The sequence below is a fragment of the Ovis aries genome, chromosome 11 (genome assembly GCF_016772045.2).
Source record: "Ovis aries strain OAR_USU_Benz2616 breed Rambouillet chromosome 11, ARS-UI_Ramb_v3.0, whole genome shotgun sequence".
Classification (NCBI taxonomy): domain Eukaryota; kingdom Metazoa; phylum Chordata; class Mammalia; order Artiodactyla; family Bovidae; genus Ovis; species Ovis aries.
In genome coordinates, this window is record NC_056064.1 from 9,986,138 (window position 1) to 10,129,277 (window position 143,140).

The 143,140-nt window shown below is 46.2% G+C and overlaps 1 protein-coding gene and 2 long non-coding RNA genes across 10 annotated transcripts; 1 reads left to right on the top strand and 2 right to left on the bottom strand.

Moving 5' to 3' along the window:
- Positions 1–7,225: 7,225 nt before the first annotated feature.
- On the top strand, positions 7,226–72,821 carry YPEL2 (yippee like 2). Of its 7 annotated transcripts, XM_060395149.1 has the most exons (8): positions 7,341–7,444; positions 16,939–17,174; positions 18,163–18,583; positions 30,930–31,243; positions 62,975–63,018; positions 64,035–64,143; positions 68,042–68,078; positions 68,367–72,821. In XM_060395149.1, the coding sequence occupies exons 4-8, from the start codon at positions 31,127–31,129 to the stop codon at positions 68,507–68,509; spliced, it is 450 nt and encodes a 149-aa protein (XP_060251132.1). In that variant the 5' UTR covers positions 7,341–7,444; positions 16,939–17,174; positions 18,163–18,583; positions 30,930–31,126; the 3' UTR covers positions 68,510–72,821. The 7 variants fall into 7 exon arrangements, with proteins under 7 accessions (XP_060251134.1, XP_060251135.1, XP_060251132.1 ...); XM_060395148.1 differs by lacking the exon at positions 18,163–18,583; XM_027975343.2 differs by lacking the exon at positions 18,163–18,583 and having other exon boundaries at positions 68,042–72,821.
- On the bottom strand, positions 47,225–61,114 carry LOC114116928 (uncharacterized). Its single transcript, XR_003590766.3, has 3 exons — positions 48,456–61,114; positions 47,758–47,868; positions 47,225–47,472 (listed from the first exon to the last, which is right to left on the bottom strand). It is a non-coding gene; the product is annotated as an uncharacterized LOC114116928 (long non-coding RNA).
- Positions 72,822–87,658: 14,837 nt separating the features above from the next.
- Positions 87,659–103,855, bottom strand: LOC114116927 (uncharacterized). Of its 2 annotated transcripts, XR_009595311.1 has the most exons (5): positions 103,373–103,855; positions 97,885–102,516; positions 92,667–92,829; positions 89,796–89,902; positions 87,659–89,525 (listed from the first exon to the last, which is right to left on the bottom strand). It is a non-coding gene; the product is annotated as an uncharacterized LOC114116927 (long non-coding RNA). The 2 variants fall into 2 exon arrangements; XR_003590765.3 differs by having other exon boundaries at positions 87,659–102,516.
- Positions 103,856–143,140: the final 39,285 nt, after the last annotated feature.

Sequence of the window (143,140 nt, forward strand, 5' to 3'; positions counted from 1 at the left end):
ACACTGGAGTGGGGTGCCATTTCCTCCTCCAGAAGATCTTCCCAACCCAGGGATCAAACCCAGGTCTCCTGCATTGCAGGCGGATTCTTTAACGTCTGAGTCACCTGGGGATCTCCACTGTCTGTTAGCCAGAAGCGAACTAAGACCACGGTGAGTCCAGGGACTATTCTAGGTGCTTAGGTTCATTGGGGAACCAAAGACCCTTGCCCCCATGGAGTAGCCATGTACAAACCTGCCTCTTTATAATGGCTTCATAGTATTCCTTCAGGCACGGGCACTGTAATTTATTCAATCAGTCCCTTATTGACGGATATAGATTATTTCAAAACATTAGTTTTAAAAGATGAAAATCATATTTTCAGTATAATTGCATAGAAACCATATATTAAAGTTTTATTTAACCCATTAATGAAGGAACCACCAGGATGACAAAGTTGTTTCAAAACAATACGCAAGTGGGAAATCATAAAATCAGTGGATAAAAAGAAATTCTGAAAGAGCAATTATGGTAGATAACTGGCTAATGTCCTACAGGGTGAAAATAATAACATTTGAGGTTCTCTACTATTGAACAGAAAAAAATAATCATCCCCAATTATCTGTTTTTTGGAAGATATTCTCTGGCGGCTCAGTAGTAAAGAACCCTCCTGCCACTGCAGGAGGTACGGGTTTGATCCCTGGTTCAGGAAGATCCCCTGGAGAAGGAAATGGCAACCCACTCCAGTACTCTTGCCAGAAGAATCCCAAGGACAGAGGAGCCTGGTGGGCTACCGTCCATGGGGTCAGAAAAGAATCGGACATGACTTAGTGACTAAACTAAAACCTTATCAGGTTTAGAGAGTCGTAAGATTTCGGGCTTTAATCAGTTGTAAAGTTACATTTCCCAGAGAGTCAGTTTTTGGTAAAACTAACGATTTTACAATATCCTTTAATGTCCATCTTTGTGTACATGTGTGAGTCCATCTTAAGGATAAATTCCTAGAAGTGAAATCTCTGAGTATATTAACTTCGTATTTTGAGAGAGGGTATCAAATTGCCCTTCATAGAAATCATACCAATTTACCTTCTCGCGAACAACATATGAGTGTGTGTGTTGTCACAGCTTCTCCAACACCGTGTTTTTGTTTTTTGGGTTTTTTGTTTGTTTGTTTGTTTTTATTGGAGTATAGCTGCCATACAATCTTATGTTCGTGTCTATTTTACAGCAAGTCCAGCACAGTGTTACTGAGCTTTTTACTACTTGTCAATCTGATAAGATAAACATAGTACCTCCCTGTAATTTTAATTTACTTTTTTCTTGTTATACGTATGGTTGAATATTCATATCTTTACAAGTTATTTCTTTTTCTTCTACTGTGAATTGTCACTTCCTATTTTTGCCTTCAGAAAAACCAGTCCTTAGGCTGTCACGTGTGTTCCAAATTTTTTTTTCCCCACAGCTGCAGACTATTTCTAATCGTAGTTCGACTATTTACTATCTGTGTCACCTTGGGCAATTGACTTAACCTCTCTGAATCTAAGTTACTTATCTGTAAAGTTGGGATAATACTATAGCCCTCAGTCCCATATTTGAAACCCTGGCAGAGATGTGTTTTAAACTCTAGAATCATTCGGTGCATAGACTGATTATTACACAAAACTGCAGGGAGTGTGAGCTCTTCCAAAAATTAATATTCCAGTAAGAAATATATGAACATATCAGATGGGACTAATAAAGCCTATGAATGTCATGTCAGTTGAAGCTTGCCATCAAATGAGCTATGTCAAACTTAAAAAAAAAAAAAAAAATCTTGGGGACTTCCCTTGCGGTCCAGTGGCTAAGACTCTGTGCTGCTAGTGCAGGGGGCCTGGGTTCGATCTCTGGTCAGGGAACTAGATCCCACATGCCAGAACTAAGAGTTGGCATGTGCAACTAAAGATCCCCACGTGCCACAACATAGGTTGAAGATCCTAAAGCACGAAGACCTGGAACAGCCAAATAAATTAATTAGTTTATAAAATCTTTTATGGTTTTTTGCATCAGTTTAAAAATTATGCAGAAGAGAGGCATCTGCAAAAATTATGCAGAAGAGAGGCACTGTAATTGATTGTGAGGCATAACCTATTAATTATACCAATATTGAGACTAGTCCACCCAGGAAGGGCTGAAAATGAAAAGACACTCAATAAGAGTGAAAATAAAGAAGGAAAACGCAATTGCTTGCATCCTCCCAAATATTTTTTACCCTATAGATTTAGCTATTGAGAACCACTGCTTTGTTATTGTTATTGACACAACCCCATATGGATTGTGTCAAATTTTTAATTTTTTAAAGCTTTTTGAATTTTGCAACTGTGGGTAAGGTATGTAACTCCCCTTCCCCACAGGGGCAGATCTGTTCCCCGGTAGAATGGTAGGCAGGTATGTAAGGTGAGTACACCTGTGTTATCGTCCTCATAAGATTATTGTGAAGGTTGGATTAAAATTGAACAATGCGTGAAAAGTGTCTGTATCAGCTGTTGCATTTAAGATGGAAGTTCTAAACCCTTACAACTGTTGCTTCTGGGCCCTTTGAGTTTTGCTTTGTGGGAGTAATCTGATGTTCGGATGAGTTTCCTGGTCAAAGTGATTGGAATATTTGAAGAGAAGAGGAGCAAAGCCTTTGTCCTCTTTGATGGTGTAGAAGAAAGAATGAATGGGCTTTGATGCCAGATAGATCAGAGTTCTAATTCCATAGGATTGGCTTCTGTAAAAAAAAAAAAAAAAAAAGAAAAAAAAATGGAGGAAAATACCTATCTTGCAGGTTGCTTTGAGGATTAAATATAACGAGAATAGGAACTGCTCTGTCCACAACACGTGCTCAATAAATGAGAGCAGCTGTTTTGTTCAGTGTGTGTTCAGGAGGGCTGACGCATAACCCTTACTCACTTGCAGTCTGAAAAGCACATAATCAGCCACTTTCATGACTGAAAGTGAGGGACTTGGACAAGGATCAGAGAAAGCATTTATTGTACATAAAGAAACGAAGCACTGTTGCCATGATGTGTCTGCAGGAAGATGGCACCAGGCCCTCCTCTGTGATGTAACGTCATGGGACTTTCCATGTTGGGGGAGATGGGAGGAAGGGGTAGAGTGCAGCCTGGGAGGAGAACGCCCCCTCCCCACCCTGGCAGAGGGGACTGTTTTCCCAGGTGGTGTGGTAGTGTGACAGCCTGTAGCCTTTAGTGTTCAGGAAGTTTCCATTGTGCTGTGATTTTAAAATGTAGGCAGCTCCTTTCGTGACAGAATATCCTGAAGTTTCAGGTTAATGTGGTCACACCGTCGAGTCAGACCACTATCTGTTGATCAGTGGACTCTGAAGACAGAGCTTATCCATTCCTGCTTGGATCCCGACTGGCTTCAACTCAGATATAAACCTGGAGGGAAGGCCTGTCATGTGCCAGGTGCTGAAAATATAAAGACGATCTGATAAGGTTCCAGCCCAGGAGGGACTGGCAGAGAGAATGGATAACTGAGAACTCTTAACAAGGAGTGCAAAGTGTGGAGTGATGTGATAAGAGTTATGAATACACTGCTGTGGAGGGTACGGAGGGGAGAAAAAAAGGGGAAACTCCTCCAAAGAAGTGACATTTGATCTTTGGACTGAGTCCTCGAGTGGAAGGCTTTGAATGGGATGAGCGAAGAGCAGAGAGGGAGGGGGCATAAAGCAAGTGTGCCAGGCACTGTGCCAGGCACTGGGGAGACAACAGGAAGAAAGAAATAGTCCCTGACCCGATCATGGGGTTTATACTTTAGAGCTGGATGAGACAGAAAAGAAATAAACAAGGCAATTTCAGAGAGATACGTGTTATGAAAAGCTGGAAGTAGGTAGAAGAGAGAGTACCTTGGCTTGGCGGGGGAGGGGAGCATGTAACGACTTGGGGGCCTCTAAGAAGGAAGTATTAAACCTCAGAACCAAGCAGTGAGAGGCAACCTTCTAGCGTTTCAGGTCAGGTAACAAGAGGAGGCTCGGTGTGGACTTCTAGTCTCCCTGTTAGGACACCCACTTTCACTGTCAAGGCCCTGGGTTTGATTCCTGGAGTGGGTGGGGGAGCTAAGACTCTGCAAGCCGAGTGGGACAGCCAAAAAGTAAACACATAAATAAAATTAAAAAAGAGAAGAAGAAGAAAAAGACGACTAGGCCCAGAGTATTTAAGGAACAGAAATGGGGCCAGCTTGACGGGAGCAGTGTGAGCAAAGGGGAAAGACCGGAGAGGCTGGCTGGCCTGCTTAGCAGGGCCTTGTGGCCATCGTAAGGGGGTTGTTTAGACGAAGAACCATCCGGCTGCTGCAGAGAGAATGGATTGGAAGCAGGGAGATCAGTTGAGAGGCTGTGGCTTACTCTAGGCAAGAGATGCTGTGGCTCCAGCCGGCGAGGCGGCAGTGGAGACTGACATGCTCAGAGGAAATAGAGTATGTATTTTTGAAGTTCAGCTGACAGGACCCACTGATGCACTGCTGTGGGGGTGAGGGAAAGGAAGAAAGTGTGAAAGTTTTGGTCGTGTCCGACTCTTTGTGATCCATGGACTACAGCTTGCCAGGCTCTTCTGCCCATGGAATTCTCCAGGCCAAAATACTGGAGTGAGGAGCCTTTCCCTTCGCCAGGGGGTCTTCCCAACCCAGGGATCGAACACAGGTCTCCCTCACTGCAGGCAGATTCTTTACCAGCTGAGCCACTAGGGAAGCCCACCATGAGCATATACAAGCGACCTCTGAGACTTCCCTGGTGGTCCAATGGTTAAGACTCTGCTTCCAACACAGGGGTGGGGTCATCCCTGGATGGGGAACTAAGATCCCACACTGTGAGCAGCATGGTCATAAGGAAAAAAAAATTAAAAAGTGACCTTTTCACAGTAGCTGTGATGTCAGTATGGCAACAGTAGGAATGTGGGGTTGGGGAGAGTGGATGCTGGAAAAGAATGGCTGTGAATGGGAATGAACAAATTCAGCCACACACACAGGAGACAAGGGTCCTGGGCCACTGACAGAGGCAGGCTGATACCTGTCTGTGGGGTTATCTGAACGAATTTATTTACATCTCTCCCTGTATTTCTCCATCTCATTTTTGCCCTATGGGGTAAACATCTGTCCATTCTCACACACTGTCCATAGGCTCAGCTGTCTCTTCGTTTGGTAGATTCTTTAGAAAACTACCGTTCAAGCCAATCAGGCAAGGCTGCACAGAATAGGCCCTGAGTGGATGTGTCCTGCGAGGCCACTCAAGGTGCTTTCAGAGGAAGAGAAGTTGTTTCTGCTACTTTGTTTCACTTCTACCTTCTCCCGGAACAGTTCACAATGCTTGGCTCTTTTGACAGGGAGGAGGCATGATCAGGCTTATCATCTTTTTGGTTGGCTGCCTGGCTTGGTTCTATTGTCTCGGGTCTTGCAGTCTGGATGCCTCTTCCAGTCTCCCGCATACACACAGCCGGCCTGCAGGGGTCCTCAGATCTCCCTCTGAAGCACCTCACCAGGCTCGTCCTCCTTAGCTAACATTATCTTTTATTTAAACAGTAGCCACCAGTCTTGTTACATAACATACCAATATTCCAGAGTGTTAAACTCATGCAGGGCCTGCGGTTGGGGAGTGGTGATCTGGCAACAGGAACATTCACTAGGATATTGTTGAAACATTGTAACAAGTTTGACTTTCTGGACCTGCTTAGATTTTACTGCCTGGAGGGGACTATTTCAATCTATTTCAATCTTCTTTGTTTCAAACTGTGGCTACTAACCTCTGGAAAGAGGAAGAAATTTGCCCAAGAGGCAGATTAGGGCAGAAATCAAGGTCTCAGTAATCTAAAGAATCTACCACTTCTTCAAAGATGAGGATTAAGTGCTAAACCTTTCTTGAGTCTTTATCTGATAAGTATTTAAAAATTTTTTTGTTTTAAACTTTCCAAGTTTATCAACTGTGAGCAATGACAAGGAGATCTTGTTTACACTGAAAATGCTTACACTGAGACTGATACATATGTGAGATGCTGATGTGTTTCAGGTACTTTTTTTGTAGTTTTTACTAACATTAGGACTGGATTCACATCCAACCATGCAACATATATTATCGGGATACAATCCAAACGAGAGATATATTAACCGAATCAAACGTATTTTAAAGACAGCTGGCTGGAGTTTCGGTGAAGTCTGAGCCACTTGGGGATCTGCCTTGGGTACCATTCTCCACTTTTGGGCAAACCAGCGTGCAAAGGGGTTGAAGACAGCAGCAGCTCTAGAAATGTCTCACACTCTGACAGCAGCTCAATAAAACCCGAGGTTTCCTACTGCTCTCTGAGCAACTGCAGAATCCCAGAGGCCAAATGAAAAGGCTGAACTGCTCTCTGCCCCTGATCCCTGGCTGCATTCTTTCTCGAAGTGACCTGTTTTCTTACTGGGAGACTGCCCCACTCCGCCCACCTGGTGCCTCCCTAGATTTCCTGATAGCCCTGGGCTTATTTTTTAACCTCTTCCGTGAAAAGCACCGCTCCACTGACCCAGACTGGGCGCACCTCCCCTATGGTCACTGACCCTCCTAGTGTCCCGGGTGAATCGTTTCTCTTCAAAAGCCTTAGAAAACCAGCAGCAATTGGGGGCGAGGTGTCTTCCAATGCCTGTAAATGCCTCTTATCCTGCGTTTAATACGCCGGGTTTAAGGAGAGCAGAGAGACAACGGGAAATGACTCGTTGCTGAGTAGGGCCTGGCGGGGGCCCCCTCGGGCTGGCGTTATCTTTTTACATTCAACTGCCCTGGGTCCCGAGAGCCTCTCCAGGTAACTTAGACTGAGTTGGGGGCGGCTAAGGCGTGAGGAGTGAGTTACTGTCTTAGCTCCTCTAAGCAGAAGCAGCACTAGAAAGCGCCCCCCACCCCCACCACCACCCCGGGTTCTAGAAATCCCAGCCTTGACCTGGAGACAAACTCCAAACCCAAATAAACGGTCTCCGCCCGGGCGCCGAGAGCCTCCCCATCGTCATCACCCTGCTCCCCGTCCCTCGGGCCAGCCGCCCCCCGCCTCGCCAGGCGCGGCGGGCTCAGCCTCCTCGGGGCCAGACCCCGGCGCCCGCCTCGCGCCCCGCACCCCGCACCCAAGCCCGGCGGGGCCCGAGGGGGTGGTGGGGGGTGGGGGGCGGAGGTCGGGGAAGCAGGAGGCGGAGTTCCGTCCTTCGCTGATTGGCTCGCGGCGGATGGGCTGCGGCCGGGCGCAGCCAACCCGCGGCGTGTTGCTATGTGCTGCGCCGAGGGGATAGGCGCGGGAGCGCGTCCGTCACCCGGCAGCCCCCGGCCCGGCCCGGAGGGATGCGGCGCGGCGGCGGCGGCGGCTGTGGCTTTAAGAGCGCGCCCGGGGCCCGGGATCCGGCCGGGCGGTCCTTCGCTGCTGCGCATCCCCGCGGAGCCGACCGCGGCGCGGGCCGGACGGGGCTGCTGGCTGCCGGGTGAGTGAGACGCGAGCGCGGCGCGCGTGGGCGTGGGGCGTGCTGACAGCGCGGGGCGCCCGGTCGGAGCGCGGGGCGCGCGTCCCCGTCCCCCTCCATCCCGCCCCGGGGCCCCGGCGGCCCGGCTCCCTGGGAGCGAGCGCGGCACCCTCCGCCTGGCGCGGCCGAGGTGGGGTCCGGCGCGGGGGTCGCCCCGGGGCGAGGTGGGGGGGCCGCGGGCGCAGGGGGCGGGGAGCCAGCCGCCGGGGCCACGTGACCGGTTTGTTTACAAACACTGCCGGGGCCCCGGCTGCGGCCCGCGGCTGGCGCCGAGGGGGCGCAGGTCCCGGGTCGGGGCCGGGGACCCGGGCGACGAGCCGGGCAGGTCTGGAGCGAGCGGGGCCGGGGCGGGGGGTGTGAACCCGAGACCCGATGGCCGCGCCTTTCTCAGCTTAGTTCCCGCGGATTGGGACGAAGTGGGTGGGGGCCAGGGTGGGAGTTGCAGGCGCTTTCTGTCCCCGATGTCGCTGGGTCTCCGCTGGAGACACTGGGTCCGGGGGCGCCGCCCTCGGTGTGTCCCCCCGCCTCCCGCCTTTTGCGAGACTAGCCGCCCTCAAGACTCCGAGGAGCGCTTGGCCGGCCGCGGGCAGAGGTAACCGCAGCCGAGTTCCTGCCTGGCCGCTTCCCGGCGCCTCCCCAGCGCCCTTGCCAAAGAGGTGGGCGCGAGTTCACTCCTGCCCGACGGAATCAGGGAGCCTCTCCAGCGCGTATCTCTCGGGAAGCGGGTCTGGCGGGGCACCCCGGAGCTCTCACTGCTTCAGGTGCACCCTCCCTGGCCGCTGACCTCCTCTGGGTAGCTTCACCCCAAGTGGTGACTTTTCTCTTGTTGGCGAGGATGGTGGGGAGGGGAACCACCTGTTCGTTTGGACCGGGCCCAGGAGCCTGCCACCTCTGACTTCACTCTCGGCTTACAGGAGCTTACAAAGCCAAGGGAGTGAGCGCCCTCCGTTTTTCTGTGTGATGTAGCTGACCCACCCGCAGTCCCGCGGCTTTGAATGGCCCGGGGAAACCGCCCCTGGGCTTCGCTGGGTTTTTTGTTTTTGAGCTCCGGCCTCCTTGTCAGTTGCTCTCCTCGAGTGTTGAGGCTGTTTTCAGTAAGTCGTTGCTTCTGGTGAGTCTAAAAGCCGAAAATACAGCTAGCTACTTTTTTTGGCCACATCCTGCTGGCAGGCGGGATCTTAGTTCCCCTACCAGGGATGGAACCCACGCCCCCTGCGATGGCAGCTGGAACCTTAACCCCTGGACCGCCAGAGAAGCCCCAGCCATTCCTTCTCCCCCTGGCTCTTACTCCCATGTTCCTCTCTTCTGGTCCAGCAAGATGCGGCTGCCTGTCCTAGAGCATTGGGCAAGAAGGGATGCTTGTGTTCCACTTGCTCCCGGAACATTGGCCACACAAGGAACCTAGGGGATTGAAAAGCTAAGTGACTTGCCCAAGGCAGCTGATGTCACTGGTTCTGGGGTGAGACGTGACCTCACATGCCTGATGCTGTCCAGTGCTGTCCTGATTCTGAGAGCTCAGAGCCTTGTGGTCAGTGGGCCTGAATTCACCCTTCCCTGACTTTCCTTTGACCTAGTTCCTGCCCCAGGACTGCATTGATGGATTGAACCTGAGTTCTCTCTATTCCTTAGACTGAGACTGAGCCTCCCCCGCCCCCGGCTCCCTACCCCCTCATAAGGGAACATTTCAATTCTTCTAATGTGTGATAATGAGTGTGCAAGTTCTTTACCAAGGAACAGGTCCAGCCTGGGGAGAGTTGTGCAAACTTCCCTTTGGCACCTTTCCGTATCCCCAGCTCCTTGAGAAGGGTCTGGGGCAGGAAGGAGCCTTGGGCTGACCCCCCCCTACTCAGTTTGGCATTGCCTCATCAGTTTAGGATTCGATAACAGCCTTTGTGTCTTGATAACTTGTGCTTGACCTAAAATTCAGAAGCTTGGAACTAGGGGTGAAAAATGGGAAATAAACACCATGCATAGGAATAGCATAAAATATTCCGTAAAAATATTCCTTCATCCCTCTAGGAGAGTGGTTTTCAAACTGAACCACAGTGATGAATACGTTTTATATCACTGCACAGAGGTCCACAACTGCCTAAGTTCCCAGAAACAATAATTGCCCTGACTACCTGCAGTGTGTTCTATTTATAATTTTTTCCTACTTAATTAAAAAAAAATATCAACTGCTGGTCATGACTCATGGCCCACAGTTTGCAGAAACATTGCTGAAGTTCTCAGACTTAAATGTGCATAAAGACAACCTGGGTAATGTTTAAGCATGTAGTTTGTAAGTCCAGTCTGGAGATGTTTATTGTCAGTGGGGAACATTTTTAATAAGTGGGCCATGAAGTTATGAGGCAGATGGTTGATAAACTCTGAACTAGTGGGAATTTGGGGCAGTGAACAATGATATGCAAAGCCTTGATCAGATTATATGACCCACACTGTATACAAACCCAGTACCGCTCATCTGTTGCAGGCCTGGGCTTTGAAACCTAAGGGTATAGTGTTTGCTTTCAACTGCCTTGAAGCATTGGCCCTGAGAGGTAGGCATAGGCCCTGTGACTCCCACAGCACCCTGCTCCAGTCCATTTGAGGGCTGCTGTTCACTATTCTGTATGACTGGATGTTTCTAGGTGTGTGGGGTTGGGGTCATGAGTAGTGCTGTTGAACCTCCTGCATTATTCCCAGATTTAGGTGAATTTTCAGTGTTTTAACGATTTTAATTATTTTGAGTTAATGATAACAGTCATTGTGCCTGGGGCATTAACAGTCTGGCCAGCAGGAAAGGTTGATTTTGTTTAGTATCTGGGTGTTCCAGGCTGTATAATCTGGAGGAAGGGCATACTGGTGATTTTATTTTTTGTTGGGAGCAGGGAGGGGAGCCACGAGTTTGTCTGTTAATAAGAAGTGACAACAAGTTTCCATGCCCCCTTGCCGACCTCAGCCCAGCTTATTGCCTGGGTGATGGCTCGGCTCCTGTGTGCAGTCACCGTTTTCTGATGCTGTTACCTGTCTCTGTTACCCGTTCCCTGGTAGCTCAGTTGGTAAAGAATCTGCCTGCAGTGCAGGAGACTGGGGTTGGATCCTGGAGAAGGAAATGGCAAGCCACTCCAGTGCCCTTGCCTGGAAAATCCCATGGACAGAGGAGCCTGGTGGGCTGCAGTCCGTGGGGTTGCAAAGACTCGGACACGACTGAGTGCCTAGCAATTTCACATCGCTTCTCCTGTCTCTACTTTCAAGCAGAAACATACGCACCTGGTGCTTCCACATGTTGGATGTTCCCCTCTTAGTTCTTGTGTCCAAACACGTTGGTAAAAGCAGTTTCCTCGAATTAATCAAAGCTGTAATTTAGCTTCAGAAAAGATTCAAATTCAAATTCATATTTCTGTGGTCCTTCCTGCCAAGGGTACGCCTTATTTGGGAAGGCTAACAGTGGGATTGTAGAAATTAACTTTAATAATATTCAGTTTGGTCAAGCAGCTCATATGAAGAGTGTTGAGTTTTGAGCCTCTGGAAAAAGAAAGCAACAAAAGGATAGCCAAGGATACGACATCCTAGGATAGGAAGAGCAGGTGGGATTCAAATAGAGGTCTGGATCAGTTTTCTTTGTAAATTATCTTGGCATTTCCCTAGAGTCTATCAACCAAACCACCAGTTGCTCTTGACAACTGCATTCCCTTCATGACAAGGGGGTATAAAGCTCTGGAAAAGGAACTCTTTTTTAGCATCTAGTGATGGAAAGCAGGTTTCCCTGGCAGCTCAGTGGTGAAGAATTCGCCTGCAATGCAGGAGATGCCGGTTCAATTCCTGGGTCAGGAAGATCCCCTGGAGAATGAAATGGCAACCCACTCCAGTATTCTTGCCTGGAGAATGCCATGGACGGAGGAGCCTGGTGGGCTACAGTCCATGGGGTTGCAAAAGACTTAGGGACTAAACAACAACAAACAGTGGAAAACCAGGGCCTACAGGCTAAAGGGATTCCCTTACCAGTTTTGAGTTTGGTGATACTATCCCTAACCAAAGGTGGTACTGCATCTCTCTGGACTTCTCTTGGAGCTTTGACTTCCCTTGGAGCGTCCCTTGGAGCCTTGGAGATTTTAAACTAGGATTATGCCCTTCCCATTACCCTTCAGAAAGCATCCACCTCCTTTCCCTGTAGCCCCATCTCCCATCTTCTCCCACCTCATTGCCTACCAGTCTTCACTTAGTCTATTCTACTTCAGTCTGGCTTGTCTGCTGCAGTGGCCTTCCTGAAGTTTCTAAAACATGTAAGGTTTGTTTTTGTGGTTGGGCCTTTCTGCTGGTGCCTGGTCTCCAAATTTTTGCATGATTGGGTTTCCTCACTTGCTACTCAGAGAGCCCCTCCCTGACCTGTTATCTAGAACAGTTCTCCTTCCCTGCCCCTCAGCCTCTCTTAATCCCCTTAATTATTATTTTTTTTTCAAAGCACTTTAATACCATCTGGAAGTGTGTTGTCTACTTGATGGCTGGATTGGAAGCTCCTGTGTCTTGCTCACTGCTGACAGTGCCTGGCAGGGAGTAGCACAGGGTAAATATCTAATTGTTGCTGGAGTGAATGAATGAATGAATGAATGACCAAGAGAGCCAAAGTTTAGAGTCTTTTAAGAGCAGAAACTGTGAACAAAGCTAGTGGAGGCAATGGAATTCCAGTTGAGCTATTTCAAATCCTAAACGATGATGCTGTGAGAGTGCTGCACTCAATATGCCAGCAAATTTGGAAAACTCAGCAGTGGACACAGGACTGGAAAAGGTCAGTTTTCATTCTAATCCCAAAGAAAGGCAATGCCAAAGAATGCTCAAACTACCACAGAGTTGCACGCATCTCACACGCTAGTAAAGTAATGCTCAGAATTCTCCAAGCCAGGCCTCAACAGTACATGAACTGTGAACTTTCAGATGTTCAAGCTGCATTTAGAAAAGGCAGAGGAACCAGAGATCAAATTGCCAACATTTGCTGGATCATCAAAAAAGCAAGAGAGTTCCAGAAAAACATCTACTTCTGCTTAATTGACTACGCCAAAGCCTTTGACTGTGTAGATCACAATAAACTGTGGAAAATTCTTACAGAGATGGGAATACCAGACCACCTGACCTGCCTCCTGACAAAGCTGTATGCAGGTCAGGAAGCAACAGTTAGAATGGGACCTGGAACAACAGACTGTTTCCAAATCAGGAAAGGAGTATGTCAAGGCTGTGTATTGTCACCCTGGTTATTTAACTTGTATGCAGAGTACATCATGAGAAATGCTGGGCTGGATGAAGCAAAAGTTGGAATCAGGATTGTGGGAGAAATGTCAGTAACCTCAGATATGCAGATGACACTACACTTATGGCAGAAAGCAAAGAAGAACTAAAGAGCCTGTTGATGAAAGTGAAACAGGAAAGTGAAAAAGTTGGCTTAAAGCTCAACAGTCAAAAAACTAAGATCATGGCATCTGGTCCCATCACTTCATGGAAAATAGATGGGGAAACAATGGAAACAGTGACAGACTTTAGTTTTTGGGTATTCCAAAATCACTGCAGATGGTGACTGCAGCCATGAAATTAAAAGATGCTTGCTCCTTAGAAGAAAAGTTATGACCAACCTAGACAGCATATTAAAAGCAGAGATATTACATTGCCCACAAAAGTCCATCTAGTCAAAGCTGTGGTTTATCCAGTAGTCATGTATGGATGTGAGAGTTGGACCATAGAGAAAGCTGAGCAGTGAAGAATTGATGCTTTTGAACTGTGGTGTTGGAGAAGACTCTTGAGAGTCCCTTGGACATCAAGGAGATCCAGCCAGTCCATCCTAAAGGAAATCAGTCCTGAATGTTCATTGGAAGGACTGATGCTGAAGTTGAAATGCCAATTCTTTGGCCACCTAGTGGGAAGAACTGACTCATTTGAAAAGATCCTGATGCTGGGAAAGATTGAAGGCAGGAGGAGAAGGGGACGACCCAGGATGAGATGGCTGGATGGCATCACTGACTCGATGGACGTGAGTTTGAGTGAACTCCAGGAGCTGGTGATGGAAGGGAGGCCTGGTGTGCTGCAGTCCGTGGGGTCGCAAAGAGTTGGACACGACTGAGGGACTGGACTGAAGAGTAGGAAATGACTTTCTTTTCTGGTTTTTTTTTTTTTACGTTTTCTTGGAGTATAGTTGGTTTACAATGTTGTTAATTTCTGCTGTACAGCAAAGTGAATCAGGTATGTGTATATAATACATATATCCCCTCTTTTTTTGGATTTCCTTCCCATTTAGGTCATCACAGGGCATTGAGCAGAGTTCCCTGTGCTGTGTAGTAGATTTTCATTGGTTATTTATTTTATAATAGTTTGTTTTCAAGAGAGGAGGAAAAGAAGTTTTCTCTTCCTTTTCTTGAGGGTTCTTGTTCCTGTGGAATTACTTTCTTTTGGGATTTCTGCTTCTCACAAATTTTTCATCCTTTTATTTTTTTTTATAGGTTGCCAAAGTCTCTAAAAGTTCCACTATTATTTTTTTGTTGTTAGTAACTCTTGCCTGCTCTACTAGCCTCACTCTAGGCTTCATTGTTCGGACAAACACAGTAATCGTGTTTCATTAATACTAGGCACTATAAGTAGAGCTAAGAATCTTGACTTTGGAACCAGAAAGCTCTGTGACCTTGGACATTTTCTCTAAGCCTCTGCTCCTTATTTGTTAAATGAGACTAATAGTAGTTACTATCACACAGGGTTGATGGGAGGATTAAATGAGAGAATGCACAGGAACCCAGGCCTGGGGCCTGGTACATAAGCACTTGGTATTAGCTATTAATAGCAAGAGTAAACAGTTAGATTCTCTCTCTCTCTCACTGTCAGGAATTCCATTGATTTCGGAGTGCAGTAAGACGGGGAAAACTACCAAATTTTAAATTAATGTAAGTAAATGAAGACCAAAAAGGTCACTTAGATTTATCAGAACTGGAATGGAATGTAGAAGTCATCTAATTGGAAACTGCTAACCAACTCTTAATAAACATCTATGTGGAAGAAGTAATATTTATAGAAGTGTCTGGAAGAACAAGTTGTCTACCTGGTCTTAGTTTTATCCTTGATTTAAGTTGGGCCAACTGAAAGCTGCATACTTGGGCCATGGTAGCTCAGCCCCGCCAGAATTACTTTCACTGAGATGAACTTGAGATGGGTGTCCTGCCCTTTGCTTTATGGACTGATGCTCTCCAAACTAGCTTTATGTAACTTGCTACTATGTTTCTTGTAAGAGTTTACATAGTTGAAGACTTAAGCTACAGCTTCACTTAATGTCTCTGTTAAGTTAATTGGAGAAATTTTCTTTCAGAATCTGGTGCCAGGAAAAGTTTTGCCTCTCCCAGGGAACTGGCATGACTTTCCTTTGTGGACAGTCGGGTGTAACTGATCATGTTTCTCTTTTTGCTTTGGCTGCCAGGAAGCAGAGAAACAAATTTGTGGCTTGACTTTAGTAACTGTCGGGCCCTGTATCCCAATTTTTTCCAGTGGTAACTTTATCCTCTTATTTTCCCTGCTTTCAAGCTGATGTTTTATAACTCTGTATTATTTAGATATTTGCTGGATTGGGCATTCAAATCCATTTTAGAGACACAAACGTTGAGGCTCAAACAGGCAATAAGAAAGAACTTGCTTATTAATACACAGAACTAAGTAGGGCACAGGATAGACTGTAAACTGTATCTTTTATTTCTCAGGTCCGGGCTCTTACAACTCCTGTGCATTCTGGAAGAGTACCAACTCCTGACTTAAACTCTAAAGAACTCATAATGTCTCAGTACTAGGCCAAGCCTTCCTTCTCTCTTGGGATGGGGCTGAGTAGCATCTGCCAGTGAGGTGTGGCACTGCCACCTGAATCCCTGTTTCCTGGCTGGGTCACTGACCTCTCCGGTCTCCTGTGTTACGGGGCAGTCAGGCCTCCCCCGTGGTCTTGGGAATGCAGTATGTCCAGACTTAGAGGGCTTTAGCTGAAATGAGAGTCCCTGCTCAGGATGAAATCATTCTTTAGTGTCTGGAGTTCCCTTGGCTGTTTCTTGCCATGAAAGAAAGGCTTGTTATTCAGATGGCAGATGGGTGCCTGATGCTGTTTACTAGCTAAGTCGTGTCTGACTCTTTGCCACCCCATGGGCTGTCGCCCACCAGGCTCTTCTGTTTTCATGGGATTTCCTGGGCAAGAATACTGGAGTGGGTTGCCATTTCCTTCCCAACCCAGGGATAGAACCCATGTCTCCTGCTTGGCAGGTAGATTCTTTACCACTGAGCCACTGGGGAAGCCAGTTGTGTTCCACTGAGGCTCAAACAGAGTCCACTGGGTGTGAACAGTGGTTGAGATCAGTTGGGCAGAAGAAAGTGGTTTTATTTTAGCTGGTGTGAAATTTTGTTATAGGAAACATTGACCTGCCTAGTGATTAGTTTTCCCATGGTGTTCTGGGTGGGAATACCTGGGGCAAGAGAACATACCTGCCCGAGTCAGGAAAATTTTGATTCCTTTTTTGAGATAGAGAAAAGGAACCTCTGGTCTGGGGCTGAAATTCAACCTTGGTTTTATTTTTCCCTGGGTAATCATCATTCAACAGATGATAAGACCTTTGGGAGAAAAAGATAAGTTATAATATGGCCCCTAAGAGCATATCCTCAAATAGGAGTGATTAAGGCATCTCTGTCAATAACCAGAGTACAAGGTAGAAAGAGTTTAAAGTCCTTACAGCGATACAGAAAGAAGGGGAGGCATTTTGGAGATAGGGCTGGGAAGAGCGAAGAGGATTTCAACATGCAGAAAGAAACATGCCAGGGGAAAAAGTATGAGCGAAGGCAGGGAGGTGTGAACATGAGAGGTAGTGTACACAGAATGCCAGGAGGCATGTGTGATACAAGGAGAACTTGCTTAGGCTGCCATTGCCGTCGAGTAGCTCCACGGAAGTGGGCTGTGACTTACATTCACAGTAGAGCTCTGGATGATGAAGACCTGTGAACAACGGCCTGCTGCTCAGTCGCTTCAGTCATGTCCGACTCTGTGCAGCCCCATAGACGGCAGCCCACCAGGCTCCGCCGTCCCTGGGATTCTCCAGGCAAGAACACTGGAGTGGGTTGCCATTTCCTTTTCCAGTGCATGAAAGTGAAAAGTGAAAGTGAAGCCACTCAAGTCATGTCAGACCCTCAGCGACACCATGGACTGCAGCCTTCCAGGCCCCTCTGTCCATAGGATTTTCCAGGCAAGAGTACTGGAGTGGGGTGCCATTGCCTTCTCCTGAACAGTGGCCTAGCTGACATAAATAATTGTTGTTTAGTTGCTCAGTTGTGTCTGACTCTTTGCAACCCCATGGACTGCCACACTCCAGGCTTCCCTGTCCTTCACAATCTCCCTGAGTTTGCTCAAACTCCTGTCCATTGAGTCAGGGTGCTATCCAACCATCTCATCCTCTGTCACCCCCTTCTCTTCTTGCCCTCAGTCTTTCCCAGCATCAGGGTCTTTTCCAATGAGTCAGCTCTTCGCATCAGGTGGCCAAAGGATTGGAGCTTCAGCTTCAGCATCAGTTCTCCCAATGAATTTGATCTCCTTGCTGTCCAAGGGACTCTCAAGAGTCTTCTGCAGTACCACACTTTGAAAGCAGTTCTTCAGCGCTCAGCCTTCTTCATGGTCCAGCTCTCAGCATCCATACGTGACTCCTGGAAAAACCATACATAGGTAATCGGCATCCTCAAAAGTGAAACTGTCCATAGGGATTCTCAACCTTGATTGTCCTAAGAATTCCTGGCCCAGCTAAAGACCTATAGAATCAGAATTTTCAGGATAGGGAATCTAATAAGAATAAGCAAATAATACCCTTGCATATCCCCATTTCCTAGATTTTTCTACACAGCCCATCTCACTCTGTCTGGAAGTCACTAAGGCAGTTGGTCTCCCAGGCAGAAACCAGCTGCTAAACCTCCTTGACCTTTGGCCCCCTTTCCCTGAGTTTCTGTTTGCCTCTTCCTATTTTTCTTTTGTCTGTGTGTCCCTGTGTATCATCCATTGTATGCGTTTCCCCTTAATCGTTTTCTTTGACCGCTTTCGTTTTTGTTGGGGTCTCCCTAACTAAACTGACCCACCTCCAAAGGGACCATAAGGTAGAAAGGATTCGCTTTCAGTATTTGCTGTGCTAATGGTATAAATGTGTATTATGTAAATATATATTAGATAGGGCTTTTGGTTAGTTTTGCTTACATGATTCTTAATTTGTTTTCTTCAGGATTTGAGGGGAGAAGTATTTCCACTCATGACTGCAGCCTGAAGGCTAAATATCCCCTTGGCATGAAGGGATGATAAGAACTGAAAATGAGCTTTTTCTGCCTAATCTGTTGTCCCCGGAGAAGGCAATGGCACCCCACTCCAGTACTCTTGCCTGGAAAATCCCCTGGACGGGGGAGCCTGGTGGGCTGTAGCATGCGGTCACTGAGGGTCGGACACGACGGAGCGACTTCACTTTCACTTTTCACTTTCCTGCACTGGAGAAAGAAATGGCACCCCACTCCAGTGTTCTTGCCTGGAGAATCCCAGGGACGGGGGAGCCTGGTGGGCTGCTGTCTGTGGGGTCACACAGAGTCGGACACGACTGAAGTGACTTAGCAGCAGCCGCAATCTGTTGTCCCACCTTCTGGTTCAGGTTGTTCTCTTCCCTCATTTGTTTTCTCAGGTTGCTGCAATTAAAGGTTGACGCATTGGGCCAACCCTGGGAGTCGGAAGATGTTTTGAGAGAACTTGACATCTTTGTTTCCCGTTGTCATTAATTGACTTAGTCTCTCTCTCCGGGAGGTATTGTCTTAGAGGGCTCAGGACCAAGAATGAACCTCTTCAGATCACTTTCTGTCATGTCGTGGTTGAAGGATCCCCTGGAGGGGGGTGGTTCCCAGATTCAAATCTCAGTTCTGGTACTTTTTATTTAAGCCACTGGTGGCTCAGACAGTAAAGAATCTGCCTGCAGTGCAGAAGACCTGGGTTCGATCCCTGGTTTAGGGAAGATCCCCTGGAGAAGGAAGCGGCAGTATTCTTGCTTGAAGAATCCCATGGATAGAGGAGCCTGGAGTCCTGTGGTCACTGGGGTCACAAAGAGTCAGGTACGACTGAACAGCAAACACTGTGAGTTCACTTTTTGGTACTTTCTTGCATAGTGACCTCGGAGAAGGCAATGGCCCCCCACTCCAGTCCTCTTGCCTGGAAGGTCCCATGGACAGAGGAGCCTGGTGGGCTGCAGTCCATGGGGTCACTAGGAGTCGGGCACGACTGAGTGACTTCACTTGCATTTTTCCCTTTCATGCATTGGAGAAGGAAATGGCAGCCCACTCCAGTGTTCTTGCCTGGAGAATCCCAGGGACGGGGGAGCCTGGAGGGCTGCCGTCTATGGGGTCGCACAGAGTCGGACCCGACTGAAGTGACTTAGCCGCAGCGGCATAGTGACCTTGGGCAAATTGCTGAACTTCTCTTGGGCTTTTTCATCATCTTTCAGCTAGGAGTAATCATAATAATACCTGCTTCTCTGGGTTGTTGTGAGGATTGAGATAATACATATCAAGTGCTTTACCCCTCATGGGCCCATAGTAAGAAATTAATAAATTGTGGAGTTCTGGAGAGTTTCTGACAGTTGCTGAAAGGCCTCAATGACTCTTCCTACCTCCTTTGCTCATTTCCTACCTTCCTACTCTGAGCTCTTAGTGCCAGCAGGGCTTTGGGCTAGCTATGGCAGGTAATTAACCGGATATGGTTCCTGGACATGGTCGGGAATGACAGACGATCTAATGGGAAGGTTAACCCATAAACTGGTGGCTTTGTGGAGGCCTCTTAAAGTATATGAGAAGGCTGCACCAGCAGTATGCTTAGCCCCCCTTAGTATGCCAGGCTGAAAAGGAGATGAGGCTGTCGTTCTTACTAAAATCTGCCATTCCCATAACAGGAAGAATCCAGAAATTTGCTCTAGAATGAATCTGTCTCCCCCACCCTGTTCTTTTCCATTCCTTCAATAAATGCCCACCCTAGGTGACAGTTTAATTCTTAGAACAAAATGCATCCATCTTTGGGGTGGTGATGGCTGAGACTTCGGACATACAGGCAGCCTTTGGAAAGCGCCTCTGCCCTTTTTCTCTCCTGAGTTTTAAGTCCAGTTTCCAAATTCCAATCGTGGAAAGGCAGGGAGCCCAGCCACAGATGTCAGAGTCGAGTTTTGGATTTATTTGAATTGGGAGATTAAAGTGAGAAAGCCAAAGGCATGCTGACAGCGGAACAATAGAATGGTATTGGCAGATTTGGGATGGATGGTTTGTAGCTAATTGGGGCCCCAGCTGTGCCCTAGGGGAGCAGCAGTTAAAGAGAAATCAAGGTCACACAGTGCCCGTGTTCCAAAAGACATTCATTTATTCAGTAAATAATATTGGACCTCTGAGTGTATGAGACACAGGCGACAGTCAAATAATCATCTCAAGTGCTATCACATGGAGTTGGGGGCCTGTCCTTGTGGTGATTGGAGGAGTCTAAGGTGAGGGTTCCCTTGGGAAGTAATCTGAGGACTGGCCATATCTCTTATTCTGCTTTCCAAGATGTTTTCTTTACAGATCTTCTAAATGGCTGCTTTACATAGCAGTTCACGTGTAGCCTTGTCTGGGACAGAGGAATGGGCTGGATCCCTGTCTGGGCCCCAGATCATGGGAGGAATGCATTCATTTTGTTTTAACCAGGATTATCCTCTCTGAGCATGGCCAAGCACAAAATGAAGGACTGTCACTGAAGGTAACAGCCCCTGGGGACTGGCAAGTGGGTAGATCTGGTTTCTTTGGAATGTGGAGCAGAGGCAAGGTCAAAGGACCCTTTTCTTCTTGGCCTGAACCAAGTCTGACACTGCATTTTCTCTGACTCATTCTTACCAAGAGCAGCAGCTCAGACTGCCCTGGGATGTTAGTGGGGACCATCCTGGAAGAGAAGGTTCCTGGGTGGGAAGTCGGGGTTTCTCTAGGGGTCTGGAAGCCACTGCCAGCCTGGGGAGGGTGCCTTAGGAAGTTTCCCTAGGTGGGCAGTGGTGGGAAGGGCCAGCGGAGGCTGAATGGGAAGTATTTCTGCCAGCAGACAGCAGCTGGGTAAAACCATCAGAGGTTTTTATGGTGGGGCCTATCAGAGATAGGGCTCCACAGTCCTGAGTTTCAACCTGCCTGCCCAAGTGAGTTTACATCAGAAGAGTTTGTGGAACATTAATGGTGTGTGAGTCCCATGTAATGCCCAGAATTCAGTATTTTAAATGTACTGGATAATGGCAAAGTAAGGAGACTATAAAAAAAATCAGCTTTATAGGGTAGCACAGAGCCAATGACAGTCATTTATTTTACTCGGTTAATTAACATTTATCAAAAATCTCCAGTGTGCTGGATACCAGGAGTCCTTGGGAACCAAGGAGGGTGGGTGGGTAGAGACTGGACCTCTGATTGCAGGAAGTTTCCAGTCTGAGAGTGGAAAGGTCCCATTCCTGAGAACAGTTTTTTTGCATGCTGGATGAAGGGGCCCCCTAGCTCTGCTTAGGCTCTCTTTTTCTTTTGGCCTGTGAGACACGTGAGATAGATCCTAAGCTCCCCAACCAGGGATCGATCCTGCATCCCCTGGATCGGCATCACTGGACTGCCAGGGAAGTCTCTCTTCAGGGTCTTATTTGAGCTGGGTATTAAGGGATGAGTAGGTATTTACTGGGCAGAGAAGATAGGTTAAGGCTTTGTAGGAGGCTGAAATAACTTGAGAAAAGGTAATGAAGGAGCTCGGTCTGATGGGGAAACAGGTTTGCAGCAGTGTGGGAAGCTGACGAGAAGATACAGAGAATTGGGCCCAGGTTTCAGTGCCACCTAACGGGGGTTGAACCTTGTCTTGCAGGCTGCTAGGAAACCGCTGGAGGTTTGAAACAGGAAAGCACTGTGATCAGATTGTGCTGTATAAATAGAGTTCTAGAACTGTTGGGTTGGCGAGGTAAGAGCTGAGTCAGGGGGCCTAGTTCAGGAAGTGCAGGGTGAGAGAGAGCCTGGCTCGCAATGCTGCGGCTGTGACTGAGGGCGACAGTGGGAGGGTGGGCTGTCGAGGCAGGCAGCTATGTAGGGGACAGACAGGGCGTGTGTGAGCAACAGAAGGGAGAGAGAAGAAAGGGTGTTTCCTGCCTGGGCAGCTGGGCCTCCAGGAGGAGAGGACAGAAGAGGGGGACAGGGCAATGGGATCCGGGAGAGGGGGAGAGATGGTGCTGGCTTTGGGGATTTGAAGCACTTTCCTAGGAGCCAGAAAGGGGTCCCCCTGTAGAGAGGAATCCTCGGACTTCCCTGGTGGTCCAGTGGCTAAGACTCCATGCTTCCCCTGCAGGGGGCCTGGGTTCAATCCCTGGTCAGGGAAGTAGACCCTGTAACTGAGACCCAGTGCAGCCAAATAAATAAAAATAAATAAATATTAAAGAAAGAAAGAAAGGAATCCAGAGAGGTATTTAGAAGGCTTGAGTGTGGATGAGAATGCTGGAGGGGGTGGGGAGAGGGCGGGCAGGCAGGCAGGTAGGCATATGGTGGAAGCTCCTCCAAGGAGGAGGAGGATGGAAGAGCTGCCAGGGAGACGGGCTCAGAGAGGCAAGAGGAGGCCCGTAAGGGAGAGTTTCAGGGGAAAAAACAGCCCAACGAGAGAGCTGAATGCAGCACCAGGGCCAAATAAGTGCTAGCATTCAAAAGTATTAGTGTTTGGACTTGGCATGTTGGAGGCTGCCCATATTTTTGTTACTCAAAAGCCTGGTTGTGATAAATGATATTCGTGGAGCGCTGCCAGAAGGCTGTGTAGCTCTCCCATTCCTCCGGAGAGTCGATATCGCTGGATCCAGCCAGACCATCCGAAAGCCACGTTCTTGGGCCGCCCTCATTTGACCCCGTGTAGAATCCCAGTTACTGAATCGCCCTTCAGTGTTCCTTACGCTGTCCATTTTCATGGAGAGGCCTCTGAGAAAGTCTTGCAAGAGAATTCCAAGGTGGAAAGGGCTGGTGCACTGGAGCTCTATCCCCTGGCTTGCTCATTGTCTCCTGTGACCAGCCAGGAGAGAAACATCTCTCAGAGAATCTGTATCCTGAACAACCAAGATGCTTTTATTTCATAGGAAATACAAAACGTCTAACGGCTGGTATTTTCTTTTCCTGCCTTGGTTCCCGGGGAGCTCAAAGCCAAATTTGCAGTTGAAATTCAGTAAATCTTTAGCAATTTAATAGCGTGTGTTTGTGTCCTAACTCTCTTTGTGTTAATTCTTCTGACCCTAATTTCTTAATTTACTTTAATAGTATTGTATGATTTGTGCTTTTGTAAAGCCCCCTTAAATCCTTTTTGGATCTTGGTGTTGTATAAGAAAAAGAAGGAAGCCATTAATGAACCTGAGCCAAATGTGCTTGGTAATGAATCTTCAGACAGATCATATTTGGTTGGAACTGTAGAAACAACCCAAAGTAATATCTGATCTCTTCTTAGCCAGCTAGCAACAGCTATTTGTATGTAATGACTAGTAAATAACTTGGAAGTTTCAGAATATTCAAGAGGAAGTGCCTCTTCTCTATGGAGGTGTTCTAACAGATGTAAGCCTCACATGGGGGCCTCCCAGGCAGAGTGCTGAACTAAGGGCCATGTGGTAACAGATGTTGCAAAGCACTGTCCAGCCAGTGGACTCTGTGAGGCTGGTGTGTTTCTGTGACCTCGCGAAACAGAAGGTTGGCGGGTGGGCACTTTCCTCTGGGGCAGGGTTCAGCTGGCAGAGACATCATTGCAACATGAAATCAGGATTTTAAGAGCTGAAGGAATCCTAGAGATCATGTAGGATTATCATCTGACAGATAATCCCCCTGAAATCAAGACTAGACCCTGTATCCAACATAGAGATGAATGGTTGGTTTTACTTATGAAAGAGTGGTTTCCTGAATATATCCAAATGGTTTGTTTATATATTTATTTTTTTCATCAACTAGATGGATTTAAAGTACCACCTGAGTTTAGAGGTATAAAGGGGTTAACCATGAAGTGATAGCATTGTTTTTCCCACGTGCCTTGCACATCAGCTTGTGGCAGTTTTAATACAGAGTTTCAGTAAGGTTTTCAGTAGCAGCCCCGTCCTGGGATTAGTAGAGTCAGTGCAGACGGCAGAGGTAACTTCATTGCATGAAGTGATGGAGTGGGCTGTTGTTCACAATGACACGGCAGTAATGTCAGATCCGCAGCTAAGCCACCAGAACCTGCTTAAACCACAGTCTACCTTTAAGTGGATTAATTTAGGCCTAACCCTCTAACCACCGTGAGTCAACCTGGCAGACAGGAGTACCGCTCATTCGGGTCTTGTGGACAGGAAGGGTTCCCGCGTTTTTTTCTCTCTTGCTGGTGAGGATGATCGCAGCTTATCAAGGTTACGGAGTACCAGCCACATGCCAGGTGCTCTGCTGAATGCTTCCCTTGCATTATGTCATTTGATGCTTTTGTCTCCCCCATGAGGTAGGCACTGTTAGCCTCTTTCAGGCAGCTTGCCCAGTGGCGATGCAGCTAGTGAGAAGAACCAAGACAGAAAACCCAAGTCCATCTCTAATCCTGTCCTCCTCGCCAGGGGAAGGTACCACTACCCACTTCTCTCAGGTGGCAGCCCAGGGAAACTGGGCCCCCCTGCTCCCGGGTCAGGGTCGAGGATTCTGGTGAGATCAGGAAAAAGGGGAAGAGAGAGGAGTATCTCCTGGGACAGAGGTTTTCCACAGCCATTCTGTCTCTTCGTTTTCTCTGTCTCCAGTCCCAGAATGGCTCACCTGTCCCCTTTCCGCTGCAGCTTATTTATTGCCTCCAGTTGGGTCTTCTCTCTTTCCTCCTGGAACAAGCTAGTCAGTCATGCGCCTACCCTCTTGTCGTTAAAGCCAGCATGAAATCCTCCTTAGGATTCCTAAGAGTTGCTACAATAAGTGCATCTGTACTCAGTTGTGTCTGACTCTTTGCGATCCCATGGACTGTAGCCTGCTAGGCTCCTCTGTCCATGGGATTCTCCAGGCAAGAAGACTGGAGTGGGTTGCCATTTTCTCCTTTAGGGCCTACAACAACTATAAGATGGAAAAGCTGGAAAATGGTTAAGCTGTAACCTCAACAGATATATATATATATGTATGTATGTATGCATTTATATATAGATAGACAGCTTCCATTGGTGGCTCAGTTGGTAAAGAGTCTGCCAGCAATGCAGGAGACCCGGGTTCAGTCCCTGGGTTGGGAAGATCCCCTGGAGAAGGAGCGACTGAGCGACTTCACTTTCTTTACTATATGCCAGGTGCATATGTGAAGTACTTTATAGGTTTTAGCTTAGTTAATTCTCACAAGACCCTTATGAGGTCATTATTAGTGTTCCTAGATTTTGCTGAAGAGAGCAAGGTCCAGAGAGTTAAAGGTCACACAGCTAATAAATTATTGGACTGAGATTTGAAATCCTTGGAGTCTGGTTCCCAAAACCCTTTTTTAAAATAGGGTTGTAATTAATTACATATTGCACAATATGATATTAATTTCAGGTATACAACGTGGTGATCTAATATTTTTATACATTATGAAGTGACCACCACAGCAAGACCTGTGACCATACAAAGTTATTACCGTCTTGTTGACTGAATTCTCTGCGTGTGCATTTCATCCTTGTGACTCATGTATTTTACTGCTGGAAGTTTGTGTCTCACCTGTTCTGTTTGTGCCCCCACACCTCTCCTCTCTGGCAGCCACCAGTTTGTTTTCTGTATCTGTGACTGTTTGTTTTATTATGTTGGTTCGTTGCTTTGTTTTTAGACATATAAGTAAAATCATATGGTGTTCGTTTTCCTCTGACTTATTCTGCCTTGCACAATACCCTCCAAGTGCAACCATGTAGCTGCAAATGGCAGGATTTCATTAATTTTTATGACTGAGTAATATTCTATTGTGTGTGTATATAAATAAATATATACATATTATATATACACCACATCTTTATTCATCCATCAATGAACACACTTTGCTTCAATATCTTGGCTGTTGTAAATGCTGTTGCAGTGGACATAGGGGTACATAGATCTTTTTGAACTAAGGGTTGTTTTTTTTTTTTAAATTTTAGTTAATTATCCAAAATTCATCTGTTCACCCACTGCCTCGTATTGCCTTTATGAAGGACGTGAAAGTGATGAGATGGTCAAATCTGCTTATTTATTTATTTATTTATTTTAATTTTAAAATCTTTAATTCTTACATGCGTTCCCAAACATGAACCCCCCTCCCACCTCCCTCCCCATAACATCTCTCTGGGTCATCCCCATGCACCGGCCCCAAGCATGCTGCATCCTGCGTCAGACATAGACTGGCGATTCGATTCTTCAAATCTGCTTTTTAAATACTTAACACTGGCTGAAATGCAGAAGGTGGGTTTAAGGGGGAAGGAGACTCAGCTGCCTGCCAGGGCTGTGTGCATCAGTGCTGCTGTGTTCCTGGCAGTGCTTTAGGGCCTTCGAGCATGGCCACGAGGGAAATCGCCCCTGTAGGGGAAGGAACACTGCCGCGGTTCCTCTGGTGTGCTCACCACCTTGAGAGGAGAATTCTAGGTTTAGAGAACTATGATCCTGATGATCCCATCTACCTTGCTTGAAGACAAGCTAGACAGTCCTAATGAAGCGGCAGGAAAACCATGTCTGTCTCTGAACTCTCTGGCCTCCTTTTTCTTTTTCTTCTTTTGAAGCAGCAGCCTCTTTTTTATTTTTTTTCCCTAATTCATCGACCACTAAAAATAGTAATAGCTGCAGTTTTGGTGTTTTGTGTGCCAGCACTGTGCGTGTACTTTGATCCTCTCATCTGATCCTCCTCGCCCTGAGTATGTCGGTTTTATTAGAATTGGGGAAGCTGGGGGTAAGAGGGGTTGAATACCTTGCCACAGTCACTCAGCTACAGTGGAGCAGAACCAGTCTCTCTTTTTAGTTTGCCATTTTCACAATTTTATTTTTATTTTATTAAGTTTATATTTTTGGCCAGCCTGTGGGATCTTAGTTCCTCGACCAGGGATCGAACCTACACCCACTTCACTGGAAGCAGGGGGTCTTAACCGCTGGACCACCAGGGAAGTCCCCTACCACTGGTTTCTGATTGCAGAGCCCACTTCTTTTCCAGGCAGTCTTTGCCTGCCTTCCTCCAGAACAACACCCCACGAATGAGCGACAGCGCTAATGCACACCTCGGGATGGTCCTGTCCTGTGGCCGGGGGGAAGCAGCCTTGTTCGACCAGAGGGCTCGCTACCTCCTTCCCCTCCCTCCTGGGGACATGCGGAAGGTTCTGTTTTGAGTTCCACCGGCAGTCGTGGCTTCTGGTGGAAAAGCCCAGTCCATGAGGTGGGATGTCTAGGTTCGCTGTGTGCTCCCTGTGAGTTTGGCTCTCAGCGTGGTGTATCCGAGGTCTTTGTTTTTAATCATAATAGTTCACATCTTTTCTTTCCACACCGACCAGCAGGGGCCAGCTGGAGGTGGTAGCAAATCTCCCTTTAATTTCCACTGTGATGGATTATTACTTCGCTTAAAATGGTGTTTAATTTGTACACGTGCCCTGAGGCTTTTAAATATTGAGCTCATTTGATTATTGTTGGAAATCAATTTAAACTCCACAGTGTGTTCAGCAAGGTGGACTCAGGAAGCCCCATGGAGCCTATGGCCCCATTAGCAGGTACTGGAGTCCAGAGATTAAAATGTGGTGAGCTCTACAGCCTTGTAGCCTTAATTTCTTCCTTAAAAAAAAAAAACAAAAACAACAAAAACAAAGCTATTTCATCTTCCTTCCTAACAACTGACTTCTTTTTACTTCCTTTTAAAAAACTGACTGCTTTTTAAAGAAACAGCTTTTAATATTCGGCCTTAAGAGGGGAGGAGACGGTAAGTGGTGATTATTTTTTGGTCTCCAGCTCTTCACTTTTTCTGACTCAGCCCATTCTTTCCTTTCTTCTCAGGCTCAAGGACCCCGCTCTTGATCCTCCGTCACCTTGCTTTCCACTTTCCCCCTCTTATTCCTTCTCGTTTGCCCTGTAGCAGTTGAACAAGGTTCATATTTCAGGAAGCCACTTTTTCTTTCTTTCTGTCTTGGGGAAGGAGTCACCTTTTGTGGGTTCCTGTCAATTCCTAGGAATGAGTGGAGACTTTGCAAGGAGCAGAGCAACTGTAGAGCAAAGTCCAAGGCTGTTCGGGGCTTTTCCAGCACGAGGCAGGCTGTGATGTTGCTTGCATAGTCCATTTTTCTCTTCTTAAGTTCTGTGCTGGATGAATGTGTTCGTATGTGACGCATGCCTGTTTAATGCAGACCGTGAATGCCAGTTTCTCCAAAGGTTTGCGTAAGTTTTGAGATTCACATTTGAAGCTGAGCAAAACCAGAAATCCCTGCCTGTGAACTTTTTTTGGGGGGTTTCCTACAGAAGAGAAGTGAGAAAAGAAATAATTCTGCTCTGGGGAAATGCATAATTCAGAAGCCGTCTGCGTGTGTAAGGAAACAGACTCTGGGGCTGCTCTGTAAACCCAGACTGGCAGCCAGGGCTCACTGTTTCCTCGCCTTCCCGCAAGTTTGGATGAAAGGCGGACAGGCCAGCTGGTGCTCCTCCTGCTCTCCACTGGGCAGCGGGGGCCCTGGCCTTCAGGAGCTCCTGGCCTGGGGCAAGCCTCCCGCCTGCTTCCTCTGCCCTGGCTTTCCTGTTCCTGACCCCTACCCCCTGACCTTTCACCACTTCCTTTCCTGGAAATGCTGCCATTCCTGAGAACGACGCAGGAGTGTTGCAAAGTTCTAGGATCTTTCAGGAAACCCCAAGCAGGGTCCTTGGCTCTTTCTACCCCCTGCAGCACTTCAACAGCCAACAGCCTTGGTCCACCGTGGGCTTTGGTTTGGACCACTCACCTTAGCGTTTGCAGAGTAAGCTTAGGGTGAGATGCGGGGGCTCTGATCCAAGGGGTCGTGTTGTCTCCTGTTATGGCCAGGCCGCACGCCAAGGCAAAGCTGAGGTGAATTCTGACCGCCATCCATGCACGTGTGCTGAGTCGCTTCAGTCGTGTCCGACTCTCTGCGACCCCATGGACTATAGCCCGCCAGGCTCCTCTGTCCACGGGGTTCTCCAGGCAAGAGTACTGGAGTGAGTTGCTGTGCCCTTCTCCAGGGGATCTTCCTGATGCTGGGATTGAACCGTCATCTCTTACATCTTCTGTGTTGGCAGGCAGGTTTTCTTTTTTTTTTTTTTTAATCACTGGAGCCACCTGGGAAGCCCCTCTTACCCCTGCCCCTCCCATATTCTTCAAGTATTTCTATGATGCTGTTTAATCTGATGACTTTTTTTTTTTTTTAAGATTTATTTGGCTGTGCCGGGTCTTAGTTGCTACACATGGATTCTTTTTAGTTGCGGCATGTAGGATCTAGTTCCCTGACCAGGGAGCAAACCCAGGCCCCCTGCGTTGGGAGTGCGAAGTCTCAGCCACTGTCCTGCCAGGGAAGTCCCCGATTACTCCTCTTTAAAATTAGCGGTGGGAGACTCAAGCAGCCAAGACCCTGTGCCTGGGCCCCTCTAGGTCTGAACCCCTTCAGCAGTTGGACATTTCAGGTGGCCACTTGGTCACTCTGGGTGTGGAGCTTACTTGGCTCAGCTCTCGAGGGACATGCAGGGCGAGAGATGGTGACCACTGCTGTCCTTGAGCCTAGTGCTGGCCAGGGGTGTTAGCCACTCAGGAGGCTATAGAGTGCCCCAGGGGCATAGAGGCCTGCAGGGACGCTGCAGCGGGAAGGATGCCAGGGAGGAGGGCGGCTTTCCTGCTGAAGCTTTGGTTCCAGTGGAGGTTTGGAGGGGAAAGACTGTGATTGGCGGGCTTTGTCTGAACATCCAGATGGATCCCAGGCATAATGCAGCAAGGAAGATCTGAGATTGTTTGTCTTCCTCCCCCGTGTCTCTAAATAATTTTATCTTCAAAGCATGACGCAGGCGTTAATTAACACTCTGGCTCTCCTGGGAGGTAGGCAAGTGGGAACACCACCCCCGTTTGTGAAGAGTGAAGCCCAGGAAATAGGTAGATCCAGAAGCCTCAGGTATGCGAGCCGCAGAGAAGCAGAGTGGGTCTCAGAGCTTGGGGTTTGCCCTCAGACCTTTAACTGGACATACCCCGGGAACCACCCCTCTTTCTCTGTGTCCTTGTTCCCCATGAGAATCACAAAGCTGAGGCTGTGGTAGGAGAAGTGCTTGCTACTGTGTGGTGAGTAATGGAAAGTTTGAGTGTTGAAGAGAAATTCTGGTCAGATTCACTGTTATTGTGAATTTGAGATGCAGGAGTCTGATTCTGCCATTAGTTGCCTTCATTTTACTTGGTTAAAAACAAATGCGCTGAGCATCTCCTTCTGGGCAAGGTATTACAAAGAGAAGCGAAGCGAAGCTAAGTGAACTCGCTCAGTCGTGTCCAACTCTTGGAGGCCCTGTGGACTTGTAGCCTACCAGGCTCCTCAATCCATGGAATTCTCCAAGCAAGAATACTGGAGTGGGTTGCCATTTCCTTCTCCAGGGGATCTTCCCAACCCAGGGACTGAACCTGGGTCTCCTGCATTACAGGCAGACGCTTTACTGTCTGAGCCTCCAGGGAAGCCCTTATATTACAAAGAGAATCATTTCTCAAAAGGACTGCCTGGCCATGAGGGATCCTCTTGGTTGGGAACTCGATCTTTTGTATCCTGTGTTTCCTTTATACTCAAAAGAGACTTGGGGTTTGTTGCCTCTTCAGATGGTGATTTCAACTGCTGGAGGACTCCTGGCATTTGGAGATGAATACAAATCTGTGATTGTTGACTGTAGGGAAGTCATTTATCTTGGTTGGATCAGGAAAATGGGACCCCCAGGGGTCCTCTCCTGGGGCTGTAGGTGGCATGTCTTTAAGCCTGGCCTTTTCTATAGCTGTGAGTTTCCCTCAGCAAAGAATTCGCCTGCAATGCAGGAGATGCAGGTTTGATTCTTGGGTCGGGAAGATCCCCTGGAGAAAGGAAATGACAACCCACTCCAGTGTTCTTGCCTGGGAAATCCCATGGACAGAGGATCCCAGCAGGCCACAGTCCATGGGGTTGCAAAAGAGTCGGACACAACTTAGCGATGGAACAATCACCATGTCTAGGGCTTCCTGGGGGGTGGTGATCCTGCCAGTTTGCTGGACGTTGGCAGGGTAGCTCCTGAGAGCCCTGAGGCTACACTGAATCTCCAGCGCTAGAACTGCAGCAACAGTGGGATCTCCCCTGGTTTCTTTCTTACCCACTGGGCATCTTGGCACAATGTAAGAACACAGAAGGGGGATCATTTTATGCTGTAAGTGTTGCCCTCTCTCAGGTGGCAGTTGGACCCCACTGGCTCTAGAGGAAGCCCGGCTCCATCTAGCTAATGATGGTTGCTTATCTTGGCCCTGCAGGCTGCTGAGAACCAGCCCGAGACCTCTGCTTGAGGGTCCTTCCTCTGAAGACATCACCAGTGTGTGGAGCCTGCCGCACACCCACCCCCCGCCAAACCACGGCCTTTACCTGCGTCTTCCGGTGTTTCCCGTGCGACCCGTCCTGTGGGAGTGCCTCGTGGGCCACCCCAGAGTTCACCCCCGGCTCAGCAGCGCCAATGGTGAAGATGACCAGATCCAAGACTTTCCAGGCTTATCTGCCTTCTTGCCACCGGACCTACAGCTGCATTCACTGCAGAGCCCACTTGGCCAATCATGACGAACTTATTTCCAAGGTACATGTTCGCTGGAGGCCTTCCTTGCCGACCTCGGGGGAGGGGGCTTCCGGGTTTGCAGACGTGAACAAGCTCTCCCAAAGGGCCCGGGACGTTCGTATTCCTCCTTTTGTCCAGGGAGGGCGGATCTGCGTGGCTGTCTCACTCAAAACTATGAAAGAACTCGGAGTTGGGGGGATACAGTACTAGTTTAATCTGTAACTGTGGAAAGTGGGTGTCATCCCTGTTGACATCCCCAGGTCGTGGGGAGAGGGGCCAAGGAGTGATTGAAGCCTTGCACCCAGGTGGCCTGGCCTGGGTTGGCAGATGAACTCACCGTAGGGGGCTGCCTGCCTGGAAAGGACTTCTAAGAAAAGTGGTAGGTAGGAGAGAGAAAGGTAAGGGCAGTTAATGGCTGAAATGAGAGAGGGAATATTGCTTTTTAAGCTCCCAGGGACAGTTACCAGATGATTTAATTACTAAAGTGGGTGACCTTTGGGTGAATCACAAGTGGCTTGGTGAAGAGCTGACCCACTGGTTTGTGGGTCCCTGTAAGGCTTCTACATGAGGTAACATGGCATGACATTTGATCACAATCAGAAAAAAGACGGGAACCCCATTTTCCCTGAGGAGCCTTGGCAACCGCTCCTTAAAGCTGGGGTGGGGATTATTATTCATAACAAACAACCGAGTGTCCCTGTGGTAGTCCAGACCCCGGCTCCTGCAAGCAGCATTCTCAGGGTGCTCCCTCCCTCCTGGCTCTAACTTCCCAAGGGAGGAGAAACAGCTTCACTAGGCTGCATGAAAAGGAAGAGGAGCTCAGGGGGGCTTGTCCCTTTGTAGGTGGCCCGTGGGAGCTGGTTCCGTGTATGAGGCAGGGACCCCAAAGCCAGTGTTCCTGGTAACCTCGAGGGGTGGGCTGTGGAGGGAGGCGGGAGTGGGGTTCAAGAGGAAGGGGACATACATGTCCCTGCTGCTCCTACATGTTGATGTGTGACAAAAACCATCACAATTTTGAAAAGTAATTAGCCTCTAATTAAAAAAAAAAAAAAAAAAAGCATTCTTTGAGAATGGCTACCCGCTCCAGTGTTCTTGCCTGAAGAATTCCGTGGATGGGGGAGCCTGGTGGGCTACAGTCCACAGGGTCGCAAAGAGTCGGGCACGGCTAAGAACACCACTTTCACTTTCACACTTCTTGAACGTAGACTTCATATCGTTGAAGTAAAAAAAAAAACTTCTGTGCTAACTCAGACTAAGTAAAAAGAAAAAAAAAACAGTGTTTTTGATCTGTTTCCAATAAGTGCTAGAAAAGATGGTGCCCTGCTCCCCGCCTCTGGCTCGGTAGCCCCCGCCAGAGGGAGGGAGGGAGGGAGGGAGGTCCGGCAGGCCCGGAGCGGTGCCGTCCAGCTGGCCGGCCTGACAGGAAGCGGAGGAGCCGCTCCAAGAGCCGCGTCTGGTGGCCGCGGTCCTCAAGTCAGGGCTGCGGCCAGAACTGCTCCTCCGAGGCCCCTCCCAGGCTCGGGGGTCACCCCGGAGCCCTCGGAGGCCAGGCCCCGGGCCCACCTGCCCTCCTCTAGGTCTCTGCTGTTCACGCTCCTCGGTGCCCCATCGTGTTCTGGCCAGTCTATAGCTTCCTCCCCTGTTAACCGACTCATCTTCTCTCTGATTCCTCTTGGATCTTCTGGGAAGCCCCTGAGTCTGGAGGTTTGGTTGTGGGGAGGCTGTGTCACTGAGAGGAGAGAGAAGTAGTCAGTCCTCTTTGGTTTGGAAGGGGGCCTGCAAGCTTGGAGGGGGAAAAACATGTGAGTTGTCCTGTTCCTGGAAGTCTCCAGAGAAAGAGGAAGCCAAGATGTCTTTTTAACTTCAGGGAGAGTTGCTGTGTGTCCTAAGAAATGGAGGTAACTGTGTGTAGGTACCTTCAGAGTACAAAGGACTGCTGCCTAACACTGTAGAAATAGTATCTCACTCATCCCTAAGACACCTTTGAGGTAGGTGATGCAAGTCATATATTATATGGATGGAGAAGTTGAGATGCATACAGGTTGTCCAAGAAGTCAAGTCTTGAGTTCTCAAAGAACAGAGGGCAGTGAGTTTGAGCGTGTTCGGGAAGAATTTCTGGAAGAAATTTGAGCTGGGCCTTGTAAGGTGAGCAGAAGGGAGTCTGTGGGGGTGGTAATGGCCTTCAGAGTTGATGTCTTACCTCTTTGGCCTGGTGCACATGGCCTTAGATGATCTGGCAGAGCCTAGCTTTAGAGTTAGGGTTCCTTGCTTAATGTTCTAGTTCAGTTCAGTCGCTCAGTCATGTCTCACTCTTTGCAACCCCATGGACTGCAGCACGCCAGGCTTCCCTGTCCATCACCAACTCTCTTAGTTTACTCAAACTCATGTCCATAGAGTCAGTGATGCCATCCAACCATCGCATCCTCTGTCATCCCCTTCTCCTCCTGCCCTCAATCTTTCCCAGCATCAGGGGCTTTTCCAGTGAGTCAGTTCTTCACATGAGGTAGCCAAAAGTATTGGAGTTTCAGCTTCAGCATCAGTCCTTCGAATGAATATTTAGGACTGATTTCCTTTAGGATGGACTGGTTGGATCTCCTTGCAGTCCAAGGGACTCTCAAGAGTCTTCTCCAACACCATTCAAAAGCATCAATTCTTTGATACTCAGCTTTCTATAGTCCAAGTCTCACACCCATACATGACTAGTGGAAAAACCATAGCTTTGGCTAGATGGACCTTTGTTGGCAAAGTAATGTATGTCTCTGCTTTTTAATATGCTGTCTAGGTTGGTCATAGCTTTTCTTCCAAGGAGCAAGTGTCTTTTTAATTTCATGGCTGCAGTCACCGTCTGCAGTGATTTTGGAGCCCCCCAAAATAAAGTCTGTGAGTTTCCATTGTTTCCCCATCTATTTGCCATAAAGTGATGGGACCAGATGCCACGATCTTAGCTTTCTGAATGCTGAGTTTTAAGCCAAAGGGTTATCGTTGATTCCTTTCTTACTACTGCCCCCCTTTCCCCCCTCCCCCTCCACTCAGTCCCCATATCTAATCCACAGGTAAGTCCTGTTAGCTCTGCCCTCAAAAAAGAAATTTCAAATCTGGCCAGTTTCCACCATCTTCCCTTGTCTGGACTCCAGCAATGAGCTCTTTAGCTGGCCGCCTTACTTTCACTCATGCACCTTACAGCACATTTCCGAGAAGAGCCACAGGAATCTTTTCAAAGTGTAAATCAGGTGTTGCAGGTCCTCTGCTTAAAATCCTGAAGTTAGAATAAAGTTCAACCTTCAAAGCCTTACTTGCTCGCATACCTGCAGTCTCACTAACTTTTTTCATGGCCTTAGATGATCTGGCAGAGCCTAGCTTTAGAGTTAGGGTTCCTTGCTTAATGTTCTAACCTCTTGGCATATCCAGCAGCATTTCCCTGGATATGCAGATAGGGGTATTTCAGGCCTCTGTGCCTCAGCCAGGAGCACGCATTTTTCTTTTTTTGGCCATGCTGCACACTATTATGCGATCTTAGTTCCCCGACCAGGGATTGAACCCGTAACCCCCGCATTTCTGAAGCATAGAGTCTTAACCACTGGACTATCATTTTTCTTTACCTCCTTCCTCTCTCCCAGGAGCTCTTACACATCCTTTCCCTCCTGGAGCTGTATCCTACGAGCTTTGTATCTCTGGGTCAGAACCTGGCCCACGTCAAGAGCTCAATAAATGATCAGATAAACAGAGGGATGGCTCTTGTTGAGCCTTGGGAGAAGACAAGTGATGAGCAAAAAAGACTTGATGTCCTCTTTCCTGCCCCATTTTGGGGTAGAAAGCCTCCTTCACAAGTCCAGGCCAAAGTCAGCACAGGCTTCAGTTTCATTGGCTACAACCGGTGCACAGATGGGGCGCATTGGGGCTTGATGATTTAAAGAGCTGGGTTAAATTCCTGACTGCGGGGAGAGCGAGGGAACTGTGGCTGGCATCGCACAAAGATTCCTTTATTTCATTCCACAGCCACCCCCGGTGTTAAATAATCTATAGATTTCTTATGCAAGTCTGCTTAACGGAAAGATCATTGCCCCAGCCCCCTCCCTGGAAAATAGGCCTTTTCATTTTGTTTCTCTCTTCCATTTAAGAAAGTTCAGGGAGAGAATGTTTCTCCTGTTCTCCCCTCTTGACATAATCTCCTATGCGGTTTCAGAATCCACCCAGTGGGAGTTAGGAGCTGGGAAGCAACTAACTGGAGCAGCGGTGTAATTAAATGATACTTTGTCCTTGTAATAGAGCCTTTCATCTGGAAACTTGACATTCCATTGTTTGGGTTTTTGTTTTGTTTTAAGTGAGTCTGCCTTCATTATGGAGAAGGCGACACAAAGGTACAGAGAACTAAAGCTCCGGGGCTAGCAGAGAGCTGGGAACAAAATCGGGACTTCAGGCTTCCTTCTTATCAACGTAGCTAAGCCTCCATGGAGATGTGTAGTTGTCAGGTTTTAAACAATTAGGGTCCGTATTGATACGGTGGTGGAAAGACTCCTGCACTAGGCTTTCTGTCTTCCCAGCTCTCTCTAGATTCCTAGAGGCCTCGTTGCCTGGAATCAGCTGTCTAACCTCCGAGTCTCAATTTCTCACCAATAAAGTGAGTAATATTTGCTGTGTCTGTGGCCAGTAGTTAGCACTTGTTGCGTGCTTCCTTCGTGCCATGGCCCTAACAGCCCTAGGAGGTAGCCCTACCTTATTTGAGTGTCCGGGGAGCAGGTTTACCTCACTAGGTTGTTATGAGACTGGATGAGATCATGGATGTGTGGGTGGTTTGCAAATCACAAAGCTCTATGCAAATATAAAGTTGTCCCTTTGCTTCTCTTGGCCTTGATATCCCAAAAAAAAAAAAACCAAAAAGGCAAGGAGATGGGTGGACAGGATTGTTACTGCTTGACACTAAGCAAATTGACTTTATACCAAGATAGTTTTGCTTTAGAACGTGGAGCACAGGAGTTGGATTTGCAAGGCTAAGAAGAGGACAGCAAAGCTGTGTGTGTTGGCAGAAAGGTAACAGCATTTGCTCTGTAGGATGCTGGGGGTGGGGGGGGTGCCGGAGGGGGTGCTGCTTTTTGAATCGATGACAGAGCTATCTAGGGAATGTGCTGAGGCCTCCTACAATTGCTTTCTTAGGGGGTGCTGTGGTCTAAATGCTGAAGTGTTTGCACTCATAGGTATTTTGAGTTGGCATGAGGAATTGCTCACGCTGTTGTTTCTCACTTAATGGTGCAAGTCACAGTATAAAAATACACTTTGGTTATAAAATAATAATAGTTTCCATCAGAGCAGTTTCCCCCTCCCTCCCCCCCACCAGTGAAAACAATCTAATGCTCACTTCAGTGGGTACTATCTATTCTGGCAACCTGGATCTTCACAAAGCCTTTCCTGAGAAACTATCTTTCGTCCTTCCCTCACCTCCTTCCTGCTAGCCCTTGGATGGCCTGGCAAGGAGGCCACTTAGGAACGGTGAATTGGACTAATCTCCCGTGAACCCACTTTGGGCACGTTGACTTCATTCCAGGACATAGGTTGCTCTAAGCGCCCTGGGTCCTTAGAGGGAAGGTGTCGGAAGCTGGTAACTCCGTGACCAGCCCAGTCTCCACCTCACCCCCCTCCACTGCTCTGCATGTGAGCAGCTGGGCCTCCGTGTGAGGCTGCAGCCTAATTAGGAGGCAGGTTCTTTTTGTTCCCTGTGGGGTTCCTTTGGGCTCACAGTGGTGGCCTTTGGGTTTTTCCTTCCTGCCTAGACACTACATGCAGCCTCACTGAGAAAAGTGGCAGGGAGGAAGATTCTCTGAAGTCCTGTATTGACCTGGTGGCAGCTGAGAGGCCCACTCACCCACCACCGCTTCTCAGCACTAGCATTCTACACCAGTGACTCCCAAAACACAGTGACGACTTAGAGATGGAACAAAAGCGGGGTACCGTCCAGTCCTATAACTCTACCTGTCAAGGACATGTCTCTCTTCATTCCCACCACCCGCCAGCTTGTCTTCAACATGTAATAAAACTAACTCTCCAAAATGTTAATGCAGTTATTTTTGTCCTGAAAACCTCATGTGAAAAATAAATACAGGAACAGAATTTCTAAAAAAAAAAAAAAAAACACTACACATTTCTTTTTCTCTAAGTGCCCTGGAAAATGTTATAATGAGCAGTGGATTGCATTAGTTGTATTAGTGACCGCAATGTCACGTTAAATGGCATAATTCCTAAAGAACATGGGTCTTGAAGATAATTCTGTGAGCTTACCTAATTTGCAAAATATGTCAAATTGTAATTTTATTAGTTAAGCAGTTTTGGGATCCAGGGATGACAGTTATTTTTGACAAAAAAAAAAAAAAATTAGTAAAATTTGTTTTCCATTCTAGCAGGAGGGGGAAAAGGCAGATTGCGTATAAACATGTAAATGTCTGTCTCATTAAAAATGTCCTTTTTTGTTACTAAAATCGTGGAGACCCAGGGCCAGAGTGATTGATGGGTTTTGAGAAACAAAAGGTTGAGAACAATCGCCATTTCGGGACCCATGCCAAACAGCAGGTGCCTTTGCTTCTTTTGCACTGTTTGCAAAACACTGTCACATGCTTGTCAGTTTCCTAAAGAGCATTTCTGAGGCGCAGTAAAGGCAGAAGTGATAAATTATGGAAGGGTTCCAACATACACCAATACCCCAGTTTAAAGACACAATCAGTTTTGCTTTTGTGAAGAGAATCGCATATCCAGCCTAAAGCTTCTTTTGCGCAACTATTTGATCTTTGAAAGCGCTAATCTCCTGCTAATGAAGAGTTAGTACCTGGGGGGGTGGCGGGAGGAGGGGTGGGGGAGCTGTGTGGGGTGGGGGTGGAGTTGCAGATGAGCTGTTGACCACCCAGGAAGGGGTGACAGGTGAGCCATGTCTATACAGCACATCTCCAAACAAAGGAATGTGGTTATAGTGTTTCTTGGTGGAAAGAGATTGTAAAATATAATCTCTTACCGGATCTTCTCCCTATGAGGCAGAGATTGAATCAATTCGGGGTAAGATAAATCATAAATTAGGCTGGTATAATTTGTATAGCATAATTGTTCAGAGTTGGAACCACCTTCACGGGATATCAGAGGCCTCTGATACACGTGGGTGATGGCAGTGGGGGCTGTGCCTGTAACTTGGTCATCTGTTTCACTGGCTGTGTTCTGTTACTGCATGAATACAAAATATGTACTGTGGGGTGGTGGCACACGGTACTAGTTATGGGGGGTGTGCGTGCGTGCGTGCGTGCGTGCGTGCGTGCGTGCGTGCATGCATGTACGCACATGTCCAACTCTGCGACCTCATGGACTATAGCCTGCCAGGCTCCTCTGTCCATGGAATTTTCAAAGCAAGAATACTGGAATGGGTTGCCATTTCCTACTCCAGGGAGTGTTCCCAATCCAGGGACTGAACCTGCATCTCCAGCGTCTCCTGCATTGGCAGGCAGATAAGTCATTCACCACCCCCCCTTTTTTTCCCCCTTAGAACAATTTAACGAATTATATATATATATATATATATAGCGGGCTTCCCTGGTGGCTCATAGGTCAGTTGGTAAAGAATCCACCTACAGTGCAGGAGACCCTGGTTCAATTCCTGGGTCCGGAAGATCTTTAAAGTCTTTATTGAATTTGTCACAATATTGCTTCTGTTTTACATTTTATTTTTTTGGCCACAAGGCACATGGGATCTTGGCTCCCCAACCAGGCATTGAACCTGTGTCCCCTGCATTGGAAGGCAAATTCTTAACCCCTGGACCACCAGAGAAGTCCCCAAACTCCTTATCATAGGTTCCAACTTGAATCTACTAGTTTATATGCAAATACTGTGCCATTTTTATATAAGGGACCTCAGCATCCGTGAATTTGGTCTGTGAGATGGACCAGTCCCCTTCAGATACAGTAGAATAACTGTCTTTCACCTTATGTTTATCTTAGGTGCTATCTCTCTCTCTTATCTTTTTGGCTGTGCCTCAAAGTTTATGGTATATTAGCTCCCTGACCAGGGATTGAACCTGGGCACCAGCAGTGAAAGTGCCACGTCGTAACCACTGGCCCACCAGGGAATCCCACACCTTATGTTTATCTTAAAGCATTTATCATAGTGTAGTGATTCATACCTCCCAGTAGCCTGTGAACTACTCATGGAGATGATTGTGATGTCATCTTTGTGTTTCTAGCCCCTGGCACAGCTCTTAAATACTGGCCAATTTCCAGTGAATATCTGTGCAAATAACTTGTTAGTTCTCTCAGAGAAAGACAGAATAAGGGGCTCTACATCTGGGGTCCCTGAAATTGTATGTTTAATTCTGCATATGTGCATATTTTTCTAGGGAGGGTTCCATTGCTTTTATTAGATTCTCTAAGGATCCTTGATCAAAAAACCACTTGAGGTCTATCTTTCTAGAAACAAAAGTTCTGGGAAGACTTGGTAGGAGTGACACTGAGATGTCCCTTGAAGCAAGAACTTAGATGTGTGGAAGTGGATGGGGAGGGACTCGTAAAAGGAGCGTCCTGAACAAAGAGTTGAAGGCCCTGGGTGTGGGGGAGGAGCCATCCTTTTGGGTAACATAATGATAAACTATGTGAATACCACTGAAGCCAGGTTGTTGGGAGAAGTTAGGACTTTATTCTGCTGGCAGTTGGGTGCCGCTGGAGGCTTTTGAGCAAGTAATGCCCTGACCAGAGCCTGGCTTTCAGGGGGCAGATATCATGGTGTCGTAGCTGAACTACTGAAGAAGAAACTAGACATGGGAAAACGCGTGCACACGCACCGCAGTGGACTGCAGGCGGTTCGTGCACGTGGTGATCATCCGGTGCAGACTGTTGACCACTGCTTGGGAAAGAGCTGTGAGCATTCTAGGGCTTAGAAAAATTCGCTCTATCCTTTATAGCCATGAACAAGAGGAATTGAGTTCGGGAAGTCACCCTCTTTGGATGGAAGGCAGACCTGTCCTACACTCTGTGAAAATTAATGATCTGGGCATAAGCAGAATTGCTCACCAATTTATTATGAAAGGAGCCTCTGGAGATCAAGTCGAGTGAATCATCTTGTGTTGTTTGCTGCAGACTGCAGGCAGCTGGAGCACAAATCTGCTCAAGTGCGGGCCTTTCTGTGTGGTTGCTTTAAATACCAAAAGGAAATGTTGACTTGAGCTATGAGGCATACCCTGAAAATTAACTCTGTGGTTTGCAGATGCCTGTAAGGTTCCAATCCTAAGATTGGTCTGTGCATTTGTGTGTTGGCCTTCAAGAATGAGACCGGTGATTGCAAGCTTTGTTCCTCGTGAAAATCCAAACTCTTCATCAGGGCACTCTCCTGGAAAGCAGGCGGTGGATGCAGAACCCCATCCCCATGTTTTTTTGTTGGAGCGCCCACACTCCCAAGGTCTCTGGAATGGTAAAGCTGCACCATTGCTTCTTCGGTCGTTTGTATTATTTATTGAAGATGTACCATGTGCTTGGGACTCCTTACTTTACAACAGGCCTTCAAGGTGGGAATTAAGTGACTTGCCTAAGGTGATGGGGTAGTCCAAAATGGGATACAGGTCTGGATGAGTCTATGCCCTCTTAACCATGGTTTGACCTAGGTAGCTCCTTTGTCACTGACTATTTTCTGGGTCTTGCTAATATTGGTGGTCAACCCTATTCCTCTTCCCCTCCTGTCATTTTTCTTGCCTGGAGAATCCTTTTTCTCTAGTGTCCACTCATTCTTAACCAGCTTAAGTATTTTCTAGGATGTCTTCCTTGACTATAGGATCCTCTCCCTCCACTGAACATCAGTAGTACTCACTGCCTGGTTGTTCATTCAGCAATTAGTCATGACTGTCTTGTAATAATATGGTCTATTTTTTTGTGGTTACCTGTACTTTTATGTGTAATCCTCTGGTTTCCTAATAAGATTCTAAATGACCTGGAGTCATAGATTCTCCTAGTATATATCTAGTATTAGAGGCTTCGAACCGGGATTTTTCTAGTTCGACTCATCATGCTACAGGTTAGGAAACCAAGGCCCGGAGAAACTGAGTGCCTCTTGGCTCTGCACTTTGCCACCTCCTCCCCACCACACACACCACCTACCACCTACCACCTTCCACATAACCAGTGCTCGAAAATGCTAGAGGCAGCCCTGGAGGAGAGCGCTGGCAGCTGGGAGAAGGATAGGATCAGGCCGTGTGATCTTGGGCAAGACTGTTCTCTCAGGCTCTCCTTTTTCTTCATCCATCCAAACGAGGCATTATATCAGAAGTTTCCTTCCACCCTCCCCATCTTCTGATTCTATTAATATGATAGCAGCGGGAGATGATACGAGGCAACATAACTCAGTGGTTAACATTATAACATTTGAGTCAGCCTACCCAGGTCCAAACCTGGCCTCCTCACCTAAATAGTTATGTAGCTAAGCAACTCCTGTGTGTCTCGGTGCGTTCATTGAGAAAATGGGAATCATGTTCATCTTAGATGTCTCTAAGATTGTTTTGTGGACATTAAGTGAGGTGATCAGTATAAAGTATTTCTCATGGTGCCTGACTTGTCAGAAATGCTCGGTAAATGTTGTTATCTGCACATCACTAAGCAAACTGAAACCGTTAATTGCTCAGTGGTGTCCCACTCTTTGCCACCCCGTGGACTCTAGCCCGCCAGGCTCTTCTGTCCATGGGATTTCCCAGGCAAGAATCCTGGAGTGGGTTGCCATTTCCTCCTGCAGGGGAAAACTCTGAGACCCAGAGATAGAACCCAGGTCTCCAGCATTGCAGGCAGATTCTTTACCATCTGAGACACCAGGGAAGCCCTAAGCAAAAACCAAATAGAAAGTGGCACTGAAAGAGATGCAGGTCCTGTCACTGTCATCTGTCACTGTGCTGGGCTGACAGCCACAGCTGCTTCCATCCTGCCCTTGGTGGGGTTTACGTGCAGTTAGCTGGGAGGCCTCTCTAGAGTTTAAACAGAAAAACCAGCCCCCTGCCCCCTTCCCCTCCAATCTGCACAGTGGTGTGATTTTGCCTGTGAACCACACATCAGGCAGTTTCAGAGACCTCGAACTACCGCGATAACAGCAGCAGCCCAGGCAGCTGGGAGAGCATTCGGGGCCTCAGTGTTGTGAGCAGCAGCTCAGAACTGCTCTTCAGTTGGGGTGACCTTGTGATGCTTCACGGTGGGGGTAGGGTGAGATGCTGTTTTTCTTATCTTTCAAAAACAAAACCAAGAAAACCATCTCTGGTACCTTTTTTTTCCCAAAGCACTCAGCCAGCTCCCCAGGGGAGGATTTGACCCGGTGACCCAGAGTACCATCTCTGGGGTCAGGGCTGTCTTGCCAAGGAGAACCTCAGCTCTGGATTCCCTCCCCTCCCCGCCTATTGCTGGTGGCTGGACAGTGACTCAGAGGAGGAGGAGGTGGGGAGGAAGAGAGGAGGAGACGGCTCTGCCAGCTGCTGCAAAAACAACATCTCATCAGTCCATCACCTCCCTCCCCTCCAGACCACAGTGATGACAGGGGGCAGCGCAGATGGCCCTGACTCTCCCCTACCCCTCACTCCTAACGCCTTTGGGTTTTTGAAAGGACCGTTTACAGTTGTCAAAAGGGAAATCATTTACCTTTGGAGGGCCCGGGAAATTCCTTTTCTTCCCTGTTTTAACTGGTTCCACCAAGAGCCTTCACTGTAACTTCAGCTCTTACGAATGACGTGCTCAGAGAAGCATATCCCCTGGCTGGGGAAATGGCAAGCCAACTCCAGGATTCCTGCCTGGAGAATCCCATGGACAGAGGAGCCTGACGGGCTGTAGTCCATAGGGTCGCAAAGAGTCGGACACGCCCGGTCACACAGAAAAACAAAAGGGTTCGGTGTGAAACCTCCTGTACTAAGTGAGCCCTGCCAGTTTGGAGTTCAGTGAGCTCCCCCGACCTGTTAGATACTGGGGAGACAGTGGCCTGTAGACGTATGCCTTGCGCTCACCCAGCTTGCACCCAGAATCCTTTGATTCCTAACAAGCCCCCCGTCTGAAGAAGCAGCCCGTAGCAGCGCAAGTGGGGAGCTCCGTCCTGAGGGTTGTCTGGAGCAGCTGAGAAGCCAGCATTTCCATATCATCTTCTGTCCCGTTTGTCTGGTTTTCAAGAGATGCCAAATGTGTCCAGCTTGCCCTCCGACTGCCCCCGCTCCCCCCTGCAGTGTGGACCTGAGCTGTAAAACTGCCTCCTGGGCTCTCCCTGGCAGTCTGAGGTGGCCACTGAACCAGACCTGGCCTTCTCATGTGTCTTTGGAGGAATGTCTCCTCTTAGGATCAGGCCTCTCTCTCGCCCTGGGGTGGTGGCTGCCTTGCTTGCTTCACCCACAGCCGGTCCCTCCCCCTGTACGTGTCAGACGTGCCACTTGGCAGGCGGGGCTCCGAGGAGTCCTTTGAGGTCCATCCCAGACAGATTCACCCAGGAAACCCAAGGGGAGAGGAAGTGAGAAAAACCAGACTTCCCGGAGCTCCTCTAAGCTCCATGTCTCCGTATATCTTGATCCTCCCCTTTGCAGGAGAAAAAAAAAAAAACAAAGTATATCTGTGGGGAAGGCGAGAGGTCCTCCCAGTCTCTCCCCTTCTCTATAAAAACACCAGGCCAGGCTGCCCTGGGCACTGTGGGGGCAGGTGCTGGGTAAGCACACAGGAAGGAAAGCTGATAAGATAAAGTCTGACAAATCTAGGTCACCAGGCTGCTGCCAGACACCTGTGAGACTAGTCACCTTGACACTGACAGGAGGGAGGGTGGACTTTTGTTCAGGTTTAGGGGCCCAGGCTAGCTGGACTTCACAGGCCTTTGTTTGTCTGTTTGTTTAATAAACATTGCTTGAGCACCATTAAACCAAGCCAAGTCATGTGCTTGGGTGCCCCGGGCCCCTGTGTGTGTGTGTCTGATAGGGAAAATCTCCTCCTGGATCCCAGGCCTGGAACCAGAGCTAAAAAAAGCAATGACATCATGCAAAAGCCAGTCTGGTCCACTGACTTTCAGAGTGGGGGCAGCCAGTCCCTTGGTAGCAGGGCAAGCCTGTTTGGAGTCTTCATTCCCTGTTCCTTCAGCTAGATCAGGGGTCAGCAAAACTTTTCCTGTAAAGGCCAGGTAATACATATTTAAGGCTTTGCAGGCCTTCTGGACTCAGCTCTATGTGTGTGCATGCCAAGTCGCTTCAGTTGTGGCCGACTCTTTGTAACGCTCTGGACTGTAACCCACCAGGCTCCTCTGTTGATGGGATTCTCCAGGCAAGCATATTGGAGTGGTTTGCCATTTCCTTCTCCAGGGGATCTTCCCAACCCAGGTATTGAACCCATGTCTCTTATGTCTCCTGCATTGGCAGGCAGGTTCTTACCACTAGCGCCACTTGGGAAGCCCCTCAAGTCTGCAGTCATAGAAAATACATAAACGAGCCAGCCTGACTGTGTTCCGGTAGCACTTGATTTACAGGACAGGTGAGAGGCCCCATTTGGCCCCAGAGGATTGTTTGCTGACCCCTGAGTTGATGATTGGAATGACCATTATGAGATTGGTGTTGGGGAAATGGGTCAGTATGATTTCAAGAGGTGTCCCAGATCAACAGGGGGGCTCCATTTGGTAGGGATAGTACAGGAGTTGATGGACGCTGTTCAGTGGCATGGTCTGATTGGTGCCAGAGAATTCCTCTGCATGGGCCAAACTGCAGCCTCAGCCATCTAGTGTGCTGGTCCCCACCAGAGGTTACACGGTGCCTGAGCCAGACAGTGCCCGTAGTTTCAAAGAATCTCATCACTTCCATGAGAAAACAGCGTGGGGCCCTGTGGGCAGCGAGTCATTAGCACCCCCTTACGAGCCCGGGCTGCCTCTGCCCTAGGGCCTGGCTTTGCCACTGAATGTCGAGTGTGGCCTTGGATAAGGCACATGACCTCTCTGACCATTCAGCGTGTCCTGAGTACTGCTGTATGAGGCAGTGGGGATGCAGAATAGGACAGGATCAAATTCTTGCCCTGAAGCAGCTCATGATCTAGTGGGCAAAAGAAACAAGTTAACTATTACAGGATGTAGTGAAACACAGGCTTTGAATAGGTGATTATTTAGGCTGCTTACAGGGGCAGAGAGCAAGATTAGTGTTTACTAAGTGAACAAGGAAGGGGAGTCCATTCCCAGCAGAGGCATCGAGACATTGCAGAGGAGATCCAGCCTGAAGAACCACAGGTAAGAGGCGGAGAGGGCAGGTAGAGGGAAACAGGAAGTCAGCAAGGGTGGATCACATGGGCCCAGAAGGCTGGGGAAGGAGTTTAGGTGCAATTCTGTATGCTGCATGCTCTGGAGAACCATGGAGAGTTTCCAAGCAAGGGAGTAATAGCCTTTGGTTCCGCTCAGCTTCTCTCTAACTGCTCTAAACCGTATGCCTATGAGCTTTGTGTGAAGAGGAATGTTGATGTTGTATAAAGTTAATAAGTGCTGATAATTAAGCCAGTGGCTGTAATTAATAACCAAGCTCAGTCCATTCCTGGCGATGCTGTCAGCTAAACGGCAGCCAGATAAATCACTGGCCAACACCCAGCACCCGTGACTCTGAGATGAAAGCCTCTCAAAGTACTCTGGGACCTGGGTTATCTGGTTCGCTGGGTGAGATGCTTGCTCTCATGTGAATACCTAGCTTCTTGAGCTCACTCACTGAGCAGCTCGCTCACTCACTAAGCAGGCAGCATGTATGGATTTTTTTCCTATTACTTTCAAGGGAGAACTGAGTTGCAGAATTCAGATGACTTTGGTGTATGTAGTTTTGAGGTATAGGCCAGGGAAAAGTGGAGGAGATTAAGTGGCTTCTACAACCTTCATGTCTTTGGCCTGAGAGTAGTTGAAACTGGCTTTGGAAGAGGGAGATGCTTGGGCAGTGATTCCCAAGTCAGAGAGTACATCAGAATAACCTGGGATAAAATGGCTTGTTTCCAGGTCCCAGAGGTTCCTATTCTGTCGGTCTGAATGTCACTGGGAAGCCCCTACTAGGGGAAGGAAACAAGTCTCCTAGGACACCAGGTTTAAGGAGGGACTCTATTTGGGTTAAAGAGTTGGAGACGACTGAGTGAGTAACAGTTTCACTCCGTTATAGGCTATTGTAAGATTGAGTATGGTTCTCTGTGCTATACAGTAAGTCCTTATTATTTGGTGGTGTCCGACTCTTACGAACCCGTGGACTGTAGCCCGCCAGGCTTCTCTGTCCATGGGATTTTCCAGGCAAGAATACTAGAGTGGATTGCCCTTTCCTTCTCCAGGGGATCTTCCTGACCCAGGAATCTAACCGGAGTCTCCTGCATTGCAGGCAGATTCTTTACCAGCTGAGCTATGAGTGAGGGAAGCCCTCATTATTGGTTATTGTAAGATATTGAGTAGAGTTCTCTGGGCTGTACAGTTGAGTCCTTATTGTTTACCCATTTTATATATTCGTATGTATCTGTTCATTCCAAATCCCTAGCTTCTCTCTCCCTACTCCCTCGCCACCACCCTTTAGTAACCTTGTCTGTGAGTCTGTTTCTGTTCTGTAAATGCTTGATTTGCATCATGCTTTTAGATTCCACATATAAGGGATTAGCATGGTATTTGTCTTTCTCTAGTGCCCTTCAAGTCCCTCCAGGTTGCTGTACATGGTGTGATTTCATTATATTTTAACGATTGAGTGATATTCCATTGAATCACATCTTCTTCATTCATTTGGCATGGACACTTGGGTCGCTTCCATGTCTTGGCTCAAATATTGTAAATATGGGCTTCCCAGGTGGCTCTAGTGATAAAGAATCTGCCTGCCAACGTAGGAGTCAGTCTTGGGTTCAAGACTTGCATTCAGTCTCTGGGTTTGGGAAGATCCCCTGCAGGAGGGAGGGCATGGCAACCCACTCCAGTATTCTTGCCTAGAAATCCCACGGATAGAGGAGACTGACGGACTACAGTCCATAGTGTTGAAAAGAATCAGACACGGCTGAAGCGACTCAGCACACACATGAGCATGGAGGTGCGTGTATTTTTTCAAATTAGCATTTTCTCCAGATACATACCCAGGACTGGGATTGTTGGCTCATATGGCAAATCTCTTTTTTTAGTTTTTAAAGGAGCCTCCATACTGTTTTCCACGGTGGCCCCACCAGCACATTCCCATCAGCAGTGTAGGAGGGTTCCCTTTCCTCCTCTCATTTCCATTTTCAGGTGAAGAAAGTGAGGCTTGGGCGAACTGAGTTGACCAAAGGGGACTCAGCTAGGAAATGGAAGTGGTAGAACCAGAGTTGGAATTCAGATGGGGTGTGCACCCCGTCCCCAGCCCACTCCCCTAAGAGCTCTACCTTGAGCCCTGTTTCTTGCTCTGAATTAGCAGAGGAACTGAGAGCCCAGCCTCCTCTCTTGGTCCTTCCCTGGCTGGCTGCCTGGCTCTGAAATCTCCAGGTAACTTCCTGTTCCTGGGGTTTAGCCCTTGAACCAAACCCAACACCCCATGTTTCCTTGGGGTGTTTTTTCATTTGTTTCTGGGTTTCCCGGTACATACACAGTTGTGGCAAACTGGGGAAGGGGCAGAGGAAGGGCACCGGTGATCCTCAGACAGGCACAAGAAGAGTTCTTCTTTCTTAAGCTGTTTACCGATTAGCTCCCTTTGCTCCTGAAACCAGAAAGAAGAGGAACTCAAGAGTCAGCAGGGCTCAGAAGCCCTAATTAATTTGTGGTCCAACTGGGTCAGGGGGAGTGACCCTGGGCAGTGGCCTTTTTTTTTTTTTTCCCCAAGGACACGTCTGCTGAGGCTCAGTGGGTTGGGTTCCCAGCCCTGCTATCTCCCCACCCCCCAGCCTGGGGGAGTTAGATCTCCTGTGAAGCTCACCTCTGCCTATTCCGTCCCTTCCTCCCCAGCCCTCTGGACGGGCGCCTCCCAGTGTTAAGTTGCCCCAAATACCCAGTCTCTTATTTCACATTCTCAGGCAAAGATCCCACAGCCAAGGTGCCCTTTCAGCTTAGCTTTCCCATCGGCTGCTCGCTGACAGATAAGCTCCTAAGAGGAGGGCGGGGTTGGGCTGGAGAGGCTGGTAAACCAGCGGGCAGACCCCATTGTGCCCTTTGTCATGGGGCACACTGGGCCCCACAGTGCCACTGGAGGGTTTGATGGGGTGAGCCCTGGGTGGGGCCCCCCGGCCTTAGTTGGCAAATGGAACTTGACTTGGCTGAGGCACAGTCATACATATACTTAGGTTTTACCTTTGGCTGGAAATCGGAGGCAGAAAGCCTGAGCGTCCAGAGACAGGGAAACTCTGTTCCATGTGTGCGCAGGCTGGGAGAAGCCCAGCCTGTTTGAACCTCCTCTGCCACGGCTGTGCCAGACTCCCCGTCCAGGCCTCGCAGAGACGTCTCGTCCCTCGGGCTGGCGGGAGCTGAGACACGAGTGCTGCTGCGGGTCGAGGGGGGAAGAAGCCAGTGGACAGAATGTTCCTGCGCCTGGGCGGGCCAGCCAGCCACGGCACAGGCCGGGTCCCTGGGAGGCGAGCTGAAACCTTGCTCCTTTCTGTAGCCAGGCCATATCTTGAGTCATGGTCGAGTCCCTGCCAGAGGAACTGGTGTTAGTGTAGCTTTCTGAAGTGGTAGATGGACTGAAAAATGAGAGTGACGGGGAGGTCTGCCCTGTTAGCTTCGTCAGTCTCACTGCTCTGGGAAATGGACGTGGACGCTGGACTTAAGCTACCATTCGCTTCCCCCTTCATTTGCAGCCAAATCAAATACCTGGAACCTGGTTGTAGGCATTGCTATGGTGTGTGGAATTAGTCCATCCTTCGAACAGTCCCAGGGAATTTTCCCAAGAAGGGAGAATACAGGCCAACCATGGCCTCCTTGGAGGTAGGTGTCAGTGTGAGAGTACCCAAGAACTGGGCCTCTGTGTATAAGTTGGTGTCCAGAATATATTTAAAACAATACCCCAAGTATCCAGAGACAGATTTAAAAATGTGTTCAGAAAGGTAGCAATTTAATGTTTCTCTTGGAATAAGCCTGGCCTGTGCATTCTCCCAGGAGCCTTTGCCTAGGGAATATGATTAAAAATAGATCTGAGTAGCACTTCCTGCTTGGCAGATGGCTGATAGCAAATGCTAGGGCTTGCAGCTGACCTTTCCTTTCTGAAATCTGCTCTGTGTTTCCATGATGCTAATTGAGTCCCTCACTAGACCTAATCAAAGAGCTGGTTGCAGAAAAACAGGGCTTGCTGTCCTGGGTAGGCTCTGTTCATGGAGCAACTTGAAAGCACTGGAATTTGCATGGGAACACCCACTCAGTGGTCCAACTGGCTGGTCCTTGTTTAAAAACTAACAAGTTCTGCTTTCAAAGTTGCTGTCCAGTGCTGTTAAGGATCCCACACCCTCTCTCCGCCCCATCAACAGGAAAGATCAGTGGGCAGGGGAGTGATGTGTATGCAATAGACCAGGCTCACCAGCACTTCCAAACAAAGGAGCTGCCCCTGGCGTGGGGGTGGGGGGTGCTTTTGAGTTTAACTTCTGGCTGTGGCTCTGTCCTCATCGGTTTATCTTTTAAAAAATTATTTATTTATGGCTGCACTAGGTCTTGATTGCTGTGCAGCTTCTCATTGGGGTGGCTCATGGTCCTTGCATGAGTAGGCAGATTCTTTACCACTGGACCACGAGGGAAGTCTCCATCAGCTGTCTTATAAAACAGGGATAATACCTGAGACAGTGCCCTGAGGTGGTATCTAACTAGGGGAGATACAAGATACTGTTGTTTTTCTTATTATGTAGCGAGCATTTGGGGTCTGCTGCTCACTGAGTTATTATCCAACCCTGGGAAAGAGGTGCGCATAGGCAGGTTGTGCTGCGGCTGTTTCAAGTCCTCTTCGTCATCTTCACCTTGGAGGAAAGCCCTCTGCTGGAGTTTAAGCATCTTCTGGACAGACTATTTATACCCTCTGGGGCTACGCAAGGTCTGGGACATTAAATATTTGTTGATTTAAAGTTACAGAGGTGCAGCATTCTTTCTTTCTTTCTTTATGGCTCTGCTGGGTCTTCACTGCTGCACAGGCTTTGCTCGAGTTGTGGCAAGCTGAGCCTACTCTCTGCTTATAGTGCACAGGTTTCTCATTTGCGGTGGCTTCTCTTGCTGCAGAGCATGACCATAGGGCACATGAGCTTCAGTATTTGCGGCACATGGCCTCAGTAGTTGTGATTCCCTCTCTGGAGCACAGGCTCAGTAGCTGTGGCACGTGGCCTTAATTGCTCTGCAGCATGTGGGATCTTCCTGGACCTGGGATCGAACCTATATCTCCCGCATTGGCGGGCCGATTCTTTTTTTCTTTTTTGCAGGCAGCTTCTTTACCACTGAGCCACCAGAGAAGCTCTCAGCCATGTCTATATTATTGAACAGTTAGCTCTCACCCCACCCCATGTCTCCTATTTTTAAAATATCATAGACTGTGTTACTGTGGGAAAATCTCTTTGCCCAGGAGATGATTTTCCAGCGCCTGATATTTCAGTGTGCCGGGGAAGAAGGTTGAGCACCAGAATATGTGGCAGGGATTTAAGTCTCTAAGTCTTGAGGATGAGTCTTATCAGGAACTAGATAAGATAGACCAGCTGATGTAGCAGAAAAGACCTTTTATCCAGATAAACAGGAAGTTCAAAAAACACCAGAAAAGAGGTCTGACTCGGAAATGTTCCTTCACTGTGCAAGGCGTCTACTCTCTTGAGAATATGGACTCATGGAATATTCACCCTCGTAAGAAACCTCAGTCAACCCCCTCATTTCACAGATGACGCAACTCCCAGTGCAGAGGGGCAGGGCTCTGCGTGAGGAAGGCATGGAGTTGGAGGCAGATGATGAAGCCTTGCCTGGCTGGGGCTGGGAGCAGGCCGGCTGGTTGTTCTGACCCGCTGGTATTCTGTCTCTAGACGGAATACTGAGAATCTCCAGTGCCCAGCTTTTGCGTTTTGGCAAGCACGTCGTGCACAGATCTTTTTAATATTTGTATCCTCGAGTCTTTTTCATAAGAGCTCACTGGCTGTGATTTCTTCAAACCCTTTAAAATCACATTGTCTCTTCCTTCATAACTATTTCCCTAAGATGAAATGAAAAAATCAGGTTAAGAAGACAGTGAGAGACTCTGTGAGAGTAAAACCGTGCCGCGTACAGGAAATTTGAAGGATACTCCCACTTCTCAAGGGCCTGGCTTATGCTAGTCACTTTACTCTGCAAGGTGGGTACTGTTACCCCACTTGACAGGTGAGGAACTTGAGACCAGAAAGGGGAGCATCTTCAAGAACACACAATAGAGAAAATGCCAGAAATGGGATTTGAATCTAGTTCATCGGCTAAGCTGGGAGAAGCTTAGCCCATGGAAGGAAACGGCGATGTAAAGCTATAACCAGAAGTATTTTTTGGCACCAAAGGATGTAAAGATGAAGGATTATCAGAGCAGCTGGCAGCAGAATGGGGTTCCTCGGGAGGCAGGGTGTTCACTATCCTGAAAGTATTTAGGCAGAAGTTTGGTGGAAATAGGGCTTCCTAGGTGGTGCAGTGGTCAAGAATCTACCAGTCAGTGCAAGGGGACAAGAAGAGACGCAGGAGACAGGAAGATCCCCTCTAGTAGGAAGTGGCACCCCACTCCAGTATTCTTGCTGGGAAATCCCCTGGACAGAGCAGCCTGGCAGGCGATAGTCCATGGGGTTGAAAGAGCCAGACACAGCTGAGCACCCTTCAGGCTTCAGTGGAAACGGGGACAAGAGCCGTGCCTCAGGTGAGTGGATGACCCTGGGGCGCCTCGAAGCCCGGTGATCTCTGAAATTAAAACTGGATAAAGTCTACATATATTTTGTTTTGTTTGGAGATCCTCCGTGGCTGTGGAGGCCTTTTGCCACTATCCCTAACCTGCAGTCCACTTCCTGAGATTCCTACGGACTGTGATTAGTTACTTCTCTTTTTGAAAGCTCCCCGAAGCATTCTTTCAGCTTCCCTGCTCATTCTGCATCATGAAGTCCAAGAGCCCAAAGAAAGGGGAGTGGATTTTTAAGGACTTCTTTGCTTTTCTTTTTCCATGGTTTGTGAAATGAGAATCATTCATTCACTTGTTACCTGGGAGAGCTGGTTTCAGGCTAGGTTGCCGAGAGCATTCTCTTGGTGGCCCTCAATCAGCCTTAAGCATTGTTAAATTTACAAATTAAATTTTATCCATTCTCCCAAGAGTGACCAAGCCCTGGTGAAATGATTCATCCTAACATAACTCACAGGAAGCTAATTGGTAGACCAGAATTCTAATTAATTTACAGTGGAACAGATAATCCCGAAAGCTTGGATGTGTGTTATCTTCCTTGAAGGTAAACCCACTGAGCAAATGAATTAAATTTAGGCAGTTGCTGAGTAAATATGGAATCAGAGCAGAGGAGGGTGAATAGCTTAAGAGACTTTCATCAATTTTGACAGCTTGATCCATCCTTCTTTTTCAAAGAGACAGATTTTCCAAGTGAACACGTTCTAGAAAAATCTTGGGACCTGGAGTGAGAAGCTGTAGGTTTATGTATTGACCTTGACTTACAAGCTTTGGGAAACTGGGTAAGTCACTAGAAAGCTCTGGACCTCAGATTCTTCCTCTGTTGTTTTGGAGGTAAATCAATTAATATATGTGAAAGATCTTTGTACATTCAGAGGCCCTTTAAACATGTCAGTATTAGTCTAATTCTGTTGAGCTCCTTTTAGGAAGTCACTTGGACAGCAGCCTTGTCATCCCATCTTCATTATTCCTTAGATTTTGGAGCCAGACTGCCTGGGTCACTGTCATCTGTTGGAATTTGACCCTGTGTTGGCATATGTTTTAACCTTTCTTTGTCTTTCCTCATCCGTAAAATGGGATTGATGAAAGTACCTCCCTCATTAGATTGTTGACAGAATTAAATTACCTGGCTTATATAAATGATTTTGAATCCTGTCTGGCATATGTTGGCTTAGTTGCTCAGTCCTTTCTAACTCTCTGCGACCCCACCGACTGTAGGTTAGCAGGCTCCTCTGTCCATGGAATCCTCCAGGCTAGAATACTGGAGGGGATTGCCCTTCCCTTCTCCAGTGAAAGTCGCTTAGTCGTGTCCAGCTCCTTGCAACTGTATGGTCCATGGAATTCTCCAGGCCTTAATACTGGAGGGGGTAGCCGTTCCCTTCTCCAGGAGATCTTCCCAACCCAGGGATTGAACCCAGGTCTCCTGCATTGCAAGCGGATTCTTTACCAGCTGAGCCACCAGGGAAGCTCTGTATGGCATACAGCAAGCACTATGTAAATATAAGCCATGACTATTATTATTTCACCATTTCCAATTTATTTTAAGGAGCCATCTCAATTTGGGCTTCCCCAGGGGCTCAGTGGTAAAGAATCTGCCTGCAATGTAGGAGACACAGATTCGATCCCTGGGCCGCCCACCCGCCACCCACCCCCATAGCATGTGGCTTCAGTCTTGCAGGGGACCCTTTCTGTCTGGATTGGCTGCAGGGGAAGTCTTGCCTTGAGAGTCTGTAAGTTTTGCCCACTGGCTTTCCAGAAATCCTTTGTAGTGTCAGGACATTTTCGTTTGCCAACGCCCAGTCGGCTTTGGGAACTGAAGGGTATGCTGAAACCTAAATCCGAGAAACTGATCATGTTCTTCCTAGATATATTAATTTGCTTTCTTTTTACCTTCGGGGGCTCATAGTAAATTGTGTTTAAAGGCCTGAAAAGGTTTCACACACATGATTTCATATGCTCTCAAAATAACCCTTTAAAAAAAAAAATCCCTCTCCCCCATATTGCCCCTCCCTGCATTCCTCTTCCCACCAGTAACCACTAGTTTGTTCTCTATGTCTGTGAATTTGCTTCTTCTGTTTTATTCTCTAGTTTGATTCCACACACAAGTGATATCATGCAGTATCTGTCTTTCTTTGTCTGACTTCACTTAGAATAAAAGTCCATCTTTCTGCAAATGGCAACATTTCATTATTTTTTATGGCCAAGTAATATTCCATTTTATATATGGAGAAGGCAATGGCACCCCACTCCAGTACTCTTGCCTGGAAAATCCCATGGGCGGAGGAGCCTGGTAGGCTGCAGTCCATGGGGTCGCAAAGAGTCGGACACGACTGAGCGACTTCACTTTGACTTTTCACTTTCATGCATTGGAGAAGGAAATGGCAACCCATTCCAGTGTTCTTGCCTGGAGAATCCCAGGGATGGGGGAGCCTGGTGAGCTGCCATCTGTGGGGTCGCACAGAGTTGGACACGACTGAAGCAACTTAGCAGCAGTAGCAGCAGTATATATATAAATAACGTCTTCTTTATCCGTTCATTTGTTGGTGGACATTTAGGTTGCTTCTATACCTTAACAAGTATAAATAATGCTGCTGTGAACACTGCGGGTAGGGAGGGGTGTGCATGTATCTTTTTGAATTAGTGTTTTGTTTTTCAGATAGATACCCAAGAGTGGAAGGACCTGATGGTTTTGAGAGAAATTTGAGCTCCATTATTTTAGCCCGCTTAGAAGTTTTATTTTTATTTATTTATTTTTAGGTGACGCTATGCAGCACGTGGGACCTTAGTTCCCCAGCCCGGGATCGAACTGGGGTGCAGAGTCTTAACCACTGGACTGCCAGGGAAGTCCCCCCTCCAGAAGCTTCAGTTTTATATTTGAATTGCAAAGGGCCCAGCTTTAATGACTGGCTGCCATTGCATCCTGATTCCACCTGTTATCTCTCTGTCTCAGAAGCCATCCCCCCCCAGCAGACATGTCAGGCTTTCTTCTGTAGAGGACAGGGGCTAGTCTGCTCATAGAAACGCCCCTCCTCTGTATCCTTGTGGAGAATGAAAGTGTCCCAGGCCTTCTTTGTGGAGAGAGAGGAAGAGTTCAGGTTGTAGCGAGCTGCCAGCATCTGCTGAAATTGAAAGGTCTGATCATCAAGTAACTTAGATCCTGAAGTCTCCACATTTCAGCAATAAAATGTGGTACCCAAGCCCCACACCACCTTTTGTTTTTGCCATTCAGTTCATTGTATCATGTATGCTCCCATGCCCTTGGAATTTCATGACTCCACCCTGCAGATATTTCCTCCTCTAGAGCCAGTCCCTTCCCTGCCCCTCCCTTCATCTGGTTCAGGAACGGGAGGACCTCCCAGAGCTCAGAGGCAGCCAAGCTTCTGCCCCTAGGCAGAAGCACACACATTGCTTTTTACCCCATGTAGACCTCCAGACAGATGTGTGAAAACTTTCTGCAAACTATAAACGCATACAAATGGCTTTATTCTTTCCTAATCTTTTCCTGGTGACCTGTGTCCCAGTGTGGAAGTCCTACACAGTGAGGAAATTCTTCCCTTATAATGAACCCAAGTCCTCTTATTTCCGTATCAGTCCGCTTTCCTCCTTTTTTGCAGATAAAAGGGAAGAAATCCCCTTTGATTGTCTTTCCTCTTAGCTAATTGCTCAGAGTCTTTAAACTGCACTTGGGTTCTAATTGTGGAAGTTTTCATCATTTTCATTGTTCTTTATTATTACCCTTCCCACTTTCTCCATATGCTTCCTCAAGGGTGAAATTCAGACAAGATTATTTTGCTTGAGTTTCAGCTCTTTGGAATGGAGCCTGTGGTTTACTTTGACCCTGAATAGCAAACTCCACCAGACTTGGATGCAGAAAGGAATGAGAAAGGAAAACTGACCTGACCTTCCCCAGGAGAATGTTGAGGTGGGGTGTTCAGCCAACACCCAAGGGAGGAGTTTTACTTATCCTTTATTGCGTCTCTATCTAATACCTATTTTACCTTCTCCCTGACAAGGTACAGAGTACAGCATATAATACCATGAGCAAATCGGTAAAGACAGGAAGGAGGTTTGTGGCTGCCAGGGACAGGGAAATGGAAGGTGACTGGTAATGACACAAGATTTCTTTGTGGGGTGTGAAGATGTCCTGGAATTAGATAGTGGTGATGGTTGCACAGCCTTGTGAATATAGCAAGAGCCCCTGAATTGTATACGTTAATGGTGACTTTTATAGTAAGGTTGTGTCTACCATGCCATGAAGTGTACACAGTATTATTTATTTCTTATACAAATCTGTTGTGAATGTGAATACAACTTTACTGTGCCCATTTTATAGATTAGGAAGTTTAATCTCAGAGAAGTAAATTGGCTTGACCAAGTTAGTAGCATTGTGAATGTATGGCCACGCCAAGGCTCCACCTCTAGCAGTTCCATTTCTTCAAAGCCCATGTGATGGACATTGTGGCTATGGACGGTACTGTAACTGGTAAGGGTCATCGGCAGCTGCGGTGCTATCCCTGTATTTTTATGGATTTTGAAGAAGCAGATCGAGTCACCCTTCTCTCTGCTGCAGGCTCCTGCAAAGGCCAGAGAGGGAAGGTGGAGAACTCATCTCTTTTTCCCTCTGCACTTGGTTTACCTTGTTTTACTTCTTGTTCTCAACAACTTAGGACATGGGCATGTTTTCCATCCACAGGTGTAAAAGATGTGGAAGCCCAGAGGGTAGATGATTCTCCCACAGTCGAGCAGAGCTAGTAAGTTGAAGTTGTGAAGCCAGGATTTTATGCTGAATTTCTGAGATGAGATCCTCTCCTCATGTGCGGATACCCCAGGGCAGCTCCGGTTGTTACAGCTGAGTAATCAGGTGGGCCTCTGCCTGCCTCATCCCTGGGCACCTCCTGGGGCACGAACTCAGTTGATCATGGGTGACCTTCCCAGAGAAAGACTGAGAGGCCCTCTTTATGCTAGGAGGACTTCACGCCTGAGCCTGTTTGAGAGAAGGAGGAATCCGCATGGTTGCTCTGTTGCCACCTCCCCCGACAAATATTCATTTTTTCAATGGTCCTCCTGCGTTTGAAAGGAATTGCTGCTTTCCAGACTTTCAAAGGGGCCAGAAATCAGTGGTTTTGGCTACCAAACAGGAAACTCAAAGCCTTTCCGTTCCTTTGAGCTGGCTGGAAGGGCTGGGTCTGAAACTATAACTTTCCTTTAAGGACAGAAGAAAAGTTTGGGGTAATTTTTTTTAAACAACAACAACAAAAAAAAACCCCTTTCCTGGAGTCCTGAATACCAGCCTTGGTTGATGCACAACATGGAAAAGAGCTGCCTTGTTGCCTGGCAGTCACAACGGCAAACAAATGTGTCTGGCCGTCTGTCTGGGATCTCCTGGTCTGAAATCCTGTTTGCCCCATTCTGATTGCTCCCTTCACTGGCTTTCAGTCTCCCCACCTTCAGTACCACCCTCCCTCAAGGGAGCGCCAGGCCGCGCCTGGCCGTGCCAGGCTGGGCTGGGCCCCACAGGATACAGCGACCCAGCCGGGCTATTCTTGTCTGTGTCTATTTGCAAGATGCCTGTTGTTCTCCGTGAATGTTTTTCTCATCATAAATGTTGGCTTGGCAGCGGCCCAGTGTGGAAGCCATGGCGGAAGAGCTTGCAGAATCTCTCTTGTCCTCAGAGACTCAGCTGGTCCCGGTGCGGGGCCGGGGAGACAGGCTCATCGATGCTGTCGCTAGGAGGGTGCCTCTGTAGGTATCGCCGCCTGATGGGTTCAGCCGTCTTTGCAGAGCATGGGCCGCTGCCAGCACACCCTCAGGAGAAGACCCCTGGAGGAGCCAGGGCAGCCTTGGGAGGCGCCTCTGGGTCTGATTGAAGACTCTTCTCCATGTGCCCTCCCCCACCCCACTCCCTAGAAATTCAAATGTGTGTCAGGCTAGAGAAAGCCACTCTTTTTTTTACTTTTCATATGATGTTTTTTAAATTAATTTATTCTTGCATTCCTATACAGTTAACAATGAGAAAACAGAAAGAGAAATTAAGGAAACAATTCCATTCACTGTTGCAATGAAAAGAATAAAATACTTAGGAATAAATCTACCTAAAAAAAAAAAAAAAAAAAAAGATCTAGATATATAGAAAACTATGAAACACTGATGAGAGAAAGCCAGTCTTAGGCCCTGCCTTAGAACCCCTAGAACAGTCACCTCCAAGTATTTAAAGTCACATACGCCTACCAGGAAAGTGTTTTGAGCATGTACTCCTAATATGTCTGTTTATTTATAAATGGTATACATGGGGTTGCTAATTTGTACATCATAAACATTTACTAGAAATTTTTAATAATTTATGCAATTTAAAAGGATGGAAGAAAACACAATTATAACTTTTTAATCTTATTTTATTGAAGGTATAGATGATTGAATATGCTCTCTTTTCGGGGTTGTGGGGAAGTCTTCATTTATCACTTTCTGATTCAGTAATTCAGAAAGTGAAATTGTTAGTCACTCAGTTGCTTCTGACTCTGACCCCATTGAAGTAGGACCTGCCCAGGCTCCTCTGTCCATGGAATTATGCAGGCCAGAATACTGGAATGGGTAGCCGCTCCCTTCTCCAAGGCGTCTTCCCAAACCAGGAATCAAAAGTGGATCTCGTGCACTGCAGGCGGATTCTTTACCATCTGAGCCACCAGGGAAGCCCTCAGTGATTCAGAGGTGTGCCCTTACTGAAAACGTCTTTACAAAGAAAGGTAGATTCAGGTGGAATCTTTGTGGGAATTCCCTGGTGGTTCAGTGGTTAGGACTTGGCACTTCCACTGCTAGGGGCCTGGGTTCAATTCCTGATTGGGGAACCAAGATTCTATTGGATTTCACTAACAAGAGTATATTTTACTGTATGTAAAAATAATTTTTTAAAAAATCCAATGAGTTTTGACACATGCGTAGTCTTACGCACCACAAAAATCAAGATGAGAAAATAATTCCATCTCCTATGTTACTCCTTTGTAGTCAATCTCACCCCTTACCCATAACCTCTGGCAACTACTGATCTTCTTAGCCTAAAGCATTTCAAGCTCATCCATATTGTTACATATATTAACATAGGTTTTCATTACATTTGACTAATTGAAACTGCCAAACTCTGTCCAGATGTGGCCATTTTGCAGTGTCCTTGAGAGCACTTGGTTTTGTCAGTTAAAAAAAAATTTTGGGGGAATTCCCTGGTGGTCCAGTGGGTAAGACTCTGAGCTCCCAGTGCAGGGGGCCCAGGTTCAATCCCTGGTCAGGGAGCTAGATCCCACATGCTACAACTAAGACCCAGAGCAGCCAAATAAATAAATAAAAATTAAAAAAAAATGTTTAAAAAAAATTTTTTTTGGATCATTCTAATAGGGCTATGTCAGTTGTTTTTCATTTGCATTGATTTTATTTTGGGGGGCTCCAAAATCACTGCAGATGGTGATTGCAGCCATGAAATTAAAATACGCTTACTCCTTGGAAGGAGAGTTATAACCAACCTAGATAGCATATTCAAAAGCAGAGACATTACTTTGCCAACAAAGGTCTGTCTAGTCAAGGCTATGGTTTTCCAGTAGTCATGTATGGATGTGACAGTTAGACTGTGAAAAAAGCTAAGTGCTGAAGAATTGATGCTTTTGAAGTGTGGTGTTGGAGAAGAGTCTTGAGAGTCCCTTGGACTGCAAGGAGATCCAACCAGTCCATTCTAAAGAGAGCAGTCCTGGGTGTTCATTGAAGGACTGATGCTAAAGCTGAAACTCCAATACTTTGGCCACCTCATACGAAGAGTTGACTCATTGGAAAAAACTCTGATGCTGGCAGGGTTTGGGGGCAGGAGGAGAAGGGGACGACAGAGGATGAGATGGCTGGATGGCATCACCGACTTGATGGACATGAGTTTGAGTGCTTTTTCAGAGCACAAGTTTAAAATTTTGATGAAATCTAGCAGTTTTTTTCTTTTATAAATTGTACTGCTGATGTAGTATCCAAGAAGTCTTTTCTAATGCAAAGTCACAAAGATTTTCTCCTGCATTTTTTTTCTTAGTAGTCCCCATTTTGAATTAGTTTTTTTGTACAGACATTTCAATTTTGAACTACAAAGATCATATAAAATGAAAACATTGCTAAATACCAGTTCTCTCTGTAGTACAAGTTTCTTTGGAAAAGGAATTAGGTTTCCATTCCCTGTCAAAATGTTGCCTTTACTTTGAAGGGGCAGATTTAGTGTGCATGGTTTTTTTTTGTTTTGTTTTTTTTTTAAATATTGCCAAGTCAGTATTTTGTCAGCAACTTTTTGTTCAGGTAGTTTGGAATGTTTCTTTGCAAAGGAAAAATGCATAACCTTACATTTTTAAGTACTTGGGTATAAATGAACCTCTTTGGGCTACTCTGAAGGTGAAGTCGCTCAGTGGTGTCTGATTCTTTGCGACCCCGTGGACTGTAGCCTACCAGGCTTCTCCATCCATGGGATTCTCCAGGCAAGAATACTAGAGTGGGTTACCATTTCCTTCTCCAGGGGATCTTTCCGACCCAGGGATCGAACCCGGGTCTACTCGCATTGGAGGCAGATGCTTTAACCTCTGAGCCACCAGGGAAGCCCATGGGCTACTCTATCCCATTATAAAAAATTGCAAGGATCCTACTGTTTAAGATCCTATTTTTATAACATCAATCTCATTATTGACGTCTTAAAGCACAGAAGCAGCAATTTTTTTTTTTAAGGAAGTTGGAGGCAATTGACTCATGGGATAAATATTTTGTAAATGATGCCAGATTTTTCATGCTATGTGTTGCAGGTTCAGAGAGACATTGAAGACACGGTTCATGTCTTCAGGGAGCTCACAGTCTAGTGAGGGAGTTAGTCAGACAGGCAGTTGAAGTCAAGTGTGCTGAGAGCTAAAAAAAAAAAAAAAGGAACAGGCAGTGAGCAAGACGGGTCCCATCCATGGGTACCAGTGGGTGCCTCTTCTTGGGGAGGTCAGAGAAAGCCTTATGAAAGAGAGGAGGCTGAGCTGAGGCTTGAGATTGGTCAAGTGAAGGAACCTCCCCGTCTTAGGGAGGATCGTGGGCAAAGTTGGTGAAATTCAGGTTCCAGGAATTGCTCATGCTTTGGCCTGACTAGAGGAAAAGACAGTGGCAGAGTAGGAAGAGAAGAGACTGCAGGGGGTGGTGGGGCCAGATGGTGAAACTTTTGCCATCCTGGTGGTGCTTGGGTGTCTGTGTGCTCCGAGACGGAACTAACTGGTTGGCCAAATCTATGACCTGTTTTGCTGAGACATTGTCTCATCTGAGCATGTGGCATGGACTTCCAGGTTCCAGGTCTCGAGGCTGTAACACTTGTATTCATGCTCAGTTCTAGCCTGGAGCTCGTGTGTTCCCCGGAGATGCTTCAAGACCCAAAGGCAAGAGAGCTGGTTTTGCCCGAGCAGCAGCTGGGAAACACCTGCTTGCTCCTCGGAGCTGCACCCGGGAGCCAAGGCTTCTGGTGCATCTGCACGTTGGAGGCAGCCAACCATCCAGCTGCCCCAAAAACAGTTTTTCCACAAGTCAAGAATTTTAACCCTTCTCTGTGGCTGGTGGCCCCGATCCCTGAAGTCCGTTGCTTCTGGCAACAGCTGTCTTGGGCGCAGTGACCTGTGTCCTGTCTGGCTCTCCGCTGCCCTCTGGTCATCTGTTAACCAGCCAGCCCTGGATCTCACCAGCCACTGAATAACGGAGGTCACGGGAGAGTCCCTTATTTTGTCTGGTTGCTTCTTTTCCAAGTGGTCTTCAGAGCAGACGAGGATGTTTAATTCAGGGTACAGTTGTCAAGCCACATTAAAAAATGCACGCAGCCGTGCAGAACATGGCTGGCTCATGCCAGCCAGACATTCCAGTACAACCAGAGGAGGAAACACGCACAGGGCCCGTGTTAGTGGAAGTATCGCACGGTGAGCTTTCGGGCTCCGGTTTCTCCCAGTCCCTGCCGTCCTCCAGCCAGAAGAAAGACACTCCTATTTGTTGTTGTTCTTGTTCGGTTACTAAGTTGTGTCCAACTCTTGTGACCCCATGGACTGCACCATGCCAGGCTTCCCTGTCCTTCACTATCTCCTGGAGTTTGCTTAAACTCATGTCCGCTGAGTCAGTGATGCCGTCCAACCATCTCATCCTCTGTCTCCCTGCTTCATCTCCTGCCCTCAGTCTTTCCCAACGTCAGTCTTTCCAATGAATATTCAGGGTCGATTTCCTTTAGGAATGACTGGTTTGATTTCCTTGCAGTCCGGCTCCTATTTAAGCTAGAAGTTAAAGTGGGATTACCCTTTAGTGGGCATTCCTGTGACCTGGAGATCAAGTTGCCCACACCTCAAAAAGAGAACTCCCTCACTGCAGGTTTTTCTGTTTGTTTGGCTGCACAGCGTGTGGGATCTTAGTTCCCCAACCAGGGACTGAACCTGTGTGCCCTGCATTGAAAGGTGGATTCTTAACCACTGGGCCACCAGGAAAGTCCTCGTACTGCCAGTTAGGAAGACAGTGACTGTTCGAGCAATTAGGGTCTCCAAAAAAGTAAGACCAGGGAGGAGTGTGGGTTTGGTGGTTCGTTCTTACCTTGGGGATTCTTTGCTGTCTCCTGAGGGTTGCACCAAGAGGGCCTGGAGAGGTACTTGTGCCTGTGGCCGTGCCCTGGCCGACTCGAGGAAAGCTGTGGGCAGCACAGATGGCCAAAATCATATGGGTCCAGGAAAGGCCAGTGTGGATTAATGCTGTCTTCTTGCCAATCCAAGTGTGTGCTGACCCGGGTTCCGTAGCTCTGTTGATTCTGCCATCTGCCAGCTGGACAGTTAACTGGCTCACTGCTCCCTTTTAGCTGTGTCAGTCCTGCAAGGTCATGATTGTTGTGCTTTGGGGTTGGTTTCCCCCCTGGGTGGGTGAAATGGATCTCTAACCATCGATTTGTCTTCTTGCATTTCAGTCGTTCCAAGGAAGTCAAGGACGAGCATACCTCTTTAATTCAGTGTGAGTGTCTCTGAATGGTGCATCCATTGTTCGGTGCAAATTTTGAGGGATGGGGAAAAGCAACACTCTGTGATGATTACACAATGGAACCTGTCCTCTCTGACACACACACATACACACAACCCCATGGAACATTATTTACCATACATGTTAGCCAGTCATCCTTGGGGAATTCGGTGGGGGGGCATCATCTTGGGCTAAAAATAATGTAGGCAGTACTCCAGTAAGCACAGAGGCCTATAGGCTCCTAGCAGAGAAGCTGGAGTGCTTCTCCTGAAGCCTGACCACGAAGGTCTCAGAACTAGACCTGAGACGTGTCTCTGAGGAAGAGAGGAAGATGAACAGAAGACCCCGGGATCTGCTGGAGGACTGAGGCTGGAGGAGGCTTTGTAAAGTGGAATGAGCTAAGAGCCTCCATCCCCTCGTATGGTCTGCCACAGCCCTCAGCATCATTTACAGCTTTCTCTGGGAAAGCAAGCCTGATGAACTGTGAAAATGGAAATCTAGCCTGTCCAGCTTGAAATCATAGGTGCTCCGTGTGGGAGTCTAGAGAGCTGATGGATGGGGCTCATCCGTCCCTGTGATGAGGACAGGACTCTGCTGTCATGATTGACATCTCCGGCCACAGTCTGTCCTCAGGAAGATCTGGGGACCTGTGCTCATGGCTGTGGGCTTTGGTGTGGTTATCAGTTTGTCCCCTTAAATCACAAGCCTAAAAGCACTTGTTAAGAAAAGCTCTGAAAAAAGAAAAATTCTAAGCAAAATCTCAACCATAAAGACTATGTTGAGTCAACTCAGTGAATCAGAACTTTCAGATCTGACAAACAGCTCAATGGAGATGTTTCCATGTGGCTGCCTTTTGGGAGTTTGCTACTAGTTTGTTAGAGATGATGCTCTCAGCATTAGCTTCCCTTGGGGCAGCCGTCTTCAGTTAATCTTTTGCTGGAAGTTCAGCTTCAGCAACCGATGGGCATTTGCCTGACTCCCCGCTCTCTCTCTCCCCGTCCCTGGCACAGAGTTAACGTGGGCTGCGGGCCGGCGGAGGAGCGCGTGTTGCTAACAGGACTGCACGCCGTCGCAGACATTTACTGTGAAAACTGCAAAACCACCCTGGGCTGGAAATATGTAAGTACTGAGGGGTCTGGTTGGTGGAGAGTGTGCCATAAAGAAACTGAGAGTCGGACACTGGAATGCATTCTCCCACTTGCTTCCCCTGGCCTTGTGGGATTATCTTCAACGAGGATGGGAAACTGAGTTCAAAGAGCAGTTCCTGGCACACAAGCGTCCTCTTTGCATTGATAGTCCACTCTTCCTACTCAATCCTTCACCTACTCCTGACACACAGACACACAGTCACGCACCCTCTCAGTGTAATAATAGTGAAAAGTGAAGTCACTCAGTCGTGTCCGACTCTTTGCGACCCCATGGACTGTAGCCTACCAGGCTCCTCAGTCCATGGAATTTTCCAGACAAGAGTACTGGAGTGGGGTGCTGTTTCCTTCTCAGGGGATCTTCCCGACTCAGGGATCGAACCTGGCTGTCCCACACTGCAGGCAGACACTTTACCCTCCGAGCCACCAGGGAAGCCCAGCAGTAATAGTAGTAGTGATGACAGTGGCTCATAACATCTCCCGACCGCTTACTGTGTCCCCGGCTTATGCTATTTTATTTACTCTTCACAGAATCCTTAGAGTGTGAGCCATATTTTAATCCCTAGCTTACAGATGAGGAAACTGAGGCTTAGGCAGGGTAATAATTTTTATTTATTTTTATTTTTTGACCATGCCGTGCAGCATGTGGAATCTTAGTTCCCTGACCAGGGACTGAACCCACACTCCTGGCACTGGACGTGCAGTCTTAACCACGAGACTGCCAGGAGAGCCCCTTGACAGATACTTGTGATGTCTCCCGGCAGCTAGGAGGGTGTGCAGAGCCTTGCCAGGGAGAGAGGGGGTATGTGTGTGCAGTGAAAGTCAACTTGTATTATTATTGTTGCTGCTGCTATTATTATTGGTAGATCTTTTCACAGTGCTTTTCTCTCCCCTCTCTATCATTGTGGGGATGTTGAAAAGGCAGTCTTCCTGTTCCTGGGAGAGAACTTTATTCCATGTTGTCTCAGAGGGTTGGTGTGGGGCTGGCTCATAGGACCTGCTTAGGAAGGAGCCTGAAGGAGCAGTCAGAACCTCCTGGAGAGTGATAAGGATGTGTCATGTAGGTTTGTCGATGGCAGCAAAGACACCACTCTGCAGGACTTTGCTGGTGGAGGAGCTTCTGCATATGTGGGAGCAGGGAGCATAGGGGAAATCTGTGTCTTCTGCTCCTTTTTTCGATGAGTCTAAAACTGCTCTAAAAATATGAGTCTGTGTGAAAAAAGGATGTTGAGCAAGAGAAGCCAGCCATGAAAGTATGATTCTGTTGGAATAAAGTTTAAAAATACTCAGATCATAAAAGCTGCAGCAGGTTGAGTCCAGGGAAGGAGCGCAGCCTTTAGAGTCTGTCTTTCATGTCTTCCTTGGAATGTGCAGAATGAGAACGGAAAAACCTAGACACTGTGTTTCACGATGCTGAGAAGGTTTAGCCACAGGTTCATCTGGGAGAAAGGGCCTTGGCCATTCTGATTCCTGTGTGGCCACTGGTCCCCGCTGTGTGCTCTGGGGGCCTCAGTTCTGGTTTTGATTACCCAGAAATGTTCTGCCCCTTCTTTGTTTCCCAACTTCTTGATTATCTTACTCCTTGAAGATGTGCTGGATCGTAGACAGAAAATAATCCTGAGTTGGCCGGCTTGGCTCCTGATTAAGTCCTGAGGACTTCCCTGGCAGACCAGCGGTTAAGAATCCACCTTGCAATGCAGGGGACACGGGTTGGATCTCTGCTTGGGGAACTAAGATCCCATATGCCACACAGTGGCAAAAAAAAAAAAAAAAAATCCAGTCCTTTGACAAAGCTTTATTTATTAAGAGCCTTTGTGTTAGATACAAAAGTGAATGAGAGACATTCCTTGCTCTCAGGATGCTTATAGTCATGATACTTGGGAGGAAAGCCACAGGTGACTGTCAAACGGCTGGACAGGACAACAGAAAAACATCCATCTCCCCAAACGTTCCCTGATCCCCTCTCACACACCAGGGCCAGTGCTCCAGCCTGTCGTTCCATTATTCCTTCTGATCCTTACCATGACCCTGTGAAGTACTTGTAATTATCCCAACTTTGTAAATGGAAAGTTTATAATTTTGCAGACTATTACTGGAAGGCAGATGCTTAAATGATGCTTTTGATGCTAGGAAGCAGTAGGAGCGGGGTTTAATCTGCGATGTCTGTGTCCATCCCAGATCCTGTGCTCTGTCTGCTGGAGTCCACTCGTGACATTTTGCAAGCGTCTTGAGGCTTGAGGGGTGGGCGTATTGGTTTTCTTTTCCCTCTCTCTCTCTCTCTCTCTCTCTTTTGTTTAAATAGGGACACACTGTCACTTTCCTAGTTTTATTTTTTTCCTCCCTCTGTATTCTGAACACACTATCATGGAACAACAGGTCTTGTTCCTAAACCATATTCCTGTGTTGTGTACACATCACACTCATGCAGACGGAGCTGGGGAATAATGAGTGTCAGGGAAATTACTGCTGAGCCCACAGCTCGTGTGTGTGTGTGTGTGTGTGTGTGTGTGTGTGTGTGGTGTTTGCACTTTCTCTTGGCGCCCCTCCCCTCTCTGCTACGGGGAAAGACTCCTCTCTCAATAAGAGACTCAAGTCCGAACTCGCATTCTGAGACCCAGAGCCCCTGAGCTCTAGAACAGAAGATACAGTTAATACAAATGCTGCCCAGCACCTTTCAGCAGTAGGATTTAGCTCCTTTTCGATTTGGGGGGCCCAGAAGGGAGAGTTTTTCCACTGTTCTGCCCATTGAGCTTCGCCATCTGATGACTGTGACACCCACTGTTTTTTTAGATAACACACCAAGATGGCTTTCTGTATCTGCAAACAGAATATCACCTTGATGCCACACCAACGCAGGACTTATTTCTGTGGGGCTTGTTAGCTGGGAGAGCCTGTGGAGCTGTGTTTCAGATGGGCACCTCCCAGCTGGTTTGTGCTGGGTTTGCCCTCTGGAGGCCTCACAGCTGAGTGGGGCTCAAGGGCTGGCAGGTCCTTCAGTCTGCAGTTCATACAGCTCCTTTCTTCCTGGAGAAAGGCAGTGATGGAAAAACAAACTTAACCCATCTGACATGGAAATAGCAAGATAAGAAATAAAAGAGAGACCTGTTTGGCAATATAGTACACTTTGTTTCTCTCCCCCAGTGCCTTTTGTCTCAGCCTAACAAGCACAGTTTAAAATAATGGCATAGTGGGCATTCCCTGGCAGTCCAGGGGTTAGAATTCCATGGTTTCACTGCTGAGGGCCCAGGTTCAATCCCTGGTCAGGGAACTAAGATTGCAGAAGCTGCTCGGCACAGCCCCCCAAAATAATAAAAATTTGATACAAATTCTACCGATACCTTTGATTTCTGGTTAACATCAAAAATGAAGTGCCCATAAGATTTTACAAGGCGGACAAAACACAAAATAGGTATACAATGAACCAGACGGACAGACACAAAATAGATACAAATTATGCTGCATGTTTGAATGTGGTTAAGTGCTGTGGAGAAAAGTAAAGCAGGAAGTGACAGGGGGCAAGGGGGTGGCTGCAGGGGAGGCTGTGGTTTTCAATAAAGACCTTACTGGGATGATGACGTTTGAGCAAAGATGCTAAAGGAACTCTACTGCAAAACTGAGAAAATATTTAGAATACTTAAATTTAAAAATATTTAAATTTTATTGTAAATATGGAGACAGTCCTGGTGATGCCTCAGTCCTGCAGTTAAGCCAAGGGGGCATGGCGTGCTTGAGCGGTGGGCCTTCTCAGTGAGGCTGGGGCCAGACTTGAGAGGCCCCGAGGCCTGTCACTGGCCCTGCCTTTGCTCCTGTACGCCAGAAGTCACCTGCGCGTCTTTGGTCATTCCATCTTCTCTTCCTTTGTGTTTCCGTAGGAACACGCCTTCGAAAGCAGCCAGAAGTATAAGGAAGGCAAGTACATCATTGAGCTAGCACACATGATCAAGGACAATGGCTGGGACTGATGGGAGAGCCTCCAGCCAACCCAGCGTCCACGTGAATGCCATCCAACCGAACATTCTACCCAAGCGTGAGAGAGTGACTGAACACGTGGTTCCATCCATTTAGGGGCCTTGCCATCTGGGGCATTCTCCCACCCTGACGCCGTCTTTCTGGTGACCGGCCTCTAAACCGCTGTCTCTCTGTCTCTTTGCTTTGTATCTGTTTGTGAGTTGATCCTGGCTTCTCTCTCTGTTCTAGTGTTGGCTGAAAAAACAAAACAACAAAAGGAACAGACGCCTGCCCGCGTGGCGGCAGCCCACTTGGACGAAGGCCCCGGGGCCCCTGCAGAGCTGCCCGAAGGCCGCTGGGCGGGAGCACAGTGGCCCAGCCCGGGGGTGTGAGGGTCCCGGGTGGGCAGGGGACGGGCGGGGAGAGGTAGGCGCAGACGTGTGCTGCTCCTGGAGACCTGGGAACTTAGGCTTGAAATAATCGACTTGTCTAAGAGGGCAAAGAGGAAAAAAAAAAAATACCTCATGACTGCATTCTCTCTGATCAGAAGCTTCTGTTCCTGCCACCAAATGTGCCAGGTTAGCGAGTGAGGGCACAAGAAGGATGGCCCCTGGTCTTCGCTGGCGGGGCAGGGGGCTGGCCTGGTTCTCCCAGGCCGAGCTGGTGGGGGGAGCAGTGTGTCCTGGCAGCAGGGGATGATTTGGGAAAAGCCCAGAAGGTTTTGATGCCTGATGCCTCACTGCTCCTGTGGGTGATCTCTGCCTCTTCAGCCACTGTTGGTGACAGGAGAGGGGACTGTCATTTGTAATGTGCGCGAGATGCAAATATCCCAAAGGCTTTGACCAGCAATCAAGTAAAAAAAAAAAAAAATCAATGATTGAGGATAACAGGGAACACAGTGGGGGAGGTGCAGTTGGGGAGCTCTTGCAGAAATGGCCTTGATCTTGGGCCAGATAAAATAAAAAAATAGAACCAGTTAGCAATTCCGACTGACCTTTTTTTCTGAACCTTCATAAGAGAAGAGCACTGTGGCAAGGAAGTGGGGGTGGGTGGGGCAGAGCCTGGAATAGTTTAGGTTTGAACTGTTACAGGTTAAGTGCATCTTTTTTTTTCCCGGTATGCATTGGCTTCACTGAGAATAGCAGTTCTTTATGTGTATGAGTTTTTGGGTGTTTTCCTCCAGTTCTATCATTGTAGTTGCGGAAAACAAAATCCCAAGGCTTCAAGTTCAGTGATAACCTGGCCGGCAGATTCCTCATGCCCCTAGCTTGTTCTCTTTGTACTTGAATGTTTTTGTGTGGAGAGAAATCTGTCTGTGATCCAGCAATGAGAATGTCTTCAATTTGATGTCAGACGGCAAGTTATAAATTCCAGTGTTACACCCCACCCCGGACCTCCCCATCCAAAGCTCATTATATTAGGGAAGTGGGGAACGCATCTCTGTGAGGCTCATGAGAGAAGAGTTTGTTGCATTTAATCAACACTGTGAAGTCTGTTCTACAGCAATTTAACCAGTATGCAGTGCATGACCGAAACTCATTTAACTGAGATAATTTCATTGCTTAGACTGAAAATATTATCATTGCTAAGATATGTGTAGGTTATGTTAGGTAATTCTCAGCATCTCATTCTCCCAGTAGGCTGATCCTATAGGAAAATTCACCTTAAAAGTCACAAAAGAGTGAGTTGAAGGAGACGAGAACCTGTAAAATTGTTAAGCAAGATTAAAGCAGCCAACCCGGGACGTTTTCAGAATGGAACCAGATTCCCAGAGAGGGTGAGTCTGTCGTGGAAATGCCTTTTTGTGTCTCTGTGGGCTGCTAGTGGAGCGCGGGGCCTGAGATGCTCATGGTCCTGCCCTGGCAGTGCTGGGCGGAGAGCTAACGGGAATCCAGGTAGCCCCGCTCTTAGCAGCAGACGGCATCCATGAGACAAAGAGGGTTCTGCAAAACCAAATTTTGTTCCCACAAGCTTCTTGGCCCACATCGTTTGGTGCTTTAGCAACCCTGGGAGATTAAGTTCTCTCCACGTTACTAAAAAGCAGACCGAGATTTAGAAGTCTTTCATTTCCAATCCCAGAGAAACAGTTCCTCTGGCTCCCAGGCCCAAGATCTCAATTAAAAAAAAAAAAAAAATCATTTTCAACTTTCACATTCCTAAGCTGGTTTACCAGCCCAGAATTCATAAATTCCCCTCTGCATCCCTGCTGAAAGTAGTGGCTCTCATTTCTGTGTTTTGATTAGCCCCTTTACTCAGGGAATGTCCTGGCTATTGATAATCCTTTCCAGGAAAAGAAAACAGGCAGGGTCAGGGTGGGGGGAACATGTAGGTGTGTAAAAACCGAGCATGGTCATATACTGGATGTGAGGTGCCCTAGAATGTTCAAGGGGCAGAGGAGACTGGAGTGCCACTGTTCATCTTTGGGGATGGGGCCTCTGACTCTTGCATGGATCAGAGCAGGCTCCAGTTAGACCCAGGTTCTGTTGTTTTGTTTTGCTTTAATTTAAATTACTATCCATTGAGCATCCAGTGGGCACATGGTGCAAGAGAGCTGAACAAAATGCTGGTTTTTCCATAATGACAAGGGTTAAAAAAAAAAACAAACCCAACTCATTAGGCTTTCCCGAAGAAGAAGAACCAAAAGTGCTTCTTATAACTTGAGCTCCATTCTTGGCTTGCCTACTAATGTCTGGCAGTATCGTAGAGACCGCAGCTGAGTGAGGGAGATGCCTCAGTCGGTTCATTTTTTAATTTCCTCACCAAATTTTGGACTCAGAGCATAACCAAAGACCTCATCCGTTCACCCCTGGTGGGTTTGGGGAACTGGAGTTTGATGGTAAAGCTTAGGGGTGCCCGGAGTAGAGAAAGGGAGGAGAAAGGAAAAAGGCATGACGTGCTAGACCTCAGCCAGCAGCTGCCTTCCTCTTGAGCTGAAGTCCAGCCAGCAGATTCTAGTTCCATCTCCCTCGTGCCTCCCCAGGTCATATGGCGTGGGCGGCCCTGGATTACACCCAGCCCGCTGGGATATTAGTCTCAGCCGCTGATGGGTTGAGTTGATGTGTATCCAACCCAGCCGAGCTCAGTGTCCACGGAACGTCAGCTGGGCCTGCCCAATTCCCTGGACAACAAGATGACAGAGATAAGACGGAGTCAGTCTTTCCTGGTGGATCAGTGTGTGGAAGACAGGTGTCCCCTTTATAAAAAGATTTTCAAGAGGATATATAAGAAACAGTTGCTTGTGAAATATACTTTTGTAAATAATATTTAATTTTTTAAATAATATATTTGGTGCTGTTTTCTCAGATCCCCTGAGAGCACTTTTTATTTTCATTTTTAAATTCTCTAGTTTCCTCTGCATTTCTTGAAGTATATTTTAAGGGAAACAGTGATCACCAGTATACTCTCGCAAAAGAAAAGGAAAGAGAAAAAAAAAGGAAAGAGAAAAAAAAATCTCCATCACTTTAGTGTGGACAGAGGCATTAAATGAATCAATGTCTCTGTATTTCTTCCCAATGGAACAGACTCTGCAGTACATTACCAGGTTGAGAACTGAAATATTTTCTTGTACCACTATTGGCCAGAAAAGAAAATAAATCAAATAAATTTAGTAACAACTTAGAGCGATTCCTCTTGTTGGAAGAATTTCCAACAGATTGGAATCTTGTTTTTAATTGTTTGTGTAAGTGTGTGCGCGCCCATGTGCGTGTGTGTGCGTGTAAAGCACTTGATCGTGCCTGCGGTTTTCGTTTTTGGGGGGGACACTATACCTACAGTTTACACCCTGGGCACAGAAGAGTTTTCTTCTCTTTCTCTCTGCTGGCTTTGTTTCTGAGTGGACCAACAGCACAACCCTCGAGGAGTTTGTTTCCCCGAGCACGGAGCTGTTGCGTGTTTGCTCCTTCACGTGCTCCGCTTTTACAGACTGTAAAGGAAATCTGTTGTTCGTGAAGAGCCAGCAGTCACAGCTGTGTCCCTCCCTGAGAGGTGAGGGTACTCATCACGGACCCCGGGCTCCAGTTGTTGTGGAAGCCACATCATGTTAAACATTAAACTCGTTTGGGTTGAAAAGAATGTCAGTAAAATAATACACAAATTTTGTAGGTAAATAGCTTTTTTTTTTTTTTTAAGGTCGCATTGCCTCAGGTTCAGGAAGAGGCTGGGAAATCAAATATTGATCACAATCAACTTAGATATTTTTTTAAAAAATGAGTCTGCCTCAAATGAGAAAACATGCTAGTGGTCTAGGTCGAGGAAAGAGATATATTAATATTTAATATTTAAAATTAAGATAACGTCATGAAATCAGCCAGCAGTGAAAGGTAAAGGCCAAGAAGAAACAAGCCGTTCTCATAGTATCAAATTCTACCTGCCCGTATGTTTTTGTATAACATGTGGGTGAAAGTGAGAGTCAGTTCCCTTTTCCAACCTGCAGAGACTATCTTTCAGTACAGACTCTGCCTATTTATGCTTGTGTTTACAAACTGTATTTGTTGGGTTTTGTTTTTCTTTTATCTTTATAATTTTTTTTAGTGGCATTTTCAGGTCACTTTGCTTCAATAACAAAGAAAATTATTTTCAAGTAATTTGTCTTCACCATTTCCTGTGTTTGTACATAGTGATTCAGTATTAGAGAAAAGCGCGTTTCTGTCATATTTCCAATCTGTGTTGGTGCTCATTTGAGAAAATAAAGTTTTCAAATATGAATTCTTTGCAGTGCTCCTTAATTGACCCAACATGTTTTATCTCGACATTTAACACATAAAAGTAACTGAAAGGTCAGAAGGAGGTCATCTGTCTAAGGCCATTCACAGATCTGTCAACTGAGGCCCTAGGGGGTTGTTTTCTCTAAGGACACTTAGCTGATTAATGAATAAAAATCAGGTCTCCTGCTTATCTATAAACACTTCTCCTGGTTTTGGAGATCAGAAGTGCAGGAGTGACCTTTATCATTTCTGTCTACTAAGCTCCATGTTAGTCTCTGCAACCTTTTCTGTTTACACCAATTTTCTTTGGAGATAGAACTGCATTAGGCCAAGGGGGAAAAACAGGTAAATCAATAAAATAATGTCAAAAAGAGGCAACATTACCTCTGAATGGTTGACTAACAAAGGGAAATAAGCATAGTTACAATATATGGAAAAGCAAGTCTTCTCACTCACTGAACAAATAATAAACATCTATTCAGTTCTAGGCAGCTTCCCTGGTGGCTCAGACTATAAAAGCGTCTGCTTACAATGCGGGAGACCAGGGTTCGATCCCTGGGTCGGTTCGATCCCTGGGTCGGGACGATCCCCTGGAGAAGGAAATGGCAGCCCACTCCAGTATTCTTGCCTGGAGAACCCCATGGACAGAGGACCTTGCGGGCTACGGTCCATGGGATCATGACCGAACAACTTCACTTTCACATTCAGTTCTAGGGACTGGGTGAGACAATTCAACCATCCTAACATTGCAGCTGTGTTATTTCCCAAATACGTTTCCCTCTAGTCTTGTCTATATGCACACACAGCCTTGCATAGCCAGTCATTATAAGTACAGTTTTAACAAGGCTCTTTTTACCTAAACATCATCAGTTTATTCTATATTTTAAAGCATTTTTTCAGAAGGTTGCATCCACAACTTAGAGAGTTCCCACCTTGTGCAAGCAACCTAAAGAGCAAAGAGGATATTAAAGCTACACGAGTATATGTGATGTATGTTTTCACATTGGTAATATTTTAAAAGACTATTCCCTATTAAAGTAGATACCATCTCTACTTTCCTGGACTTTTTACTTACCTATTCTGGCCCCAGCTACAGTTGACTTTTATTTGTCCTTGAATGCATTAGCTCCTTCCTGTGACCTGTTTTGCTTCAGTGGCTACCCTGTTACCATTTCATCTGTGTTTGCCTTTGGCAGCCACGGAGGGGAGAAAAGATAACGTGCAGGAGAGGACCAGACTCAAACCACGGCAGCTGTCCAGGAGATCAGGCTGGAAGAAGGGATTGTTGTTTAGTCGCTAAGTCATGTCCAACTCTTTGCAACCCCTTAGACTGTAGCCCCCCAGGCTCCTCTGTCCATGGGATTTCCCAGGCAAGAACACTGGAGTGGGTTGCCATTTCCTTCTCCAGGGGATCTTCCTGACCCAGGGATCTGAACCCGCTTCTCCTGTGTTGGCAGCACTCTTTACCACTGAGTCACCAGGGACGCCTCCCGAAGAAACGGAGGGGAAAGCAGGGATATTCATGGAGTGCCTGGTTTGCGTGAGAACCTGTGTTGGGCTCTTTGCTTACATGACCTCATGTAGGATGTTCACAAGGAAGTGCTTCCTCATATCATCCTAGGAGTTCGTGGGAGAGCAGGGCAGACGGTCATTCTCATTTTGTAGATGAGGAAACCAAGGTTTCTCACGACAGGGTGAGGAATTATAGCCCATCTGACCTTATGCTCTTGGTTCCCTACACCGTGTCCCAAATGTTAGCCTCTGTCTTCTGCCCTCATTCTAGCGTAGTTCACAAAGACACTTGCCCAGCCTGCCCACCATGACTGTTTAATAAATAAGGATTGAGGAATGCAAATTAGAAAAGCAGTGCAGACAAAGCCACAAAACTCAATTCTGCCTGAAAAGTATTGTGTATTCCATAGCTGAATATAAGCTGAGCTTTGTTGCTTCTTTAATACTCAGTAATGAATTACATATGTAATCCTTGGCCCTTTGATTAATAGGAGGTCCTTAATAAGTGCTTGGTGAACACTGAATTAATGCGGAGAATTAACAGGGTTTTTTTTAAATCTCTTTAACATGTTAGTTTCCGTAAGAGAAGAATGGAGGTTAGTGTTAAATGTTCCATAAATTGTTACACCATGAGCAATCAGTTTATTAACTTGCATTTATTTATTCAGCAAGCACTTTGGGGGCATCTATTATGTACCTAGTCTGGTCAGGAAACTAACCCCAGGGAGGAGAAGAGCAGGGGTACCAATTGTGTTGAGTGAGAACAAAAGATTATGCATGGCGTTCCCTACCTTTGGCCAAATACCTAGCCACAGGGACCAGGACCCTCAGGCAGCTGTTTCCTGCAGAAGCAATTGCTCATAAATCCTTTCATCTGAACCCAGTAAATGGCTGTGTCCTAGAGCAGGGCACAGGGCAAGCACTGGAATTAGAGCACCTGGTTTCAAAGACTGGTTTCCCTTCATTAAAAAAAGGAATCTATGGAAAGAGTTAGGCCAGCGCCAGGGAGGAGTCAATGATATTAAAATAACTGTTATCATTACAGACTGCTTAAGTCCATTTTGAATTTGGAGTGGGGGGAAAAGAACTACTGTATTTTTCTCTTTATGTGTATTTTTTGTTTGATTTCACAACAATCCCATGAAGCTTCCCCGTTTTACAGAGGGAAAAACTGGAGGTTCAGTGAGCATAAATATATGCATGGAAGAGCTCTGAACTGTTGTTCTGATTGTGAAGTCCACACCATATCTGGTCCAGCCTGCCGTTCAGGAAAAAGGAGTAACTACCAAATCGGAAACTCTGGCAGGTCTGACTAAGCACACACCCAAAATGCCATGCTGTTTTGTTCTCTCATATTTTATTCTTTTTTCATGAAATGGAAACCCTGGCTTTTCTGTTAGAAGCCAAGAGCTTAGAACCGAGGAAGCATAGTTTGTTAAACCTTTATTTCACAGGATTTCATGACTATTGATTTCACTACTATGACTTCTTATTTCTTTTGAGGGGAAAAAAAAAAGTTTTACTTTCAGTTCAGACTGAAAGATAGAAACCCCAAAACTTACCCATCTGGACGTGACTAAAGTGTCCTAACACGTGACATTTCTCTGGAGCCATAGGGGGCGATGCTTCAGGCCTGTTTGAACAAGCCAAAGATTAAAAGTTCATGTTGCATGAAGATTCTTCTAATTCCCAAGTGATGTGGGATCATTTTAATGAGAGACAGGATAGCTAAAGAAGCTGAATTTTTCCAGGCCTGAGCAAATTATTTGAAAACTATGACCGAACTATTGAGTTATATTTATTTTGAATTGAAATCATATTAATGATTTCTCCCAAGCTGAGATATTAGCAAGGTCAAATAAAAATATGGTTACTTTTGGAGTTGGACAGATGGGGTTTGAAACCTGACTGCGTGCTTATAGCTTCCCTGATGGCTCACTCGGTAAAGAATCCACCTGCAATGTAGGAGGCCCAGGTTCGGTCCCTGGGTCAGGAAGATCCCCTGAAGAAGGAAATCGCAACCCACCTCAGTATTCTTACCTGGAAAATTCCATGGACAGAAGAGCCTGGCAGGCTACAGTCCATGGGGTCTCAAGAGTTGGACATGCATTGATCACTTTGAGGAAGTCACAGAAATTCTCAGGACTAGTTTCCATCGTTTGTTAAGTTGGGGCTACCAGAAACCATAAGTTATTGTAGGAATCAATAATAGCCATAAAGTGTTCAGCACTTTGCCCAGACCAAGTAGGCCTTAGCAGGTGTCACTTGTCCTTTATTTGCTGAGTAATTGAAACTCACTGTGATGGGTACCACTAGCACATGGGATTATTATTATTATTATTGGCCCTGATATTATCTCAGCATTCAAAATCATCATTCTTCAACCAGGGTTCGAACCTGTGCCCCCTGCATTGCAAGGGCCAAGTCTTAACCATTGGACTGCCTGGGAAGTCCCAGCACATAGGATACTTAAGGTTCAACAGTCATCCTTCCCATCTCTACCAAGGAGGCTGGCACTCAGGGAGGTTAAGTAACCTACACTTGATCATGGGCCTGCTATGTAGCCAGAACTGGAACTGGAACCCAGAACACCTAGGCAATCAGATTAGGAGTCCCTGTACCACACTACTTACTTTTACTTCGAGAGGAGAGTGTGTACCTTTAAAAAAAGGGTGTCAGCTAGGAAAGCATCTTTGCATTTTAGGATCCTGTTTGAAATGTACCCATCTTTGGTCATCTTCCATACAGCAAAATTCGCTCGTTATCCTTACACCCAAGACTGATGTGCAGTCACCTTGTGGGGGAAGCAAGATGTTCTCAGACGGGCTCGCCTCCCCGGCCTCCCCAGGACTGCCCGCCTCTGATTCTGTGCCACTTTTCCAGAGCACAGCCACCGACTGAGCAGTTGAATCGGGAATGTTTTATTTATGACTTTAATAATGGAGTCTCTTGGGAAAACTGGTTTCCCATTCCCAGAAGTGAAAAAATCATCTACAGAATGTTCTTGAAATTTTTTTGCTGTTTACACTTTTTCTCCTACCACAGTCTTTGAGCCACCTTAATAGAGTTTCAAACATCCCTTCACAAAAGAAGGATAATTTGAGCTGATGTTCATTTGGCTGGTATGTTCTGTACCAAACCAGCACATGTGGCTGCTGATACAATCCTAAACATGGCGTTTATTACTAAAACTGCCACTAGGCCGACAGGGGCTTGTTTTAACTTTGTCTGGTTCCCAGAGCCTTATTTCCACACCCATTGGACGAATAGTACCCACATCTCTTGGAGGCACTCAGGCTTGAAGTTGTTTCCACGGTAATGAGACATGCCCAGGGCTCAGGCTTCATTCTGTTCTCATTTCTCAATGATATTATAAAGAAGTAGTACCAGAGAGAATGTTAACCACCTGAGGAAGAGAAGTTGAAAAAAGGAAGCATCACTGACCTTCTGGAGCCCTGGCTATAGGAGGGAACTCTGGAAGTTTCTGTTTAACCAGGGGGAGTTAGGGAGTCATCTTGGGAAGATCCCCTGGAGTAGGAAATGGTACCCCACTCCAGTAATCTTGCTTAGAAAATTCCATGGACAGAAGAACCTGGCAGGCTACAGTCCATGGGGTCGCACAGAGTTGGACACGGCTGAGCACAGACACAAGACTTGCAAAGAAAACGTTAGAGTTATCACTGAGCTAAGTGGTTTGGACCTGTTGTGTCCTATACATCAGATATTTCATCTTGCCTTGGGTAGAGCTAGATTTAGCCTAAGGGAGACTTACCTGTAAAAGCAGATAAGGCAGGCAGAACTCAACATTAGAAAGCCTGTAAAGATCTTTTCTGCCTGTGGGCATGAGACTACCAGGCATTTGGGGACTAAAAAGCAGACTTCCAGGCTCTGATTAGCTGTGTGACCTTGGATTGGTTACCTTTGGAGGCTTAGTTGACTTATCTGTAAAAGAAGATTGTTGTAAGGACGAAGTGAGATAATATATCTTGAGTGCCTGGCACCCTAAAGCTAAAGAAATGTTGGTTGGATGGGTGGTTTAGTTCCTAAGTCAGGTCTGACTTTTGCTACCCCTTGGAGTGTAGCCCACCAAGCTCCTCTGTCCTTGGAATTTTCCAGGCAAGAATACTGGAGTGGATTGCCATTTCCCTCTCCAGGGGATCTTCCTGAGCCAGGGATCGAACTCAGGTCTCCTGCACTGCAGGTGGATTCCTTCCTGACTGAGCCACCAGGGAAGCTGGTATAATGTTGGTTATTGTTGCTTGAATAGTAGTAAAGGCAGAGGGTGGATGTGTGTTATTCAAAGTGGAAAAATGCATGTGCTCCAACGGCCAGGGGTTACTGGTAGGCTGGTTTATAATTTTCCTTTTTCTTCGCATGCACTTTCTAAACATATTTTATTTTTCTTCATTTCTGTATATTTGGGCAATTATCCCCAAGGACAGTAATTTACCCATTCTTTCAATATATCTTTTTGAGCCAAGCTTAGGGATAATTGCCCTGCCCTTGGGGGAGTTTTCTCAATCTCTTTAGGGAGTGCTTGTGTTACAAGGGGGAGAAGGGGTTGCCCAGCGTAAAAAAGGTCAGAGTTACCACAGCAGTTACTGGTTTAGACTAGACAGTAGAGCTCTAGAAAGGCTTCCAGAGGCCTCCTTGCTGCCTGTCTCCCACTGGGGCCTTGAAGCACTTAACTCAGGCCTCTTGTATGGTCCTTACCAGGTTTGCTGTCTGACTCCTTCCATAGGGCTTCCTCCTGGGCAAGGACCCAGGTTCTCTCTCTCTCTTTTTTTTTGGCCTGCTCAGCATGTGGGATCTTCGTTTCCTGACCAGGGATTGAACGCACACCCCCTACACTGGAAGTGTGGAGTCTTAACAACGGGACCACCAGGGAAGTCCTGAACTCTTTATGGCCGACTAATGAACGTTTGATGAACAGATAATCGTGGGGAGTTCCCTGGTCGTCTGGTGGGTAGGATTCCAGGCTCTCACTGCTGTGGCTTGGGTTCAGTCCCTGATTGGGGAACTGAGATACCGCAAGCAGAGTAGCCAAAAAAAAAAAAAAAAAAGTGTGGATGTAAGGGATGGTCAGTTAACAAAAGAATTATTCCTTTCAACCCCAACCCAAAAGGAAATGTGGTATTTATTGAATGCATGTGGAGAAAGGAAAGATTGCTTTAGCGTTTACCTTCATTCCATTTGAAACAATAAGGGAAATGAGATAAGCTGGTTTATTTTTTATTTATTTTTGGCCATGGCATATGGCCTGTGGGATCTTAGCTCTCTGACCAGGGGCTGAACCCAGGCCCTAGGAAGTGAAATTGCCAAGTCCTGACCACTGGGCCACCAGGGAAGTCCCCAAGAGAAGTTTGCCAGGTAAGGTAACTAAAGTGAGCATATTTTATATCTCTTGGTGGGAGTGAAGCCTGTCATATGGGTTCTTGCAGTCTAACCAAGTACAAGTGTAACAGGAGGGAAGGGGGCAGGACACAAATTTGGAAAGAACCGCATAGCCCAAGGACACAACAGAAACCAGTTAGAATCAAAGGGATCCAAGATGGCAGACAAGGTGATTTTAATTAGACCCTGATCCTCAGTCAGCAAGCTAAATGACACACCCAGAGGTGCCATGACAGCTCCAAGGAAAGTGAAAGTCGTTCAGTCTTGTCTGATTCTCTACGACCACATGGACTGCAGCCTGCCAGGCTCCTCTGGCCATGAAATTCTCCAGGCAAGAATCCTGGAATGGGTTGCCATTTCCTTCTCCAGTAACAGTTCCAAGGCACTGTCCAAAGACCAAGGAATACACAGTGGCCCAATTCCTGGAAATCTCCATCCCTTCCCTAAAATGGGTTTCCCTGGTGGCTCAGACAATAAAGAATCCACCTGTAATGTGGGAGACCTGGGTTCGATTGCTGGTTTGGGAAGAGCCCCTGGAGAAGGAACAGCTACCCACTCTAGTATTCTGGCCTGGAGAATTCCATGGACAGAGGAGCCAGGCAGGCTACATACAGTCCATGGGGTCACAAAGAATCAAACATGACTGAATGACTTACACTTTCCCCAAAATAGTTGGAATAATCCTCCCGCACATTAGCATATGAATTGCAGCAGCTCAGTCATTCTCCCGGAGCTTGCTCAAACTCATGGCCATCTAGTCAGTGATGCCATCCAACCATCTCATCCTCTGTTGTCCCCTTCTCCTGCCTTCAGTCTTTCCCAGCATCAAGGTCTTTTCAAATGAGTCAGTTCTTCACTTCAGTTCAGTTCAGTTCAGTTCAGTCACTCAGTCATGTCCAACTCTTTGCAACCCCATGAACCGCAGCACGCCAGGCCTCCGTGTCCATCACCAACTCCCGGAGTCCACGCAAATCCATGTCCATTGAGTCGATGATGCCATCCAACCATCTCATCCTCTGTCGTCCCCTGCTCCTCCTGCCCTCAATCTTTCCCAGCATCAGGGTCTTTTCCAAGGAGTCAGCTCTTCGCATCAGGTGGCCAAAGTATTGGACTTTCAGCTTCAACACCAGTCCTTCCAATGAATATTCAGGACTGATTTCCTTTAGGATTGACTGGTTGGATCTCCTTGCAGTCCAAGGGACTCTCAAGAGTCTTCTCCAACACCACAGTTCAAAAGCATCAATGCTTCAGCTCTCAGCTTCCTTTATAGTCCAACTTTCACATCCATACACGACTACTGGAAAAACCATAGCTTTGACTAGACAAACCTTTGTCGTCAAAGTAGTTTCTCTGCCTTTTAGTGTGCTGTCTAGGTTGGTCATAGCTTTTCTTCCAAGGAGCAAGCGTCTTTTAATTTCATGGATGCAGTCACCATCTGCAATGATTTTGGAGCCCCCCAAAATAAAGTCTCTAACTGTTTCCATTGTTTCCCCATCTTGCCATGAAGTGATGGGACCAGATGCCATGATCTTAGTTTTTTGAATGCTGAGTTTTAAGCCACCTTTTTCACTCTCTTCTTTCACTTTCATCAAGAGGCTCTTTAGTTCCTCTTTGCTTTCTGCCATAAGGGCAGTGTCATCTGTGTATCTGAGGTTATTTTTTGATATTTCTCTTGCAATCTTTATTCCAACTTGTGTTTCATCCAGCCCAGCATTTCTCATGATGTACTCTGCATATAAGTTAAATAACAGGCTGACAATATACAGCCTTGATGTACTCCTTTCCCAATTTGGAACCAGTCTGTTGTTCCTTGTCCGGTTCTAACTGTTGCTTCTTGGCCTGCATACAGATTTGTCAGGAGGCAGGTCAGGTGGTCTGGTATTCCCATCTCTTGAAGAATTTTCCACAGTTCATTGTGATCCATGTAGTCAAAGGCTTTGGCGTAGTCAATTAAGCATAAGTAGATGTTTTTCTGGAACTCTCTTCTTTTTCAATGATCCAGTAGATGTTGGCAATTTGATCTCTGGTTGCTCTGCCTTTTCTAAATCCAGCTTGAACATCTGGAATTTCACAGTTCACATACTGTTGAAGCCTGGCTTGGAGAATTTTGAGCATTACTTTGCTAGCGTGTGAGATAAGGGCAATTGTGTAGTAGTTTGAACATTCTTTGGCATTGCCTTTCTTTGGGATTGGGATGAAAACTGACCTTTTCCAGTCCTTTGGCCACTGCTTAAGGCCACATGGAATTACCCAGCCTATAAAGCCACATTTCACAGCCACACTCGCCCTCTGCGATGGCCCACACTCTGCCTGAATCTGAATCTGCTTCTCTCTGAATCTGGATAGATCCACTTCTTACCTATTTCTGTCTCTCACTGTATTCTTTCTGTAATGAGACATCAAGAAACTGAGCTTCATTAGGTCCGTACCATGTACCATGGGCTTTGGCTGGGCTCAAGTCCCAGTCACATACGTTCAAGTCCTAAGAACGGTTTTGGCTGAGTTTGAGTTCCTACCACATGGGTTCAAGTCCCAATCTGAGATAAACAGTTTCACAAGTGGTAGGAGAATGGGGTGGCTGGCAATCACTCAGTAAAAGCAAGAAGGAGGCTATCTCCACGGGGAGTAAGCTCGACAGAGAACTGGGCAACGTCTTGGGGGAACAGACATCTCTTGGCCCCATTTATCTTTCCTCTTCCTTTCTCTTCCCTGATCTCTCAGGATCTAGGGAACCCCTTTCAAGTGAAGGATAAGAAGTGGGGAAATCTTGCTTTTAATCGTAGTGTTTTCTCCCACATGATTTGTTCTTGCCTAAAGTCCTCTTTTCTTACCCTTGGTGACCTTAGGATTTTGAAACTCAAAAGCTAAAGAAATACAAATGTTTTTTCAAATCAAATAAAATTTGGGACTTTTCTGGCAGTGCAGTGGCTAAGACTCTGTACTTCAGTGCAGGGGGCACAGATTCGACTCCTGGTTGGGGAACTAAGATTCCACATGGCACATAGTATGGCTGAAAAAAAAAATCAGATATAATTAATTTCTATCATCTCAAAAATTCCTTCTCATCCTTCTTTTCTATAATGAACTCACTTCTCCCATCCCTAGCCCCTTGACAACAACTGATCTGTTTTCTGTTCCTATAGTATTTCTGAGCGACTTCACTTTCAATTTTCACTTTCGCGGACTGGAGAAGGACATGGCAACCCACTCCAGTGTTCTTGCCTGGAGAATCCCAGGGACAGAGGAGCCTGGTGGGCTGCCGCCTATGGGGTCGCACAGAGTCAGACATGACTGAAGCGACTCAGCAGCAGCAGCAGCAGCAGCAGTATTTCATTGTATGGATGTACCACAGTATGTTCACCAGTTGGTAAGTGTTTGTGTTATTTCCAGCTTCTGGCTCTTATTGGGAAAACTGTCGTTAACATTTGTGGACAGGTTTTGGTATGTATTTTGTATATACTCTCACTTCTCTTGGTTTTCTTAGATATGAGATTGCTAGATCATATGGCAAGTGGATGCTTTAAATTTAGAAGAAACTATCAAACTTTTTCCAAAGAGCCTGTGCCGTTTTGCATTCCCACCAGCAGTGCATGAGAGTTCTGGTTGGTCCACATCATCGTCAGCACTCAGAATTGTCTGTTTATTTTCCAGTTTAGTCCTTCTGATAGATGTAGACACTCACTTATTTTTTTTCTTTCTGATTCCTACTGACACATTTCTCCTTTGGGATAAATGTGCAGAAAATCCTATCTGACAAATAAAGCCCAAGAGGAAATTTAAGAGTAACTTTACATAATAAGCAAAAATATATCTTGCTTCATAAGAAAACATAAAGGTAAGAATGAAAAACTGAAGAAGTGAGGAGCAATGTTGGGAAGTGGGACCTAGGTATGTGGTCTCATAACCTTTCCAGTATAGTTCTTTCTTGTCATCCATTTAGACAGTACACAATGCTGTCATTGGTTAGTGGCAAAGTCGAGTCCGATTCTTTGCGACCCCATGACCTGTTCTCCGGGCTTCCCTGTCCTTCACCAGCTCCCGGAGCTTGCTCCAACTCATGTCCGTTGAGCCAGTGATGCCATTCAACAACCTTATCCTCTCTTGCCTCCTTCTCCTCCTGCCCTCAGTCTTTCAGAGAGCATCAGGTCTTTTCCAATGAGTCTGCTTTTTGCATCAGGTGGCCAAAGTATTGGAGCTTCAGCATCAGTCCTTCCAGTTACTATTCAGGGTTGATTACCTTTAGGATTGACTGGTTTGATCTCCTTGCTGTCCAAGGGATTTCTTTTTTGGCCAAATTTTCTGACTAATCCATTTGGAAAAATCTGCTTTTGCTCTCAGCATTGGTTATACAACCAACCACTTTTTGTTAACTCCTGTTTTCCAACTTAGTCTCCTTTAAATCGGAAATGTCAGCACTCACAGAGACAGGTGAGACAATAGCATTGCTAAAACAGCCACATGTAAAATTATTAAAAAAGATTGCACATTCAAAGGAATACCTCACCCTTGACCCAAAATTATGTTATTTTTCAGTTCTTAAGAAGGTAGTTTGACATAAAGAGTCTTCAAATTCTTCTGAAGACTCATCTTGTACTTTTTCTTATCACTCCTCATTCACTTCATCAACACATTCATTTGCAGGATAATCTTACAATTTATTTCTTGGCCATTTAGTTCCAGGCTCCACTGAGACTATTATGACCTCTAAAAGAGGCTGCTTGAATCAAGATCCAGAAACCTCAGGTGTGAAATAGAGACTACAACCCCCTCCTTATGCATGAGATTGGAAAGGAAGGCATTTCTTCCAGCTGTATTTGGGACACACACGGGGGCTTTGCTTACCCAGGGTTGCTTCAAACACCTCCATGCAGCCAACAAAAGGAACAGAGCACCCCACATCCTACCCTGACAGTCTGTGTCCTGCTTCCTTTCCTGCAAGGAGAAATTGTTGCTTGTAGCCATACTTGCCTGCACCAGTCACCTCTCTTCTACCAAATGCAAGGGAGAGCAAGCAGGCAGAGGGGTCGGCATTTTGAAGGCTTCAGGTAATCTCCTGACTGGTTGAAAAGGCTTACTTTTCGTTTCTAGGCAATAAGTCGTGATTTATAAGCAAAAGGCTACTCCTGTCTTCAGCCGTCATCTGCATCCATATCCCCCACGGCCCTGTATGCAGGATGACCCAATAGTTTGGCAAACGAAGAGTGTGCTGACATTGACTGTTCATATTTGAGAGCCAGACTCCAGACTTTTGGTTCAAAATGTGATGGTGACACAATGGGGTCAAGAGAAGCTGTCAGGAAAATAGCTCCTAAGAATAGCTCATATGTATTGAGCCCTAGCTCTGTGCCAACCACCGAATGTTCCACATGTTCTTTTTATTTTTGCCATGCCACATGGCTTATGGGATTTTAGTTCCCCAACCAGGGATCAAACCTGAGGCCCTGGCAGTGGGGCGCTGAGCCCGAACCACTGGACAGCCAGGGAATTGCTACCTGTTTGTTTCCTTACTAGACCTCACATGAACCCTATGGTAGCTCCTATTATTAACTCAGTTTTACTGTAAAGAAAGCAAGCTCAGTGAGAGAGTGACTTTTACCTAAGGGCCCAATGCTAGCAGATAGTAGTATGTGTGTGTGTGTGTGTGTGTGTGTGTGTGTGTGTGTGTGGTAGTCACTCAGTCGTGTCCGACTCTTTGCAACCCCATGGACTGTAACCTGCCAGGCTCCTCTGTCCATGGAGTTCTCCAGGCAAGAATGCTGGAGTGGGTTGCCATGTCCTTCTCCAGAGCAGATAGTAGAGCTAAGTTTTAAAAGTATTAATAGATGATGTGAGTATTCATTCTTAACAACTGCTGTATTCTCAGGGGACTTCCCTGGTGGTCCAGTGGCTAAGACTCCATGTTCCCAATGCAGGAGACCTAGGTTCAATCCCTGGTCAGGGGACTAGATCCCACAGACTGCAGCTAAGAGTTCACACACCATGACTAGTAGATCCTGTGTGCCACCACTAAGACCCAGTACAGCATAAATAAATAATTTTTTTTTAAAGAACAAAACAAACCTCCCCCCCCCACCCCAAATTGCTGCTACATCCTGTCTCAGCCAGAGCTCCATTGCAGCAAAAATCCACAGATAGATAACTCTTAACAATGGGAAAATGTGAAGATCAAAATTGCCCAGATTTTGAAATCTACTTTGAAAATCTATTCACTTCAATAAGTCATTCATTTGTTCATTTAACAAAAATGTAGGAGCATGTGCAGATGTTGAGCATACAATAGTTATAACTATGGTTCCTGCCCTCATGGATCTTACAATCTGAATGAGAAACAGTTTGTAAAGGGAAAATTACAGTAAAAACTGATGTATTTTATCAGACCTATGAAGGTGCAAGGCCAAGGAAAAGGAAGAGGTTCCTAGACCTGATTATGAATGTGAGAAAAGGCTTCCGGGAGAAGACATTTTAGCAGCTGAGTCTCAAAGAATAGGGGCTTGAAGATCCCCTGGAGGCAAGGGAGGAAGAGCCCCTGCATGGCAACCCACTCAGTATTCTTGCCTGGAGAATCCCCATGGACAGAGGAGCCTGGCAGGCTACAGTCCACGGGTCACAAAGAAATGGACACAACTGAGTGACTAAACCCAGCACAGATGATGCTAGTAGTAAAGAACTTGCCTACCAATGCCAACGCAGGAGACATAAGAGACTCAAGGTTGACCCCTGGGTCAGGCAAATCTTCCGGAGAAGGAAATGGCAATGCACTCCAATATTCTTGCCTGGACAATCCCATGGACAGAGGAAGAGGTGGACATGACTGAAGCAACTTAGCAGGCAGGCTCAAAGAATAAAGAGGACTCAGGCAATAAATAGGGTGTGTGCATCTGTGTGTTTGTGTACATGCACAGTGCTTGTGTATATGGGGTGGGGTGTTGCACAGAGGAGAAAAGGAAGAAGCATAGTATTCATACTTGAGAGTGCGTATTTGGTGTACCTGGAACAGGGGCTTCAGTGGAAACAGCGGGAGAGGAGGACAGTGCTGCACAAGCAGGTTGGGACCCGGTCTTGGAAAGGCCTTATAAGGGCCTTCAACTCACAGGCACCCAGAAACCACTAAAGGATTTTGAGCAGAAGTGTGACATGGTCAGGTGGGTGTCAAGGGAGTTCCCTGGCAGTCTAGTGGTTAGGACTCTGAGCTTTCACATGGTAGGAAAGGTGAGTGGTGCAGTCAAAGGGGGAAAAAAAGATAGGTATCAGATTCCAGCATGGTCAGTTATGCAAGAAGACATGGAAACAGAAAAAAAATCTGGGATGGGACAATTTCAAAGATGAGAAAAGATAAAATGGTTAACCTGGGGCGGTGCCCAAAGGGATAAGGAGGAAGAAACAAGGAGATTAAGAAGGCAGGATCTCTGGGACTGAGGATTGCTTCACCATGAGGTAATTTAGTGGTTAACTTCATGTGGCTCCAGATGGCATTGATTCCATACATTTCATAGCTGTGTGACTCAATCAAGGTACTTAAACCATCCATCGGCCTCGGTCTCCTCATCCATAACATGGGGACACAACAGTACTTACAGAAAAGGATTGTCGTAAAAGGCAAGTGAGATCCAAGCATCAAGAACAGTAAGTGCTGGACCTCCCTGGAGGTGCAGTGGTTAAGACTTCACCTGCTAACGCAGGGGTCGGGGTTCAGTCCCTGGTTCGTGAAGATTCCATGCGCTTCAGAGCAGCTAAGCCCATGGGCCACAACTACAGGACCTACAAGCCTAGAGCCCGTGCTCCACAACAAGAGAAGCCATCACAATGAGAAGCCCGTGCGCCACCACTAGAGAGTAGGCCACGCTCACTGTATCTGGAGAAAGCCCTCACAAAGCAATGAAGATCAGCTCAGCCAAAAATGAATTCAAAAAAAAAAAGAGAGAGCGCAACAGATTTTCTGTTTACGTAATTTTAATGTGACAAGGGGAGATATCTATGCTACATTCCAGGTTCCTGACCAGGGTCACTGTGTCAACCTGGACTACGTGCAGGCTACTTTCCCGTAAAAGCTTGTAATCTAATAGAGCACTTGGGCTTCCCTGTAGCTCAGATGGTAAAGAATCTGCCTGCAATAACAGGAGACTTTGATCCCTGGGTTGGGAAGATCCCCTGGAGGAGGGCATGGCAACCCACTGCAGTATTCTTGCCTGGAGAATCCCCATGGACACAGTCCCATGGGGTTGCAAAGAGTCAGACATGACTGAGCGACTAAGCAAAGCAAAAAAGCACTTACTGAAGAAACCACTGTGAAGCTGATCCTAATGGGCCCCAGCTAAGATTTGATGTACTTGTTGAGCCATGTAAGTAATAAGTGACACTCCTGAGTAGCTCCAGGATCTGGGCTGCCTGATGCAAACAAGATTTTCTGCCTTTGTTCTTAGAAGATATTTTTCAAGTGTCAAAAATATTTCACGAGATTCTAATGCTATTAAAGTAACTCAGGTCATTGAAAAAAGTACTAAGAAATACCTCCTGAAAAAGATTATGTCGTCAAATTTCTAGGGTTTTTTTTTTTTTAGCTTAACAAAGCATTCTAGAACTTTCTGTGCCCATCCCCTGCAAATGAATTCTACCTCTGAATTCCTGGGAATAACTATAGCGGGAATTCATGCTTGGTTCCTCAAATTTTTGCTCTTAGGAATAGATCCTTCAGTTTAAATCTCTTTTACTTTCAGAGGGACACTTTGGTACAAATGAGTTTCAGCGTATGGTGTTGCTTTCTACCCATCCATCCATTCATACATCCCTGGATCCGTTCGCCCACCAACCTACCCATCTATTTACCCATGCAGACTCTTTGACTGTGTGAGCCTAGAGTTTGCAACCAGACCTGCCATTATAAAGCTTTACCACTTAGTACCTATGAGACCTTGAGGCTGTCATGTAACCCCTCTAAACCCAACTCCTTGTTTGTAAAATGAGGATTCAAACAAGTATCTCCTCACATTTCTCTTGTAAAGATTAAATTAGAATGACTATAGAGCATGGAGCACAGCGCTGGGCATTGACTACCTACTCAATATTGGTATGTGGTGGTTTTTTGTTGCTGTTGTTCAGTTACTGAGTCATGGCCAACTCTTTGCAACCCCATGAACTGCAGCTCACCAGGCGTCCCTGTCCTTCACTATCTCCCTGCGTTTGCTCAAACTTGTGTCCATTGAGTCCGTGATGCCATCCAACCATCTCATCCTCTGTCACTCCCTTCTCCTCCTGCCCTCAATCTTTCCCAGTACCAGGGTCTTTTCCATTGAGTCAGCTCTTCACATCAGGTGGCCCAAGTATTGGAGCATCAGTCCTTCCAATGAATATTCAGGGTTGATTTCCTTTAGGATTGACTAGTTTGATCTTGCAGTCCAAGGGACTCTCAGAGTCTTCTCCAGCATCACAGTTTGAAAGTATCCATTCTCCAGTGCTCAGCCTTCTTTATGGTCCAACTCTCACATCTATACATGACTACTGGAAAAACCATAGCTTTGAGTAGATGGACGTTTGCAAGCTAAGTGATGTCTTTGCTTTTTAATACGCTGTCTAGGTTTGTTACAGTTTTTCTTCCAAGGAGTGAGCGTCTTTTAATGTTGTAGCTGCAGTCCCCATCTGCATTGATTTTGGAGCCCAGGAATATGAAATATGACACTGTTTCCATTCTTCCCCATCTATTTGCCATGAAGTGACAGTTATTCTGCAAACCAGACACTGTGCCAGTCACTGAGCACACAGCTGTGAACAAGAGTTTGGGCCCTGTCGTCATGGAATATATAGTCTGGAGGAGGAGAAAGACATGGAATTAGTAATTTCTCCCAAATAATCCCATCCCATTAAACAGCTACCATTCTCCCAGTTTATCAGGTTCAAAATCAAAGGGTCATGGTTGATTCCTGTCTTACTACTGCCCCCTTTCCCCTCCCCCTGCACCCAGTCCCCATATCTAATCCATAGGTAAGTCCTATTAGCTCTGCCCTCAAAAGATATTTCAAATCTGGCCAGTTTTCACCATCTTCCCTTGTCTGGACTCCAGCAATGGGCTCGTTACCTGGCCGCCTTACTTTCACTCATGCACCTTACAGCACATTTCCGAGAAGAGCCACAGGGATCTTTTCAAAGTGTAAATCAGGTGTTGCACGTCCTCTGCTTAAAATCCTGAAGTTAGAATAAAGTTCAACCTTCAAAGCCTTACTCGCTCACACACCTGCTGTCTCACCAACCACAGCCACACAGACAATCTTTCCGTGCCTTGAATGCATGAAGCTCTTACCCATCCTCCCATACATGCCTCCTCCTCAGCCACTGGGTCTCTGCTCAGATGTCTTCTCTTCAGAGAGGAGGTCTCTGGCCCCCCAACTACACTGGCCCCACCCCATTACCCGCTTCCAACCCCACTCCACCCCCATCATTCTAACCCATTACCTTGTTTTATTTTCTTGATATCACTTTTGTTCTCTATCTCTCTCCCTCCTTTTAAATTTAATTTTATTTTTTGACACGCGTGTGGGATCTTAGTTCCCTGACCAGGGTTTGAACCCATCTGTGTCTCCTGCAGTGGAGCACAGAGTCTAAACCACTGAGCCTCCAGGGAAGTCCTTCTATCCCACTTTTTAAAATCTCTACATATAACTGGTCTCCATGAGGGGCAGGACTTTGCCTTCTTGCCTCCATATCCATGTGCCTTGAATAAGACGCAGCCCAGAGTATCTGCTCCAAAAATATTTTTTGAATTAAAGATTGAAGGGCGGAGTGCACAGTAAAGTCTGTATGATCACAAGAACAGTACGGCTAGGGCAGCGGGGTAATGCCTGCTCAACTGTGTATTGGAAAAGACTTCCATCTGTCTGAAATTGAAATTCAGTCCTGCCTGGTAGCAAGAACTTGGATTAGAATTTTTCTCAGAATTCCTTCCAATCCAAGATTCTGGGATCTATGCCTTTTACCGTGTCCTGAAGTGTCCTCTTTTCACCTGGTTTTTAGTAATACTCAGACTAAAGAGCTGCTGTGGCCAAATGGTTGGTGAAATGGAGACCTGGCCGCCTCTCTTAAGAGAGCAATCAGTCACCTTCCTCAAAGAGGCACTGCCAGACTTTCCTGAGGTTATTTTATAGCTGAAATCATAACAAAGGCTCCCATTTGCAGTGTACCTGCTGCATTCCATCCACCTTGCCTCCCTCTTGGCTCATTCTTAGACCCACTCTGCAGAGTAAGCATTTCCCTCCTTCTGGTCTTGCATATAAAGAACCCGAAGCCCAGAGAGCATAATTGCCCAAGGTCACAGGGCCAGTTAAAGTGGGGAGCTGTGGTTCAGACCCATGTCTGTCTGGCCCTGATGTCTGGGCTGGTTCCCCAGCCTTCTAGAGGGCCAACTCCTTAATGCAGGTGGTAGATGGCATTGATGTCAACCTAGCTGATGCTAATTTAGGAAAACAACCCTGAGATAAAGAGTTAGAGCAAGAAGACTCTGTAATAAGCCTGCTGGCCTAGTGGGAATGATGAGTTTTTATCTATTGCAGGTCAGAGCTATTTGGCTTCTGGAGCTTCGGGGACAGGCCTGTGCGGACCTTGTAAACAGTTTTCAATGACAGAGAGCCCGTGATGGGCTCCTCAGCATCCTCCCCGTGATGAGACCCTGCTGGGTGAAGGAACAAGGAGAGTTTGTAAGGAGACAAGGAGCATCAGCAGGGCCCTGGCCAGAGGACAGACGGATGCTGGGGATGGAAGTCAGGAGAGGGAAGAGGAGGCATGCCCACAGCAGGAGATTGGGAAGGGGAGTTTGGGAGCCCCCTTCCTTTTCCCAGGATGATCTTCACTGAATCCCTGGCTGAGGTCCCCTTTTGTTCTGCTTAGAGTGTTTCACTCGGAGAGAAGGGAGCTTGGCTGAACACTGAGGCGGGGGTGTGTGTGTGGGGTGTGACTTTCATAGACAATTTCCAGTGAAATCCCATCAAGTTCTTAACTTCCCCAGAGTGGCCTCCCCTGACCTTCTCATCTAAGATCATAAATCAGTCACCCCTCACCCCTACCAGCTCTCCTCTCTTCTCCCTCTTTTGTTTTTTGGGGCTTGTTTGTTGTTTTTAATGGATCCTGCAAGGATCTTAGCTCCCGGATCAGAGACTGAACCTGGGCTCTTGGCAGTGAACGCTCGGAGTCCTAACCACCGGGCTGCCAGGAAACTCCCCCCACTATCGCTCTCTATTATTGCCACACACCATTCTCCAGCCCACTCGCAGTGCCCACCAGCCCTGCTCTAGGACGTGATTTTTTTCCTGGTTCTGTCCTTCACTTCATATCCTGTACTTGATGGGAGCATGTGACATGTTGCTCTGACACTATTCAATTAGCGTTTGTCTTTATACTGGTGCCCTTGCTTACTGCATATGTCCTTACAGCAGCAGTTTAAGGGGCTCTGCCGGGCTGGAGAAGCCATGCATTCAGGAGGCCTGTGTACAATTGATATCAGGCCGGTTACACGCCTTATGAAAGTAGTCAGGAGACAGATCTGTAGGTTTGCTTCTCCACATTCTGAGCTAACAGGAACAAGGTTTAGGGGGTCTTAGTGTGCTAATGGGCTTCCCAGGTGGATAATTGGGTAAAGAAACTGCCTACAGTGCAGGAGACGCCAGAGATATGGGTTCGATTCCTGGGCTGGGAAGATCCCCTGGAGGAGGGCTTGGCAACTCTCCAGTATTCTTGCCTGCAGAATCCCCACAGACAGAGGAGCCTGGCGGGCTACAGTCCACGGGTCTCAAAGAGTCAGACATGACTGAGTGACTAAGCATGGCACATCCTTCTCTATTACTACACCTGAGCACATCTCCTACCGGCTTGTCTTACGATCTGAATGATGTACTTATTAATTTTCACATCCTGTGTCTGGTTCACCCGCTAGGGCAGAGACCATCATTGTTTTATTTACCATGTGTGTTGTTCAGAACCCAGAACAGGGCTGGCGGGAAGGCAACGTCCAAAAGTATTTGTTGCATGACGAAAGGTGCGAATGATGTCTGGGTGGTTGATCCTCAAACGGGATGGTATCAGTGGCGTGTAAATAGATGCCAATGTGGTCATCCCCTCAACACCTGTGTAGAGATAAAGGCATAGTAGGGTTCATACCAAGCATAGGTCCAAAGGAGAAATAAAGGCCTCTCCCCAAGAGGTGTCTGGGAAGTCCTGCCCTCTGCCTACTGAGGTCCAGGGAATCCTGGGCTCTTTTATGAGAATGAAAGTCAGCTCAGCTCCCATCTCTCCTCCACACACCAACCCCCACTCAGCGCCGGTTGGGGGGCAAGTCATGCTGGGGCTTGCCCCACTTTGCACTGCCAGGAGCTCTGGCTGGCTCCCATCAGATATACGCCGGCTGTTGGCAAGCGGGAAGGAAGCAAGCTGCAGCAGGAGCAAAGTCTGTCACCCTCCCAGAACTTGAAGTAGTTGCCGAGGGAAGTCAGCTGGTCCTGGGGTAAGGAGAGCATTATTTGCCATCTCATGAGCAGGTGTTTGAGGGTCAGATTATTTCTCATCAGGTTGAAAGCCAGGGCAGGCATGATGTTTTCTTTCTCCTTTGGCCTTGCCGATAGCAGAGTTCACCCATGAGGTCAGGTTGACCTGGTTCTTCTAAGGGGGCCTTGAAATGTAGTTAAGGGTACAGTCGAGCCATTCTTCCTGATGACATCCTTCCCTTATCAACTGTGAGACCTCTGATAAATGTCCTGAGGGATGATGAATGGAGCTGGGACACTCCTCACTATGGCCTCAGCAAGATGCATCAGTCCAGATTGGGCCTCTCTTTGGGACTTCTGAATGGTATGAATCTAGAGAAGGGAGAAAAAGTTTTACTTGTTCTTATGAGATTTCATAGCGGAGATGGTCTTGATGCTGGTCATTTTCCCCACTGGTTTGAGGGACTTGGATGACCCTGATTTGCCCTCACATTTCCCTTCCTTTTTATTTTCTGGAAAGAAAAGTAAAACCACTGGATAAGATTCCACGCTCCCAATGCAGGGAGCCCAGATTCAAGCCCTGGTTGGGGAACTAGGTCACATATGCCCCAGCTGAAGATCCTGCTGCAGCAACTGAGACTTGATGTGGTCAAAAAAAAAAAAAAAAATTGAAAAATAGAATGGAAATGAAACTATTAAAAATAGAAGAAGAAGAAAAGAAAATTAAGACTGTTTATTGACTGCCTACTATATTCCAGGCACTGTACTGGGCAAATTTTCCAAAGTTTCATTTGTATAAAACCATTTCAGGATAGATTATTATTTTTTTTATATAAATGAGAAGATAGAGGTTCAGAAAAATAGAGTAAAGATAGCCCCTCAGCTGAAGGACTGAGTCAGAAGATGAACTCAGGTTGCCTTGCTCCTAAATTTTGTGTGTTCTTCCCCTCCAGGGCCCAGGAAGAACAGGAATGCTGGAATAAATTACACGGTAACCCCAATACATTACTTATCAGCATGAATCTAACACTAAAGATTGTTAAGCATGTCTGCATTTACTGGGGAGAGACAGAGGAGGGGGAGGAGTGGGGCATGAAAAAATTTTTTTCTTTTACTGGGATTCAATTTGTTCTCAGCACACTGTCCCATACAGACAACCCGAACCTAAGTTTGCTACCTTGCTTCTGTAGTGTCAGAGAAAAGATGACTTGGTAGGGACTAATGCTAACTTAGCTTCCCACGTGGCTCAGTTGGTAAAGAATCCACCTTTGGATGTGGGAGACTCAGGTTTGATCCCTGGGTCAGAAAGGTCCCCTGAAGAAGGAAATGGCACCCCACTTCAGTATTCTTGCCTGGGAAATCCCATGGACAGAGGAGCCCGGTGGGCTTCAGTCCATGGGGTTGCAAGAGTCAGACACGACTGAGCAACTAAACCAAACCACAATGCTAACCTGGTCCAAAGTTAGCTTTCCAGCTGCTCATGATTAGAGTAGCTACTGCTATTGCATCATTGAATAAGAACCACAGTTTTTCAGTCCTGCCCAGGAATATCCATGGGAATAAAGACTTCAGTAAAATGCAAGGTAGCCTGGGTGATTGTCTCCTGCCCTAAACCAGAGGCAGTTCAGCAAGACAGAAACCCCAGAGCAGCGTCTTGTCTCTGGGACCAATGACTCGGTCACCTGGACCTCTGTCCTCCTGCAGAAGGTGAGACCTTGCCTCTACCTTCGGGGAGGGAACCTGAACTCTCCCGGCCCTCAGCAGTCCAGGAAGTCTGCCACTTCCTTACTCGAGATGTCTTATTAAACTGTAATTAGACTGCGAGAGGAGCCAGTCAAAGCAGTGGCTATTAATAGGGAGGCAAGGAAAGCTGACTAAGGAGGGAGCGGACTTAGACTAGGGGGAAGAGCCTGGCCACCTTGGCCCACAGTCCTCGGACACAGGTCAGCGAGAGAGAGAAAGAGAGGCCTGAGCTCTTTTCATTCCTAGGCCGCAGTCAGCACTATCTGGCTTTCTCAACTTCGGAAATAGAAACCCGAAGCGGTCCCAATCAAAAGGATATCCAGCCGTCTTTCCCAGGTCCTTGGGGAGTCTTGGAGCCCTGAGAACACATAGCTTAGATAGCTATGTCATCAGTCAGTGCGACTTGGAAAGGTGCTGGGGCTATATTTCTGTGGTCTCCCTCAACTGACAAGCCGGTGCTGACCCAGCCGCCTGGCTGGCCAGCCCTTCCCACTGGCAGAGACGTCAGAGTAGGGAGATTCTATTTCTGGCTGCTTGATAAGGCTTGGGGAAGTGGGTGTTACAGAAAGGTGCAAGGGGAGAATGAAGGGCATGGTGCAAAAGGGCCTGATAATGCGGAAGAAAGTTTTTGGTAATTTCCGTCAATGGAATGCCTTTTTCAGGGAGCTAAGATTTTTGACGTTTACTAGAATTTGTCAACCTCTGGATGCTGGAAACAGGATACCTTCCAAAATCTGGCCATGGGCACTTCCCCGGCAGTCCAGATTCAAAGCTTCCATAAGCAGGGAACACGGGTTCCATCCTTGGTCAGGAAACTAAAATGAAGAAGGAATTCATAGGGCCTGGACTCCATCTTAGGCCTGTTCATGCTGATCATGCTCGGCCACCTTTCCAATGGACTCTGAACTCTGTGTTTAGCGCCTATGAAAACAACCACAGAAGAATAAGACCCTCTCAAGACAGGGGAACCTTGAAGATCGTATCTAGGTTGCTCATCGCCTAAGAGAAAACATACGCTATCACCACTTCCTCCAGACAGGCCATACATTTTTCTGTATCTATCGGAGTGTAACCTCGGGTTTATTGATTATTGGCTAATTGTTTGACTGTTTGAGCACATGAGCACATAGCACGTGAATGATGGGGTTATTGGGATTGTATTTTCCTTAGTTTATGTAAGTCTCAAGGAATTTGGGGTGGTGGGCTCAGACACGTACACATGGGGTATAAAGGATTTTCACAAATGCTGGTCGGGGTCCTTGGCTGAGAGGAGACTCTGCCTTGGGCCCGGCGGTGTCATAAACTGCACTCCACTGTCTGAATTGTCCTTCTGAGTGAGTTTGTTTCCCAGAACACGTGGCTACAACAAAAACTCCTGCATGCCACGTGGCACAGCCAAAAGAAAGGGAAAACCAGTCTAGCCATGGCATGCCAGGGACGCTGCGTTCGGCGTATCCCTCCCTCTGACCCGGGCGCTGAAGGCACATGTGTCCTGCGTATGCTGCCGCATTTAGTCTGCACTAACCCCCACGGTGGGGTGTTATCACCCCTCTTCTCGGAGGGGAGAAATGAGATTCAGAAAGGTAAGTGACTGGGCCACACAGTGGGTGACAAAAATCGCACTGAAACTGGGGTCTGTGTGAGGCCAGGGGGAGCCAGGCTTCCAGCCTCTGTGCCCAAAGCATACCCCCATTTTTTGGCTTCTTCTACCTTGACCCCGCCATCCCCCTATGCCTGTAGCTACCCCAGGACTGGCACTGAAGTCAAGGTGCTAGAGGTCTGTATGTGTGTTGCTGAGAAGTGGGGGACTGACATGTTACAGTCTTGTCACCCTTCTTTTAGGTGGTTAGGCATGCCTAGGCATGTTTCAAAGTAGATTTGTTTTGATTCCTGGATCTCTGAAGAAGGAGGTTCAGATGGAGATCGGATGTGGGAGATTTCTTTCCCTTCCTTCCTAAAAATAATTATTAAGAACCTATTGAGCTCAGCTCTGGGTACTTTCAAATGATAGGACAATTGAATGACATCATGGATCTGGTGTTTTTCTCTGCTGTTTTTCACGTATCCTAGAAACTATCCATATATTTCTCTTGAGAGTTACAAAGGTGTCATAATCTACACACTTACGAGCATCTACCAAATACCTTTTCACAGAAAAGAGAGAAGTGACTTTCCTTCCACTGATTGTCATATAGACTACTTCCTGAACCTGAAGGAAATTCCAGGATCCCAAACACCAGGCCCTAAGCACTTGCAAATACGTGAGGGAAGAGTTTCAGCCGCCAGCTGTCAGGGGCCCCAGATACAGAGGTGGGACCAGACCACGCCTGATAATTTCCAAGCTCTCAGGCAGTAGATCATCTGAGCTGTTGTTCTGGGATCTTATGTGCTCTTTTTTTTTTGGCTGCGCTGGGTCTTTGTTGCTGCACTGGTTTTTCTCTAGTCGCAGTGCGCAGGTTTCTCCTTACGGTGCCTTTTCTCGTTGCAGAGCATGGGCTTTAGGGCACGCGGGCTTCAGAAGCTGCAGCGCGTGGGCTCAGTAGTTGTGGCTCCTGGGCTTTAGAGCACAGGCTCAATAGTTGTGGTGCATGCTTTTTTGCTCCTTGGCATGGGGGATCTTCCCGGATCAGGGATCAAACCCGTGTCTCCTGCATTGACAAGCAGATTCTTTCCCACGGAGCTACCGGGGAAGCCTTGTAGACTCTGTTGGTCAATTCTGTTTTCTTCCTTTTTTTGGAAAGGCAAACAAGTAGCCTACCAGTCATAATAGTCAGCAAGATGGTGTCAGCACCCAGGTTCAGACAGCTGCCTCCTCTCACTGTAGTCAAAGTTAATTAATTCCCACTGTACCTTGAACTAGGTCACCCACAGGTCTGTGCCGGGACCTGACCTGGCTGCTAGGGGAGGAAGAGAATTTCTAATCTGAGAGGGGTGGAGAAAGGGGGTACATTTCACCTTTGCGTGGGCTTGTCTCTCCTCTCCTCCTCCAGGGAAGTGACCGTTTTCAGATCTGTGGGTGGGGAGGAAAATCTTCTCTTCCAAAAATAATGTCTTTCTGTAGCGGGGTTTAAAGCTGGACCAAGCTGCTAGAGCTATTTTTACCCAGCTTGCAGTTCAGGGTGTAAATAGCAACGGCGGCTGTTTTTTTTCCCCACAATAGGGTCGACGTCTTGGAGGTGAAGGCATTCTGGCTTTTGCAGCAAGGAAACAACACAGGCTGTCCTTGGGCCCAGGGGCTGATCCTTGACCACCTGGTCAGTATAGAAACCAGGGTGGCATCTCCATGGTTCTGTTATATGGGGCTCGGCTGTAAACACCAGGCCCCGGGATAACTCCTGGGCTGAGGCTGATTTAAAGAAGATCTAGGTGGAATCAGGCAGGAGAGTCTTAGACTGAGCGGCTGAGGGTTCCGGGAGCTTGTGCACCTCTGGGCTCCACCTTGCTCCACCTCTTGCCTTAGCAAGCACTTCCTCCCAGGTTGCTGCCGTTGGAGGGTTTCTTGCCCCAAGCCCACCAGATAAGGAACTGAGGAGAGATAGAAAAAAACAAAATCCGCTTGAGGCTGCCCAGATGACGGGATGTCTCTAAAAATATATCCCTCCTAGTTCTCAAGTGATTGGCAGCCCCGCGGTCTTCAGCATTGGAAAGTGTCATTTAGAGGGTTGGCTCCCTCCGAAGCTGAGAAACTCACCAAGGCTTTGAGTTATGTCTCCAGTTGGCTTGGGTGTGTTAGGTGGGGAGTTCAGCTTCCCAGAAGACCCTCGTTGGTATTATCGATGAGTGAGATAAACCAGCAAAGCTTGAGATATGGCCATCACAGTTGGCAATCCTTTATTGCTTTCCTTTGAAGGAACAAATAAACTTCAGTGGCTTTCCTTTGAGGCCAACTTATTTACCCAAATCTTTCCTTGGGGTCTTTTGTCTGAAATTAGACAGGAGTTATGAGTCAGCTCTTTGTTATGAATTACACAGCAGCTCCTTGTGGAACTGCCCATTCCTTTCCTCTAGGGACACACTGATCAGAGAATTTCTCAAATATCTACCAGATACTCAGAACTGGGCCTTTAGGCACATGGTTCAGGTTTCAGGTTCTTCCTAGAGATGACGTGTTGGGTAAGAAAAGGATTGAGGAACAGGTAAGCAGCTGAGTAATCCCCAAATGTGCTTTTTTGGCAATGATTTTTCTGTGCAGCTCATTGAAATTGATTCTGGGCAGCTGTTAATTGCAAAAACTCACTGCCAATTATTGATAGCTAAAATGACATTGGAGAGCTTTTCATGGTAAAAATAGGTGCAGACAATAGATGAGCAAAGAGCTTTGCATTTGAGAGAGGTTGGGAACATATTGTTTCAATCTGGGTTTCCACTGTCAGTGTGGGTTCTCTCCCAGGACTGACCAGGGAAGTCTATTTCCTGACCTCCAGCAAAAAGTCTGCCTGGGAGCCTCTCAAGATGAGATCAAAGCTTTGTCTTAACAGCCAGACCAGAGGACATCCATGCTGGGTTCAGGGCATTTTGGTCCTCACTGTGCTCAGAGTCACATTAAAGAGCCAACCCCACAGTTTTTAGTGAAACCTGATGCATTTGACATGTATGATTGGCTAATGTGTGGAATTATTACTGTCCAGTTGATGCGGTAATTTGTCTATGAAACTTCAAAATTATAAACAATGGTTTTCTGGGGAAAGCGTCTTGAAGTGTGAATGGTAAATGTTTACTGTAAAAAACAAACACAAAAAACCCCCAAAAAAACCTGGATCTGGAAAGAGTGCCCTGGTGAATAAAATGAAAACCATGTGCAGTCCCATTGCTAAACTGACTAATTGTTTCGAAAAATGCTTGCAGCTCCAGCCTTGACGTTGGGCAAATTGGGAACGCTGTACCAGACTTCCTGTCTAAAACGTCCCTAGATTTCCTGGAATCCAATTTGAAGCATTGTTTCCCCTTACACCACCAAGGAGTTAAACCTTGGCTCTGCTCTCCGGTGACTAATAGGCACCGTGTGGGTCTGAGCTCAGTGAGAAAGAAACTGACAGTCGGCGTGGGAAGCGTGTGAGATTTCAGTGCTCTTGCGACGCTTTTGATGGGCCCGGTGTGCAGGAGCAAGGAGGATTGCCGTTGAGTGCCTTCAACTATGTCCTTTTATCATGAATTCTTGGTTCTTCCTCTGAACTTTGCATGATTTTTAATGAAGATCTCCAGCTCCTTTGGGGGTCTGATGTTACGGTGGTGTGTGAGTTAATTCCATGGAGGAGGATATTTTAAACAGTAAACAAATTCCATCACTTTGAAAAAGAGCCCATTTTGATTGAAAACAGAGCGGAATCAACTGACCTGATCAAATCACACTTGATGTGTGTTGGGGGTAGGGGGACATCTTCCTTCCACTCTTGCTGCTTGCTTCCTGGTGAAAGAAGCCTAATTAACACTCACTCCCTCTTGCTTACCTGGGAAGGAAGAGTGGTTTAATAGGACTGTTGCGTTTCCCAGGAAAGGCTGTGCCTCTCTTCCTCTCCTCTTGAGAGTTCACACTGCTCCTGCACGGTGGGAAGGGGAGGTCCGTTCTGGCCCACCTGTCCATGGCCAAGTGGCCAGATCTGTCAGATTCTGAGTTTGAGTACTGGGTAGCTCATGCTCATTCAGTTCAGTTCAGTTCAGTTCAATCGCTCAGTCGTGTCCGACTCTTTGCAACACCGTGGACTGCAGCATGCAGTCCCTGATCATCACCAACTCCCGGAGCTTACTCAAACTCATATCCATTGAGCGGTGATGCTATCCAACCATCTCATCCTCTGTCATCCCCTTCTCCTCCCACCTTCAATCTTTCCCAGCATCAGGGTCTTTTCAAATGAGTCAGTTCTTCACATCAGGTTGCCAAAGTATTGGAGTTTCAGTTCAGCAAAAGTCCTTCCAATGAATATTCAGGACTGATTTCCTCTAGGATGGACTGGTTGGATCTCCTTGCAGTCCAAGGAACTCTCAAGACTCTTCTCCAACACCACACTTCAAAAGCATCAATTCTTTGGTGCTCAGCTTTCTTCACAGTCCAACTCTCACATCCATACATGACTACTGGAAAAAACCATATCCTTGACTAGACGGACCTTTGTTGGCAAAGTAATGTCTCTGCTTTTGAATATACTATCTAGGTTGGTCATAAATTTTCTTTCATAAAGTATGCATCTTCTGATTTCATGGCTGCAATCACCATCTGCAGTGATTTTGGAGCCCAAAAAGACAGTCTATCACTGTTTCCACTGTTTCCCCATCTATTTGCCATGAAGTGATGGGACCATATGCCATGATCTTAGTTTTCTGAATGTTGAGTTTTAAGCCAACTTTTTCACTCTCCTCTCACTTTCATCAAGAGGCTCTTTAGTTCTTCTTTGCTTTCTGCCATAAGTGTGGTGTCATCTGCATATCTGAGGTTATTGATATTTCTCCCAGCAATCTTGATTCCAGCTTGTGCTTCATCCAGCCTGGCATTTGTCATGATGTACTCTGCATAGAAGTTAAATAAGGAGGGTGACAATATACAGCCTTGACATACTCCTTTCCCAATTTGGAACTAGTCTGTTGTTCCATGTCCAGTTCTAACTGTTGCTTCTTCCTGCATACAGGTTTCTGAGGAGGCAGGAAATGTGGTCTGGTATTCCCATCTCTTGAAGAATTTTCCACAGTTTGTGGTGCTCCACACAGTCAAAGGCTTTGGCATAGTCAATAAAGCAGAAGTAGATGTTTTTCTGGAACTCCCTTGCTTTTTTGATGCTCATTGGCCTGACAATATAAGGCTTCCCTGGTGGGGCTCAGATGGTAAAGAATCTGCCTGCAATGCAGGAGATGTGAACTCAATCCCTGATTCAGGAAGATCCCTTGGAGAAGGAAATGACAACCCTTTCCAGTATTCTTGCCTGGAGAATTTCATGGACAGAGGAGCCTGGTGGGCTACAGTCTATGGGGTTACAGAAAGTAGGACAGGACTGAGCGGCTAACACTTTTTTCTGAATATCAGCTGTATTAGTGATAAAGGGCATTGTTGGTCCTTGTCTAGCTTACTGCTGTCTTATCTCTGATTTAGTTTAAAATCTGCAGAGAAAAGGGGATGACTACTACTTGGGAGCCTCCTCAAAGACCCCAACATTGACTGGAGACCTCCTGGTGGTTAAAAAAGCTTTGTGTTGGGGTGAGATCCTGGCGTCTAGATCCACATCACCGAATTCCTTATCTGTCAAATGAATAAAGGAGAGTTTACAGGTATTCCTTGGAGTTGAAATGTATCAATTCAGAGCTTGTTCATTGAATGCCTACTATGTGCTAGGGGTGATCAAGATGTACCATCTGTTATCACACAGTTTATAATCTAGCTAGTGTGTATCAGAAAATTTAATGTTCCAAGTGAAATAAAACAACCTCAGAAAAGCTTAAGCAATAAAGAAAATTTATTGGCTCACTGGGGAGGCAGGCACAATTTGGTCCAGGACTCAAACAACAGGTTCCATTGCTTGGTTCTGCTTTCCCTGGGTGAGATCCATTCATTTGTGGCCACACGATGCAACCCTTCCCCTCTCCTGGCAGCTTCCACAATGGCTGCAGAGAAAATAAGACATACTATTTACCATTTGAGCTAAGAGTCCAAGTCCCAAGATTCCCTACACGCTCTGGAGGTCCACTCTGATGAGACCATTCTAGGTCATGTGCATGCATGCTAAGTCAGTTCAGTTGTGTCCGACTCTTTACGACCCTGTGGACCGTAGCCTACCAGGCTCCTCTGTCCATGGGATTCTCCAGGCAAGAATACTGGAGTGGGTTGCCATGCCCTCCTCCAGGAGATCTTCGCGACCCAGGGATCAAACCCTGGTCTCTTACATCTCCTGCATTAGCAGGCGGGTTCTTTACCACTAGTGCCAACTGGGGAGCAGGCCATTCCTAAAGCAATGACTGGGGCTCAGTGTTAGGGATGCACTTATGTACTGATGGGCTTAAACTCACTGAAAGTCAGGGATCCTCAGTGCAGCTGGGCACCCAGGGTGAAGAACTGTGGGGTGTGGGGCATGGTGGGTGTCCAGGTAGCTGGGAGCAGAGCAACCCCCACAGCCATAGTGAGGGTGGCTTTGGGGGCTCCTGAGGCCTTGCCTTGGGCCCCTGGAGGGGTGGGAGGGCCCACCTACAGATGGGATGGGCCCAGGACCTTCCTGGAGGCAGTGTGGGAGGGGACAGCCCTAGGGAGAGCTTTAGGCTGTGCCCTCCCTTCCTACAGCTGTGGGTGTAAAGATAAAAAGAAAACTGAAGAAGAAAAAGAAAAATTGGGGGGCAGGTCTCTTAGGAAGAGAGGAGAGGCAGCAACCAATAACTGTCCATGATAGAAGGAAAAGGCAGTAAGTAAAGTAATTCTGCTCCGAGGGAACACTTCAGCTCACAGAAAACACAGACATTGTATTTTCACCTGGCCAGTCAAGCACAAGCCTCGGAATCAGAGATCTGGATTGCCAGTTCTGTGCAGGGCTCCTTTGCACGGCGGGCCCTCAAATCATGGAGGTTAGTGGACTGTGCTTCTTGGTCTCGCCCCTCAGGAACTGCCCCTCCCGTTGGGTTCTTCTGCTCTGCGATCCCTCCTTTCTTTCTGGAAAGGAGGCTAAGGTGCTTGAGAGGGCCAAGGTGAGAGCCACACAGCACCTGCCGCTAAATAAACCGAAGCTCAGTTGGCCTGTGTTTGCTATTCTTTCTGATTTATGGACATTCGGCCAGCAGTTAGGGGTTAAACATTAACCACACTGGGGCAGACTGGCACCACAGGAGACATGAACCCTGAAGATACACAGGCCTTCAGTGTTGTTTGTCAGTGTGTGTGCGTGTGTGCATGCTAAGTCACTTCAGTCGTGTCCGACTCTTTGCGACCCCATGGACTGTAGCCAGCCAGGCTCCTCGGTCCACGGGATTCTCCAGGCGAAAATACTAGAGTGGGTTGCCATACCCTCCACCAGGGGATCTTCCTGACCCAGGGATCGAACCCAAGTCTCATGTCTTCTGCATCAGCAGACTTGTTCTTTACAATTTCCACCACCTGGGAAGCACATTTGTCAATGTGCAAAGTTCAAAAGATCTGTGTAAAAGAATATGTAACCCAAATGAGCTGAAAACAGACAGAAATGCCATCAGACATGCAGGGCAGGAAGATTACTAAGTACCCAGCTACTTCTCAAGAGGTCACAGTACTTGCCAAGTAACTCAAGAGTAGCAGCAGACCTGAGCAATCCTTCACCTCTTCATTCAACAAATATTTACTTTCTATATAACAAGTTACAGTAAGGACACATAATCAAGGCTACCACTTCAGTCTTTTTTTTTTTGGAAGAAAGAAGGAATCTCCTTTCGAACTGTGGTGTTGGAGAAGACTCTTGAGAGTCCCTTGGACTGCAAGGAGATCCAACCAGTCCATTCTGAAGGAGATCAGCTGGGATTTCTTTGGAAGGAATGATGCTAAAGCTGAAACTCCAGTACTTTGGCCACCTCGTGTGAAGAGTTGACTCATTGGAAAAGACTTTGATGTTGGGAGGGATTGAGGGCAGGAGGAGAAAGGGACGACAGAGGATGAGATGGCTGGATGGCATCACTGACTTGATGGGCGTGAATCTGGGTGAACTCCGGGAGTTGGTGATGGACAGGGAGGCCTGGCGTGCTGCGATTCATGGGGTCGCAGAGTTGGACACAATTGAGCGACTGAACTGAACTGAACTGAAATTATTATAAGAAACCAGATTACCATGTGCTACATAAAATGAACTAAAGACCTCCTTCTATACCAGAGACAGATCACAGTAAAACTAATTTCATTTGGGGTCAGATGTTGGAGTTAGAGGGGGCCGTGGCCAGATGTAAGTAAATCTTGGTTTCAGATAGAAACAAATAAACAGGGTTACACTGAAAGACTGTAATCAATGAAAGTCTTTCTTGGTCTCCCGAATGAATGTGACTCAGTCCTTTGAACACTAAACAGCAATAGTTTATTTGCACCTTTCTTATCGTTCTTATTCTGAATCTGTCACAGTCACTTATTTATTCATTCAGTTATTTGGTCAGACTCTCATTGAAGATTTATGGAAGGCTCGTTATGCACCAAGTACAGTGTCAAAGACCAGGATACCAAACAGAGTGAGACATGGTCCCTACCTTCTAGGAACTCAGGGAAGAGGCATATGAAAAAAGAATTCTAACATGAAAGGTGCCATAACAGAAGCATGTACTGAGTGCTTGGAGGTGAAGTCTTTACAAAGGAGGCAACATTGAAGATAACAGGAGCTTTCTAGGCTGAAATTGCAGATTATCTGGAAAAGCTGTTAAGGAAGGAGCCAGCATGGTGTGTGAGGAAATGGTAAATAGTTTGATATGGAAAGATCTTGAAGTATGTAGGGAGAGTGTCAGAAGAGATTAAAAAGGTAGGTGAGGGTAAGAGATAAGTCACCAGAGCTTCATACATAGATCCTGCTGGGGGCATTGGACTTTATTTTTACAGATAGAAGGAATTTGTTGAGGGACTTTAGGTTTGGGCTTTAAAACCTAAAAGCTTCAGCCGTCTGAAGGAAGAGTTATTGTGGGGAGGGATTGGAGGCAAAGAAATCAACAGGGAGGTATTTCAACACCTAAATCAACAGGCGGTAAATCAACGGGGAGGTGAGAAGTGACAAGGTCTTGATAGCTGAAACAAAGGAAACAGAATGGGTTCAGGGAAGAAGTGAGAGACTGATGCTACCAATAAGACCTAATCATTGACTCTTGGGAGATGATGTGGGAAAGGAAGACGGTAAGGATGACTTAAGAAGTTAAGAGTCAGTGGCCAGGACAGCTGAGGAAATGAGGGTTCCATTAAGTACAGTAGATAAAAGAAGAACAGGTTGGGAAGAAAAGCGACATACTGCCTTTAAGATGCCCACATGACTTTCAGATGGGCAAGCCCCATGCGCTGTTAGAATTATCTGTCCAGAGTTGAGCCTAGAGATGGATTAAGATTTAGATAGGTGCTGAGGCTGTGGAATCAGATGGCACAGATCAGACCACTGACCGGCAAAGTTTTTGACAATTAGTAGCGTGATAGTCCCCCAAACCCCTAGCATAGTACTTTGCATAAAGCAAGCAGCGTCTACGGAAAAATCTACAGAAACATACAAAGACATACCTGTTTGGAAATTGCTAGTAATAGCTAGATGCCCAGAGACCTCAAGTTTGAAGTCACTGCAATTTTGAAGACTTATTTTAGGGTCAAATGGGCAATAAGAGTACAGCTGACAAACTGCTATGTATAAAATAACTAAGCAAGAAGGATATATTATACAACACAGGGAAATAGAGCCCTTATTTTGTAATAACTTTAAATGGAGTGTAATCTATAAAAATGTCGAATCACTGTTTTGTACACCTGAAACTAATATAATATTGTAAATCAGTTCAGTTCAGTCGCTCAGTCGTGTCCGACTCTTTGCGACCCCATGAACCGCAGCACGCCAGGCCTCCCTGTCCATCACCAACTCCCGGAGTCCACCCAAACTCATGTCCATAGAGCCGGTGATGCCATCCAACCATCTCATCCTCTGTTGTCCCCTTCTCCTCCTGCCCTCAATCTTTCCCAGCATCAGGGTCTTTTCCAAGGAGTCACCTCATCGTATCAGGTGGCCAAAGTATTGGAGTTTCAGCTTCAACATCAGTCCTTCCAATGAACACCCAGGACTGATCTCCCTTAGGATGGACTAGTTGATCTCCTTGCAGTCCAAGGGACTCTCAAGAGTCTTCTCCAACACCACAGTTCAAAAGCATCAACTCTTCGGCACTCAGCTTTCTTCACAGTCCAACTCTCACATCCATACATGACTACTGGAAAAACCATAGCCTGACTAGATGGATCTTGGTTGGCAAAGTAATGTCTCTGCTTTTTAATATGCTGTCTAGGTTGGGCATAGCTTTTCTTCCAAGGAGCAAGTGTCTTTTTAATTTCATGGCTACAGTCACCATTTGCAGTGATTTGGGAGCCCAAAAAAATAAAGTCAGCCACTGTTTCCACTGTTCCCCTATCTATTTGCCATGAAGTGATGGGACCGGATGCCATGATCTTTGTTTTCTGAATGTTGAGCTTTAAGCCAACTTTTTCACTCTCTTCTTTCACTTTCATCAAGAGCCTCTTTAGTTCTTCTTCATTTTCTGCCATAAGGGTGGTGTCATCTGCATATCTGAGGTTATTGATACTTCTCCCAGCAATCTTGATTCCAGCTTGTGCTTCCTCCAGCCCAGCATTTCTCATAATGTGCTCTGCATATAAGTTAAATAAGCAGGGTGATAATATACAGCCTTGATGTACTCCTTTTCCTATTTGGAACCAGTCTGTTGTTCCATGCCCAGTTCTAACTATTGCTTCCTGACCTGCATACAGATTTCTCAGGAGACAGGCAAGGTAGTCTGGTATTCCCATCTCTTGAAGAATTTCCCAGTTTGTTGTGATCCACACAGTCAAAGGCTTTGGCATAGTCAAGAAAGCAGAAATAGATGTTTTTCTGGAACTCTCTTGCTTTTTCAATGATCCAGCGGATGTTGGCAATTTGATCTCTGGTTCCTCTCCCTTTTCTAAAACCAGCTTGAACATCTGGAAGTTCACGGTTCACGTATTGGTGAAGCCTGGCCTGGAGAATTTTAAGCATTACTTTACTAGTGTGTGAGATGAGTGCAATCGTGTGATTGTAAATCAACTGTGTTTCAATTTAAAAAAGAGTACAACTAGCATACATTCAAAGAGGTTCTAGCCTTCCCCCAAGTTCCATTAAAAGTGCTGTTATCCCCTTGTGTAGTATATCTTGGCATTTGGTCTTGCAGCGAAGATACAGGGTTAATACTATCAAATGAAGAAGCTGGGGAAGTATAATTTATCAGAATAGGGGAGTTCGGTAGCAGTTGCTGGAACACAGAAATTGGTGTCAATGTGTTTGACCTTCAGCAAAGTCATTCGGAGGGCAGCTTCATGGTGTTTGAGGAACTAAGCAATGTCTTCATCAAATGTCACACAATGTTACAATTCTGCATTTGCTCATTCTTTCAACAAACACTGTTTGAGTATTCTGTATGCTGTAGACACCATGTTAGGGACAAAAGATATCTTCCCATCCCTCAAAGAACTCAGGGTCCAGTGGAGTTGGGGGTAGGAGGATGTAGAGAAGGGGATTCAATTCAAATATACTGTGAAGTGCTCTGATAGCACTGTATGCAATTAAAGACAGAGAAAGACTACCTCACTCAGAAATGAGGGAAATGAGAGTGGCAACGTGGTTAGAGAAATCTTTCCAGAAGAGATAACACCTGGGCTAGGTGATAAGGAGAGGGTAAGATTCCAGATCATGGGGAGAGCAACTATAAAGGCAAGTAAGAGCGAAAGTCGCTCAGTCGTGGCCGACTCTGCGACCCCATGGACTATAGAGTCCATGGAATTCTCCAGACCAAAATACTGGAGTGGGTGGCCTTCCCCTTCTCCAGGGGATCTTCCCAATCGGGGATCGAACCGGGGTCTCCTGCATTGCAGGCAGGTTCTGAGCTATGAGGGAAATAAAGGCAAGGAAGAACAGAACTCATTATGGTTGGACACAGACTGCATGGAGGCAATGGTAAGGGATGAGCTGGGAGAGGTGGACAAGGACGTCATTAGGCCGCTAGAAGCCCTTCTATGAAGTCTGAACTTTTAGCTTGAAAGCAACAGAGCCACCGAAGCATTCTTACAGAGGGCTTGTTTGTTTTTTTTTTCTTATAGAGGATTTAAAGCAAGTCTTTTGCTTTTGACATTTTTCTTACTTCTCTTTCTGTCCTCATCCCCTTCCTCTCTTCTCTCCTCCTTTCCTCTTCTTTCCCTTGCTCCCTCCCTCCCGCCCTTCCATCCTTCTTCCTTCCGTCAGTCCTCCCCACAAGCCGCTTTTGGACATCGCGGCTGATCTGGCCTGTACCTAAAGGATAACGGCACGATTTATGATTTGTCCATGCTCAGGCTAGAGGAAAAGGAGTTGGAGATGCCTGAGCCTTTGTTGGCAAAAGACTGACAGGATTCCAGAAATAATTCTTATCAGAGAGACTGTTACCTCCAATGTGCGGACAGGAATCGTCACTGAAGAGAGGTCTACGCTTTTGCTGCTTGAATGAGACTCCTGGCCTAGCAGAATCAGCATCTCCTGGGAGCCGGTTAGACAAATAGAATCTCAAGCTCCATCTCAAACCTGAGTCAGAATCTGCATTATTAACCAGGTGCCCCGGTGATTCCCATGTACATGCAAGTTTGAAAAGCCCTGATTTAAAGATAGGAAAACTGCTTAACTGGTAAAGCCTGTTACCATGTTGCAATCTTAAGTTTTTTCGCATGGCTAATTGATATGTAGTCCATTTATCAGCCCCTATGAGTCTGATTTATGTCCAAAAGTGAACTCAGTCAGGGGTTAAACTGTTCGTACTTTACTAAACATTTCCTGGAGAATCCCGTGGAGGGAGACTACAGTCCATGGGGTCGCAAAGAGTCGGACACGACTGAGAGACTTCACTTGACTTCATTTCAAACATTTCCAAGAAATCTCCTTAGAGCCAGTGAGGTTGAGATCCCTTGAGATGGAGGGCTCGCTCTCTGGCTGATGGGTGAAAGGTTCATTGTTTTTTGTGCCACTGGGACAGAATATACATAACATACATTTACCATTTTTAACAATTGGTAAGTGTACAGTTCAGTAGCAATAAGTCCATTCACATTGTTGTACAACTATCACACCCATCTATCTCTAGAACATTCTCATCTTTCCAAACTGAAACTCTGTGTCCACTAAACAGTAACTCCCATTGCCAGGGCCACCAGGGAAATGAGGGTTCCATCAGCTACAATAGGTAAAAGAATAACAGGTTTGAGAGGAAAGATAAGACATACTGCCTTCAAGATACGCGCAGGACCTTCAGATGGGCAAGAATTGAGCCTAGAGATGGACTAAGGCTTAGGTAAGTGCTGCGGCCAGGAAATTAGATTCCTATGAGTGGAATCATCCGGTATTTTGCTTTTGTGATTGGCTTTTTCCACTTAGCATAATGTCATCAAGGTTCATCCATGCTGTAGCTTGTATCAGAATTTCCTTCATTTGGGGAACTTCCCTGGCTAAGAAGCCACCTTCCAATACAGCGGTTGGGGATTTGATCCCTGGTCAGGGAACTAAGATCCCATATGTCCATGGGGCAACTTAAGTCTGCCACTAGAGAGCTGCTCGCTCTCTAAGACCTCTGCAACTAAGGTCTCTGCAACTAAAACCTGATGCAGCCAAATAAATGAATTTCTAAAAATTATGAAAAAAGAATTCCCTCCCTTTTTAAGGCTAAGTAATATTCCATTCTGTGTATATGTCTATTTTGTTTCCCATTTATCCATCGGTGAGCGTTTGGGTTTCTTCCCTGTTTTAGCTATGGTGAATAGTGTTGTTATGAACATGGGTATAGAAAGATTCATTCTTGTGACCAGCATTCATGCCAGGCGTGCAGCTCCCTATTTTCCCAGCTTATCCACATTATTTCCTAGTAGTGTGCCACAAGGAACATGATAAAATTCACAGCTAATGGATGTTCTAAGTGAATTTTCTTTAATATGTCAAGCCTCGAGTCAACTCCTCATTAAGGAAAGGGAATTTGCTGTTGTTTGGAGCGAAACGTCTGTTCCATTTAACATCTCTGTCTGGGAGCAATGGTCTCCTGGATATAAACGGAGAGCCAGAGCCAAGAAAGCTATTAATTCGTAAAGCTCGAGTATTGATTTGGTGACGCCATTCTCTTCCCCGATGCTATTCCCAGCAACCCAAATTATCTCTGTGAGTATAGGAAGCGTTTTGTCCCTGGTGTGCTGGGCAGCTGGTGACAAGCGCCTTGCTGATAGGCTTTGACAGAGATGAACAGTCAGCCCTGAGTCTGCAGCCCTGAAGCCAAGAGGCAGACACCCACCCAACAGACCCAGCTCCATCCTGATTTCACGGACCTGTAACGGGGCGCAGACAAGGCGAAGGGCCCTTGAGCTTATGGTGGAACTATTCTAAAGAACTAGTTAAAGGGTCTAATGAATTATTTAAAGAATTATTTAATAATCTAAAGAATTATTTAAAGCTAATCTCCTCTTAAGCTTCCCTGGTGGCTCAGTGGTAAAGAATCTGCCTGCCAATGCAGGAGACTCATATTCAATCCCTGGGTTGGGAGAAAGAAATGGTAAACCCACTCCACTATTCTTGCCTGGGAAATCCCATGGACAGAGGAGCCTGACGGGCTACATACAGTCCATGGGGCTGCAAACGAGTCAGACACGACTTAGCGACCAAACAGTGACAACATTATCTCCTCCTACTGATCATATTTCTCTTCTGGAGCCTCCAGTTTACTTGTGCCTCTTCAGAAGTTGGAGATAGGGCGGGAGAGAGGGCAGGTTCTCCTCACAAGGTTTCCTACAGGCATCCTGTGGAGGCACTCTCATAGCCTCCATCTCATCCCCACTGTTTAATTCTTGGGCTTCCCTTGTGGCTCAGCTGGTAAAGAATCCGCCTGCAATACGGGAGACCTGGGTTCAATCCCTGGGTTGGGAAGATCCCCTGGAGAAGGGAAAGGCTACCCACTCCAGTATTCTGGCCTGGAGAATTCCGTGAACTGTATACTCCATGGGGTCACAAAGAGTTGTTTAATTCTTGGAACAATTCTGGTTTACTGGATACACTGTCTGTGACAAGAAGAGGGTTGCAATCATACCAGCTCATTTGGAAAATAAACACTGAAACTCTGGATTTCATCGTCGGTGCCATCATTTTTGCTTTGCAAAGTAAGTCTAGATGTTAAGACGGGGAAACCACTAAGTTCCCCATTTTCCTGTTAATTCCTGGCTTTCGAGGATGATTAACTTTATTGAGAAACTGTAAACACACTGGGCTAATCGTTTATGAGATCTGATTAAGAGCTTTACAGGGAAGATTTGCACCACATTAAAGGCTCCAGCAATTTTGGAGAGTGTACATGTAAGGAATTTCCTTTTACCGATTATAAAAGAAGAGTTAGAAATCACAGCCAACTATCCAAGAAAGGGGTGAGGACCTGTTGCCTTTTGAATCTGAAGGAAAAAACGTTTGCCTGTTGGTAAGAACCCTTGAAGAATTCCCAAGAAAACTGTTGATTAAACCAAAATTTGTAACATGAGATAAGATTAGCTGTGTGTGCAGCCGCAGCAACACGGGACAGGCTGGAAGGATCCAGTGAGAGTCAGGAGACCTGCATAAGATAATAAAGTATCTGGAGGCCACTGCCTAGAATTTATCATTTGCCCCTCACTTGTCCTCTAGAAAGTCTTTCTCGGTCCTTTTCCATTCATACATACCTATCAAAATTTCACCACTCTGGGGAAGACTGCCCAGGGTGACTGCTCTCACCTATAATCATTCTTTTTGTCATTTAGTGGTTAAGTCGTGTCTGACTCTATGACTCCATGGACTGTATGTAGCCCGCCAAGCTCCTCTGTCCATGAGATTTCACAGGCAAGAATACTGGAGTGGGTTGCTATTTCCTTCTCCAGGAGATCCTCCTTACCCAGGGATCAAACCCAAGTTTTGTACATTGCAGGCGGATTGTCTACCACTGAGCCAGCTGGGAAGAGAATCATTGTCTTGCACCCCCTCAAAATGTGTCCTGTGTGTCTTAGGGCAGTCCATATGGTGTTAATCACACATTTGTAATTGGTCACTTTCATGAGAGTTTCCACATGTGTGGTTTGAACTCTTAAACCCATCTATAAGCTCCTTGAGGTAGGGACTATTAGAGTAGAGCGAGGTGTTGGCGGTTTTGGTCTTTCTTCTAGAGTGCCCTAAAGCTGCATTTTTCACCCTTGAATACTCAGGGGAATCAACAAGGGATCTTGCTAAAATGGAGATGCTAATTCAGCAGGAATGGATTAGACCCAATACTCTATTCTCAAACATTTTTCCAGGTGTTGCTTCTGGTTGGAAGACCACAGTTTGAGTGGCAAGGCCCTATAACACCCAGTAAGGTGTTTCAAAGTAAACAAGTTCAACTTTCTATTAGGTGTAGTTCTAGGAAAATTCCTGTACTGAGGCCTGACCCCTTCAAGCAAAAGTTACTTCCCAATAAGGCCTTATCCTTTGATCACTAGGCTGCTCTCTAAACCATTTAGGGCCCGAGGACATGCTTTTATTACCGTGCAATTTGGGTTTGTGTTTAAATTCTAGGAATACGGGTAGTTTTACTGAAGTAATTTGAGAGCATTGGCGAGCACTGGGTGTGCATGGCCCAGCCCTGCCATGCTAGGCCACTCTTTTTTTTTTTCATTTAAGCAAAATCCCTTTAAAAAAAGTATTTACTTACTTAGTTTGGCTGCACTAGGTCTTATTGCAGCACACCGGCTCTTTGGGCTGCCGGATGCAAACACTTAGTTGTGGCTTGCGGGATCTAGTTCCCTGACCAGGGATTGAACCTGGGGCCCCTTCCCTGGGAGTGTGGCATCTTAGCCACTGGACCACCAGGGAAGTCCCTAGGCCACTTTTTTTTTTTTTTAATGTGGATCATGTTTTAAAGTCTTTATTAGATTTTTTACAACATTGTTTCTGTTTAATGTTTTGTTTTTTGGCATGTGGGATCTTAGCTATCCCACCAGGAATTGAACCCGCAGCCCCTGCACTGGAAGGTGAAATGTTAACCACTGTACTGGCAGGGAAGTCTCCCTAGGCCACTCTTGATAAGAGTCACAGTTACACTGGCTGGTCCCACGGAAGGGAGCACATACCAGCCCGCCCAGAGTGCTGAGACCTGCAACTCCCCTTCTGGAATAAGGGCCCTCACTTTTCTCCCCGATGGCTTAGGTAAGCAGAAGCAGAAACAAAGCTCACTTGTGTTTACCTGTATCCAGTAAATCTCTGTTTCCTATATAAAGTCTTGCTCTGTTAGAGGCAAAATGCCCCTTTTCATTTCACCTTTGAAATGAGTAAAATCAGTCTTTATTTCTAAGTAGACCTCAATAAATGCTTTTTAACCAGAGGGACGGATCAGAAGGATAAGCTGACACCACTGGAAGTGCAAAGACAGCTAGGACAAGTCAAACCTCTCGAGACCTCGATTTGCTTGTCATAAAATCAAGACGTGGGTCTGGAAGACTCTTGCTGCTGCCACGTTGCTTCCGTGTCCGACTCTTTGTGACCCCATGGACTGTAGCCCCCCAGGCTCCTCTGTCCATGGGATTCTCCAGGCACAAATCCTGGAGTGGGTTGCTGTGCCCTCCTCCAGGGGATCTTCCCGAACCAGGGATCAAACCCGAGTCTCTTACGTCTCCTCCATTGGCAGGCAGGTTCTTTACCACTAGCGCCACCTGGGAAGCCAGGAAGAATCTCACCATTCCTTAAAGTGTGTGATTCTAATCAACATATCGAGGGAAGGCACAGGAGATAAGAATTCCACACCTGGCTCCTTGAGGGCACAGCGTGCCTGGGCGCCTCCTGGCTCTTAACCTCTGCCTGATCTCAGCCCAAAGGCTTGCCTTGATATGGTGCTCAGTTGTCCCATCCTAGACAACTGGGTGCCTCACATCTGCCAGCCTGTTGTGGGAAGACTGGAAAAGATATGCCCTGTGCTGCCACCTAACGGTTCCTCTGCTATCAAGGTGATACTTCAGCACCGTTTGTTTCAGTTCAGTTCAGTTCAGTCGCTCAGTCGTGTGCGACTCTTTGCGACCCCATGGACTGCAGCACACCAGGCCTCCCTGTCCATCACCAACTCCCAGAGCCTACTCAAACTCATGTCCATTGAGTTAGTGATGCCATCCAACCATCTCATCCTCTGTCGTCCCCTTCTCCTCCTGCCTTCAAGCGTCAGGAAAGTAAACCATCTGTTTGCTGTAGTCTTCAGGCCTCTACCTACAATGCCTACCATGTGGGAGACCCGGGTTCAAGCCCTGGGTCGGGAAGATCCCCTGGAGAAGGAAATGGCAACCCACTCCAGTGTTCTTGCCTGGAGAATTCCATGGATGGTGGAACCTGGTAGGCTACAGTCCATGGGGTCACAAAGAGTCGGACACGACTGAGCAACTTCACTTTCACGATCACTTTAGGCCCTTACAATCCTTCATCTATGAGAATGTAACAAGAGAGAATAAAAATAGAGTCCTTCCAGAAGGATTATGACTGTTAGAACTGTAAGTGCTTTTTAAGCTTTGTAATTTCCTCCTTATTGTTATTTCTTGTCTGTTTCCCTGTAGTGATTAGCAGTAAAACTCTAAAAACAAAAAAGGGCCAAGGTGTTTGTTTTCCAGGGCAGACAGGAAGCGGGGAACTGGGGAGACTACACTCCCAGGTTTGAGGTAAACAGCTCCAGGAGATGGAGGGGGTGGATGGAGCCCAAGAGCTGAACGGAAAGCAGGTTGTCTTCAGGCTGGTTTGAAAAAGGAAAGGCGGCGGGGGGGAGAATGACGCTGCCTTCTGGTTGGAATGAAGGTAATGGTCTTAAGAGCATTGCTGTTCTTTCCGGTTTTGTCTTCAGATGTACCAGTCTGTTTTCAAGCCAGGAAAAGGAAGTAAATATATAGCTAGTGCTGTAATTCATGGAACTTTGTAGTCAATGATACTCCTCTGGAGTAAGGATCCTAGATGCAAATGTTGCAGAAGGGCCAGGTAGATAAAGTACCCGGGTGGGAGCAGCCTGGGGTCAGGCTATAAGGAGCAGTGGGGATTGTGGTAATTGGAGGGCACTTACCCCATCCAAGAAGGGAACAGCTACTCAGCCACAAGTGGTTATGGCCCTAACTAAAATGTGTACCTGCATTGCCTGATCTTTCAAATTTTAAAGGGAGGCTTGAAATTTGAATTATTATGTGAAGTCCCCTTATTTTAAATGTTGGCAGCTAATCCTGCTTTGAAAACAAACAGCAGCATTGTGTGGGCCAAATAAAACATGTTGGTGAGACATATTTAGCCCAAAGACCAACTCTTTGAAAAGTTGGACCCAGAGAAATTTGCATTCTGGAATCTCAAAGCACTAACATGATCCTGGCAAGGCATGCGGTCTTTTGTCAACAATAGCAAAATACCATCAAACAAGCAAATATCAGATAAATTGGGGAAGTATAAAATGCTTTGTTTTTAGACTTTGTTCATCTGTTAATTTTTCAGATCCAGCTGGAAAGTCTTGAATGTATTCATTCAATAAATCAAGAAGCATTTGTTGAGCACTTAGTATGTGCTGAAGGTGAAGTCGCTCAGTCGTGTCCGAGTCTTTGTGACCCCGTGGACTGTAGCCTACCAGGCTCCTCTGTCCATGGGATTCTCCAGGCAAGAATACTGGAGTGTGTTGCCATTTCCTTCTCCAGGGGATCTTCCCGACCCAGGGATCGAACCCAGGTCTCCCGTGTTGGAGGCAGACGCTTTAACCTCTGAGCCACCAGGGAAGCCCTAATATGTGCTAAGTAATGATAAATAAAACTTTTTCTATTAGGGGCCAGAGAATAAATATTTCAGACTTTGAGGGCTGTATGGTCTTCCACAAAATTATTCAACTCTGCCAGTTACAGTTGCAAAGCAGCCTTCAGTTCAATTCAGTTCCGTCGCTCAGTTGTGTCTGACTCTTTGCAACCCCATGAATTGCAGCACACCAGGCCTCCCTGTCCATCACCAACTCCCGGAGTTCACTCAGACTCACATCCATCGAGTCGGTGATGCCAAACAGCCATCTCATCCTCTGTCGTCCCCTTCTCCTCCTGACCTCAATCTCTCCCATCATCAGAGTCTTTTCCAATGAGTCAATTCTTCGCAAGAGGTGGCCAAAGTATTGGAGTTTCAGCTTTAGCATCATTCCTTCCAAAGAACACCCAGGACTGATCTCCTTTAGAATGGACTGGTTGGATCTCCTTACAGTGCAAAGGACTCTCAAGAGTCTTCTCCAACACCACAGTTCAAAAGCATCAATAGACTATATATAAACAAATGGGTGTGGTTGTTCTTTAAAAAAACAAAAACTTTATTTACAACAGTTGGCAGCAGTTGGCCTATAGTCCATAATTTGCTAATCCTTGATCTGGAATATCTGAGAGCTTGTAGCCTAATGCAACAGTTTTCTTTCTTCTCTTTTTCTTAAAATCTTTTGGTTGCACCGTGTGTGACCTTAGCGCCCTGACCAGAGATCAAACCTGCGCCCCCTGCATGGCAGGGCAAATCTTAACCACTGGATCACCAAGGAAGTCTCAACAGCTTTCTTTAAGGAGTCTGACATGCTTACGCTTTACTTTCTAAGACCAGGGTTCCAGGTATTATCACTATCATTTTAAAGATATTTTTGTGAGATGCTCCACATAGCTCTCTGTTATCATTTAGTAGAATACAAACGATCATAACTATTCCGTAAACATAAACAAAGTGCAGTTGCTAAGTCATGTCTGGCTCTTTGTGATCCTCTGGACTGTAGCCCACCAGGCTCCTCAGTCCATGGAATTTTCCAGGCAAGAGTACTGGAGTGGGTTGCCATTTCTTTCTCCAGAGGACCTTCCCGACCCATGGATCAAACCTAAGTCTCCCACATTGCAGGCAGACGCTTTACCATCTGAGCCACCAAAGTCGCTCAGTTGTGTCCAACTCTTTGGGACCCCATGAACTATAGAGTCCATGGATTTCTCCAGACCAGAATACTGGAGTGGGTAGCCTTTCTCTTCTCCAGGGGATCTTCCCAACCCAGGTATCGAACCCAGGTCTGCCACATTGCAGGCGGATTCTTTACCAGCTGCGCCACAAGAGAAATCCAAGAATCCTGGAGTGGGTAGCCTATCCCTTCTCCAGGAGATCTTCCCAACCCAGGAGTCGAACTGGAGTCTCCTGCACTGCAGGCCGATTCTTTACCAACTGAGCTATCAGAGAAGCCCAGTAAACATAAATAAGTTCCTATAAATATTGGAAATAATTCTAGCTACTAAAGTTAGTTTGGCAAGGCTGTCTGCATATGAATTTAATGCAGGAAAATTTTTTCACAAAGAGAACTGTTTATACAAGAGACCTTCGACTGAGCCAGTTATCTCAGTAGAGTGATTAAATGCTTGTTTGTTGGCATTTGAATCTGTTGTAAAGAAACAACATAAAACTAAACACACCTGTTTGTTTCCTGAGTCCTAGGCTTTACTACTTGGAACTTTCGTAAGTGTATTCTAAAGAGAACAAATGAAGCAATATCACTTTCATCTTTTTATTCTTAATAAGATAATAGTACATAGAAGATGCTCAAAATTTTTTTGCTTTATGAATAGGAGGCAGTATGTCCATGTTAATTTCTTCTGATGTATGTTTGAAAGTGATTAGTTACTCAGTCATGTCTGACTCTTTCATGTTTATGGACTGTCAACTAAAGATGCCTAGCTATTTGTGTGGCTGTAGATACTGGGTATTTGTTGTGCGTGTGTGCGTATTAAGTCACTTCAGTCGTGTCCAACTCTTTGTAACCCTATGTACTGTAGCCTGTCTTATCCAGGCAAGAATATTGTAGTGGGTTGCCATGCCCTTCTCCAGGGGATCTTCCCTACCCAGGGATCAAACCCATGTCTCTTATGCCTCTTGTATTGGCAGGCGGGTACTTTACTACCAGCGCCACCTGGGAAGCCTGTGTATTGGTTACTGAAGCTCTTTAAAGCCTCTTTCTCTTTTGCTCTCTTCTACTATAGACTCTTTTGCTGGGAAAGGGGCCATATGTCCCAATTCTGACCAACAAGATATAAACCCAAGTACCTGCTGGGGGCTTCAAAGAATATTTCCTAACAGGCACTGATGCAGTCTGACCTCATATCCCTTCTCTTTCTTCCTAACCCAGAACACAGACATAATACCTTAGCTGTTCTGCAGCATCTCAAAACCACGAGGACAAAAGCGAGACACAGAATGTGGAGTGTAAAGAAAAAGGAAGGTTGGATGATATCACTGAGCAGCTAGCACTAACCATTTGTTGTTGCTGTTGTTTTGGCCGCCCTGAGGACTGTTTGGGATCTTAGTTTCCCTGCAATGCAACCTCAGGGTCCTAAACACTGGACCACCAGGGAAGCCCCAGTTTCACTAGCCCATAACTTACCACCTTTGGGTTTCTTATTACACGAGAAAAAAAATTTTTTTCCCTGAGAGGCAAAGCCATTATTACCTGGTTTTCTATTTCTTGCAACCCAATCCTATCTATTTGGGGCTATTTAGAGGTTGCTTCTATTCTCACACTTCATCACCATTGCTCAGGAAATGAAATTTCTGGCATCCAATGCAGTCGTATCAATTCTCCAACCCTTCCTATGCTGCTTTAAAGAGTTGGGCTAAGGACATTCTAAATCTTGATACAAACCCAAATAATATGTAAAGATCAAAATTCACTGGTTTTCTTAGGATGTCCTATTATAATACATCAACATCAACTTCAAAGAAAATGTTCTACAATACAGCTTCTAAGAAAATCAAAGATACTGTTGACAGATTCTTTTTGAACTAGTTAGGTAGCAAATATTTTATGTTAACAAAGTATCCCAAAAGTAGTTAAAAATATATGAGTATATTCTAAACATTTTAAAGTTTCATGGCCCCTAAAGCTGAGTTTGTGACATATACATTAGGTTATTATAAAGATCTTTCAAATTTTGTGTTTTAAAAGCTCCCAGTTGCCAAATTTTGGACAATTTCAGCAACCACAACAACAACAAAGAACGGTAATATAGATTGTAACACATTAACAGAAAAGGAAAAAGAAAATTGTGAGTCCACAGTGATTCACAAGCACGGCAGCTAATAAATGTAGATAAAGAATAGAATGAGAGTTGCAATTGCCAGTACTGGCTCAGGGTAGGATCATTAATGAATGCTAAAGCCTTTGAGTGAAAAATGTTGGGGAAGAAGATAATCATATGATTTCAAAGTAGCGTCCTCTAGATTAATTAATAATTCCAAAAGGAAAATGTATCTTCACCATGGAAAGATTGGTCAAACACCATCTTAACCAAGAGCTACAACTTGACATTACCAATGACAAGAAAATAGACAGCCTTCTTATCTTGTGCGCTAAAAGGCACACAATACCCTCTATGCAGAATTCTTTCTGGAATGTTTAACCTGAATCTAACCATAAAGTAGCAATGAGGCAAATCCAGAATTCAGGAAAACCTGCAAGACAACTGGCTAGGATTCTTTAAAATGTTCAACATCATGGAAAACCCAAAAGGTAGAGACTTTTCTAGACTAAGAGAAACTAAGGAGATAATGACCAATTACAGTGTACAGGGCCTCCCCGGTGGCTCAGTGGTAAAGAATCCACCTGTAATGCAAGAGACATAGGAGATGTGGGTTCGATCCCTGGTTCTGGAAGATCCTCTGGAAGAGAGCATGGCAACCCACTCCAGTGTTCTTACCTGGGAAATCCCATGGGCAGAGGAGCCTGGTGGGCTACAGTCCATGGGGTTGCAAAGAATCTGACATGACTTAGCAGCTGAGCATGCACAGCAAACTTTGCTTAGATTCTGGATTGAAGGGGTAAAATTTGACCATAAAAGAAATTTCAAAGACCTTTGGAGAAATCTGAATATAGATAGAATATTAGAGTACATTATTGAATTAATGTTAATTTTTTAATGTGTGGTAGTAGGGGTACTATCTTATTTGGTAGAATGTTCTTTTTCTAGGAGATACATATTGAGATATTTAAAGATAAAGTGTCATGATAGCTGCATCCTGTTTTTTAACGAAATATGGTGTGTGTGTGTATTTCTGCGTGCAGAGGCAAATGTGGCAAGCTGTTAATAACTGGTAAATCTGTGTAAAGGATTTGGACTTCCCAGGTGGCACTAGTGTTACAGAACTGTCTACCAATGCTGGAGACGTAAGAGACGCACATTCGATCCCTGAGTTGGGAAGATTCCCCTGGAGCTGGGTGTGGCAACCCACTCCAGTATTCTTGCCTAGAGAATCCCATGGACAGAGGAGCCTGGCGGGCTACAGTCCATAGCGTTAGACAGAGTTGAACACTACTGAAGTGACCTAGCATGCATGCATGTAAAGAATTTAGGAAGTTTATTGAACTATTCTTTCTTTCAACTTAATTGGAAATTTAAAACTTTAAAAAAAAAAAAAGAGAGAGAGAGAGGACTTCCCTGGAAGTCCAGTGGTTAAGACTCTGTGCTCCCCATGCAGGGGGCCCAGATTCCGTCCCTGGTCAGGAAACTAGAAAGACCCAGCATGCTGCAACTAAGACTGAAGAGCCCTGTGATGCAACTAAGACCTGCCACAGCCAAATAGAAAATATCTTTTTTTAAGAGACTTAAATGAGTGAAAGGAGAATAGAGATTGATTTAGGTGATATCGAGATAATGTCCGAGTTTTCTATATTATTTTAGGAGATGCTGGTTTCCTTCCACTTGAAGGATACTGGACATCTTTGTCAGTTACAGCCATTTCAGTTGTATCACAGGCAAACTAGGCTGAATCCTTCTAGGGTGACCAGCTGTTCTAGGTGGCTCAAGACGAAGGGATTTGCCAAGACATGAGACCATCAAGGCTAAAATAAGGATAGTGCTGGGCAAACTGGAATGGTTGGCCACCCCAACCGTTCTACTACTTGTCGCCTATATGGCCTTGAGCAAATGACTTAGCTTCCCAGAGTCTTGGCTTCCTCATCTATAAAAAGCAGATTATCCACATACTACAGCGTGGATGCACCTTGAAAACCTTATACCAAGTGAGAGAAACTAGAGCTAGAAGCCACATATTCTATGATTCCATTTATGCGAAATTTCCCAAACAGGCAAATCCATAGCGTCAGACGGCAGATGAATGGTTGCCAGGGTCTGGAGGAGGAGGAGATAGGGAAAGACTGGTAAGGAATATAAGATTTTGGAGGGGGAGGTGATAAAAATGTTCTAGAATTAGATATTAGTGGTGGCACAACTTTGTGAATATACTAAAAACCACTGACTTGTACATTTTAAGAGTGTAAATTTTATGGCATGTTAATTACATCTCAATAAAGCTGCTTTAAAACAAATTCAGAAACACAGAATTACCATATCACTCGGCAATTCTACTCCTAAGAATAGAAAAATCGATAAGCAGATTAGGTTGCCTAGGGCTGGGAGAGCTGGAGGAAAATGGAGAGTGACTGCTAATGGATATGGGGTTTCTTTTTGGAGTCATGAAAATGTTCTAAACTTGATTGTGGTGATGGTTGCATATCCCTATCAATATACCAAACGCTATTGAATTGTACTTCAATGGGTGAATCGAATTTATGGTACGTGAATTATATTACAACAGATCAGTTTACAGGTAAATTTTTTTGGCCATGCTCTGCAGTTGGTGAAATCTTACTTAGTTCCGGGGACTCAGCCTGGCCTACAGCAGTGAAAGCACCAAGTTCTAACCACTGACTGCCAGGGAATTCCCAAGCAGGCGATATTTTAAAAATAGTTCAGGCTAGGGCTTCCTTGGTGGTCTAGTGGTTAAGAATCCTCCTGCCAATACGAGAGACACAGGTTTGATCCCAGACCCAGGAAGATCCCACACGCCTCAGGGCAACTGAGATTGCAGGCCACAAGCACTGCAACCCGAGTGTGCCTGCGCTCCACAGCAAGAGAAGCCACTGGACTGAGAAGCCCGAACACCACAACCAGAGAGAAGCCCGCATGCTGCAACAGAGATACAGTACAGCCAAAAAAAAAAAAAAAACTTTAAAAAAATGGTTTAGACTAAAAGAAAAGAGAGAGATTGAAATACATGTGTGAGATCTAAATGAGTCTTTGCTCTCGTAGCATCTCATGCCATCCTCACCAAACAGGCAGCATCAAACCATCACTGAGTATGCCTTTGTCTTGTCCCCTGAACCGACAGTCCCTGGATAACAGCAACTTTCTATTTCACCCGGGGCCAGCTTCTGGAGTGGGCAACTTCTGAGTCACATGAGACCTCCTACTCAGAAGGGCCTTATGCTTGGTTGAATGCTCTGCTGTCACCATCCTGAAAGTCTTAATAAGTTTTGAACAAGGTGCAGGCATCCCTCATTTTCATTTTGCACTGGGCCCTGCACACTTTGTAGCTGTCCTCAATCTGGCTTTGTAAGCCCAGCACTTAGCATGGTGCTCCATGGGGGTTCAGTGAAGCTTAATTCTTCTTCCCTCTCCCTGTACCCTGAGACATCCCTTAGACATTGCATTGACCTTCAGTACAGATTCACCCTGAGCTCTCCCACTGTGCCAGGAACTGTGTCAGCATCTGGGGATACAGTGAGGAGCAGGTAGCCGAGACCTCCCCCAACCCCCTTCGCAGCATGGGAGCTGCTCAGAAAGATGTTCATGCAGGCTGAGAAGGCACCTAACCATTTGTCTCAAACAGCAATGACAGCGTCTGACTCATCTGTACTTTTCGCCAGAGGAAAACACATCACCTTGGAATCTTGATTTTGTGAATTCTGCTTTGTTGCGGGAAACAGAAAGGTTTGATAAATTAGGACGGGACTTCAGTTCTTTTCCACGGTGTGAAAAATGAGTCAGTGTTGCCTTTTTCAGTATGTTTGTGGTCTATCACGTTGACATCCCGTGTTACAGAAATCTCTCAGCACCTTTTAATTCAATTCCATTTCCATGTACAAAACACTAGGCGAGCCGCTGCTGATAGAAAGATAGTCGCTGGATCTTTTTAAGCTCATCATGCAGGCTCCTTGGACAAAGATTATGGTGGGCTATAGCTTCATGGGGAGTCAGCAGAGAGCAGTAGGCGAGCAAATTTCTGATATAACTAACTTACTAAATGTTTTTTGTTTGTTTGTTTGTTTTTACTAGCTTTGAGTCCTAGAGGCAATTCGTTAGTTCTTCTAAACTTTTGTTTTTTAATCATTTAATATGACCCTGATGTCAAAGGGCTGTTGTGAAGATTAGATGAGATAATGTACACGCAGTGACTGGCTTTTAGTAGGAAAGCCACAATAAAAACAAAACCTAAAACATCTTGTAAAATGCAGCTATTTCGCATCGTAATGGCTAAATGGTACCATTCCTGGCACATAGCCCTGAGTCATAAAATACCTCTGCCCGCAACTTCAATTTTTCCAGTTAGAGGTGAAGGTAAACAACTTCGGCCAACAGCACCCAGCACCGTGGAGTCAGTGAGTCCTCGTCCTCTCGTTCAGTCTTGGTCATCACCCCCACAGCCTCAGGCACGCAGTAGCTTTTGTGGGGGAGGCTGAGCAACAGCGCTGGAATGCCTGCAGCTGCTGGTGGGACCACTGGAGGGAGAAGGGTCTGACCTGTTCTGGAATCTTTAGCTCTTTTGGAACCTGGAGCCCATTCCTCCCTAGCACATTCTGCTCACTGAACACCTAAATAAAGACTTGGGAGCCCTCCCCACCCCTCACGACCGCCGCTCATCTGGCCCCCACCACCCATCACTGGGCGCTCATTAGAAGTGGCTGCCCCCAGGGACAGGGGCACAATCCTGGACAAGACAGTTGGGCAATTCTTGGAGAGACATTCTTCTGAGAGCTCTCCCAGCAAGTAGGAAATTGAGTGTTCAGTCATTAAAGAAGGTATCTAGGTAGGCAGCGCATGCTAAGTTGCTACAGTCATGTCTGACTCTGTGACCCCATGGACCGTAGCCCACCAGGCTCCTCTGTCCATGGGATTCTCCAGGCACGAACACTGGAGTGGGTTGCCATGCCCTCCTCCAGGGGATCTTCCCCACCCAGAGATCAAACCCACATCTCTTATGTCACCTGCATTAGCAGGCAGGTTCTTTACCACTGAGCCGCAAGTAGGCAGTGTACTAGAGAACCCATTCTAATAACTAAGTGATAGGAATTTCTGTTTAACACTTGAGCCATTGCTACGCATTCTTAAATGGGGGTTGGTTAGGGGGAGGGTAGAGAATCGGGAGATAGGCCATCCGCCAAATTTCATAGTTGATTATCTGGGAAAATTCATTGAAAACTGCTCATGTTATGGCTTTATGTATTTTTAGCCTTTCGAATAGATCAAGAGAAAGTAAAATAATCAAATAAAATATTCATTTATAAGACTGCTTTCTTTTAAAATCTTTATTCGTGAATAGACATAATGGTTACATAGTTCAAAAACCCCCAAACCCTAGGACTCTGGAAATAGACCAGACTGGGTTCAAATACCAGCTCCATGAGGTGACCTCTGTTTAGTGACCCTTGTAATGAAGAGAGTATACCTACCTTGCTGGATTCATGAGAGAATACAATTTGTATTTATTTAGCAATTTGTGAAGCTTTAATGTAGATTGATGTCACAGACAGCATTGGTGGCTACTTAACACAGGGTAGCCAGAGATTTCTTTGAGGAGATGATTTTATGCTGAGTTCTGAATGACAAACAAGCAGCAGGCAAGTGACGATCAGCAGAAAGAGCATTCTAAAAGAGAGAGCTCAGCTGGTGCAAAGGCCCTGAGGACCCAAGGCAGGAACAGTGTTGGCTTGTTCAGAGAAGCAAATGGCCAAGTGGCTGGAGCATGATGAGGTGGAGGCTGAGGAGCAGACCCTGTAATCCCAGGCTGATTTACCATGAGGTCAACGAAATGACATTTTGCAACATTACAATAGATTAGAGAGAAGTTACAGACCTCTGATGTGAATATGAAAGCCATCTTCTTTTGAAATCTTTTACATTTAGTTACCAAAAGACTGAGAAAAAATCCAGAGTGAAAATTAGTAGAATATGAAGATAATTCAACAGTAAATACTCTGAGAAGTGAAGTAGAAAGCAGTAAAAAGGAGAGCTTCTACAGAAAGTACTGTGTGTTAGGAGGAAGAGACAAAACCTGAATACAAGTTATAAATGTACTCCTAAATTGTCTGATAATCCAGTTGATGAAAACAAGGGTATCACAAGAACCAAAGATTTTCAGTTCTTGCTGAGTTGGTGTGAAATACTGATATCAATGCAAATGGCTTAATTCTCAGAATTTACCATTAAAATAAGGATTTCAAGAACAAACAGGTTAAACAGTTATTGTCAAACTGAAGAATGTGCGTGCATGCTAGGTTGCTTCAGTCGTGTCTGACTCTGTGCGACGCTATGGACTGTAGCCTGCCAGGCTCTTCTGTTCACGGGATTCTCCAGGCAAGAATACTGAAGCATGTTGCCATGCCCTCCTATCTTCCTGACCCAGGGATTGAACCTACGTCTTTTATGTCTCCTGCATTTGCAGGCGGGCTCTTTACTACTGGCCCCACCTGGGAAGCCCCAAATCAAAGAATACTTAAGATTAATTTTTAAAAAGAAAACATAAAATGCCCTGAAATCTTACAGTTCATCTGCTAAATTTGACATCAATCCTAAAATTTACATAATAATGAGTGTAAAGCTGAAAAAAGCTCTTCTAAATGATGATAAAAAACAAATTTTGAGCCATTGTGCTGGAGGAGGAATGAATTATCTTTCTACCCTCTCTTTAGGAAATGAAATATCAAATGCTATTAAAATGTGTTGTCTTTTGAAGGGACAAAGAATTAGTAGTCCCAAAATGTAGAAAAAGTATTATAGTTGTGTTAATCAATTAATTATAAAAATATTATATTCTGTTATCTTCCTGAACTCAGTGATATTTATACTTGTAAGCCTTTGCACTGATTAGTTTGAAATTTACTGTAGCTTCCATTCAGATTCTAAATAACTGTTCATTTTCAATTTAATTTTTTGGAAAAGAGATCCAACCTTTTGGATGCACTATGTGAAATGGATTAGCAAAGACATTTATGTTTAGATTTAAATGGTATAAATCTAATATTAGTTATTTATTATCTGGCAAGAACAATTAGAATATACAATAGTGTTTATTAATTTGTGATAATGAAGCAGAGCTGAAACTAATTTTTATAAGGTTCATAATAGTATACATATTTTTCAGTAACTGTGAATCAGTACACATATTGATCATGTGCTTTCAATTTCATATTTTATTTGTGATTTTATATTTTTTCTTAAAGCGTCTACTCCCCCAAACCCAAATAAATTGTATGTTTCTTTTTTTAATTTTAAATTTATTTTTTAATTGAAGGATAATTGCTTTACAGAATTGTGTTGGTTTCTGCTGTAAAAGTTTCAAGCTGCACAAAACCTAAATCTGCCTGTGGGTGTAAAATGAGGGCTGGCTTTGCTGGCTGAAGGAAGGATCTGGATTTCCTTCTAGGTATGATGGGAAGCTGTTAAAAGAATTCTTGGTTACACACGTGACATGAACTGACTGATATTTTAGAAAGATTGCTCTGGCTGCTGGGTTCTGTGCAATTAACATGGGGTTAGTGGGGACGTGAAGAAGAGGGGCTGTGTGCAAACTGATGGTGATGAGGTGTGGAGAGTGACCACAGCTGTGCAACAGCCAGACCCTGGAGAGAAAAAGTCAGGACAGGGCTTTGGGGCAGGAGGTGATAAGCCTCAAATGGAAGAAGGTAAAATAGCCCTGGGTTGATTCAGAAATATTGAGGAAGAGATTGAATTTCTTATAGGATGGGGGCATGAGTTAAGGGAACTGTGATCTGAGAAGGCTGGAGGGCTTAGGGACAAGGGGAGTAAACAGCTGGTAGGGAGAAAATAAAAAGATAAAGAAAGAATGAAACCCAAGACACCAAAGGTGAAGGGAGAAGTGAGAGATTAGTTGGACAGAAACAAAGGATAATCATAATAACAATATTAATAACAGCCAACACTTCCATAGTGCTGACTGTGTGCCAAGTACTGTGCTTTACCTGCATGAACCCATTATTTTATTTTTCAATTTTTTGGCCATACCAAAAAATATGGCTTGTGGGGTCTCAGTTCCCCAACCAGGCATTGAATCCCAGGTCCCGGCAGTGAAAGCCCCAAGTCCCAACCACTGGACCACTAGGAAATTACTACATTAATCTATTATTTTAGAAAGATGGGCTACAATTGCGTCATGGTATGTTCTAAGTGCCAGGTTAGGGAATATGGACACATTCTATTTTATTGACAGTTGGGAGTCACTAAAGGTTTTTGAGCAGTTATTATAGTAAGAGAGAAAATAAGAGACAAAAATAAAGATTGCTTGAATAGGGGAGCCTAAAGAACTCATGAAAATTTGAGCCTAAAATACCCCTGAAATTTTGAGTTCATAATTGTGGGAATAGCCACAGATTTCTTTTTCTGGAGGAGAATGTCCATAACTTCAGTCCAATCTCAAAGGTGTCTGAGACTTCAGAAAAGGCTAGGAACCACTGACTTGGCAGCTTCGAGCCCAAATATCCAGCAGGATGGCAGTAGCATTGAGGAAAAAGAGAGCGCATGAAAAAGAAGTGAAGAGGCAGGATTCACTAGAAAAGATCCTTTCCCCCTGAGAACTGTTGCTTCCACGATGCTGTAGGCAAACCTTCCAGAGGCCACCAGGCATGGAGAATACAGGCAACAGAGGCTGAGTGAGGCCCCAGACACAGGCAGGGAGTGACCTCCTTCACAAGCTGGAGTTTGAATGACATTGTCAAGGAAAACAGAAAAGGAGTCCAAGGGCAGATCTTCGAACCTGTTTAATCTGTCTGCTCTGCCTTTCCCTAAGTGCTTTCTGACAGGTTTTTTTTTTTTTTTTTTTTTTTACACAGGAAATTCACAGTTTGAACTTTAGTTCCTAAAATACATCAAATCACACTTTGGCTTTGGGTGGGGGGAGGAGGGGATGCACGTAATGACTACTTCAGTGGTTTACTTCTCATCCGAGGAAATTATCTTTTCAAAATGATCACGGTGCTCCTGACCCTGTTCCACAGAGTGTGGGTATTTTTGAGCTAAGTTAGGAAGCGTGTAGGATAATTGTTAGCACTCAGAGGGCCTAGTTCTAGCCCAGTGTTGAAATCTCAGGAACCCACAGAATTCCTCCTCTCTATGGAGGGAAAGGAAAAGATCTCTGTTACCCTTTCCCTGCTCATTACAGAAAAGCTACTTAAAATACTTGCCGCTGCTGCTACTTACTTGCTTAGTCATGTTGGACTCTCTGCAGCCCCGTGGACTGTAGCCCTGTCAGGCTCCTCTGTCCATAGGATTTTCCAGGCAAAAATACTGGAGCAGGTTGCCATTTCATACTGCAGGGGATCTTCTCAACCCAGGGATCAAACACAAGTCTCTTGAATCTGCTGAATTTGCGGGTGGATTCTTTACCACTAGCATCATCTGGGGAGCCCTCTTGAAATATCTAAGTAGATTGCAAATTGATATCCCTGTTCTGGGTCAATGGTTATAACTCAGTTATACTACTGTGTAGAAATATCCCGGAGAATACCAGCATCTTCACAAGAGTTTCAGTAATTTTATGCAGGTACTTAATGTCAAGAAAAAATGAAAAGTTCTAATCTGCCATACCCTGAAACTACTTAGTCATCAACACGGAACTCTGTGGAAGCAGGAAAATGTCTGCAAATGGCCATCATGGTCCCCATAGTTAGCATATTGAATGCTTACATTTTCAGGCTCTGCAGAATTTTGTATGGGCCATAATCCAGCCTTGTGGGACCAGACCGTCAATACAAGGTTGTTGCTGTTCAGTCACTAAGTCATGTCTGACTCTTTGTGACCCCATGGACTGCAGCACACTAGGCTTCTCTGTCCTCCCACTATTATCTGTAGTTTGCTCAAATTCATGTCCATTGAGTTGGTGATGCTATCTAACCATCTCACCCTCTGCCACCCCCTTCTCCTTTTGCTTTCCATCTTTCCCAGCATTAGGGTCTTTTCCAGTGAGTCAGCTCTTTGCATCAGGTAGCCACAGTATTGGAGTTTCAGCTTCAGTATCAGTCCTTCCAATGAATATTCAGGGTTGATTTCCTTTAGGATTGATTGGTTTGATCTCCTTGCAGTCCAAGGGACTCTCAAGAGTCTTCTCCAGCACCACAGTTCAAAAGCTCAGCCTTCTTTATAGTCCAACTCTCGCACCCATACATGACTACTGGAAAAACCACAGTTTTGTCTATACGCACCTTTGTTGGCAAAGTGATGTCTCTGCTTTTTAACACACTGTCTAGGTTTGACCCTGATGCTAGGAAAGATTGAAGGCAGGAGGAGAAGGGGATGACAGGGGATGAGATGGTTGGATGGCATCACCAACTCAATGGACATGAGTTTGAGCAAGCTCCGGGAGTTGGTGGACAGGGAAGCCTGTCGTGCTGCAGTCCATGGGGTCACAAAGAGTTAGGCACAACCGAACGACTGAACTGAACTGAACTGACTAGGTTTGTTACAGCTTTTCTTCCAAGGAGCAAGCATCTTTTAATTCGTGGCTTCAGTCACCATCTGCGTGATTTTGGATCCATACACGGGGCAGTCGTAGACACCAAGCTGCGTGGTAACTCTGTTTACCTGTGCTTTCTCCCACCTGGCTCTGAATCCTGCCTGTCTGGATCTGAATGTCCTCACTTCCATAAACCTCAAACATTGCTGGCGGTCTGGTGGTTAAGACTCCATGCTACCACAGCAGGGGACTCGGCTATGATCCCTGGTCTGGGAACTACGGTCTCACATGCTGAGCAGTGCTGCCAAAGAAAAACACATTGCTCACTTCCCTCAGAATGCAGCTGGGTGTGGCCTCGGTAGCTGCAGAGGTCAGGGCCCAGCTAAAGACTGTGGGGACCGGATTAGCATGTGCCCTGAGGTGAGGCCCGTTCTAAGAGAAATAGGCTCAACTCTGAGGAGGTCTCCTCAGGCAGACAGAAAGTGTTAGACTCTCAGTTGCGTCCCACTGTTTGCGACCCCATAGACTGTAGCCCACCAGGCTCTTCTGTTCATGGGGTTTCCCAGGCAAGAATACTGGCGTGGATTACCATTCCCATCTCCAAGCAAACAGAAGAAGCACTGGCGGATAGGAATACAGAGATGTCTGCTCAGCAGTGAGGGCTGGAGATGGAACTAGATTTACTGAAAGGGAACACATAGACAGGCAAAGCTAAGTGTTGTAGGGCAAAAGGCACACCCCAGAACAGCAAGGGCTTGTTGACAGGCAATCTATTAGTGAGGAAATTCAAGAAGAGCCATCATTTAAGAACCAGGACAGGTGTCATGGGTCATGGGATGGCCTTCCCCCATCCATCTCCCCTTTTATGGGTTGAGTTGTCTCCTCAAAATTCATACCTCGAAGTCCAAAGCTCCAGTATCTCAGAATGTGATCTTATTTGGAAATAAGGTCCTTGCAGATGGAATTCGTTAATTGAGGTCATTAAGGTGGGCTTCCTTGATGGCTCAGTGGGTAAAGAATCCACCTACAATTTAGGAGATACAGGAGACGCTGGTTCAATCCCTCCCTGGAGGAGGAAAACAGCAACCCACTCCAGTGTTCTTGCCTGAAAAAATCCCATGAACAGAGGAGCCTGGTGGGCTACAGTCCATAGGATCGCAGAGTCAACTCAACTGAGCAGCCATGTACACACTTGCAAGGTGGATCCTAATTCAAAGTGACTGCCATCCTTTAAAAAAGGGATAGCTTGACACAGACACACACACACACAAAGAAGGTCACGTGAAGATGAAGACAGATCAGGGTGACGGTCCTACAAGCCAAGGAATGCCGAAGATCACCAGCAAAGCACCAGAAGCTAGCAGGGAACAGAATGTTTCTCTCAGCTCTCCGAAGGGACCGATGCTGCCAGCGCCTTGAGCTTCCAGAAGCGTGAGACAATAAATAGCTGCTGCTGAAGCCACAGCGGCTTGTGTTGCTTTATTACAACAACCCGAGGAGATGAATATACTTCCTTTCTCTAAAATTATAAACCGGCTTCATTCTGCTTCCTGGTTTCCTGAACCAAAGCCTCAGAAGAAGTGGCGCTGAAGAGAATGTTTCAAGCAACATGGCTCCCGCAGAGCCTGCAAGGTCTGCAGAGCTCATCGCAAGGCAGCAGGCAGAATGGCACGGAGTCCTCCAGCCCTGCCTTGCTCTTTAGAGACACCCTATCTTACGTACACTGTGGCCTGAGGGAGGGGTTCCCCAGTGAAAAGCTGGGAGCTCACTCTCTAGAGCGATTAAAATATTCAACCCCCAAGTCACCTTTGTTTACCTGGATCCTGAAAGTCTTTGTTCTCAGCCTCTCTCTCCCTCACGTCATCAGGCTGTTACCAACCTGTCTTTGACGAAGGCAGTAGGTTTCCATGGTTACCTACAAGCACACAGCAAGGTGTCGTTTCTAGAGGGCTCCAGATTAGGCAAATAACAAAGGGCCCCTGGCACAATGAAAATAACCTGGATCCAGTGATCCACCTGGGATACGGGGAGGGGGGCAACTGGTTCTCAGAAACAAATCAAAAGCCTGGTTGTTAGAGCTGGGCATCATAGCACTACTGTCTGGCAAATTCTGAGTCCCTCCTCCTGTGAAGGCAGTGCCACACCAAGTACTTCATGGGCCTTATCTCCTTGTGATTCTTGCTTACTAAGGTGAAGCATCTTTCTGCAATGCACAACACCCAGGTTTGACCCCTGGGTCAGGAAGATCCCCTGGAGAAGGGAATGGCTACCCACTCCAGTATTCTTGCCTGGAGAATTTCATGGACAGAGGAGCTTGGCAGGCTACAGTCCATGGGGTTGCAAAGAGTTGGACATGGCTGAGTGACTAACACCATCACACTCACTTTCTGTTTTATCAAAGGAACTAAACTTATGGGACTTGTTGAAGATCACACAGCTGGTAGTTGCACAGCAAGGATCTGAACCCCGGTGCTATCTCCATCTTTCCCTCCAGACCCACTTTCGGCTCTTCTGCACTTCAGAGGCTGACCTGCATCAGTTGCATCAACAGCCCCCTGGCTCTGATTAAGTCTGTTTTAGCTGGGGTCCCCAACCTCTGGTATCTAATGCCTGATGATCTGAGGTGGAGCTGATGTAATAATAATAGAAATTAAGTGCACAATAAATGTAATGGGTTTGAATCATCCTGAAAACACCCCCTTCCCCAGTTCATGGAAAAATTGTCTTTCATGAAACTGGCCCTGGTGCCAAAAAGGATGGGGACTGCTATACAGGATAGCCCCACAGATAAGGGGGAAGTAAGGAGACGTAGTTTCATCTGTCTGTGTTGTCTCTGCAGAATCCTCTCCTTCCTTTTTCTCTCCTTGGGACTTTGAGTCTGGGACTGCTATTCCAGGCTACTGCCCCATGCCCTGTGGTTATCCGCGCTCACCCTTTGGCAGGAAATCGCTTGTAATGCATCCTTCCTTACTGTCGTCTTTCTAGGGAGGCCGTGACTGGTCTGCCAGGTCTGTGTGTTGCTGAAGGCTTTGCCTTTAACTCGGTCCCATTCTTCCCCTCATTCCCAGGCAGTGGAGTCGAGTCCTTGAGAGCTGGGTCAGTGCTCTTTGTGCTGTGCTTAGTCACTCAGTGGTGTCTGACTCTTTGCGACCCCATGGACTGCAGCCCTCCAGGCTCCTCTGTCCATGGGGATTCTCCAGGTGAGAATACTGGAGTGGGTTGCCATGCCCTCCTCCAGGGGATCTTCCCAACTCAGCGATCAAACCCAGGTCTCCTACTTTGCAGGTGGATTCTTTATCATCTGAGCTACCAAGGAAGGCCTTTAAACCCCTGCCGTCTAAGGACAGGATTGGTCTTTGAGACTCAGGGTTGCAGGAGAGAGGTGCTGAAACTGACATGGGTCTCCTGTGGTTAAAGGTGTGGGGAGAGGGCCATGGCCCAGCCTAGAGAGTTAAGCAGGGTCTGACACTCACCTGGAAGGACTTTCAGTTCCCGCATGATCCATCCTGTCCTGGCAACTCCCCAGTGTTTAGGTACTGCAATGAGATTAGCTAGAAGCTGAAGTTGAACAGTTCTATGAAGACCTACAGGACCTTTTAGAACTAACACCCAAAAAGATGTCCTTTTCATTATAGGGGACTGGAATGCAAAAGTAGGAAGTCAAGAAACACCTGGAGTAACAGGCAAGTTTGGCCTTGGAATATGGAATGAAGCAGGGCAAAGGCTAATAGAGTTTTGCCAAGAGAACGCACTGGTCATAGCAAACACTCTCTTCTAACAACACAAGAGGATACTCTATACATGGACATCACCAGATGGTCAACACTGAAATCAGGTTGATTATATTCTTTGCAGCCAAAGATGGAGAATCTCTATACAGTCAACAAAAACAAGACCAGGAGCTGACTGTGACTCTGATCATGAACTCCTTATTGCCAAATTCAAACTTAAATTGAAGAAAGTAGGAAAACCGCTAGACCATTCAGGTATGACCTAAATCAAATCCCTTATGATTATACAGTGGAAGTGAGGAATAGATGTAAGGGCCTAGATCTGATAGATAGAGTGCCTGACGAACTATGGAATGAGGTTCGTGACATTGTACTGGAGACAGGGATCAAGACCATCCCCATGGAAAAGAAATGCAGAAAAGCAAAATGGCTGTCTGGGGAGGCCTTACAAATAGCTGTGAAAAGAAGACAAGCAAAAAGCCAAGGAGAAAAGGGAAGATGTAAGCATCTGAATGCAGAATTCCAAAGAACAGCAAGAAGAGATAAGAAAGCCTTCTTCAGTGATCAATGCAAAGAAATAGAGAAAAACAACAGAATGGGAAAGACTAGAGATCTGTTCAAGAAAATTAGAGATGCCAAGGGAACATTTCATGCAAAGATGGGCTCGATAAAGGGCAGAAATGGTATGGACCTAACAGAAGCAGAAGATATTAAGAGATGGCAAGAATACACAGAAGAACTGTACAAAAAGAATCTTCATGACCCGGATAATCATGATGGTGTCATCACTCATCTAGAGCCAGACATCCTGGAATGTGAAGTCAAATGGGCCTTAGAAAGCATCACTATGAACAAAGTGGAGGTGATGGAATTCCAGTAGAGTTGTTTCAAATCCTGAAAGATGATGCTGTGAAAGTGCTGCACTCAATATGCCAGCAAATTTGGAAAACTCAGCAGTGGCCACAGGACTGGAAAAGGTCAGTTTTCATTCCAATCCCAAAGAAAGGCAATGCCGAAGAATGCTCAAACTACTGCACAATTGCACTCATCTCACACGCTAGTAAAGTAATGCTCAAAATTCTCCAAGCGAGGCTTCAGCAATACGTGAACCGTGAACTTCCAGATGTTCAAGCTGGTTTTCGAAAAGGCAGAGGAACCAGAGGTCAAATTGCCAACATCGGCTGGATCATCAAAAAAGCAAGAGAGTTCCAGAAAAACATCTATTTCTGCTTTATGGACTATGCCAAAGCCTTTGACTGTGTGGATCACAATAAACTGTGGAAAATTCTGAGAGAGATGGGAATACCAGACCACCTAACCTGCCTCTTGAGAAGTCTGTATGCAGGCCAGGAAGCAACAATTAGAACTGGACATGAAACAACAGACTGGTTCCAAATAGGAAAAGGAGTATGTCCAGGCTGTATATTGTCACCCTGCTTATTTAACTTCTATGCAGAGTACATCATGAGAAACGCTGGACTGGAAGAAACACAGGCTAGAATCAAGATTGCCGGGAGAAATATCAATAATCTCAGATATGCAGATGACCCCACCCTTATGGCAGAAAGTGAAGAGGAACTCAAAAGCCTCTTGATGAAAGTGAAAGAGGAGAGTGAAAAATGTTGGTTCAAATCTCAACATTCAGAAAACGAAGATCATGGCATCTGGTCCCATCACTTCATGGGAAATAGATGGGGAAACAGTGGAAACAGTGTCAGACTTTATTCTGGGGGGCTCCCAAATCACTGCAAATGGTGACTGTAGCCATGAAATTAAAAAGACACTTGCTCCTTGGAAGAAAAGCTATGCCCAACCTAGACAGCATATTAAAAAGCAGAGACATTACTTTGCCAACCAAGATCCATCTAGTCAGGCTATGGTTTTTCCAGTAGTCATGTATGGATGTGAGAGTTGGACTGTAAAGAAGGCTGAGTGCCGAAGAATTGATGCTTTTGAAGTGTGGTGTTGGAGAAGACTCTTGAGAGTCCCTTGGACTGCAAGGAGATCCAGCCAGTCCATTCTGAAGGAGATCAGCCCTGGGATTTCTTTGGAAGGAATGATGCTAAAGCTGAAACTCCAGCACTTTTGCCACCTCATGTGAAGCGTTGACTCATTGGAAAAGACTCTGATGCTGGGAGGGATTGGGGGCAGGAGGAGAAGGGGACGACCGAGGATCAGATGGCTGGATGGCATCACTGACTCAATGGACGTGAGTCTGAGTGAACTCCGGGAGTTGGTGATGGACAGGGAGGCCTGGCGTGCAACGATTCATGGGGTCACAAAGAGTCAGACACGGCTGAGCAACTGAACTGAACTGAACGGAACAGTACATTTCAAGTGAACGGTCCCCACTTTAGGGGACTGTTTAGACTGTCCTCACTTTAAGTGTTAGCTGTAAATAAGTGGATTCCCAGGACCTCTCTCCCTTCAGACTAGCTGGCTAGAAAATCAGAGGTTCCTTAGATCATGTCAACTTGTATAATTTGCTAGAACAACTCACAGAACTCAGGAAGTGCTGTCCTTGTGGTTTTACATATGTATATTATATATAATGTTGGCTGAGCCTTCTCTGCTCAGCTGTGTGGCCTTTTCTGTAGTTGCGGAGAGCCGGGACCACTCTCTAGTTTCAGAATGCGGGCTTCTCTTGCTGCAGAGCACAGCTCTAGGGCCCATGAGCCTCACTAGTTGCAGCTCCTGGCCTCTAGAGTACAGGCTCAACAGTTGTGGCTCGTGGGCTTAGTTACTCTGAGGCTTGTGGGATCTTCCTGGATCAGGGATTGTACCTGTGTCTCCTACATCAGCCGGTGGAGTCTTTATCACTGAGCCACCTGGTAAACCCAAATACGGTTTTATTAAAATCAGTCAAAGGAAGAGATGCAAGGGCAGAGTCAGGAGGAGTCCAAAGGCCATTGGTCATCCTCTCTGGGTGGAGGGAAGGGGTCCTGAAGCCCTGACCAGGATGTGGCAATGCGCTCATAGACTTGTCAGAAAGGAAAGCTTACTCAGGCCATTGACGTCCAGAGTTTTTATTAGGGCTTGGTCAGATGTTCCCTACATGGCTAACCTGTAGCCTCCAACTCCTTCTGGAGTTCGGAATTGATATGGTGTGACCCAAAGCCCTCATCATACATCTCAGTATTAACTATCCAATGACCAAAGCCCCTAGGCAAACAAAAACACTCCTGTCAGACAGGACATTCCAGGGGCCTAGAGATTACCTCTCTATTGTGTTGTTCAGTTGCTCCATCACGTCTAGCTCTTTGTGACCCCACGGACTGCAGCACACCGGGCTTCCCACCTCTCTATAGCTAAAGACAAAGGACCAGACCTCTCTTGGGTAAGTTTGGTTTTTTATTACATGGTTACTTTGTTCCTCTGGTATCCATCAGACCCCCTTGACGAGTCACGTTTCTCCCGGCCAGCCCAACCCAGGGTTATCACCATCCATGCATTTGTCGAAGTTTGGAAGGAATCTAAGGAGCTATTTAATGCATTCTGTAGTACTTTGGCCACCTCATGCGAAGAGTTGACTCATTGGAAAAGACTCTGATGCTGGGAGGGATTGGGGGCAGGAGGAGAAGGGGACGACAGAGGATGAGATGGCGGGATGGCATCACTGACTCGATGGACATGAGTCTGAGTGGACTCCGGGAGTTGGTGATGGACAGGGAGGCCTGGCGTGCTGCGATTCATGGGGTCGCAAAGAGTCGGACACGACTGAGCGACTGAACTGAACTGAACTGTAGTGAGCTTAGTAGATCTTACCCACTGAGAGGCTCACCATCGCAACCACCACCCCTGCCACTGGGTTAACAGATTCCAGATCTGCATCCACTTGACAAAAAAGTTTGCCAAAAAATCTACTTTACAAAAAATGTTGCTTTTTGTGTCACTGGACATTAGACTATTCACAACCTTCTTCTCAATGCTTTTGCAGAAGACAACTGTTGCCATGGGGAGAATTGTGGTAACCCCACTCTACCAGTCTTGGTGAACATCTTCCCTGGTCTACCCTTATTCTATCACTTACCACAGGATGCTTTCAAATTGTGATACTGGAGAAGACCCTTGAGAGTCCCTTGGACAGCGAGGGGATCAAACCAGTCAATCCTAAAGGAACTCAACCCTGAATATTTACTGGAAGAACTGATGCTGAAGCTGAGGCTCCAAAACTTTGGCTACTTGATGTGAAGAGTCAACTCACTGGAAAAGCCCCTGATGCTGGAAAAGACTGAAGTCAAAAGTATAAGGGGGCAGCAGAGTATGAGATGGTTAGCTAGCATCAGCTACTCCATGGACATGAATTTGAGCAAACACTGAGAGACAGTGGAGAACAGAGGAGCCTGTTGTGCTGCAGCCCACTGGAGAACTGAACTTAGCAACTGAAGAACAACTACCAGCACCCTGTATGTCCGCTTTCTCCTCTAGTCTTAGACCTCTTGAAAGCAGGGTAATGTCTTATTTCTCTTCTACCTCCAGTGTCTACCACGTGCTGCTGCTGCTGCTAAGTTACTTCAAGTCATGTCCAACTCTGTGCGACCCCATAGACAGCAGCCCACCAGGCGCCCCCGTCCCTGGGATTCTCCAGGCAAGAACATTGAAGTGGGTTGTCATTTCCTTCTCCAATGCATGAAAGTGAAAAGTGAAAGTGAAGTCGCTCAGTCGTGTCCAACTCTTAGCGACCACATGCTAGTCTCTCCCAATCAGCCTGTAAATGAATCCAGATCCCCTGCATAGAAACACCATTTAGTGTTTTTAGATAAGAGTTAGGAGAGACGCCTCTGATGGCATGCCTGCCTGCTTTTTAACAATAATAGTTCATATTTACCTGGAAGACTTATCCTATTTATAAATATGATCTCTTTTAACTTTTTTAAAAAGGCTCAAGCTCCCCAAAGGCAAAGCAGTTTTACTTTTTAAAAAATAATTTTATTTATCTTTTTTTGGCTATGCCGGGTCTTCGTTGCTGCTCGAGCTTTCTCTAGTTGCAATGATTGGGGCTACTCTTCGTTGCAGTGTGTGGGCTTATCTTTGCGGTTGCTTCTCTTGTTGTAGAACAAAGGCTCTAGGACACAGGCTCAATAGTTGCGGCACACGGGCTTAGTTACTCTGTGGCTTGTGGGATCTTCCCCAACCAGGGATTGAACCTGCATCTCTTGCACTGGCAGGCGAATTCTTTACCACTGAGCCACAAGGGAGCTCTCTTTTAAGCTTTGTGTGTGTGTGTGCTCAATTGCTCAGTCATGTCCAACTCTTTCCAACACCATGGACTGTAGCCACCAGGTTCTTCTGTCCATGGGATTCTCCAGGCAAGAATATTGGCTTGTCATGCCCTCCTCCATCGGATCTTCCTGACCCAGGGATCGAACTGAAGTCTCTGTCATCTCTTGCATTGGCAGTTGAATTGTTTACCACTGAGCCACCTGGAAAGCCTCTTTTAACCTCTGCACTTGTGGAATAGGTACTAATACTATCCTCATGATCAGGAGAAATTGAGGCAGACAGAGTAATTTCCCCAAGATCATCCAATCCCCAGGTGGCCCAGCAGGGATTGCAGAGCTCCAAGCCCTTAACCACTACTCCGTCATGGATTGGGGCAGTTCAGAGAGATAAGTTTGATTGGTAGGCCATTTCCAGAAGAGGATTCAGCTTGAAATCAGGTTTAGAATTAGGAATGAGATGATAAGATAAAGTGACTTGAAATAAGCTGTGAAGGACTTGCAAGCTAGTGATTATGATTGAGAATGTGCTGGAAGCAAAGAAAAAATATTGATTTTTTTTAAGAAAGCCCCTATAAGTGGATGAAAGAGATCATTGTTAAACCCACAGGTAAAATGTAAACAGAAACATTTCTCTGTGTGTTTTCTTCTGACCTTAGAGTAAGCTTTACTTTGCAGCTCTCTTTTTCCTCTATTTTTCATATTACATGGACAGTATATCTTTTTTTAAGGTTAATTTCTATGTTTATATATGAAATGTGTTTGTGTGTATGTGTGTGTAAGTGTGCACTCAGTTGTGTCCGATTCTTTTCAACCCCATGGACTGTAGCCACCAGGCAAAAATACTGAAGTGGGTTGCCATGCCCTTCTCCAAGGGATCTTCCTGATGCAGGGATTGAGCCTGTGTCTACTTCCTGGCAGGCAGATTCTTTACCAATGAGCTATGTGGGAAACCCAAGCATATCAATCAGTTCAGTTCAGTCGCTCAGTTGTGTCCAACTCTTTGCGACCCCATGGACTGCAGCACACAAGGCCTCCCTGTCCATCACCAACCCCCGGACTTTACTCAAACTTATGTCCGTTGAGTCAGTGATGCCATCCAATCATCTCATCTTCTGTCATCCCCTTCTCCTCCTGTCTTCTATCTTTCCCAGCATCAGGGTCTTTTCAAATGTGTCAGCTCTTTGCATCAGGTGGCCAAAGTATTGGAGTTTCAGCTTCTGCATCAGTCCTTCCAATGAATATTCAGGACTGATTTCCTCTAGGATGGACTGGTTGGATCTCCTTGCAGTCCAAGGGACTCTCAAGAGTCTTCTCCAGCACCACAGTTCAAAAGCATCAATTCTTCGGCACTCAGCTTTCTTTATAGTCCAACTCACATCCATACATGACTACTGGAAAACCATAGCCTTGACTAGATGGATGAGTCTAAAAGATGATGCTACGAAAGTGCTGCAGTCAATATGCCAGCAAATTTGGAAAACTCAGCAGCGGACACAGGACTGGAAAAGGTCAGTTTTCATTCCAATCCCAAAGAAAGGCAATGCCAAAGAATGCTCAAACTACTGCACAATTGCACTCATCTCACACGCTAGTAAAGTAATGCTCAAAATTCTCAAAGCCAGGCTTCAGCAATATGTGAACCGTGAACTTCCTGATGTTCAAGCTGGTTTTAGAAAAGGCAGAGGAACCAGAGGTCAAATTGCCAACATCCACTGGATCATGGAAAAAGCAAGAAAGTTCCAGAAAAACATCTATTTCTGCTTTATGGACTATGCCAAAGCCTTTGACTGTGTGGATCACAATAAACTGTGGAAAATTCTGACAGAGATGGGAATACCAAACCACCTGACCTGCCTCTTGAGAAACCTGTATACAGGTCAGGAAGCAACAGTTAGAACTGGACATGGAACAATAGACTGGTTCCAAACTAGGAAAGGAGTACATCAAGGCTGTATATTGTCACCCTGCTTATTTAACTTATATGCAAAGTACATCATGAGAAACGCTGGACTGGAGGAAGCACAAGCTGGAATCAAGATTGCAGGAGAAATATCAATAGCCTCAGATATGCAGATGACACCACCCTATGACAGAAAGTGAAGAGGAACTAAAGAGCCTCTTGATGAAAGTGAAAGAAGAGAGTGAAAAAGTTGGCTTAAATCTCAACATTCAGAAAACGAAGATCATGGCATCTGGTGCTATCATTTCATGGGAAATAGATGGGGAAACAGTGGAAACAGTGTAAGACTTTATTTTTTTGGGCTCCAAAATCACTGCAGATGGTGACTGCAGCCATGAAAATAAAAGACACTTACTCCTTGGAAGGAAAGTTATGACCAACCTAGACAGCATATTCAAAAGCAGAGACATTACTTTGCCAATAAAGGTCCGTCTACTCAAGGCTATGGTTTTCCAGTAGTCATGTATGGATGTGAATTGGACTATAAAGAAAGCTGAGTGCTGAAGAATTGATGCTTTTGAACTGTGGTGTTGGAGAAGACTCTTGAGAGTCCCTTGGACTGCAAGGAGATCCAACTAGTCCATCCTAAGGGAGATCAGTCCTGGGTGTTCATTGGAGGGACTGATGTTGAAACTGAAACTCCAATTCTTTGGCCACCTGATGTGGAGAGCTAACTCATTTTATTTTTATTTTATTTAATTAATTAATTATTTATTTATTTATTTTTGCTAACTCATTTTAAAAGACCCTGCTGCTGGGCAAGATTGAAGGCGGGAGGAGAAGGGGATGACAGAGGATGAGATGGTTGGATGGCATCACTGACACAATGAACATGGGTTTGGGTGGACTCCAGGACTTGGTGATGGACAAGGAGGCCTGGCGTGCTGCGGTTCATTGGGTCGCAAAGAGTTGGACACGACTGAGCGACTGTACTGAACTGAACTGACTGGACGGACCTTTGTTCGCAAAGTAATATTTCTGCTTTTTAATATGCTGTCTAGCTTGGTAATAACTTTTCTTCCAAGAAATAAACAATTTTTAATTTCATGGGTGAAGTCACCATCTGCAGTGATTTTGGAGGTGAAAAAAATAAAGTCTGCCACTGTTTCCCCATCTATTTGTCGTGGAGTGATGGGACCGGATGCCATGATCATAGTTTTCTGAATGTTGAGCTGTAAGCCAACTTTTTCACTCTCCTCTTTCACTTTCATCAAAAGGCTCTTTAGTTCTTCTTCACTTTCTGCCATAAGGGTGGTGTCATCTGCATACTTTTTGCTATATCAAAGTCAATATTTAAGAAGTTCCCTCGTGGTCTAGTATTAGGATTTGGTATTTTCACTGCCATGCCCTGGGTTCAACCTTTAGTCAGGGGACTGAGATTCCATAAAGCTGAGTGGCAAGGCCAATAAAAGAGAAATGAACTAAAAGTCAGTCTTTACATTATTATGACCAAGCAAATGTTGTTGACAGACAAGCCAAGTAGTGTCAACAACCATACCTCCTTTTTTCACACAATCCACCATTTTTCCTTTGTTAAAAACTGCCATGTTTTTTCATTTGCCTATTTGTCTATAAACTCATCCAAATTACCCCAAGCATTTTGATAGCCCTGTCATCCTCATGAGGCTTCCCAGGTGACCCTAATGATAAAGAACCCACCTGCAGGCAACATAAGAGACGTAGGTTCTATCCCTGGGTCAGGATGATCCCCTGGAGGGGGGCATGACGACCCACTCCAGTATCCTTCCCTGGTGAGTCCTATGGATGAAGGAGCCTGGTGTCCATGAGGTCGCAAAGAGTTGGACATGACTGAAGCGATTGGGCATGCACGCATGCACATCATCTGTATATAATCAACCATGTCTCTCAAATATTCATACATGCCACTGCTATAATTTTCCAGATCTCTCCCAAAATCTTCCTTTGTGTGCTTGACTAGGCAGAATGTTCTCTGGGGCCATACACCACTGCCAATTTTAGAATTCCTAGATTTTATTTTTATCATTAAAATGTAAAAACAAAACAGAAAGCCACTGATGCATATACACTATC

Bases quoted from the DNA above. Each gene is read 5' to 3' on its own strand.
- YPEL2 (XM_060395149.1), top strand. From the start codon at position 31,127: ATGGTGAAGATGACCAGATCCAAGACTTTCCAGGCTTATCTGCCTTCT. The intron at 64,144-68,041 runs GTAAGTACTGAG...GTGTTTCCGTAG, and splicing joins CCACCCTGGGCTGGAAATAT to GAACACGCCTTCGAAAGCAG. The intron at 68,079-68,366 runs GCAAGTACATCA...TCTCTGTTCTAG, and splicing joins CAGCCAGAAGTATAAGGAAG to TGTTGGCTGAAAAAACAAAA.